The 136,881-nt window shown below is 52.2% G+C and overlaps 9 protein-coding genes, 1 long non-coding RNA gene and 1 other non-coding gene across 12 annotated transcripts in view; 9 read left to right on the top strand and 2 right to left on the bottom strand.

Annotated features, from left to right (window-relative positions):
• Window positions 1-65,586: 65,586 nt before the first annotated feature.
• On the top strand, window positions 65,587-74,713 carry TGFA (transforming growth factor alpha). Its single transcript, XM_066337031.1, has 6 exons — window positions 65,587-65,639; window positions 69,190-69,243; window positions 71,824-71,941; window positions 73,033-73,182; window positions 73,722-73,834; window positions 74,474-74,713. The coding sequence occupies exons 1-6, from the start codon at window positions 65,609-65,611 to the stop codon at window positions 74,479-74,481; spliced, it is 474 nt and encodes a 157-aa protein (XP_066193128.1). The 5' UTR covers window positions 65,587-65,608; the 3' UTR covers window positions 74,482-74,713.
• A 2,096-nt stretch (window positions 74,714-76,809) lies between these two features.
• FAM136A (family with sequence similarity 136 member A) lies at window positions 76,810-80,051 on the top strand. The gene is made up of 3 exons (XM_066337381.1): window positions 76,810-76,903; window positions 79,162-79,302; window positions 79,787-80,051. Exons 1-3 carry the CDS (start codon window positions 76,817-76,819, stop codon window positions 79,973-79,975), a joined length of 417 nt encoding a protein of 138 aa, XP_066193478.1. The 5' UTR covers window positions 76,810-76,816; the 3' UTR covers window positions 79,976-80,051.
• A 2,698-nt stretch (window positions 80,052-82,749) lies between these two features.
• Window positions 82,750-88,163, top strand: LOC136372497 (prenylcysteine oxidase 1-like). The gene is made up of 6 exons (XM_066337094.1): window positions 82,750-83,023; window positions 83,771-83,998; window positions 84,689-84,863; window positions 85,184-85,402; window positions 85,552-85,703; window positions 86,092-88,163. The coding sequence occupies exons 1-6, from the start codon at window positions 82,750-82,752 to the stop codon at window positions 86,748-86,750; spliced, it is 1,707 nt and encodes a 568-aa protein (XP_066193191.1). The 3' UTR covers window positions 86,751-88,163.
• Window positions 88,164-88,887: 724 nt separating this feature from the next.
• Window positions 88,888-91,225, top strand: SNRPG (small nuclear ribonucleoprotein polypeptide G). The gene is made up of 4 exons (XM_066337305.1): window positions 88,888-88,992; window positions 89,246-89,268; window positions 90,153-90,277; window positions 91,056-91,225. Exons 1-4 carry the CDS (start codon window positions 88,961-88,963, stop codon window positions 91,104-91,106), a joined length of 231 nt encoding a protein of 76 aa, XP_066193402.1. The 5' UTR covers window positions 88,888-88,960; the 3' UTR covers window positions 91,107-91,225.
• Window positions 91,226-91,428: 203 nt separating this feature from the next.
• On the bottom strand, window positions 91,429-97,222 carry PCYOX1 (prenylcysteine oxidase 1). Its single transcript, XM_066337092.1, has 6 exons — window positions 96,949-97,222; window positions 95,529-95,756; window positions 94,665-94,839; window positions 94,134-94,345; window positions 93,847-93,999; window positions 91,429-93,455 (listed from the first exon to the last, which is right to left on the bottom strand). Exons 1-6 carry the CDS (start codon window positions 97,220-97,222, stop codon window positions 92,797-92,799), a joined length of 1,701 nt encoding a protein of 566 aa, XP_066193189.1. The 3' UTR covers window positions 91,429-92,796.
• Window positions 97,223-97,367: 145 nt separating this feature from the next.
• On the top strand, window positions 97,368-97,438 carry TRNAG-CCC (transfer RNA glycine (anticodon CCC)). Its single transcript has one exon. It is a non-coding gene; the product is annotated as a tRNA-Gly (tRNA).
• Window positions 97,439-98,896: 1,458 nt separating this feature from the next.
• Window positions 98,897-117,162, top strand: TIA1 (TIA1 cytotoxic granule associated RNA binding protein). 2 transcript variants are annotated; one of them, XM_066337389.1, is made up of 12 exons: window positions 98,897-99,055; window positions 102,070-102,166; window positions 104,194-104,292; window positions 106,002-106,056; window positions 107,391-107,478; window positions 109,925-110,000; window positions 111,854-111,962; window positions 112,765-112,860; window positions 112,946-113,030; window positions 114,563-114,686; window positions 115,389-115,528; window positions 117,042-117,162. In XM_066337389.1, the coding sequence occupies exons 1-12, from the start codon at window positions 99,030-99,032 to the stop codon at window positions 117,160-117,162; spliced, it is 1,116 nt and encodes a 371-aa protein (XP_066193486.1). In that variant the 5' UTR covers window positions 98,897-99,029. The 2 variants fall into 2 exon arrangements, with proteins under 2 accessions (XP_066193486.1, XP_066193487.1); XM_066337390.1 differs by lacking the exon at window positions 98,897-99,055 and having other exon boundaries at window positions 102,101-102,166; window positions 104,198-104,292.
• LOC136372611 (uncharacterized) lies at window positions 104,672-105,129 on the top strand. The gene is made up of 3 exons (XR_010745517.1): window positions 104,672-104,768; window positions 104,807-104,925; window positions 105,068-105,129. It is a non-coding gene; the product is annotated as an uncharacterized lncRNA (long non-coding RNA).
• A 1,832-nt stretch (window positions 117,163-118,994) lies between the features above and the next one.
• On the top strand, window positions 118,995-126,847 carry C28H2orf42 (chromosome 28 C2orf42 homolog). Its single transcript, XM_066337192.1, has 9 exons — window positions 118,995-119,071; window positions 120,577-121,385; window positions 122,414-122,524; window positions 123,297-123,431; window positions 123,880-123,984; window positions 124,467-124,574; window positions 125,152-125,252; window positions 125,328-125,490; window positions 126,630-126,847. Exons 2-9 carry the CDS (start codon window positions 120,581-120,583, stop codon window positions 126,824-126,826), a joined length of 1,725 nt encoding a protein of 574 aa, XP_066193289.1. The 5' UTR covers window positions 118,995-119,071; window positions 120,577-120,580; the 3' UTR covers window positions 126,827-126,847.
• A 943-nt stretch (window positions 126,848-127,790) lies between these two features.
• On the top strand, window positions 127,791-131,773 carry MRPS24 (mitochondrial ribosomal protein S24). Its single transcript, XM_066337299.1, has 4 exons — window positions 127,791-127,854; window positions 128,455-128,523; window positions 128,803-128,914; window positions 131,363-131,773. The coding sequence occupies exons 1-4, from the start codon at window positions 127,828-127,830 to the stop codon at window positions 131,644-131,646; spliced, it is 492 nt and encodes a 163-aa protein (XP_066193396.1). The 5' UTR covers window positions 127,791-127,827; the 3' UTR covers window positions 131,647-131,773.
• A 1,705-nt stretch (window positions 131,774-133,478) lies between these two features.
• NPC1L1 (NPC1 like intracellular cholesterol transporter 1) overlaps window positions 133,479-136,881 on the bottom strand; it is a 17,079-nt gene continuing 13,676 nt past the window's right edge. The window contains 4 exon segments of the mRNA XM_066337091.1: window positions 133,479-133,654; window positions 134,638-134,800; window positions 135,324-135,437; window positions 136,140-136,371. Of these exon segments, the coding sequence (XP_066193188.1) occupies window positions 133,479-133,654; window positions 134,638-134,800; window positions 135,324-135,437; window positions 136,140-136,371 (685 nt within the window).

Here is a 136,881-nt window from a genome sequence, read left to right as displayed (position 1 = left end):
TTGTATTACATTTGTAGGATTTTTTTTTACTGGATATTTCTAGGATATCTGTTATCTTTGTAGGATATTTGTCAGATATTTTTTAACCCTGTTGCACATTTTTAGGGTATTTTTTACTGGATATTTCTAGGATATTTGTAGGTTATTTTTCTACTGGATTTTTTGTAGGTTATTTGTTATCTTTGAAGATATTTTTAATAATTTTTTAGTCTTTGTGCATTTCCTTATGCCCCTCCCAAAGTTCTCCTTTAGGAAGAGATTATTCCCAGTCTGTTGCCATTTTTTTGCTCCTTGGCATCTTTTTCCACTTCACTTCCAGTGACTCCCACACCAGGAACCTCCAGAGCTTTAACCCCGGGTGTTTTCCACATCTTCCACCAAATTTTCAGCAGTTTTGAAACCTCCTTTCACCCCAAAGTGACACTCTTGTGGACGGGACAAGGAAATGGGGAGAAATTCTCTGTTCAGGCACTAAAAAAGCGGAATTTTTTAGGGAATCATCGTCTGAAAACACCAACGTGAATATTCAGGACAGACTCTGCTGGAAGTGAGATGAAAATCCCACAACCCTCCAGTATTTATTGAGGATTAAAGGAAAACGATAGAAAAACAGGGGGAAAAAATCAAAATAAATATATCCAGGGGGCCACAAGCTGCACTCTTAAACACTGTGGTGTTAAAGCAGCACTTACATAAATAAGGATTTTTATACTTATATATAAGAATATCTCTTTATAAATAAGGTTATTGATATTTATGTTTATATATAAGGAAATATGTATTTATATGTGATATATATTTATATATAAGGAGACACCTATTTAAATATAAATACATCTATATAAAAGGAGAGATATATTAATATGTGATATATATTTATATATAAGGAGATACCTATTTAAATATAAAAAAGATAGATATATATGAGATATACATTTATATATATGAGAGAAATATTTATATAGAAGGAGGTATATACTTACATAGAAGATAAAGATGAATTTATAAAGAAGGAGAGTTAAATTTATACATCAGGACATTTATATTTATATGTCAAATAAATGCAGGTGGCAAAGAGGTTCCCCAGTGCTGTGCTGGTGTCCTGACCCAGCCCAGTAAACCCAAACTGGGAGCACTGGGAGCGAGCTGAGGAGAGAATTTTTCCCCTCAGCAGAAAACAAACTCTGGAATAATCCCATTGTCGGTGCCAGGCAGAGTTCAGGAGTTAATGAGGAAGGGAGAGGGAATCATGGAATAATTTGTGAAGGGATATTAAAGTTTATCCCATTCCAGGTGATCCAACCTGGCCTCCGACACTCCCAAGGATCCAGGAGCATCCACAGCTCCTCTGGGAATTCCATCCCAGCCCCTCTCAGGGAGGGATTTCATCCCAATACCCCTCGAAATCCACTCTCTATCAACCAAAAAAAAAATCCCACAGGTGGGAGAAACTTCCAGAAAATAAAAAATTAAAATTAAAATTTTTTTTAAAAAGCCATTAGAGGGAAGTGGCAGAGAGGGAAGACTCCCTGTCCTCCTGCTCGGCCAGAGATGGGAACAGCAGGTGGAAAATCACAGCTGTACTGTCAAAAAGAAAAAAAAAAGGCGGAAAAAAAAAATCTACTTTTTTCTTTCTTTTTGGTTTTTTTTTTTTTTTCTTTTTTTTTTCCCCCCTGTGATGCGAGACGAGATTGGAGCTGAAGCATCTCCAGCGTGGCTGTCAGTGATGTCAGGGGGGCTGAGGAATGAGAAAATTGCTGGTAGCCAAAACATCACAGCTCTGGAGAAAGGGGGATGTCGGAACAGCTCAGGACCAGCCGAGCTGCTAAACAGAAGCAATGGCACAGAAGATCTTTAAAACATCTTCCCTGGCCGTGGCACGATGGAATTCCCCCGGGGGAGAAACAAATCCTGATGTTTTCACCACTGGATCCTTCAGGGCAGCGGGTTTTTTTTATTTTTTGGGGGTTTTTTTTCCAAGAGGGATAAAAGGATAAAAGTTTAATGCAGCAAGTCAGGCAGCAAAGGACAGGCTGGGGCGATTTACAATATTTATGATAAAATCATCCCAGGGAGCATCAATCTCCCGTCGCCTGTCCCGAAAAAACGAGGGATAAACAATGGCAAGACACCGACATTAATCTCAGGTATTTACTGTGGGCCTCAGCAAAGGCCAAGGAGAACCTGCTAGCCGACCTAATTTACTTTAATTAACTTCTGCTAATGGGCCTGATTAACCTTAAGGAGGGAAGGTTAAAAACCTCCTCAAAGCAAAAGTACAAAAGGTGTTTTCCTCGTGCTCTGCGGTGATGAGGGAAATGATGAGAGGGTTAAATTCCAGGATTTGGGGAAGAAGGATGGATCCAGGGAGGAATTTTTGTGCTTTAGATGGTCCCTAAAGAGGCCAAAAGAAAAGAATTGACATTTATTACATTTATTACATTTATTACATTTATTACATTTATTACATTTACTACATTTATTGTGGATGTTCTGGGTGAATTAATATCGAAGCCACATCACCTGGATCCTACATTCCGTATTTCTCCTAATTATTCTCCTAATAAATAGGCAGAAATCGGGAGAAATACGGGATGTAGGAGCTTTCAGGTGACGTGGCTTCGATATTAATTCACCCAGAACATCCACAATTTAAAAGAAGAACCAGTTAAACAAAAAAAAAAAAAGTTATTTTTGCCCCCAGCTAACAAATCATGAAACACTAACCAACTATTAAATAACATCTCTTGTAAAACGTGAGATATTGACCAGCATAAATCATATTATCACCACTTCCTTCAGAAACTGAGGGGATTCTGGTGGATATTTCTGTGGGACACCAGGACTGTGACACTATTTGACTTTTGAGGCTTCTCCAGTGCTGCGCCCTTGTCATTTTAATTGCGTTGATTATTTATTAAAACCCCCCAATTCCTAAAGCCAGGCCCCTAAACCCCTCAGTTTAAAATGAAAAGCGTAAAGAAATATCTCTTTAGGGCACCACGTTTATTTTTCACAAAGATGGGGGGACAAGGAAAGGGAGGATGATTTATGATTCTTCAATGCTTAAGTTGTCACAGCTGCTTCCCTTTCCCTCTGTTATTTGGGGAGAAAATGGAGTGATCCATCCTTAACGCCTGAGTGTCCCCGTTCCTGGGTGTGATGCGAGCAGACAGGCTCAGGAAAAAGACAAAAAAAAATCTTCTCCAAAAACATTTGAGGTGCTCTGACCTCGTTGTCAATACTCCCATTGGTCAGAGCAGAGGGACATCAAGGAGAAGTCCCTCCTGGGGAAAGGAATGAATAACAAAGTTACAGCTACAAAAACATTTCTCCTGTTTCCAGAAAATTCCCTGGGAAAGGAATTTCAGAAAACCAAAACACCTCAAGCACAAACCAGGGCTACACCTTTCTTCAAATTTTATGGCTTTTTTCATCAGACAAAATCCCTCCTGCCTGTGCTGGGGGCTCGTCTGTCCCTGAGGAATTGGTGACCAGAGGGGCACTGAGAGCTGCTCCTCCAGCCCTGGCTCCCCCTTCCCAGTGCTCCTGGGATGGGACAGGCTCCGTGTGCCCTGGGAGGGGACCAGGTGACGCTGTTTTACACCACAATGACACAGACTCTGAGATTCGGGAGGCTGAAAATGACTCCTTTATTTCTGGGATGTGTCTCCCTTTTATACCATTTCACACAGACCAATGGGATTTGTGACACAAAGGCAAAACCTCTTCACTGCCATTGGTCAGAGCAGAGGGACAGCAAGGAGAAGTCCCTCCTGGGGAAAGGAATGAATAACAAAGTTACAGCTACAAAAACATTTCTCCTGTTTCCGGAAAATTCCCTGGGAAAAGAATTTCAGAAAACTAAAACCTCTCAGGCACAGAACCAGGGCTGCAGGTCTCACTGCCACAGGAGCCCAGGCACAGCACAGCTCCAGAGAAAGCCTGGAAGAAGGGTTTCCAATGGATTTCACAGTCCTGGCAATCCACACGAGCATCTTCTGGGTCTGAGAGCAGAGCAAATTCGACCGGGGAGTCTTGGGAGGCAGCAGGCAAAATTTATGGAGCTCTCCAGGTCATTTATTTTTCATCGCATCATTTTTCTGGCCATAACTCCCTTTTAAATGGCAACAGCGGAGAGCCAGTGAGGTTTGTAAATTAAAATGAAAAAGCCCCACGGTTCCTTTCTTCTTGACTGAATAAACATTTTAAAAAAAAGCAAAAGAACCGAGTTGGAAAACACCGGTAACGGATAATTTTCATCCCAGTTTATCCAAACAATGAGACACCCTCTGCACTCCTTATTGCAGGAGGCAGCGATGAGAAATCCGGGCTGATGGTCCAGGGGATGGGGAGGAGGTGGGAACGCTGCTCCACCACCAAAAATGATGGTTTGGGAAAAATCAGGGAGCCTCATCCTGATCCTGCTGCACCAGCATCAACCAGCTCCCAGTCTGGGCTGTACTGGGAACTGGGCTGCTGTGGGTGTGAGGGATGGGGAGGAGAAGGAGCCTGATCAGGCAGGAGTTATCCCACTTTTCCCTGGGAACAGATTCTTCTCCCTGCCCTGGGTCAGGAGATCCTGATCTGCTCTTGGGGAGCTCTAAAATTCATTATTGCACACATCACTAAAATAAGTTTGCTGGTATATTTTTTTTTTAATTCAGCTAAAATATGGAAGCAAAATATTTTTTGTCTCTCTTCCATTTCCTTCCGCCAGCTTGACCTTGAAAGTCCTCAGGCCTCATGTTCTGCATTCCCTGACTCCCCTTCCATTCACACCAGCTTTGTTTAAGAACCTTCTCCCCAGTGATGATGATGATAGTAATAATAATAGTAGTAATAATAATAGTAATAATAATAGTAATAATAATAATAATAATAATAATAATAATAATAATAATAATATTAAAAGAATCTGTAGGAAAACAGATCCACTTCACCCAAATCACTTGAAGTTCTTTGGGAAACTTGACAGCCCAGCCCAGGAGCTGATCAGTTTTAGCTTCAGGTAGCTCTGGGAGGAGGATATAAACCACAGGGTTGGATCTTGAGGGACAATTTCTATTCCAAAGAGGCTAAAAGCAGAGAAACCACATGAAAAACTCTTTATCAGGTACCTTTATCTCTCTCCCCTTCTGTCACAGCCACTTGTACTTCTAGGCCATGTGCTTTTCTGTCCCCAAACCCAAACCCTACACTAAAAAAAAAAACCAAAAGGAGCATCAAAGAGCAAAAAAAGAGCATCTGTTCCAAGGTTGACTGGCTCCTGGTCCAGGCTGTGGCAGGAGCCATAGATTTTGCTTAATTAAGATAAGGCTGTTTCTCCTTTGCAGATTTCCCTTAATTCAGGATTTATTGATGCAGCATTACCCAGCATTTTAAAGTGATAAAAAATACGGCTGCTGCAGGAGCCAAAGGCACCCTGAGCTGAGCTCTAATAGAGACAGATCTCCAGCCTTGGCCAAGCTCAGCTGCTTCCCCCAAAATCCAACAGTGACATTCCAGGGAGAGGAGTCCATCCCTTGGGTGCTGGTTTAAAGCCATTTAAAGCTTTATAGTTCAGTAATTTTGCCTTTTGCTAAGTTAGTTAAAGTCTTGATTAAATTCTAAAATTATTTCATAGGAGAAATAATGCAGCCTGGCTAAAAATTCGGAAGTGGAAGAGACAGGGTCATATGTGTAGAATTTGTGTGAAAATTTATAAGAATTGGCACAGAATGGGCACAAAATGGACACAAAATGGGCACAAAATGGGCACAAAATGGGCATAAAATGGGCACAAAATGGGCATAAAATGGGCACAAAAGGGGCACAAAAATGTGCACAAAATGGACACAACATGGTCACAAAACAGTCACAAAATGGCTGCCTGGTCACAAGGTCTCACACTTTTATAAGTTTTGGTCCATTTGCACATTGGGGTTGAATTGTCCCATTCCAGCTCCAGGCTGTGAGGTCCCATCCTTCTTGTCCCTCCCTCCAGCCCACCCTTGTTTGTGCTTTGGGGCTGAAAGTTGTCCTTGGTGTGCAGCAGGAGAAGGATTTGTTTTGTGTCCCTGCTGTGTGCAGAGCTGAGTGACACTGACTGTGAGCTCAGAGCTGCACCCCAATTTTAGCTTAAGTCCAACACTGTTGTAAGAAATTCATGTTTAAACCTAGTTCCCTAAAAATAAAATAAAAATGCACTTGTTTAAGAACACACAGAGACAAAAGTCATGATTCAGATGGCTGAAAATTACTCTGCTCCCTTTCAAGGAGCACTGGCAGCATTTAGATGTTGTTTTTGCAGCTCTCAAGCCGCTGTAGATTGGGATGTTGTTGGGATTTAGCAACAAAATTCCAATAAAATGTGCTGCAACCTGGACACGGAGGGAGGAACTCAACCCTCTGCCTCACCAAAGTCTTCAGAGCACTTCCAGCACCTCCAGGGATGCTCCCAGACTCAGAAAACAAACATTTAAAAACGTTTAAATTGCTTGAGTTTCTCTGTTTGGTTTGGTTTGGGTTTTTTTTTAATCAAAAATCCCAGATAAATTCAGCGACCTGTGGGCTTCATCCCTTTTTAAAATAATTTAGGATCCAGGATGAGGCTGAAAGTCAGAGATGCACTTCTGATGAAAGAAGAAAAAAAAAAATAAAAAGGACACAAAGGCAAAAAATACCTGTGAAAAATTTTACTTTTTAGCTCTGTGAGGAAAAACCTTTGGTGTCAGCACTTGGAGTTGGGCTCAGGGATCCTGTGGGTCCCTTCCAGCTCTGGATATTCCCTGATTTTGTGTTCTGTGACAGCTCCAGGAGGGTGTTTGACTCTCTCACCTCCCTGCCAAGGCACACACACGTTGATTTTTGGGTTTAATTCTTTGCCTTCTGAAGGAATGAAGTGTCTCTCGTAGCTCAGGTGCTTTGGCAGGGGCTGCAGACACGGAGCTGTTTGCTGAGATGCTCCTGGCGCCCTGGGGGCCATTTGGGAATTGTCTGATAAGGCAGAGAAACTGGATTTATGACGTTTTCATCATGCAGAGAGGAGACAGGTTTTTAGAAGGAAATTCCTCTGTTAAAAGAGGTTTGTTTGGTTGCTTTCCAATAAAATAAAAAAAAAAATAAAAATTGTCTTTTTTCCTACTTCAGCTGCGGGTTTTGTATTTGGGTCTTACCCTAGATAAAAGGTGTGACACCAACAGTAAATCTTTGCCTTTGTCAAAGGGTTTCCAGGATTGGAAGCAAAATGGGCTTTTATTCCTCAGGGGTTCACTATTCCTGCAGATCAGGTGGGGAGAAAAAAGGGGTGACAATGCCCCCTGCAACAAAAGAATTAAGGAGTTCAATTTATTAAGTTAATCAAATGGAGCCGAAGGGAACCTGATCACAGCCTGTGCCCACAGGAGGAGTGACGTGATTATAAAGGGCTTTTTATCCTCAGTGATAATGAAAGAGCAGTTCCTGATAGCTGGGAGTTATCTAGGGAAAAAAAAAATCAAAATTGGGTGTGAACTCTTAAAAGTGACTCTAAAATCATCTTCCATGGGAGTTAAAAAAAGAAGTGTGGATGTGGCATTTGGGGACATGGGTTAACGAGACTCTGGGGTGTTGCTGAGTTATGGTTGGACTTGGTCTGGGAAGATTTTTCCAACCTTAACCACCCCATGAGCCTGTGAAGTGAGAATTTGGAGAAATTCCTACAGCTATGGTTCCTCCATCATTGGGAAGACGCAACAAAAAAACCCCACTCTGAGGCTGGAGTAAATTTACTCCGTTATTTGGCAAATAATTTGACCTGGAGCAGGAGGAACCAGAAGATCCTGGTGTTGTTCTGAGTGACCTCCTGCCTGCCCTGACTCAGTTTCCCCATTTTCCTGGGAAGGAGAGGCCCTTCCCTCTGGTTTAGGGCCATCCAGAAGATCCATGGATATTTGGTCTGTGTGAAATGGTATAAAAGGGAGACGCATCCCAGAAATAAAGGAGTCATTTTCAGCCTTCTGAAGTCGGAGTCTGTGTCACTGTGGTGTAAAAAACAGCGTCACCTGGTCCCCTCCCAGGGCACACGGAGCCTGTCCCATCCCAGGAGCACTGGGAAGGGGGAGCCAGGGCTGGAGGAGCAGCTCTCAGTGCCCCTCTGGTCACCAGTTCCTCAGGGAAAGATGAGCCTCCAGCACAGGCAGGAGGGATTTTGTCTGATGAAAAAAAACAGCATAAATTTTGAAGAAAGGTGTAGCCCTGGTTTGTGCTTGAGGTGTTTTGGTTTTCTGAAATTCCTTTCCCAGGGAATTTTCTGTAAACAGGAGAAATGTTTTTGTAGCTGTAACTTTGTTATTCATTTCTTTCCCCAGGAGGGACTTCTCCTTGATGTCCCTCTGCTCTGACCAATGGCAGTGAAGAGGTTTTGCCTTTGTGTCACCAATCCCATTGGTCTGTGTGAAATGGTATAAAAGGGAGACACATCCCAGAAATAAAGGAGCCATTTTCAGCCTTCTGAATCTCAGACTTTGTGTCGTTGTGGTGTAAAACAGCATTACCCAGGAGTTAATTCCCCTCCAGGAGTTGTTTAATTCCCTCACACAACCCCTGGATTTCTCCCAGCTCCCTCCTGCTCCAGCCAGCCTGGCCCTTCCTCCCAGCCCGTTTTGGGCTCTCTGATTCCCCTTTTCCCCCTCCAGTAACCAAATCGTGTTGGACATTTCCCGCTGAACACGCGGAGAGTCTCTGAAATATCCAACGCTTTATCCCCAGGAGCCCCTCAGGAGTTGCTTTTTTTAATGGATTAACTATGACAGGGACTGCACTCCCACAGTTTTTAAAATATACAATAAGTATATTACATACTTTTAAAGCTATAAATAAGATTTATACACAACCCATGGGGATTTTCCATTAAAACTTCATAAATCACATTGTACATTATCCTCTTTAATCCTCAGCCTTGCCGTGGTAGTCACCAGAAAATATATTTAACCCTGTATAAAATTGATGATAAGCACGGAGAAAGAATGTTAACGAGAGCTTTTATGGGCCCCGTATTTTCTTAGCCTGATCCATTCTTTTTCCTGGCAATTATTTGTAATAGGAGCAGTTATCTCCTGCCCTTTATTAACTGAAAACTCAGGTGCTCTGACTAGAATGGAGCCGGCACAGCCCGGGATGAGTTTTTCCTGCCTCATCCTCTCTTTAGCTGGGGGAATTTCCCGTTGTTTGGTGCTTGGAGAAGGAAATTTTCCCATCCACATTCTCGCTGCTCATTCAGCTCCTCCTTTGAGCAAACGGCAAATCAGCAGAGGAACGTTGATTTAATTCTGTTATTTATGGAATAAATTGTTATGGAATCCACTCTCACAAATCCAGCATAAACCCCCAGAACCCACCAATTTGGGGAGCATTAATTAGTGTTTATTCAGCCCCAAGCCTGGCTGAGGAAGACCTTCTATAAAAATAACCATGCTGAGAGGAGACAAAGAGCAATAATAAAAAATTATAAAATTCAGGAATCATTCTCTGCTTTAAATTAAAAGCTGCACATTTCAGCTACCAAAAATGGGGAGTCCGGTCTTACCCCAACTTTAGGGACATATTTCTATTAAAGTTCACTGGGAAGTGCTTACTGAATTCACTTTTTCCTTAATAATCGGAATTCCTTGATTCTCCTGGTAAAAATCCAGGGATGAGGCTGCCTGGAATTCTGGATATGAAAAGCAAGATCCAGAATTTCAGGATTCAGGATTCTGGATTTAGAATTTCTTCTAAAAAAGGTCTTAAATTTGTGGCAGCAACAGGATTAGGAGCAACGGTTTCAAAGGTGCAATTACAACGATGAACTAAGGAGGCAAAAGATGATGATTTTTATTATTCCAAAGCAATTTTTTTAGATTTTTATCGCCGATAATTAGGCAGGTTCTCATCCTGGTTTCGCTGCCCTGACATCTCCCGGGTTAATTACGTTGTGGAGATGGTGTCAAAAAGGCACTGCTGGAATTATGGATCTCATTAGAGGATGGTGGGATCAATAAGTTTGGGCAGACCCATTCCACCAGCACATCCTGCACGTGGAAAATTAATCCCTCCACCCCTTCCATGGGAACTTTTTTATATTGACACTACAGGGGGGAAAAAAGGGCAATATTTTCGGGACAAAAAATTGACATTTGATGGGCAGATTTGTTACAGGCCCCGAATTATCTGAATTTTGGTTCCGTTTGGACTGCGAGCCTCAAGCCCTCTTATCCAGAGAGCTGTTGAAATTCGGGAGTGAGGTGAGAGACAGAATCCCCAAACTTGAACTGAGGCTTGAAAGAGAAATAAAAATGAGCTGCTTTTTCTCCCTGGAGATCAGAGCACTCCGTGTGAGGAGTCTGGGGTTTGGGTTTAGCAGCATCACAGGGCTGAGAACGTGACGTCCACAAAAACCACAATTATTTGGAGAATCTGCATCCTAACAAATGCCACAAAAATCCCCCAAAACATCCCAAAGGAGCAGCTCCAACGAAGTTCTGCATAAAGCCCTCGGGTTTATTGTGGATAAAGTGTAGGAGCTGTTTAAATCCAAGTGTATGGGGGGTAAATAAATTGGAATTATTTGGGAGAGTCCAGCCTGAAGAAAAGAAGGTTCTAGTGAGATCTTAAAGCCCTTCCAGGGCCTGAAGGGGCTCCAGGAGAGCTGGAGAGGGACTGGGGACAAGGGATGGAGGGACAGGACACAGGGAATAGCTTCTCACTGGGAAAGAGGAGATTTAAATGGGATTTTGGGAAGGAATTCCTGGCTGGGAGAGTGGGGAGGTGCTGGCATGGAATTCCCAGAGGAGCTGTGGCCAAAAGATAGGATTGTGGAGTTTATCCCTCATCCCAAAGAATGTCACCATCCATTGCATTTTCCATGGCAAAAGCTCCTTAATTGCTCATCCTGGAGAAAAGGAGACTCGGGGGTGACCTCATCACTCTCGAAGGTGACCCTGTCACTCTCAGAGGTGACCCTGTCACTCCCCACAGCCCCTGAAGGAGGAGATTCAGGGTCCAGGGGTCTCAGGGGTTTGTGGCTGTGCTCAGGTCGGGCTGGTCCCTTTCTCCAGGCAGCACTGACAGAACAGAGGACACGGCCTCGAGCTGTGCCAAGAGGAATTCGGGCTGGATTTCAGGAAAATTTTTTTTACAGAAAAGGTAATAAAGTATTGGAATAGTCTGCCCAGGGAGGTGATGGAGTCACCATCCCTGGATGTGTTTAAGGAAAAACTGGATGTGGCACTGGGGCCAGGGTTTAGTTGAAGGGGTTGGGGTTGGGTTGGACTTGATCCTGGAGGTCTCTTCCAACATAATGATTCCGATTCTGATTCTGATTGTGATTCTGATTCCGATTCCAATTCTGATTCTGATTCTGATTCTGATTCCGATTCCGATTCCAATTCCACTGCAGTGAGTTGAAATCAGGGCGGGCTGGGCTCCAAACACCCTCCAGCTACTGCAACAAGTATGAAAAATTAACATTATCACTTCAAAGAACTCACAGAACCAGAGATTATCCTGAGGGACCCGCCAGGATCATCGAGTCCAGCCCAGTGCTGGACTTCAAAACACACAAACTAAAGCCAAATCAGCCTCCCATTATTTAACTGAGCAGATCACAATCAGCACTGGAGAAATCGGGCCCAAATTCCCCTTGTGTAACCAATATTTAGTCACAGAATGTGGAAACTGGAGCTCAGATTGACTCATGGGAGGCTCTGTTGGAAAATAGTTCCTCTCTATTTTTCCAGAGCTGCCTCATCAGACGTACACTGAGATTGGCAGCTGCTTCCCTGCATATGCTGGGGAAATTCGGGAGGGCTGGAGGTTCATTCCAGATATTCCAGCTTCTCCCTGGCTTGCTGGGAGTGTGAGAATGTTTAAGGTGCATAAAACTGAGCTGTAAATCGAACAGATTTTTTTGGTCAGGAGATGCTGCAGTTTTTGCCTCTCCCCTCATTCAGAACCAAACCTGCCCCAAGAGTGTTTGGACAACTCTCTCAGGGGAAAAAAAAAATTGGGAATTTGGGGGTTCCAGGAGTTGGATCCCTGATCCCTGTGGTTCCCTTCCCACCCAGGATATTCCATGGGTTGTGATTTTAATTGGAACAAAGAAATGACCAAGGGTGGGAAGGAGACACTTGGCATCAACACAAAGCCACCATGAAAAGTCCAGTGAGGTTTGGGTTGGATTTCTAAGAATTCTGAGATTGGATTTATTCAGCTTGGCTTCGGCACTGAGCAGCTCCACAGAGTCACACACCAGGGGAGCGAGTTAATCCATTTTATCCCAAATTCCATTAATTTGGCACCAGCCAGAGCCCAGCTGACGTTGGGCAGGGGCTTTTCTCATGAAATATGCTCAGCTCTGCCCTCCTCGCCTGAGGATGACAGGAGTGGGACATTGCCAGCCTCTTACCCCACACTGGCTCAAAGTTTTGCCGGGAGACTTCATTTTAGCAGGTCTGTCTCCATGGAGAAGCGGCTGGTGGACTTCTCTGGGATTGTGCCTCCTGGAAATAGGCAGATTTCCCAAAAATTAAATTGAAATAGTGAAAGTAAATGGGATTTCAGGCGTGGGGGTCTTTGCGAGAGCTTCAAAGTGATCACTTCTTCTGTGGGATATTTGAGAGCACTGGCTGGGGGTGACAAGGGATGGAGGGACAGGACACAGGGAATAGCTTCCCACTGCCAGAGGGCAGGGATGGATGGGATTTTGGGAAGGAATTCCTGGCTGTGAGGGTGGGGAGGGGCTGGGATGGAATTCCCAGAGGAGCTGGGATCCCTGGAATTGCCCAAGGCCAGGCTGGAGCCCCCTGGTCTATGGAAAGTGTGGGACCCCTGGTGGGACTGGATGGGCTTTGAGGTCCCTCAAACCCATCCAGAATTCCATATGCAGGTTTAGATGGAATTTTGGGATGAAATACTGAGTGAGGGGCTGGGCTGGAATTCCCAGAGGAGCTGTGGCTGCCCCTGGATCCCTGGCAGTGCCCAAGGCGAGGCTGGAGCACCCTGGGGACAGTAGGAGCTGTCCCTGCCTGTCTCAAAACCCAACTTTAAGGTCCTTTTCCCACCCAAACCATTCCAGGATTCCCTGCCGCCTTTCCACCAGCTCCCTGCAGGAATTTCAGCGCTCCAACAGTGCCTCCCCTCATCCCCAGAGGCTCCAGGAGGGATGTGGGATATCCAGATGGTGCCTTCCACAGCTCCTCCTCGCCAGCCTGGGCTCAGCTTTGCACATTCCCCATCCTCTGACAAGGCTCCGTTTGGAATGTGCTCAGGTCCTGCCGGGAGATGAGCCTGGAGAGGCCAAATGACGACGGGCAATTAGCGCTGTTTAAAATTAATGATGGTGGTGATTAAGAGGAGGCAGGGGAAAATACCTGCTCCGGAAATAATCAGGTTGGGTTTAACCGGTTGTGTTTTTGTAATGTGAAGAGGGAGATCGAGGTGGGAAACGAGGGAGGGGGGTTTGTTTACCATGTTTCTGGTAATTAATAACCCGTATTAATTAGTGGCTGCTGCTGGGGAGTTGGGAAATGGAATTCCTGGCTGTGAGGAGCAGAGAGCTCGGGGTGATGCCGCCCTAAAGATTCTGTCCCCACTCACCCTGGGCTGTGTCCTGTTCCCAAAGGCATCCAGACCCCGGGTGGGAGGGGACAGGGAGGGAATGGGGATGGATAATCCATGGACGCAAGTTGGACTGGGCTTGGAGAAACCTGAGCCAGGAGAAGATGTCCCATGAGAATTCCCCATCAATCAGCCTCAACACATTCTCCCAAACAAATTATTATTCCCAGTTTTGCTGATTGGGTCAGTCTGTGCCTGGGTGCTGGTCAGGAAACACAGAATTATTCCAATCCATCCCAAAAAGAGCCCCGAGATCCAAGGAAAGCAGCAATTTCTCCCTCCAGGGTGTCAGTATTCCCAATCCCACTGGCAGCCACCTGCAATATCCACAGGAATCCCATTCCATCCCTCTCCCATGAGAGTGGAAGTGCTAATGAGGGAAAAGCATCCTCAGACATGGGGTGGTGACAAGGCTGAGATGGAATTTGGCTGAAAATTAGAGTTTGTGAGTGTTCAGCACAGCCAACATTTATCCTCTGCTTTTAAAAGAAATAACAGGGAGAGGGAGATGTTAATTGGAATAACCCTGACTCAGGAAAAAAAATCTGTTTAATCCACGGGTTGGGTTGGTTTGGGCTTCACCAGGGCTCAAAGAATAACAAAATGGGGGGAGCTGTAGGATTTTTTCCAGCAGGAATTATTTACTGCCCCCCAGTGACACCCATTAAATGTTAAAAGACAGTAGAGCTGAGAATTATTGCCAGGTGTGATGAACAGCAGCAGAGCCCCGTGATAAGTTGGGGCCATAATTCCACATTTCCAGCGGGTCCTCACGGTGGTGGCAGAGCCCAGGGAATCCATCTCTGGCCAGGGATAAATGGATTATTCAGGAATGAAAAGCCTGGATAAAGGTGGTCATTAATAAATGGGTTTAAAAAGAGGTTTTCTGGTCAATAAACGCTGTCCATATCATTTTGGGCTCAGAGATGGGAGGACGTGCAGAATTTGGGCAGGAATTAAGATCCCAATAATCCAATCCCCCCCAAAAAAATCATGTGATCACAGAGAGGATGGAGAAGGCTCCAAAATCATGGAATTATTTGGGTTGGGTTTGGCTCAGCAGTTTCATTTCTTGGTCACTGAGTGAATTCAGGGCTGGGGGTAAATCTTTGCTTATTTTACACTCTGTGGAGATGATTTTTAAGCATCATCCTGAAGCAGATTTTTTTTTGTTTTTTTGAAGGCAGAGGACACATTTAATACATTAGAGAATCACCGCCACACTCTGATAAATATCAAAAATAGAAATAGTTAATCAAGACCAAAAAAAAAACCCTCAGTTATCTAAGGAATACCAAGTTTCTCCCACTCCCAATATTCTCTCTGAGACCTATCTTATTTAAAGGCTTTGATAAATTTAGCAGGGAAGAGCTGCCGAAAATGATGAGGGTTTTTTTTGTTGTTGTTTTTTTTTTTTTCTTTTCCTTTACATCAAGAAGCACAAATAGATCTGTGGCTGCTTTTCGGTGCTCAAATATAGCCCTAATTAGTGCTTAAGTGCTAATTGATAGTCATTGGGTAGGTCTGTGAGGAGGGGAAGAAGAGTCTGAGGAGGAAGAGCTGATGAAGGTGATGTCACCTGTCTCAGGAGTGGCACAAGTTTGTCCCGACTGAGACGATCCCCAGGGATTTGTCAAGAATTCCTGAGAAGTGGAAAACAGGTCAGGAGAGCTGGGAATGTTCACCTGGAGCAGGGAAAGGCTCCAGGGAGAGCTCAGAGCTCCTTCCCGGGGTTAAAGGGGCTCCAGGAGAGCTGCAGAGGGACTGGGGATGGAGGGACAGGACACAGGGAATGGCTTCCCACTGGGAAAGGGGAAATTTAAATGGGATTTTGGGAAGGAATTCCTGGCTGAGAGGGTGGGGAGGTGCTGGGATGGAATTCCCAGAGGAGCTGTGGCTGTGGCAGTTTGTACACCTGGGCTCACAACAGAGGAAAGGTGAATTACATCCCCTTTTTTCCCCCCTCTCCATTCCCGTTTTCCCACCTCACAAAACTTCCCTGCTTTTGCTGCCTCGTCCTTGGATGAAAATTTCAGCAGCCCTGAGCCAGGCAGACGAGCAGGGGATGAATATTCCAACAGTCACACCTCGGTACCACGTTTGAAAGGGAAATTCTGAGCCTCAGGTTGGAATGTTTTACCGGCTCCTGTGCCCTGTTTGTCAGTGCTCTGCTCCTGGATGCAAAGAGGGACCCGGGAAACTGAGGCACAGGAGCTGGAGTCGCTCCTGGGGAGTTTCAGCAAGGAATTTCTCCTGAATTGGCAGCTTTATCTTCTTGGCAGGATCCTGTGTTGGGATCAAGTCAGTCACATTTCCTTTACTGATCAATTCCCTTTACTGATCAACTTCCTTTAGTGATCAATTCCCTTTACTGATCAATTCCCTTTACTGATCAACTTCCTTTACTGATCAATTCCCTTCACTGATCAATTCCCTTTACTGATCAACTTCCTTTAGTGATCAATTCCCCTTACTGATCAATTCCCTTTACTGATCAATTCCCTTCACTGATCAATTCCCTTCACTGATCAACTTCCTTTACTGATCAATTTCTTTGCTAAGATTCTGAGCTGAAAATATCAGAATATGCAATTTAGAAATTAAAAATACAGGTGCTGATGCAATTAAAATGCGGTTAAAAGTGGTTCCCAGTGATTCCCAGTGATTCCCAGCGATTCCCAATGATTCCCAATGATTCCCAGTGATTCCCAGTGCCTGTACTGGGCATTAATGGAAATTCCATTCCTCTTCTCGTGGGAGGTGTCCCTGCCCATGGTAAAGGGTGATCCTCAAGGTCCCTTCCCACTCCACCATTCTGGAATTCTGCGATCCCACTTAAATTCCACGGAATTCCACGGAAAGCAGCTGAGGCTCTTGGGAAAAGGGCACCTCAGATATATATTTTTTTTTTGTTTATTTTATTGTCCAAAGGGAAAATATTGAAGCGATTTTTCTTGCAGATCGTTTTTTGTTTGTTTGTTTGTTTGTTTTTTTTAATTAAATCATGTTTTCTTTTCACAAAGATCAACCCAAATACTACCAGAGGTGCTGCTTCTCCTCTGGACCAGCAATAAATTTTTTTTAAAGTTTTCACCCTGATTTTCCCCATTTGGCCCCCATTCAAACAATGTCACTTTACAAATTCTTCCCCGAGCTGGTTAAAGAAAGAACAGTTTAAGTTTATTTCCAGAAAAAAAAAAAAAAACCGTTCAGAATTTTCTTCCCCCAAATTCACCGTGAACCAAAACACTGGTGATTCTGTGAACTCTGCGAAATTCCGTGAAAAAAAACTGAACGACAAGAACCAAACCCCAGCAAGGCCCTGGGTAGCCCCAGGAATGCCATTTATTACCAAGGTGGGACAATCCGTGTGCAGCACAGAGCGTGGGTAATTAAAACTCTGTGATTAATGCTTCAGGTGGGTGCTCCAGCTCCTAAAACTAATGGGAAGTGACTCCAAGTGCACCACGAGCAGCGCCAGGGTCCCCGGGAGGAATTTGGGTTGCTCCAGGCACGTTGCAGATTCCTTGGCTCATTAATTACAGCTGCTCCGAGTGGAAAGTTTATAATTAAACATAGAGTTTTCTCCCCAGCTTCGGGGCGGAGTAGATGAAGGGAATTCAATTCCTTTTTGGGATAAGCACATGGGGTGTGCAGGTGACCAGGGAGGTCATGATGGAGCTCCTGCATCAGTTTGGGGCTGGAGCTTTCCTTTGTGCCACTTCCAGGGCTGCAGCTCAGCTCTGGGTGTGTTAATTCAAGTCAGAGTCATTAATTAATCCTGGCCTGGGGCGAGTCCCCCTGGCTGGGGACAGCTCAGGACCTCTCCTAATGACTCCAGCATGGAATTCAGGGAGTGCAGGGACTGCTCAAGTGTCGGTGGGAGTTGGGTGTTTGCTGCAGGCAGATACCAGGTGGGTATTGATCCTCCAGAGAGCACAGGGAGGGTCGGTTTCCCTGCAGAATTAAACCAGAAATCTCCATAATAATGACTGTGGCGTGTTCTGCCTTTAATGAGCTTTCCAAGGCCCTGTTTGCTACCCTGAGAGGGGCTTTTCTGTTCCTAAAATGATGTGAAAATCAGAGATAAAGGGTGGCACAGATGAGGGTGTTCAGAAGGCTCTGGAGACAACTGAGAGCCCCTTCCAGAGGGATTGGGTGATGTTTTAAGTTTTAATTTTATGTATTTCAGGTTCTGTGGTGCCCAGGGCTCAACTCTGAGCTCACAGTCAGTGTCACTCAGCTCTGCACACAGCAGGGACACAAAACAAACCCTTCTCCTGCTGCACACCAAGGACAACTTTCAGCCCCAAAGCACAAACAAGGGTGGGCTGGAGGGAGGGACAAGAAGGATGGGACCTCACAGCCTGGGGCTGGAATGGGACAATTCAACCCCAGTGTGCAAATGGACCAAAATTTATAAAAATGTAAGACTTTGTGACCGATTGTCCATTTTATGAAGAAATGGGAATTCTACATGAGATTTCTTTCCATGGCATTTCTTCCCCACAATAATGCTTCTCCACGAGTTCCTATTCTCCTTCCTGCTGCAGTTCAGGATGCTGGATTTGATCTGTGAAGTCCTGGGTTTATTCTGTGAAATCCTGGCCTTTAATCTGAGAAACCCTGGATTTATTCTGTGAAGTCCTTGATTTATTCTATGAAATCCTTGATTTGATCTGTGAATTTCTGGATTCATTCTGTGAAATTCTAGCCTTTAATCTGAGAAACCCTGGATATATTCTATGAAGTCCTTGATTTGATCTGTGAATTTCTGGATTCATTCTGTGAAATCCTGGCCTTTAATCTGAGAAGCCTTAGATTTATTCTGTGAAGTCCTTCATTTGATCTGTGAAGTCCTGAGTTTATTCTGTGAAATCCTGAGTTTATTCTGTGAAATCCTGGCCTTTAATCTATGAACTGCTGGATTTCACGTGTGAATTCCTTGACCTGATCTGCGAAATCCTGCTCTTTAATCTGTGAAACCCCCTGTGCCACCACTCCTGTGAATTTATTTCCCTTCCCCTGCTCAGCCCCAACTCCTGTAAATCCCAGAGCGCTGCCTGTCGGAATCACTGTCGATCTGAGGCACAATTAGCTCCTTCAGTTCCGTGCCAGGTGGGAATTGTGCAGCTTTCCAGGGTGGTTTATCAGTGCAGGAATCCCAGCAAATGTGACAAACACCTCCTGGACCTGCTAAAACACCAAAATGTGTCACGCACAGGGGAAACCCTGAGGAGCAGCTCCAGCACTGTGCCCTCAGGAAAGGAGCAAACATGTTTGGGGATGGTTTACAGGAAGGTAGAGGAGGGATCCCCTGGGCCTTCCCAAATTGCTGTGAAACCCCGGAAAACCTTCGGGAAAAGATGTGAATGCCCAAGGAGCTGTGATGGTCCTCTGATGCTGTTTTACACCACAAAGACACAGAGTTTCAGAAGGCTGAAAATGACTCCTTTATTTCTGGGATGTGTCTCCCTTTTATACCATTTCACACAGACCAATGGGATTGGTGACACAAAGGAAATCCCCTCTTTGTCTAAATAATTCCTGCCAAAAACTGAAACACTGAGTTCCTCCTTGCCTCAAAGGACATCTGGAAGGGAAGCAGAAGGAGAGCAGGATGAAAAATTTCCCAGATACAAAACGGGAGGTCAGCAGACGAAAGGCGAAATGTCACATTTGTTGCTCAACTGAGCAGGATTGCAACTGGAAAAATGCAGCTGAAAATAAACCCAACTCAAAGAGGAGTCCTTGAGTGCAGACACGAGGATCGGAATTAAATCTCCTCATAACTCCTGGGTAATGGAGTTCTGCCAGAGCCAGGAGTCAATTAAGGGGATAAATACTCCCATAACTCACCAACACTTTGCATTTCAGGGGTATTTTGCTGAAGTAAGCACTTAATGTGATTATTGTGTTTCAGCCTGATTTAAGATGACAACTTCTGCATTTGCTAAATATTAATTAGCCTGGGATTTCTATTTATTTAAACTCGGGAGGCAGCGAGTGGGTAGTTGTGTGATTTACCTCTGGCTCCTGGCACTTCTCTCAGCTGGGATGTTGGGAATGCAATTGTGACCAATTAACCTTCGTGCCTGTCAGCAGAATGGATGAACAATTGAGCTGGGTGGGTTTGTTTGGGGGAAAAAAATCATCCCACAAACCAGGGCAGGCCTCTGCTCTGGAGGAGGCTTTTGGATTCCTGCTCAGGGGAAAAAAAATAAAAAAGGAGGGTTTTAATGGATTTTTCAGCTGTTTTGGGTGGGATTAGCCACCTTAGGGGTGGCTTTTGGGGACATGGTGCTGCATGGCTTGTGTGGAGCTCCTGGGGTGTCTGCCCACCTGAGGATTTGGAATAATATCACAGGAATGGGAATGAGAGAGATTTTGATGGGTTTTTTTTAATGATGGATTTTTTAAAAAACTGGAAGAGGTGTGAGATGGGATACTGGGAAGGAATTCCTCCCTGTGAGAGTGGGGAGAGAATGGAATTCCCAGAGGAGCTGTGGCTGCCCCTGGATCCCTGGAAGTGTCCAAGGCCAGGCTGGATCACCCTGGGATAGTGGAAAATGTCTCTGCCCCGTGGCACTGGATAATCTTTAAGTTCCCTCTCAACTCAAAGCACTTCACGATTCCATGAAAAGGAGAGTCCTCACTGTGGACACGGAGCATTTTCTCCATCAGACCCTTCAGAACATCCTGGATCCCTTTGAGGCCACTGAAATCCTCACCCCGAGGTGTCCAAGAGCTCCCAGGCCAGCTGTGGATCCAAATCCCGTGTGGCAGGGAAGGAAGGTGGGTATGGAAAACCTCAAATCAAGGCTGGGATTTAAAAGACTCTGGGCACCCACATCTTCTTTGGGATCTAACCGGAATTGGTGTCCTCGGCAGGGAAGAAAAAAAGGAGATTTTTGTATCGAGCAGCACCAAGTGGAGCGTGGCAAATCTCCCAAATCTTCCCCCAGGAATTCTGCTCTGCTTCTCCGCCCCAATTCCCGCTCTCACTGCTCCCCTGGCTCTGCTCTCCATGTAATGAGGGGATGGTTGGAGGATTCCAGCTGTAATGGAGCTGGAAATTCCCCCGAAACATCTTTCCCTTAAATACCTCCCCTCTTCCTGCCACCGAGAGGCTGAAATTCCTGCATTTTCCCAGAAGGAGCTGCTCGCCGTCCTCTCAAAAGGATCTCACCCTTTCTGTTGATGTTTGTTGAAAGTTTGGATCATCTCCTGCTTGGAGAGGTATTTTTAGCTCCGTACTTTTCGGAATTTGAAAGTGTTGTTGGCCCCCAGTCAGGGAAGAGCAGGGTTAATGTGGAGCCTGGAGGAGCTCTCCCATCTGTTCCAGCTTCCATCCAACCATGGAGTTTTACCAGAGCTCTCTAGGAGGGCTCAGAGCTCTCCGTTTCGTAGTATTCCCTGGAAAAATAAAAACAGCTTGGAAAGCTGCCTGTGCCCAACAGGAGGAGGCAAAGTCGTCGAGAAGACAAAGGAGCTTGGAAACATCAGATTTCTCTCACATTTTCAGGAATTCTGTTTATTTTGATTGATGTTGAAATTAGAGATGGAACAGATGGAGCGAGGGTACAGCAGGACGAGCTGAGCCGAGGCTTTGACATCCTAATGAGGAATTAAGAGGCTGAAGCTGCTGGTCGGGTTCTTCTTTGGGGCCTATTTATGTTTTATTGGCCCTGATACTTGTGCCAACAGCAGCAGATCCCAAACCAGGGTGACCTCAACACAGCCCTAACCAGACTGATCCCAACACATCCCTAACCAGACTGACCCCAACTCATCCCAAACCTTGCTGGTCCAGCCATACCCGGCCAAGATGGATCATCAAGACTTGGCAAATTGTGTTTATGCCGGCTCCTGAAATTCCCAGACAAGACACCTGGATTATTTTGTGGATTTGTGCTGGTAGAAGATGGATATTTTGTGATTTTTGAAGATGAGATGAAGGGTTAAAGCTGAGAAAGAATGAGGGGATGCCACAAATTCCCAGCTGATCTTCCCTTTGAGTTGTGTGAACGCAACCAGAGCTGTGTCCATCACCAGGACACTCCTCTCCTCAGGGTTGTGTTTTTGTCATGGTGGCCTCAATTAGGCGGCTTCATCACCAATACAGATGTTTGCGCTAATTAGTTGTGGGTTAATGGTTGGACTTGATGATGTTCAGGGGGTTTTCCAACCCGATTCCCTCATTCTGGTGCGGGCTTGGGTTTTGCACATGGATGCGGCTGCAGGGAGATGAAGCGTGAAACGCTCCACGCATCCACAGATACAATAATTTAACATATTCAATACATTCTGTGGACAAAGAGTTCCCTCTCTGGTTTTTGATCTCAGCCTTTCTCCACCTCCACCGGCATTAAAGTCACAGAATTAAAGGAAGCAGAGTAATTGAAATCCTTCTCTGCTAATACACATGGGCAGCCATTTGGAAATGGAGATGTTATTACAGAAACCTAATGAAATCATTTTCTCCACTTGCCCCCCAGCCATGAAACAACAGTGACGTGTAGTGACTTTTCTCCAAGCAGCCACCATGAAATCAGCACAAATTTTCCATCAAAACCGGACAGCTGTGGCCTTTCCTCCAAAACTGGACAGCTGTGACCCTCAAACCAATGAGTGCTGGGGCCGTTAGACCTGGGCAGCCTCATTAAATGCAATTTTTGTGTGGACTGGGAGGGATTTGCTCTGCTGAGCCTGGACCTCAGACTTCCCATGTAGAAAAACAGCTACAAACAATTTCTTTTCTCGACGAAGAAAGAATTCCCTTTCTCAATGGAGATGAAATTCCTTTTCCCAATTAAATGGTTGATGTTTAAGGTCCTGGCCTTTTCCTTGGGGCAAACCAAAGCTGGTTTTGAGAATTCCCTCTTAACTTACTGGAGGTCAATTAACGAGAACCAGAGAGGTATAAAAATGGGCTGGAAAGGGGGAAGACCATGGGCACAGATGAGGGAGGGAATTATGGAATGGTTTGGGTTGGAAGGAACTTAAATCCCATCCAGAGCCACCCCTGCCATGCGCAGGGACGCCTTTCACTATCCCAGGCTGCTCCAAGCCCCATCCAGCCTGGCCTTAGACATTTCCAGGGATCCAGGGGCAGCCACAGCTCATCTGGGAATTCCATCCTAGCCCCTTCCCACCCTTCTCCCAGGGAAGAATTCCTTCTCAATATCCCGTCTAACCCCATCCCCCGGCAGTGGGAATCCATTCCCCCTTGTCCTATCCCAGGTCTGAACTCCACAACCCAAAATCCCCTCTTCAAGTTCAAACTTAAACATTTACAACATGAAAATACCAAAACTGTTTTACTTAAGGATACGTTGAGCTGGAATTCTCTGCAGTTAATGAACATCCTGGTGGGAGGAAACAGGAGGAGTGAGGCAGGCCCAGGAGGAGTTAAACTGCACCTGAGCAGGTCGGGCAGCTCAGGTTTGTGTGTGTGTGTGTGTCCCAGACTCCAAAATCAGGATTGATTTCAAAACAGGAGACAGAGGTTGTGTTCTCTCCTTCCCAGGCTTTCCCTGGCATCCTGTATTCCATGCGGGATGACGTTTGTCACCCGTGACAGCGCCCCGTGTCCTGTCACACTCTGAATTGCTGGGGTGTCCTCTTTTGACCCCCTTTTCCCCCAGCTCTCCGCTCCTCACCTAGCACTTTTCCACCTGGATGTGGGGAAAGGCTCTCCAAATCTCTCATCAGAGGAAGAGACACCCTGCATAATTGGAGGGACTGGAAAAGGATCATTTTGTGTTTCTTTTCTCCCTAATTTACTGACAGCTGTGGCAGCCGGGGCTGGGAGTTGAATCACCTCCCTGAGACTCCACGTTTAAACGATATTTTTATTATTTCCCATTAATCTGTCCGAGACAGGGGAGGAGGCTTTCAAAGTTTCACAGATGGAACCAGAACACCCAGGGGCCCCTGATTTTCAGCGGGAAACGAGCATTTAACTGCTCCTTTGTGCCTTTGAAAGCCTTCTCCGCTCAGGTTCTCCCCGTGGTGGAACCAGCCCTGGTGTGGTTTAGTCCTCGTTACCTTAATTTGAGGAGAAAAATCCTTCCAAAGGCAACTCGATGTGGTTCATCCCCATCCACGTGGGGAGGATGGTTCTGATCATCGAGGCTGTTTAATGTGTCTGACAAAAGCATCACAAGACCCAAGAGTGGGAACCTGAAAGCAGCCAAGTTCAGGCCAGACACGGAATTTATATTTTTAAACAGTCCAGAGTTGTTAACCCTGGAAAATAACTTGACAGATTCTCTCTCACCGAGTTAAATTGGTGGTGGCTGATGCTGGCCGCACGAGGGGGAGCAGACCAGACCCAGCCTCGTCACGTTAATTATCCCAAACTGATGCTGGATGTTTGGAGCGACGGGGCTTCTGGGACGGGAGCTGGATCTTCCCCGCGCTGTTCTTTTGGATGAATCTGATTTTTCAGGGCTAATTAGGCAGTGCCTGAGACAGCACTTTATTGCTCTGTGCACTTTATTGCTCTGTGAAAGTTGAGGTCAAGTCGATGGAAAAGAAGTTGGGCCATGACGTGAGCGTTTCCTGCTGCCGCTGTTATAAACACCAGGAAAAGTGGGATTATTACCAGATCTTGGGGGTTTTTTTAAATTTTTATGCACCTCTTGAAGATCTCTGTTCTCTTCTGATGCTCTAAAAAGCAGCTGAACCCTATTGAAACCCGTCCCACGCTGTAGAAGCAGAGTAAATCCAACTGTGCTTGTTGCTCTCTGCGTCAAGCGCGATGTCAACCTCATTTCCTCCCTCTGCCTCAGCCCTTCTCCAGGGGCACCTTTCAGAAAAATCACTTTGTGCTGCTCTGTGTGACGCTCCAAACTTGCAGCCACCATGGCCGAATCATTATTTCGAAGAAATGGGGGGGCTGAACTGGCCAGTGACTTTAGACTGCCAGAATTTCACTGCCAACCCTGGTCTTCAATAGCAGCTTATCTCTGTGAGACTCTGGATTTTAATGGAATTCGTGTCACAGCAATAATGGGGTCAGGCTCAGCCTGTCCCAGAATTGCCAGTGAGGTTTAGTTTATTTATTTTTATTTTCACGTCCACTAAAGCCTTAAATAGAGCTTATCTGGCGGGACCTCTGTGGCGAAGGGGATGGGGCCTTGGGAAGGGAAATTAAAGTCAGGTTCCTACAATGAAACTCCTGTCACAGTTCCCTGCTTGTCCCAGCCTCTGCAGAAAGGTGGGAATTTGGTGAGTGGTGAAACACAGAGACTGGCTTTGCTGCTGGCAGCAGGTCAGAGTTTTCCAGGTGGATTCACCCACGGGTGAGAGCTGACTGAACTTAAAGAATCATGAGAATCATTAAGGTTGGAAAAGACTTTTAAGATCCTTGGAAGTGTTCAAGGTTGGATGCATTTGAAGCAACCTGGCCTAGTGGAAGGTGTCCCTGCCCCTGGCAGAGGGTGGAACTGGGTGAACTTTAAGGTCCCTTCCAACCCAAATCATTCCGTAATTCCATCCTTTGAAACAATGTCTGACCCTCTGTCCAGTTTAGTTCAAATATCATTTGTTTCAGCTGGTTTTTATTGTTCTTTTTCTCGGCGCTGTGTATAAAACTGTCAGCGCCTGTTTGTACACTTTGCATGCTTGGCCTCGGGCCAGGATGAAGCTTCTGGTCCCTCCTGAGTCCATATCTTTAAATTTGCAAGGAGAAGCAAACCCTCCAAGGAATCCCCCCGAGGTCTGGGAGTGCAGGCGCTTGCCCGGGGCTGTTTACTGCAACAAATGGATTTGTACAGCACATCCTGGCGCTCGGCTCCCCGCGGACACCGCGGCACAAAAAGGAGAAGAAACCATTTCCAAGGCCTCAGATATTCCCTCCCGCAGCACCTGTCTGTGTTTGGAAAGACAAAAGGTGCACGAGAGGTCACGGAGCTGCTGCGGCTCAATTGAAGATGTTTTGTCAGTTGATCGAGGCGAGGTTTCAAACCTCCACCTTCAAAGAGGCACCAGTTTAGACAGGGTGGAGCAGTCAGGAGCTAGATGTGAAGAGCAGTAATGCTTTGGGAATATTTGCAGGATCAGGGGCGCCGTTTTGCTGTTGGTTGTGTTGGGTTAAAAGATTGGTTGGGCTGGAAAGAATGGATGGGTTGGAAAAGTGATGGGGTTGGAAAGGATGGTTGGGTTGGAAAGGGTGCCTGGGTTGAAGAGTGGTGGTTATGGTGGAAAGGATGGATGGTTTGGAAAAGGTGAATGGGGTTGGAAAAGGTGTTTGGGTTGGAAAAGGTGAATGGGGTTGGAAAAGGTGTTTGGGTTGGAAATGGTTGAAGAGGGTGGTTATGTTGGAAAGAATGGATGGGTTGGTAATGGTGTTTGGGTTGAGAAGAGCAGCTGATTTGGAAAGGGTGGCTGGGTTGGAGATGGTTGAGCTGGAAAGGACTTGGATTGCAAAGGGTGGGTGGGTTGGAAAAGGCGAATGGGTTGGAAAGGATGGTTGGGTTGGAAGGAGCAGTGGAGTTGGAAAAGGCGAATGGGTGGAAAGGGTAGATGAGTTAAAAATGTGGATGTTTAGAAGTTAGAAGGTGGATGGGTTGAAGATGATGGTTGGATTGGAAAGGATGGGTGGGTTGGAAAGGGCAGTTAAGTTGGAAAAGGTGAATGTGTTGGAAAGGGCGGGTGGGTTAGAAATGGTGGATGGGTTGAAGGGGACAGATGGGTTGGAAAGGATGGTTAGGTTAGAAAGGGTGGTTGGTTTGGAAAAAATGATTGAGTTGGAAAGGACATCTGGATTCAAAAGGATGCAGGAGTTTCCATGAGCGATGAGTTTCAAAGAGCAATGAGCCCCATGATCCTGATCCAGGAAATATTCAAACTGATTTTATCTTCGGGTAGCTGAGCAACTGGATTTGGAAAAGTCACCTCCAAGATTGCGCAAAGGGAGTGAAGATCCCAAAGGGCCAACTCTGCTGCCACCTCGAGAGGCACTGTCAGGATGTGACACCTTTCGGTGACGTGGGAGGGCCTCTCCTCCTGTCTGGAGTTTGCCTCCCACCTGGATCATCCGAACCCCTCCAAACTCTGCCAGGCTCCGTGTGCTGAGCGGGAAGCTGGGGTTTGATAAAGCTGGGGTTTGATAAAGCTGGGGTTTGATAAAGCCAGGGTTTGATAAAGCTGGGATTTGATAAAGCCCCACTTGTGGGACACCAAGACAGAGCCAGGACACATCACGAGCGGTGTTTGGAGACTCTCAGTGGGCTTTGATTAATAACGACTCCTGGTACCACTGATATCTCTTATCCGAGGATATGCAAATATTCACTGATTGAGAAATTCCCCACACTCGCCGCCGCGGCTCCGTGTTTGTTTTTGTGCCGTGCAAGAACTTCTGAAGGTCACATCCCAACTGCTCAAGACTTGAGGGAACGTTCTGCTCATCAAAGGGCAGAATTTGGGCAGTTGGAAGAGAAAAACACAGGAAGGGAAGGGAAGGGAAGGGAAGGGAAGGGAAGGGAAGGGAAGGGAAGGGAAGGGAAGGGAAGGGAAGGGAAGGGAAGGGAAGGGAAGGGAAGGGAAGGGAAGGGAAGGGAAGGGAAGGGAAGGGAAGGGAAGGGAAGGGAAGGGAAGGGAAGGGAAGGGAAGGGAAGGGAAGGGAAGGGAAGGGAAGGGAAGGGAAGGGAAGGGAAGGGAAGGGAAGGGAAGGGAAGGGAAGGGAAGGGAAGGGAAGGGAAGGGAAGGGAAGGGAAGGGAAGGGAAGGGAAGGGAAGGGAAGGGAGCCCCTGGAATTGTTAATCCAGGAGGTATGGAGGAATAGGAACAAAGATAAAAGGTTCTTACAGCGATGAAGATTAAGGAATAGACAGACCCTTTGCACATGTTGAGACTGACAAAAGTAACACAAATAGTCATTTTTAAAAAATTAGTGAGGATTTCATGGAAAATCAGTTTAGTGGCACACTGGGAACAGAACTGAGGTGTTCCCATCTGGGATTCCCATATTTTAAAGCCAAACGCAACCTTTTAGGACCAGTCTCTGACTGGTCACAACGACACAGACTCCAACTTCAGAAGACTGAAAATGACTTATTTATTTTTGGGATGTGTCTCCCTTTTATACTATTTCACACAGACCAATGGGATTGGTGACACAAAGGCAAAACCTCTTCACTGCCATTGGTCACAGCAGAGGGACATCAAGAAGATGTCCCTCCTGGGGAAAGGAATGAATAACAAAATTACAAAAAAATTTCTCCTGTTTCCAGAAAATTCTTCCAAAAAAGCAATTTCAGAAAACCAAAACACCTCAGGCACGGGACCAGAGCTACAGTCTCCCAGCTGGTGTGAGCTGCTGTACACGCAGCAGCTTCAATTTACGCTTCCTGCAGATCTCTTGATCGGGATCTACGCTGGTAATTATTCATGCTCACCACTCATATTTAGGGATTAATTAACTATTCGTGGTTCCTATAAAAGAATATTGTCAACCATTTAATGGCTCATTGAGTTCAGCAGGATTTCAAGCTTCTCTCATACGATTTCCACGGGATGGTTATTGTGATTTGTGGCTTGGAGGAGCAGCGGGTGAGCTCTGAGCAGACCAGGAGCTGTTTCACTGTTTAGTTCTGCCCTGTGACAAATGGGCTTTAATTGGCTTTACACGAGTTTTCCTTGGTGAGACGAGGCAGATGAAGAGAGGAGATACGGTAGATTTTTTTAAAAAAAAATATATAAAAGAGGTTCTTTTGTCCTGCCAGATGTTCCACAGGTGCTTTTCAACCTCACCAATGAGGTGAGTATTTAAAATAATAAATTTTATTTATTTATTTAACAATTTTAAATAATTCCTGCACCTGTTAGACCACTGGTCTTGCATCTCTCTCCATGAAGATGTCTGAGTCAAGGTTTTCAGCCTGGTTTGAACACTCTGGAAGTGTTTTAAAAAACGTGTGGGTGTGGCTCTTGGGGATGTGGGTTAGGATTGGGCTTGGCTGGGAGAACAGTTGGACTCCATGATCTTGGAGGGCTTTTCCAGTGATTTTATGATAATGTGATTTTTGTACCCAAATAACATCAGGTTCTGCCTAACTCAGCGTGTTGGCCCTTGAGTATTTCTGAAAATGTTTAATATTCCAGTGAGAAGTGCAGACTGCCTGGAATACATAATCCCAGCTGTGGCTACAATGGCCTGGGGTGCTCCTGGAATGATTAATCCTTCAAGTAACTCTTTGTAACTCACTACTCTGCATTTATTTCCAGGGGGGGAAAAAAATGCAGTTTTGAGAGAGTAAAAATGGCCTTTCTTAACAGGTTCCTGTGCTGCAAAATCCTCTCGGAATCTGCTCGGTGTCAGAGTCTGAGAGTGGCCAAGAGGGGCGAGGGGCATTTTTTGCTCTGCTGATGTCCTTATTCCCCACTTTTTCACAAGATTTGGTCTGTGGTGGTCGGAGCTGAGGCTGACCAGGATGAGAGAGAGCAAGTGACTCTTTAGGATTCATCCGGTTTGCAGGCTGGGAGGGAAAACACCTCATCCAGGTGGACAGAACTGAGCCTCAGGGTCTTTTCTTGTCTCCTTTTCATCCACTGCTCTGTGCTCTCATAGGATCACGGAATCCTGGGATGGTTTGGGTGAGAAAGGACCATAAAATCTTCTCATTCCTCCCCCTGCCATGGGGACACCTCCCAATGTCCCAGGGTGCTCCAGCCTGGCCTTGGGCACTTCCACGGATCCAGGGGCAGCCACAGCTCCTCTGGGAATTCCATCCCAGCCCCTCCCCACCTTCTCATCCAGGAATTCCTTCCCAAAATCCCATCTAACCCCTCCCTTTGGCAGTGGGAATTCATTCCCCCACATCCACATCGATTTTTCCCCTTGTCCACTTTTGGTTTCCTCCTTGTTCTCCCTCCCACTCCCAAACTGACTCCTCACAAAAAACAACCCACAATTTGGTTTGGGTGACAGTTAATACATAAATTAAACTCTTCAGTTTGGGGTTCACAGCCTTGTCTCAGCAGTTTAAAGCAGATTTGCTTTAAATTTCCCCCAAATATTCCCCAGCAGTGTCAGAAAATCACCTCCCTCCCAGACAGTGACTGTGCTGCTCCCCTGCCCCAGGGGTGCAGTTGGGTTCTGATAATGCAGAATCCAGGATTTTTTAAACACAGAAGTTTTTGGGGGGTTTTTTGTTGGGTTTTTTTCCTGGTTGCATTCCATGGACACGGCAGAGCTGCTCAGAGAAAATCCAATCCATCTCCTGCGAAATGAACTCAGTCATCCTTCAGTTTATTGAGTGAGAGGGAATACAAAACAAATCCACAAATGTCAAAAGCGGTCTACGGGGGAACGTTCCCTTCCTTTCTCCATTTGTTTTCCTGATTAAAATGATTTCTAACTGATTGCCCTCTTAATTTTTATACAGCAAAATATAATTCACTTGAATAATCCTCCACAGCCTCTCCCCTGCCAAAGTTGATGCTTGGTCAAATTTCCTGGAGAGAGGGGAAGGAATGACAGGGAGAGACTTTGCTGAGTCACGCCTGGAGCACAAAAAAATCTCTTTGCTGCATCTGCAGGAACGTGACCAGGAAAATCCTTCTTGCTCCATTAAATTCATTCCTACTGGTTTTAATGGGCTGGTTTTAAAGTACCCCGATGGTGATCCACTGGTTTCTTCCGAGGTGGGAATTGTTTGTCTTTTCTCAGTGATTTTCTGCCCCTGAGATTTTTTTTTTTTTTTTTGGAAGTGTTGGGCTGAGGATTTCTGTGGCAAGAGATACTAAAAACATAAAACCTGTGAGTGAAACAGAAATTAAAGCCAGTTTTGAGATGTAGGAGAAAGCGATTCACTGGTGATGGGCTGGGTGGTAGCAAACAAAGGGGCCCAAGGGAGTAACCCCAAAAAAATACCAGGGAAAAAGTGGATTAGAAAAGTAGTCTTTAGAGTTTAGAACACAGAATGATATGGTAATAGAGCAGTTCTTATTGGCTGTGTGTAAATCTGTAGGTTTTGTATCTCGCGCTGGTTGGTCTGTGCAAATCAGAATATTCAACACAAAAGGAGATATTTATATATATATATATAAAAGGATATTGTAACAAAGACCTCATGCTCTTACCTCTGTTATAAATAACAGCTCCAATGTCATAAAATGCCAATTTATTGATAAATTTTGTGAAATAGAACTTATGGAAAAAGCCAAAATCAATGGGACAGCATCAATCCCGGGATCAACTTTGGGTGAACCTCAGATCCCGCAGCGTGCCGTGTCCTCCCCATTCACTAATTCTGCCCTTGCAAGGTCCACTTTTATACAGTTTTTCAAAACTTGCCTCACCCCACTGCCCACTCTGCTGGTGTTACAAATTCATATTTCCTTTCCTTCCCTTTGCTGCTCTGGTGAATGGTTTTCTGGGCAGTTCTGGGGCTCCTGATTGGATTTTCGGGAATTTGGCATTGACACGCCCACCGGTCCGATGTAGGTAAGATCCAATCAGGTGTTATCACCAGGTCATTGACAATCCCACCTCTGGAGAGGACCCACCTCCTGGTGGGGACACCCGTTTTTTGTTTTGTTCTCCTATTCCTGGAAATTACTTGGAGTCGTACAACATTTTTATTTCACGGAGGCATTTTTTACAGTATATATTTTTATACAGGATATCTATCCAAAAATAATGAATTAATTCCCCAATATTTATAACACCTCTCTTACCTCAGCTCTTACCTCTTCCCCTTTTAGTTTTTCTCTCTTATCTCTTTGCCCTTAGTTTTTCTCTCTTACCCTCACTTTACTCTCTTGCCTCTTGCTCTCACCTTTCTCCCCCTTACCTTAATCTCTCTTGCTCTTACTCACTCTCTTACCCTGCTCTCACTTCTTCATACTTGTTATAAATATCGGGGAATTAATTCATTCAACTGAGTCAAATCCTTGTTGAGGCTGTTTGTGTCAGGGAGAAGGAATGCTGAATTCCCAGAGCCACCACACCCACTCCTTTAATCCCTCCGGGTTCACATCAGATGTGTCCTGACAGGGTGAGGTTGGGCAGGAGAGCTCATGAGGTCATGGGAGGGAGGAGAAAATAAAGAAAAAAAAGAAAAAGTGCTTATCAAATCAAACCAAATTTTACGGTTCTTCCTTGTGTGTTTTGCCTTTTGGGTGGGGCCCTCACAGGTTTATTCTGAGTTCTTGGAGGTTTTTTTTTTACCTCCACGGGCATCAAAAGCTGGGATGCTCCTTAATCTCACAGCTCCTGCTTTGAGGGGGAAAAAAAAAAAAAAGAAAAAAAAACACCTTAAAACGTTTTCACAATTATCAAGAAAAACGCTACGAGGCTGAGAAATCACCTCAGAAGGTGGCACTGGCTCCCCTGGAATCAGGTTCTGACGGAAATCGATGGGATCTGTGGGAGAGGAGCTCCTCAGGAGTTATTGATCCGGCGCTGAGGGATGGCTTTCCCTGCAGTTTCCTCTCTCCACTCGGTTTTTCATCCTTTTCAGCTTTAATAAAAATTGGGGCTGGAAGTTTAAGAGTCTGGATCTGTTTTGTGAAGCTCGGGGTGGTGAGAGGCTTGAGGGTGGGGAGGGGCTGGGATGGAATTCCCAGAGGAGCTGTGGCTGCCCCTGGATCCCTGGAAGTGCCCAAGGCCAGGCTGGAGCACCCTGGGGACAGTGGGAGGTGTCCCAGCCCACGGTAGTGGTGGCACTGGATGAGCTCTAAGATCCTTTCAACCCAAACCCTTCCAGGATTCGGTGATTCCTTCCCTCAGTCCAATTCAGATCCCAGCTGGAACACTTGGAGGGAATAAAAACGAAGTCCTTAAGTGGGCAGCAGAAAACTTCCCTCTCTAGAAACCCTCTCTGTCCTCTCCACTGTTTACACACAGAAAGGAATTTCCCACTGGAACTTTCCCAAGGGTGGTGAATCCTCTGGAGCCATGCCAGTCCCGAGGGCTGTGCACCCAGGGAATCACGGATGGTTGGGTTGGGTTGGGAGAGACAATTCCAGGGAACTGTGCCCACCCTCCCAGGGAACAATTCCTGCCCAAAATCCCACCTATCCCAGCCCTCTGGCAGTGGGAAGCCATTCCCTGTTATCTCAGAAAATCCATCTGATTTAGCTTAGGATTTTAGGGTTTATGTTTTTCCATCCCTTTGTAACCCTGCAGCTCTTCAGTGCAGGACTCCAAACCCCACACACAGTGTCAGCTGCTGCTCCCCCACTTTGGGCAGACACAACAATTCCTCTCCAGCCCTGGCAGCCAAGGAGCCCTCACTGCCTCAGGGCCCCAGGGATGGGAACAAAAGTGACTTGGGGGCAGCAAACTTGGGCTCAATGACTTCATCACCTGGAGCTGGGATTGGGAGATGAACCCCCAATCTGCAAATGGCCCAAACTGATCCGAGTGTGACCCGGGGTCCATTTTTGGAGGTTTTGTCTGCCCTGAATGCACCTGGAGGCCCTTCAATAAACAGAAATAAACTGCTTTTTATTCCCTTAATTCTGCCTGGCCTCTGATTTTAGGATCAGGAATACAGGGATCCCTGGCTGTAGGATCAGGAATTTTAGGTAAGCCTCAAAAAGGCATCACATCCCCCCCAAAAAATGATCCCAGGCAGGGGGAAAATTCCCGTTGTGCATCCAGCTCACGATCCCTGGGTGTCTGTGCTGGAGCAGCATTTCTCATCCCCGTCCTCTGGCTCCAAATGTTAAATGTTGTTTTTTTTCTCAGCAGCTCCTCTGCAGGATGAGTCAGTGCCCTTCGGAGCAGAGCTGGGAATCAATAGGGAATTAGATACTGCACTCAGACATGGATAGCTCCAAAGGCATGGGAATGCTGCTGCTGCCTAATGGATTGGTGGGAAATACACAGCAAAAAAAAAAACAACAGCCGAGGCCTCAGGTTGTGCCAGGGGAGGCTGAAGTTGGATTTTGGGATAATTTCTTCCCAGAAAGGGCAGTGGAGTGGTGGAGTCCCCAACGCTGCTGGGATTTAACAGTGGATGTGGCTCTTGGGGACGTGGTCAGTGGTGGCCTTGGTGATACCAGGGGATGGTTGGACTCCATAACCTTAGAGGGCTTTTCCAACCCAAACAATTCCATGATTCCCTGATTCCCGTTGTGATTTTTTTCCACGGAGTTTCATTTAAGCAAAAAGCCAAAATAACTCCATCCCCTGTCTGAGTGACTGGGGAGCTCCAGGAGGGTGTGGAAATGCTCCATGAGGATCCCAGGTCTCCTTCAGAATCCCTGTCCTCTGTGCAGGGCTCTTCTTCTGGAAACCACTTTCAGTTTAATTCTTTCACCTTTTTGGGAATTCTTTCCTTTGGAAACAGCTGGAGCCGCCCTCTCCTTTGCCACTATTTCACCAGAGTAAAAAAAAAAAAAAGCGCTTTGCACGAACTCTCCCTTTTGTTTTTGTTTTTGTTTTTGTTTTCCCCTTTAAGGTTTCATAGTTTTCACGCCAGTGAACCCACGCGTTTCCAATCCCCGTCCCAAGCTCCGGAGCTGATTTCCGTGGCAGATCCGTGATGCCTGCCCTGATCTCAGCCCGTGGTTTATTTTTATTCCTGCGCATCAGGGGCTGTTTGTCACGCTGCCTGGCCGTGCTCTGGGGAGCTGTAACTCATCTCCTGTTTAATCCACTGTCTGTCACAGGCTCGGGGTTGAGATGGAGCTCTCGGCCCTTCCTGACATCCTTCACAATCCTTTTTATTTTTTTTTTTATTTCTCTCTCCGGGTGGGTTTTTTATTTATTTTTTCTCGCCCCGTCCTTTTGTAACGAAAGAAAAGGAGGTTGGGTTTGCAGTCGGTGTCATCTGAGGAAAAGCTCTTCCCTGTGGAGAGGTTCTGCCAGGATTCTGGGATGTGAAAATGTCCAAGTGAGCAGGTTGTGCTGCTGCTCCTGCTCGGCTTGGAGGGGAGTTGTGGAAGTCCAGGGTGGTTTGGGATGGAATCGCAGGTTTGGGATGGAATCGCAAATTTGGGAGGGAAGGGAGAATACAGATCATCTCCTTCTACCCCCTGCCAGGTGCACCCAGCAAAAGAAATCAGGGAATCATGGAATTCTTTGGGTTGGAAAAGCCCTCTAAGGTCATGGAGTCCAACCATTCCCAAAAGCCACCACCGACCACGTCCCCAGGGCTGGTAAATCCCACCAGGAATGAGGACCCCACCACTGCTCTTTCTGGGAAGAAATTATCCCAAAATCCAACTTCAGCCTCCCCTGGCACAACCTGAGACCGTTTCCAACTACCAGGAAATTCCCAGATTAATCCAAGGGCTCACAGATTGTCACCATTAACAAGGGACTCTGTCTTCTGCGTGGTCACCAGAGCTTAAAATCTGGGACCAACCAAGCCCAGACCCAGCTCCAACCCCAGCTCCAATCCCAACTCCAACCCAGCTCCAATCCCATCTCCAATCCCATCTCCAATCCCAGCCCCAATCCCAGCATCAATCCCATCTCCCCAGGCCATTCCTGCTCCTCCAGAGGAGCAGGTGGCACTGCCAGGTGTCCACGTGGATCTCCTGAGCTCTCAGGAACCCAGGAGTGGGCAGGTCACTGTCACTCTCCTGTCACACGTGTCACCTTCACTCTGTCACCCAGAAATCGGGATTTGGGAACCAGGAATTGCTCTCATCCCGGAGCTAAACACAGACACCAGGCAGCAGGAGGAAGCCAGTGGGAGCACCAGGGCTCCAAAGGGAGCTGAGAACAGCCCTGGCTGTCACCCCCTCCCTCTGAGCTGTCACCACGGGCACCCCAGACGCTGTGACACCGCTCCCACCCACGGGGACAGAAAACTCGGGACGGGCTCTGCCTAAAAATAAAAGCCAGGAATACTCCAGACCTCCCTGAAAAAAAACACAAGGAGACGCCGCGGCGTGGGCGACGCCGGAATTAAAAGCCTCGGGAAGGTGTCGGCAGGATGGATCCCTGCAGCCCAAACCACGGCTGAGCCCCTCCTGTGGGAGCTGGGGTTATTTTAGGGAACTTCCTTCTGGCTGGCGTGTCCCAAAATAGGACTTTTGTCTTCCTGGAGTAAAAATCGTCGTGTTTGCTCACAGGTTTGCAGTTCCATGGAACAGTCTGGCTTGGGAACAGCTTCTTAGGAACTGTTTGGGATGGTGAGGGAGGAAAATAATAATCCTAAAGGATGTTTGATAGCATTAAGAAGGAAAATTCTCCTTCCTATGGTGTCCTGAAATCGGACTTTCGTCTTCCTGGAGTAAAAATTGTCGTGTTTGCTCACAGGTTTGCAGTTCCTTGGAACAGTCTGGCTTGGGAACACCTTCCTAAAGACTGCTGGGGATGGAGAGGAAGGAAAATAATAATCCTAAGGGAGGTTTGATAGGATTAGGAAAGAAAATTGTCCTTCCCATGGGCTGCTTGATAGGGTAAGGAAGGAAAACAGTCTTTCCAAAGTGGTGATTAAGGAAAAGAATCCTCCCAATGGCTGATTAATAGGATAAGGAAGGAAAAGAATCCTTCCTATGGATGGATTAATAGGATAAGGAAGGAAAAGAATCCTTCCCATGGGCTAATTAATAGGATAAGGAAGGAAATTGTTCTTCCCATGGGTGGCTCGATGGGATGAGGAAGGAAAACCCACTCTTGGGTGCCATCCATGGGCTGGAGCAGGAGCACAGCTCTCCCTGGATGGACAGTGATGCCACGGGTGTAAAACACGGGGGAAATTAAAGTTGTGGTCCCCAAGGGTTAAATCCAGATGGAATTCAATCCGACACAAAGCTCAGCATCGCTCAGGGCTGAGGGCAGCAGTTGGATCTGGGAATCCCCCCTGGTCAGGATGGATCCCTGGGTGATAAATCCATGGTGAAGCTGAACCCTCAAAGCTGCCCTGGATCCTGTGTGGTCACCGTGGGGAAATAAATAAATACCCTGGGACAAAGGTGATGTTGTTGCTTTCCCTGGACATTCCTGTTCCAAATCACCCCATAAATTTGGGGGCTCCAAACACACCACAAAACACAGCTCTGAGGTGAGACAGCACACGAGGCACCGAGGAGAGAGTTCTCAGGGAGATCTCAAAGGAGCGAGAGCTGGAAAAGCCTCCCGTGGGAAGTAAAGGATGCTCTGGAGAACATTCCCTGCTTGTGACAGAGCAGAGAAAAACCAGCCCTGAGACCCTTCCCCATCACTCCCGGCTCCCAGGGAGGTTCGGAGCTGTCAGAGGAGTGTTCCTCCAGGACGAGACGCTGATCCATCTGCAGCAGGGCTGAGGGATGGTGAAATCTCTCCGTGTGCTGGACGAGGCACAGGAAGGCTGAGGGACATTTGTCAGCCTCTCCCTCATGCTTTAAGGGGGTTTATTGCTTCTCAGTGCAAAGCCAGAGGAGAAAAAGAACCGATGAGAGGAGATTTGTGAGGCATCGCAGACCCAGCTGCAAAAAAAAATAAAAAAAACAGGGTGGGAGGATGGAGAAAACGTGCTCCAAAATTGGGGTTTAGAGACATTTGTGCTGTTTCTGGGATCAGGAAATCTCTCCGTGCCCTCCCCAGGTTTCTCAGCTCCTGACTGAGCTGACACTTCATCATAATTAGTCAATATTATTTATTTACCCCGGGTGCTGTCTGGGGACAGAGTCACACGTCAGGCCCTGGCTGCTCAGAGGCAGCCCCGAGCCAGGTGACAGACGGGCACAGGTGGCAGGGACAGGTTTGGGGACACTCGGGGACTCGGTGGGGACGTCTGTTCTCTGCAGCACAAACCCGTGGTGGCATCCAGGAAAGCTCAGGGGTGTCTCCAGATCCAAAAATCTGCCTCTGAACTCGACCTCTGACTTCTGCAGTTGGACTTGAGTAAAGGCAAAAATCTGGGCTTAAACCTGGAATCGAGATTTTTTTAATTGGTTTGTTTTCATGACACGGAACTTGCAGGAGCTGTTTACCCCAAAAGCACCTGTCCTTATCATATCCACCTCTGGCTGGGACTGGAAAATCCTAAAACCACCTGTCCTTGTCACATCCATCTGTTGTTGGGATTGATTGACCCCAAAACTCCTGTCCTGTCCATCCATCTCTGATTGGGACTGGAAAACCCCAAAACTCCTGTCCTTGTCACATCCACCTCTGGCTGGGACTGGAAAACCCCAAAACTCTTGTCCAGAGTGTCCCTCTCTGGTTGGGACTGGAAAACCCCAAAACACCTGTCTTTGTCACATCCATCTGTGATTGGGATTGGGAAATCCCAAAACACCTGTCAATCCCTGGTTTTGTGTCCCGGGGACAACCTGTCCTTGTCACATCCCTCCAGCCTGGCTCCGGGCTGTGCTGTCACCTCCCCACAACCTGTGACACCACGGGGACACTTCCACCGGACAGAATCACAGCAATTGCTCCAAAAACTCGGAATAATCCACATTGGCTCCACGAGGAGGAGCACTCATGTGGGAACGAGGGCATTCCACACCACCCCAAATCCCTGCTCAGGGAATTCCCCTGAGCCCTGCGCTCCTGCCCTGCCCTCGTGGAGCTGAGGCATCTGAGCAGAGATAAAACATCGATGTGCTCTCGCTCCTCTGGCTGCCTCGTGGACGGGTCCTTTGGAGTGAGAATTATCCTCAGATATCCTCATGGACGGGTCCTTTGGAGCGAGAATTATCCTGAGGAGCTCAGAGTCAGGCAGGAGAGGTCACGGGGTCGTTCAGGAGAAACGTCTGCAGAATTCCCAGATGCTCCAGTCACACCTGCTTGGGGGGATTTGTACCTTTTGGAAGCAGCAGGTTTTAAAGAATCTTTCCTTAAAAAAAAAAAAAAAAAAAAAAAAAAAGGTGTCCTTTGGGGTGGCATTGCAGGAAAAACACCCAAACCCATGAAGAAGAAGGTGAAAAAAAATAAAATAAAAAATTTAACCTTCACCCTAAAGTCTCCATCTTGGCCCACATGCATTACCATATGCCAAAATGTTAAAATTTCACTTTCCAGAATTCCAACATCTCCACGGAAAGGAAAAAAAGGGAAAAAAAAAAAAAAAAGGTGTCCTTTGGGGTGGCATTTGCAGTCTCCAGAGCAGCCGTGACATTTCCTGTTGGAGCAGCACCTCCCTCCTCTCCCAGCTCATTAAATTTTCAGGGATGTCTCAGAGTCAGCCCCGAGCGAAGGAGCTGCCTCGGATTCCTGGCTGTGGATATTCCCAGGGCCCTGCAAGAACACCTCCAGCCCCAGACAGGAGGGAGATGAAGCGTTTATTCCGGGCTTTTCCAGCTGGAAGGGGAGGAGAGGCAGATGGAGAGGGAGAGGGGATGAAAATCAGCCTCTCCTGGATCAGCCCTTGGCTGGAAAGGCTGAAATTGGTGATGGTGGAATAATGAAACCTCCACTTTTCCCTTAAAATCGGGGTTGTGAAACATGGATTGAGGGTGTGTGTGGCTCGGGTTTTTCTTCCCCCTGTATTTCTTTCCGGTTTTTGTTTGGGTTTCCAGGTTTTGGTGCGAAGTGAGGAAGAAAATCTGTTTTTTTTCTGGATGTGCTTTGGAGGTGGAGAGCTCAGCCAGGAACCCCCAGTGAGGACAGACAAAGGCGGGGAATTTCAGAGCAGAACACCCAACCCAAGTAACTCCACGTGGTGAAAATCCCGATTTAACCTCCCCATTCCATGTCCTGACCGTGTAACGTGCACAGGGGAGAGCAGGCAAAGATCATCTCAATTCCTGGGAATTTTGACGTTATCATGGAATCATGGAATGGGTTGTGGTGGGGAAGGACCTTAAAAACCACCCAGTTCCAGCCTGGACACTTTCCACTATCCCAATTTGCTTCAATCCCTATCCAGCCTGGCTTTGGACACTTCCAGGGATGGTTTATCCCCAAATTCCAACACTCCTTGCTTTTCAAATTTGAACTCCAAACCTGCATCCACCTTTGATTGGCGTCGTAGTTAACGGCTTTTATTAATTACGCTAATGAGACCACTAAAAACGCTTGTGGGACAGATTCATTTAGAGAGACAAAGCTGCTGGAGGACTTGGGGCTCTCCCGGGGTGTAATTATCATTATTCCAAACCCATATCCCAGGAGTTTGGATCTATGTCATCCTAATATTTAAGCAATGGCTTTCCTTTTCATCTCCTGGGTGTTTTCCCCAGGCGTTTTGGAGGTGGTGGGGGGAAAGATCCTGGGTAATAAAGCGTGAAAAACGCCGGAGCAGGTCCAGGGAGTGCCTGTGCCACGTCAACATCGCTCTGCCTCAGATGTTTAAACACCAACAAAACATCCAAAAGCTTTCCTTGGGATGTTTGTAACTGCAACTTTCAGATGGGTCTTTTCAAGCTGTTAATTGGACGTCGTTTAATTACAGCCCGGGTATTTCCAGGAATTAATGCTTGGAGAGATTTAATATCCTGCTCCATATTCCTGATGCCACAGTCAGTGTGAGTGGGGGACTGGGAAGGATTTTCTTTGAGGAAAAAGGTTGAGCATTGTATTATAAATGTAAAATTTCATACAAAATACAAATTATAGAAAATACAGAATATGTATATGCTATTTATATTATAGATAAATATGTATAGTTGTATTATTTATATTATATATTCAAATATAACATTTCATAATAAAGTATAGCTTCTATAATTATATAAATTATAAATTTATTATTATAATTATATTATATATCATTGTCTCGCGTGTATGGTTATTATATTGTATAATAATTAATTACTTGTATAATAATAATTTATATTATACTTTATGTAGTGGTATGTATTATATATAAACGATACTATATTACATTGTCATTTTGTAGATTTTTCTATTTATTTAAATAATTTTTTTTAATTTATTTTTAAATTTAAATTTATTTTTAATTTTTTTTATTTATTTAAAATATTGATTCTTTTTTTGCTTTGGGCACGGCCTGGATGATCAAAAGCAACCCCATTTTTGGATTTATGATTTTTCCCAAGCTGGGAATGAACCCCATTCCCGGACCTGGGTGTTGTTGATCAGGAGTGGCAGAGGAGTTAATTCCAGAGCCAAGGAATATCCAGAGGTTTATTCAGAGGGGTGTTTGTTGTTCCTGCCCTGACAAAACACAGCTCCAACTTCCCTCCCTGCTGCTCCAGCTTCTCCACTCGCTAAAATTAGAGGAAAACATTCCAGTGAACAATAGCGCCGAGGGATTCGCTTTCCTCCCCACCAGGAGCCAGCTTCTGTAAAGAAATATTGTTTCTTAATTAATCATTTATCCACTTCATTAGGCGTTGTCAGCAGCGGAATGAGGAATGGGGCTGCTGAGGAGGAGGATTTGTTTTGTTTTCCAAGGAGCTGGAGATCATCGCGAGGAGCTGAGTCAGGAGCAGAGAACAGGGAGTTTGGGATGAGCAGAGGGTCAGGGATTGATTCTGGGGGTTAATCTGGGATGTGGAGGTGACGCTGTTTTACACCACAGTGACACAGACTCCGAGATTCCGGAGGCTGAAAATGACTCCTTTATTTCTGGGATGTGTCTCCCTTTTATACCATTTCACACAGACCAATGGGATTGGTGACACAAAGGCAAAACCTCTTCACTGCCATTGGTCAGAGCAGAGGGACATCAAGGAGAAGTCCCTCCTGGGGAAAGGAATGAATAACAAAGTTACAGCTACAAAAACATTGCTCCTGTTTCCAGAAAATTCCCTGGGAAAAGGATTTTCAGCCCTCTGAATCTCAGAGTCTGTGTCCTTGTGGTGTAAAACACCATCATCATCATCAGCCTCAAACAGGGTTTGAGACAACTGAGAGATGCCAACAGCTCACATCTTGCCAGCAGCAGCCAAAGATTTCTTTTTAAAAGATTTCTTTTTAAAAGATTTCATTTTAAAAGTTTCCCAGCCGCCAGCACATTGCTAAAGCTCACAGACAATTGTTGTAACCACTAAAAACACACGCAGACCTGCCCCAAACAATGCTTTTTTGTTCATTTGTTTCATTTTTTTATTAACAACACACAATACTACATTATTAAGCTCAAAACCACCTAGGCTTCCTCTTCTTCAGTCTTAAGGTCTATCTTAGCCAAACCTAAAAACTCAAACTATTGTTTCATGCCCTTGCTCGCTGTACTATTGTAACTTTTTTCCAACTTTTGAGCTCTGCAGCTGGAGCAAATTCTAAATCCTTCTTCTCTTTCTGTTCCTGGGGCCTGATTTCACAGATTTCTGGAAGTCTTCTTACCTTTAGCATTTCCCACAGCACCAGATGGGGTTTTTTTGGGGTTTTTTTCCCATGATTTTGTGACTCTCCTGGCACCGGGCAGTGCTGGCACAGCACCTCCCTGCCCACCCCAGCAGCTTTTCCCACAAGGAATGAGGCAGCAGAGATGATGGATGGACATCTGCAGCTCCACCGAGAGCCCCGGGATGATGGATGGGCCTTGGAGAGAAAAGATGCCATCCCTTGATTAAAACAGAAATTAATTAATGGGCCGGGAGATGCGGCTGATGGCTGGGAGCTGGGATGGATGGAGGGGCTGGGAAACGCTGGCTCAGCAGGAGAGGGGGGAAAAAGGAGATGAAAAGTTGGATGTCACCTGGATCAGGCGTCAGCAGGAGGCTGGAGTCAAATCCCAGAATTTAGGGAATTTTGGGTGAGGAGCTGGGAAGAGCTCAGGGTGTTGCAGCGACTGGATGGGTTCACCAAGCCTGAAAAACTTCCTTTCCCTCATGCCTTTTGAGTAGAAACTAGATTTTTAAAAAAATCTGCCCATTTAGCTGCAATTAAGTAATTGTTCCTGCTCTCTGGCACACAGGATTGAGTTCCTGCCTTCCTTCCCCTATCCTGCCCTGACTTACCCCAAAATATCTGCTGGAAATCTTGGTTCTGGTCCCTTCTACATCAGATCAGAACAACCCAGGGCCATCCAGGTCACATTGGCGTGTGGGGGTAGGAGGTCACAGTTAGGGTTAGGTACCTGAATCCTAAAGTCTGTGGTACCTGGAATCCCAAATCTGAGGTTGGAAAAGTCTCCCAGAGCCATCGAGTCCGAGCTCTGCTGGATCCTCACCTTGTCCCCAGCCCAGAGCTCGGAGTGCCACCTCCAGGAGCTCCTTGGACACCTCCAGGAGTTCCCTGGACACCTCCAGGAGCTCCTTGGACACTTCCAGGAGTTCCTTGGACACCTCCAGGGATGGGCACTCCAAATCTCCCTGGGCAGCTCATTCCAAGGCATGAGCACCCTTTCCATGGGGAAATTCCTGCTGGTGTCCACCCTGAGCCTCCAATTCCTGTCAATCCCAGTAATCCTGCCCAGTCAGCTCCCAGCACTTGAGATGTTGGAGGCTCCAGGTTTTTTTAATCTGTGCCAGCAAAAAAAAATTTCCCTTTTTCCTCCGTGTTTGAATAAAATCTCACTGATTAAAGGAGTCTCCTTGAGCGGGAGCAGCAACGTCCTGATCCTTGCCACGCGCCATAACACAAAGATTAAACTCAATTACCATTCCCTTCATTAATGTGCTGCATCCAGAAAATTTCTGCCCATTTCCACTCAGGAGGGTCCGGCGTGTTTTTATGGCTCTCCTCATTTCTCCCCAGCGGCCGCAATTCTGAGGTCAGGAACGAACTCTGGGCAAAATAAAGCTTTGCTGAAGTTTCACTCCACTTCAGCCACGGATTTGGCTCTGAGAAACTTAAATTGAGGTCTGAGACACGAGTCTGTGGAAGTTTGGAAATCCCAGTGAGGGGGAAATCCATGCTGAACTCTGAATTAATCCCAACAATCTCACCTATTGATTTTTTTTTTTCCTTTTTATCAATTGAACTGCTTGTTCCCAATAACTCATTTCCAGGTAATGGACTGAAATACCCGAGACCTGCTCAGTTTTAATTGACACCTTTTCTTAGAACGCCTTAATCAGAAATTATTGGCCTAATAATGATTTTTTCAGATACCAGGACAGGCTAAACAAACTCCTAGCTGCCCTAGGGAAGCAGAAAGCTGAATTAAATTTTATTTCAGAGGCTCCAACACCTTCTCTTCCTTCTCCAAAAGCAGGATAGACCACTCCTAATCCTCGTGAGGAGAAATGACCGGCTGGAATTGATGTTATAAACCAAAAAATTGAGGGTTTTTTTAACCTAGAGTTGGTACAAATATGATTTGTCTTCTGTGGGGGTGGTGAGGGGCAGGGGGATGGCATTCCCAGAGAATTCCCTGAAATATGTATTGTGGAATTATGCGATGGATTGGGTTGGAAGGGCCATTAAAGCCCATCCAAAGTTCCAACCCGAACACCTCCCACTGTTCCAGGGTGCTCCAAACCCTGTCCAGCCTGGCCTTGGACATTTCCAGGGATCCAGGGACACCCTCCACAAGGAAATCACATGGAAAAGAGCAAACAAACACTGATGGACACCCACTGACAAATCCCTCAGTCATCCCATTTGCTTTAAATCCATCCCTCCGTATTTCCTGGGGTTTTTTTGGTTTTTTTTGATTCTTTAAAAACACATCCAGGATCCTCTCAGCTGAAAATTTCTTCGTTTTGAGTTGTAAATAAGGACTTCAGAGACAAGCAAAACGAATGAGAATTTTCTGTTTAGTTAAAAAAAAATATAAAAAGGGGGTTTCTAATTGGTTCTAATCAATGCAGCGTGCTCAGCTCCTGCCGTTGGACGTAGAGCTGGGACCCGTGGAGCAAGGAGGAATTGCTGCTAATGGATGCACACGGAGGCATCCCACGCTCCATTTGTACCACGGCCTTTTTATTTCCGTGAATAAAATCAAAACCAGACGATCGTTAAAAAGAAATATAAAAAACCTCTGAATGAGCTCTGGGCGTTAGAGGTTTATTTTCTTCCGTTTCTCCCTGGTATTTTGGGGTTTTTTTATTTCTTGTCCTTTGGGCCGTGGTGTCTTTGCGTTTCTGTTTGGTCGGGTGGATTTGGTGCCTGTGCCACAGGAGGGGTGACAGAGTGGAGGGAAAATCCAAAAGGGGGGAATTAAGCAGGAAAAGGGATTTTTTATTCCTTTTCAGTTTTCTGAAATTCCTTTCCTTTTCTGAATTCTAAAATTCCGAATTCCTTTCCTTTTATTCCTTTATCAGTGACTGTGTCAGAGCCAACCCCGTCATTCCTGACCAGGATCCCAGGAAAGGGCTGGAATTGCCACCATTCACCCCTGGGACACTTCCTGAGGTGTTTTCCACCCACAGCCCATCAAAACCTGGATCCTGATGAATGTGGGGTTGGGAATAAGGGCGTGGGCCTGATACATATGGATCTGAGAGATTTTATCCTGCTGGCAGCTGCTGACATTTTCCCAAGGAAAAATTCCCAAGGAAGCTCCTTCTCAAAACAATCCTGGCCAACAACTCTCCTTCCTCAGAACAATCTTTCTCCAGGTGGTGTTTTGCTGTTTCTCTGGTTTAACCAATGGCATTAGAGAGGTGTCGTTCCTATTCCCCAGCCATGGTCAGTCTGTGTGGGAACACCTGATAAAAGGCACTGAGAATTGGACAATAAAAGCCTTTTTTCTGTGCTCTTTGCCCTCTGAAATATTTGGAGTCTCTCATCTTTCTTTTGTGTCCTGGCCGAGGGAGGTGGAGAGAGGAAATCCTCACAAACCACCCAGTGCCACCCCTGCCATGGGCGGGGACACCTTCCACTGTCCCAGGTGGCTCCAGCCTGGCCTTGGGCACTTCCAGGGATCCAGGTGATGCCTTCCGTTTTAATTTAATGTATTTCAGGTTCTGTGGTGCCCAGGGACGCAGCTCTGAGCTCACAGTCAGTGTCACTCAGCTCTGCACACAGCAGGGACACAAAACAAATCCTTCTCCTGCTGCACACCAAGGACAACTTTCAGCCCCAAAGCACAAACAAGGGTGGGCTGGAGGGAGGGACAAGAAGGATGGGACCTCACAGCCTGGAGCTGGAATGGGACAATTCAACCCCAACGTGCAAATGGACCAAAACTTATAAAAGTGTGAGACCTCATGACCAGTTGTCCATTTTGTGACTGTTTTGTGTCCATTTTGTGTCCATTTTGTGACCATTTTGTGACCATTTTGGGTGTAGCCATGGCCAGGCTCTTGTCTTGCCCAAGGTTTACCCTTAAAGGCCTTTCAATAAATCTTTGCTTCATTCTCCAGTTCTGTCCAGTCTCTGTTTCAAGTCTAAAACATCTAAAAAAACCACCACAATTTTAATTTGAACGGCTCAAGTTCACTCTTTAGTCCCAGCTCAAATATCTGTTAAGCCACACAAACAATTTTGCTGCATAAACCACTTCGGCAATTCTTTTGGAAAGGGAACGTGGGCTCTGGATTAGGCATAAAAATAAAATAAAATAATTTGGTGGGTTTTATTTGGTCCCTGCAGCAAAAGCTGAAGTTATTGGGAGCAGCTCCAAAAAAATGGATTTCTCCCTTGACTGGGCTGTATTCAATGTCAAGGCTCAAGCGGAGCTTGGATAATTTTAAAATATTGTAAGAATAAAACGTGCAAGTGGCTTTCTCAAAGCTGTCACTTTGCCAGTCTCGGCTGGAGAGCGAGGCAATGATTTCCCCAGATTTTCTGCCTTTAGACTGGAACAAAAGACGTCACACGGAGGCTGAAGAAGGAATAATTTTTTGTCTTCTTTTCGTGCCCTTGAAGGTGAAAAATAAAGAATTGGGGCTGAGAGAGGAGGAGGAAGATGAATGTCTAAAAGAAATGAGGTGCTCTTTCCCAAATCCCTCATCCACTGTTTTCCCTGCAAAAAGTTGGGATTTTTAGTTCGTGCTGATGTGTTCAGGATGATTTCCAGCCCTTCTCCTCGGGCGGTTTCCTTGGAGAAATGAGCCCATTTTCTTTTCCAGCCTGCTGTGAGACTCAAAACCTTCTCCCAACCCTCCTCCCCTGGCTGCAGGAAGCCCAGGAAACATTTTTTGTTCTGGGAATGGGTTTTTAAGTGGAAACTGAACCCTGTTTCCAAAGGGAAAAGTGCCCTGGGGTGGGAGGAAGTGCAGCAGGAAAAGTGAATTTTTCCCTTGAGGAAACAGGGAGGGCACATGATTTTTTTTTTTTTTTTTTTTTTTTTTTTTTTTTTTTTTTTCCCCCCAGACTCCTGGCTGTCTTCTTCCACTTGAATCCAGGTCTGCTTCCAGTTGAATCCAGTTCTTCTTCCAGTTTAATCCAGATCTTCTTCCAGTTTAATTCACATCTTCTTCCCATTGAATCTGGTCTTCTTCCAGTTGAATCCAGGTCATCATCCCATTAAATTTGATCTTCTTTCCATCAAATCCAGGTCTTCTTCCCATCAAATCTGATCTTCTTCCCATTGAATTCAAGTCTTCTTCCAGTTTAATCCAGGTCATTTCCCACTGAATCCAGGTCATCTTCCTGTTGAATCCAAGTTTTCTGTCAGATGAATCCAGGTCTTCTTCCAACAGAATCCAGGTCTCCTTCCCATTGAATCCAGATCATTTCCCATTGAATTTGGTCTTCTTTCCATCAAACGCAGGTCTTCTTCCCACTGAATCCTGGTTGTCTTCCCATTGAATCCAGGTCTTCTTCCATGCCAATTCCCATCCCTGGAAGTGCCCAAGGCCGGGTTTGGATGGGGCTGGGAGCCCTGGTCTAGTGGAAGGTGTCCCCACCTTTGCTGGACTGACCTCAAGGTCCCTCCCAACCCATTCCAGGACATTCCAGCTGGGATCCACAAGCACCTTCCAGAGGGAAACATCGTCAGTGAATTCCTTATTAATTTCCGTTCTCCCCGTCTAATTAACCCTCTGCAAACACCAGCCCTTGGAAAAACCTCCTCCGACGGCACGAGCCAGGTTGGCAGGAGCAGGGAAGGGGAATTAAGGAGCTTTCCTTTCTCCTATGCAAATCTCCCTGCTAATTATATTTTATTAATATCGGGACGCCGACGCTCCCGCTCTTGTTTTCCCTCGTCGTGCCCGTGGTTAAAATCAAATTGCAAATGAACCAGCTCAATATTTGCCTGAATCACTTTAAGCCTCTGACTTTCAAGCAACTCCTCCAGTGATACCAGAATTCGGAGTGTTCCTTTTCTCCCTTTTTATTTTTTTTATTTTTTCCCCCCTGTTTTTGAGGTATTTCGCCATGATTATTCCTCGAGTGACACTGACATTTTTTTAACGATAAATCATTATCATCAGGAGGTCGTCTTGTTTTTATAATAAGGTGCTTTTCATGGCGGAATGGGAGGGAAATGGGAAAAAAAAACACCACAAAAACCCACCTTTTTTTTGTTTTAAACAGCCTGATCTGGCGGCTTTTCTGCCGGAATTGAAGAGAACAATGTTCTATTTCTCCCTTTTCATTCTGGAGAGAGGCTCTGAAAGGGCCTAATCAAACACTAATTGGAGCCTTCAGCACGGAGTTCTCTGCAGATGAGGGAGGCTTTGGAGTTGAAGGGTTGATGATCACCCAAACCAGCTCTTCCAGGCATCAGCCCCCCACCATACCTGGTCTGGCTGTTATTTTTATGGAAAATTGTGTCAGGACCACATCCACCAGGCCGTGCAATTCCCAAAATCTTGGGGTTTTTTTTCTTTTGTTTTTTTTGGGGTTTTGGGGGGGATTGTTTTGTTTTGATTCGATTTGTTTTGTTTCAGTTTTAGGATTTTTTGGGTGGGTTTTGTTTTGGGGTTTTTTTTTTGGTTTTTTGTTTTTTGTTTTTTGTGGGTTTTTTTGCTTTGGGTTTTTTGGATTTTTCTTTTTGTGTATGTACACTGTTGGCTTTGTCTCAGCTGGGCCAAGCCTTGATCATGCCTCTGACATTGTTTATTTTGGGGGGTTGTTTCGGTTTGTTTCGGTTTGTTTTGGGATTTTTTGGGTGGGTTTTGTTTTGGGTTTGTTTGGGGGTTTTTTGCTTTGGGTTTTTTAGGTTTTTCTTTCTGTGTGTGTGTACACCTTTGGCTTTGTCTCAGCTGGGCCGAGCCTTGATCGTGCCTCTGACACTGTTTTTTTGGGGAGGTTGTTTTGTTTTGATTCATTTTGTTTTGTTTCAGTTTGTTTTGTTTTGTTTCAGTTTGTTTTGGGATTTTTTTGGGTGGGTTTTGTTTTGGGTTTGTTTGGGGGTTTTTTGCTTTGGGTTTTTTAGGTTCTTCTTTTTGTGTATGTACACCATTGGCTTTGCCTCAGCTGGGCTGAGCCTTGATCATGCCTCTGACACTGTTTATTTTTGGGAGTTGTTTTGTTCTTCAGGTGCAGCAGCAGAGAAAAAAAAAATATAAAAAATAAAAATTCCCCGGGAAAAGCGACCTAAATGTGTGTCAGGCTGAATTTGGGAGCTTTTGCACCAGATCCGTTGTGATAGAAATGCCAAATTCCATCAGCTTCGTTTACTTCAGGTGGCTCCTGGAAATCCTCCCGCTGCCTTGTCCATCTGTTCATGCTGATGTTTTTCATTCCCTGGTTGGATTTTGGGGTTTTTTTTTTTTCCTTCTTTTTCCCTAAATGGAGAAATGAGGATACTCTTCACCACCACGGACAAGTTGGAAGATATCCCTGGTGTTGTGGAGCTTATCAAATAAATTGATGGGTTGGATGAGTTGGGGTTTGGTTTTGTTGGGGTTTTTTCCCCAGAAGAAACAAAAATTTTAGAAAAGAAAATTTCTTGGTTGACAGAAAATGTTTAAATCCATAATTATCCGTGGGAAGGAGTCGGGTTTTTTTGGCAGCCTGATGAAGGTGTGGAGTTGATGGGGTCACGACTCAGCAGGTCACTCATAAGGAGCTGGATTCCTGATGCCTCGGGCACAGGATCCATCCTTCCCTCTTGGATGGAACACCCATTCCTGGCCTTTTCCAGGCATTGGCTGGATTCTCCATCCTCAAAAACGCCAAATTTCGGCCATTTTTGGGAGTGCTGCCGGGGCTCTGAGCGCTCCCCGGAGCCTTTCCCTTCCCCAAGCTGGACAATCCCAGCTCACAGTAAATTATTCTGGATTTTCCAGGCTCAGGCAGTTGCCAGTGGAGAGAGAAATTGGGTTTGCAAGAGCCAGGAGGGGACAGGACACAGGGAATGGCTTCCCACTGCCAGAGGATTGGGTTGGGTGGGAGTTTTGGAAGGAATGAGGGTGGTGAGGGGCTGGGATGGAATTCCCAGAGGAGCTGTGGCTGCCCCTGGATCCCTGGAAGTGTCCAAAGCCAGGCTGGGACAATCTGGGACAGCGGGAGGTGTCCCACCACCCATCCAGGAGTGGCACTGGATGAGCTTTAATGTCCCTTCAACCCAAAAAATTCCCTGGATAGATTCAAAATTCCCAGGATCTCAGAAGAGGAGCTCCAGGAGAGCTGGAGAGGGACTGGGGATGGAGGGGACAGGACACAGGGAATGGCTTCAAACTGGGAAAGGGGAGGTTTAAATGGGATTTTGGGAAGGAATTCCTGTCTGAGAAGGTGGCGAGGGGCTGGGCTGGAATTCCCAGAGGAGCTGTGGCTGCCCCTGGATCCATGGAAGGATGGATCCAGGCTGAAGCACCCTGAGACAGTAGAAAATGTCCCTCCCTGCCCATGGGGACACAGATGAGCTTTAAGGTCTCTTCCAACCCAACCCATTCCACAATTCCATGACCTCAACCAGCCCAGACCTGGATCTCCAGGAGATCCGAGCGCTGCCAGGCTCCGCTTTGTTTTTCTGTTTACTCTCCTCTCCTCCACTCATGAATATTTATCTGGAGCTCCAAAATAGCCAAGAGCACTTTAATCAGGGCCGATCTGCAGCCTAATCAGGGCTCAGACTAATCAGGAAGTTCGGGGCTTCAGCTCCTGCTGCAGGAGACAAAAGTTCACTCCCAGCTCCAGGACGGAGTTTGGCGAAGCCTCTCCTGCACCTGCCTCGGCTCCCAGAAGAGAAATCCAGGATTTGCTGCTCACATCTGGAAGTTTAGAACTTCCCCAGCTGGAGATCTGGGAGTGCTGGAGGTGCCACCAGAGCCAGGGGTGTCACCAGGAAAATTATGGAAAAAGCGCGGCGCTAATTCAGCCCTGACATCTCCTGCAAAATCCCATTTTTTTTCCTGAATTTTCTCACTTGGCCGGGGTCAAATCCTGCTTGCAGGAGGAGGATTTCCATGCAGAGAAGCTGCTGAGCTCCTCCTCTCTGGAGGGTTTATAAACCATCACCTTTGCCACCTCCCCCATCGGGATTTTCCGACGGCGATTGCATCCAGAGGGAGGGGAAAATAAAATTCCCCAAGACAAATAAAAGGTAAAACTTTTTAAAGGTTCAACCAACTCGAAATGAGAGCTCCTGAGGGCTGCAGGCCTGGTTTTGGGTTGGTTTTTTTTTTTTTCTTTCTCCCTCAGACAGAGAATTTTGCAGAAAATCCTTTAGCACGACTCACATGAAAGTCTTGGCTTCCCAAAAGTCTCCTCAGATATCCATGACAAAAGCTCCCATTATCTTCCCCCGTTTTTCTATCACCACTTCGTGGGATAAGGAGCTGCAGTGCGCCTGGATTAGGCCTTTAAATGCAGATTTTGCCGGCGAGGTTTTCTTTTTGAAAGCCTTCATTTATAGAAAAGTGGGGATTTCGAAATAAATAATTCCTCTCCTGGGTCACGATCCTGCTCAGGGAGGAAAGGTTTAAATAATGTGGCTTGTCATTGTTTTGCTGCTTCCTGGGTGGATTTTTTTTCCCTTTCCCTTGGATAATGAGGAGCTGTGGGGCCTGTTCCCTGCGGTGCCATCACAGGGACGGAGCTCCAAAGGAACTGGAATGGCAGAAATGTTGGGAATGGATCTGAAATCCCATCCAGTGTCACCCCTGCCATGGGCAGGGACACCTCCCACTGTCCCAGGGTGCTCCAGCCTGGCCTTGGGCACTTCCAGGGATCCAGGGGCAGCCACAGCTCCTCTGGGAATTCCATCCCAGCCCCTCCCCACCCTCCCAGCCAGGAATTCCTTCCCAAAATTCCATTTAAACCTCCTCTTTCCCAGTGGGAAGCCATTCCCTGTGTCCTGTCCCTCCATCCCCAGTCCCTCTCCAGCTCTCCTGGAGCTCCTTTAGGCTCTAGAAGGAGCTCTGAGCTCTCCCTGGAGCCTTTCCCTTCCCCAAGCTGGACAATCCCAGCTCTCAGTAAATTATTCTGGATTTTCCAGGCTCTGGCAGTCGCCAATGGAGAGAGAAATTGGGTTTGCAAGAGCCAGGAGGGGACAGGACACAGGGAATGGCTTCCCACTGCCAGAGGGTTGGGTTGGGTGGGATTTTGGGAAGGAATTCCTGGCTGGGAGGGTGGGGAGAGGCTGGGATGGAATTCCCAGAGGAGCTGTGGCTGCCCCTGGATCCCTGGAACTGTCCAAGGCCAGGCTGGAGCACCCTGGGACAGAGGGAGGTGTCCCTGGCCATGGCAGGGGTGGAATAGGATGGGATTTCAGGTCTCTTCCCACCCAAACCATTCCCTGGACAGATTCAAAATTCCCAAGATCTCAGGAGAGGAGCTCCAGGAGAACTGGAGAGAGACTGGGGACAAGGGACAGAGGGACAGGACACAGGGAATGGCTTCCCACTGGGAAAGGGGAGATTTAAATGGGATTTTGGGAAGGAATTCCTGCCTGGGAGGGTGGGGAGGGGCTGGGATGGAATTCCCAGAGGAGCTGTGGCTGCTCCTGGATCCCTGGAAGTGCCCTAGGGATATTTTTAAGGAGCCTGGTCTTGTTTTGAGAAACCTGGAGCATCCTCAGCGCTGGGAAAGGAGAGCAGGGAATGTGCCCTGGGTGTGAGGCCCTTTCTGCTCTCTTATCCGAGGACGAAAAAAAAAAAAAAAAAAAAAAAAAAGAAAGCATTACTTTACATAAATTATAGTTTAAAATTTAATTAACCCCCTCAGGAATGCTGGAGGTGGCACTGAGGGCACGGCAGGGACACGAGGAGGGAACGATCCCACGGGAGAGGAGGTTCAGGGCTGACAATTCTGACTTTTCCTGTTGTTCCAGAGCCTGGAATGTGCCACCTCCTCCTTGTCCCCAAATTTCCTCACCCCCTGCTCAACCTCAGCACGGAGAATTCCAGCAGAATTCCATCGGGGAAAAAGAAGATTTCACATGGCTCCGGCTCAGATCTCCACGAAAAAATTTTATTTTTTCTTCGAATTCTGACCCTCTCATCCCCTCTGGAGGCCAAATCATCCACCTGAAATAAAACATCTCCCCGCGATTTATCCTTCTTAATTTATTCCAGAGGGTTGTGACACAGAGAAATGTCCCTCAAATGGGCTCTTTTCCTCCTCCGGAGGTAGAAAATTCCAGATAAAAAATTCCTGCAGGATTTATTTTCCTCACTCCGCCGAGGTGTTCCCGGGGGTTGTCCCAAATCCCTCCTCGATTCTCTGGTCTCTCCCTGCCACCTGCTGGAAAAATATAAAAATTTTGGGAAAAAAGGGGAATTTAGCAAAGAAGGGAAGGGGCTGGAGGTCGCTCGGGTGGAATTTGGGAGGGTTTAGGGGGAGGTTTTAAGTTTTAGGAGGTTTTAGGATGAAGTTTTAGGTTCTAGGAGGAAGATTTAGGGTTTAGGAGGAGATTTTGGGGTTTAGGAGAAGGTTTTAGGTTTTAGGAGAGAGTTTTAAAACGTTTTAGGTTCTAGGAAGAGATTTTAGGTTTTGGAAGGAGATTTTAGGTTTTAGGAGATTTTAGTGTTTAGGAGAAGGTTTTTAGGTTTTTAGAGGAGTTTTTAGGCTTTAGGAGGAGGTTTTAGGTTTTTGGAGGAGGTTTTAGGTTCTAGGAGAAGGTTTTAGGGTTTGGGAGGAGGTTTTAGGAGAAGGTTTTCGTTTTAGGAGGTTTTAAGAGGAAGTTTTAGGTTTTAGGAGGAGGTTTTAGATTTTAGAAGGAGGTTTTATGTTTTAGGAGAAGGTTTGAGGTTTTAGGAGGAGATTTTAGGTTTTAGGAGGAGATTTTAGGAGAAAGTTTTAGGTTTTAGGTTCTAGGAGGAAGTTTTAGGTTCTAGGAGAAAGTTTTAGGGTTTTAGGTTTTAGGGGTTTAGGAGAAAGTTTTAGATTTTAGGAGCAGGTTTTAGGAAAATGTTTTAGGAGGAGGTTTTAGGAGGTTTTAGGAGAAGGTTTTTGGTTCTAGGGTTTTAGGTTTTAGGTTTCAGGAGAAGGTTTTAGGGGGTTTTTGGTTTTAGAACCTCCCAGGAGTGTCCAAAACCCTCACTGCCTCCACTGCTGCATCCTGAGGGTCACATTCCCTCAAAATTCGGATTAAAATTGGGATTTTTTTTTTTTGCTGAGGACCTGGAAGAGGTTGACCAGGGAAGGTTTGGATGCTCCTGGAGGCGCCCAAAGCCAGGTTTGGAGCACCCCAAGACAACAGGAGGTTATCCCATGGCAGGGGTGACATTGGGTGACATTTAAGGTCCTTTCCGACCCCAAACCACTCCGGGATTCCACCATCCCAAATCCATCGGGATTGGATCCCCGAGGAACCTGTGGGATGGAGGGAAGAGGTTTTTAGGGAAGAAAAGACCTCTGCAGACCCTCAGGCGCTAAAACAACCACTAGGATCCAGGGGGAAGGTTCTGGAAACCTCAGGAAGGACAAAAATTCCAGAGGAGTGACCTCCCAGAACCTTCTGAGGGGACCCCGACTCTTCCCAGGGGTGAAGGACAGCAATCCATGCCAAAAATGGGATTTATTTCCCAAAGCCTTTTTTTCCCCTTTTTTCCCCCTTTTCCCCCTTTTTCCCCCTTTTCCCCCCTTTTTTCCCCTATTTCCCCATTTTTTTTCTCCCCTTTTTCACCCCTTTTTCCCTCTTTTTTTCTCCCTTCAAACGTCCAAAGATCAATCCCGGGATGAGTTTTCCAGAGGGATTGGGGGTGTCCTTGTCCTTGGTGACGCTCAGATCCCCCCAGGACACTGCTCGGGGCAGGGATTGGGGACAAACCGAGCTGCTTTGGGATTTCCGAACCTCCCTCCCCAATTCCTGCAGCCCCAAAATTCCCAAATCCTCATTCCGAGCGAGGAGATCCAACCCAAATTCCCGAGATATATATATATATATATATATATATTTTTTTTTCCTTCAGGAGCTGCAAGCGCCGGTCTCTGCAGCCCTCTAGTGCCCGGGAAATAAAACCTAAAAAAAAAAAAAAAAAATCCAAAAAAAAAATGGAAAAAAACCCGAGTTTTGGGGAGTTTGGACGAGGAAAAAGGGCAAGGACAGCTCGGGATTGCTCCAAATTCATTCCCCCTCCTGGGCTTCGGATGGATGGGATTTGGGGAAGGAATTCCTGCCTGGGAGAGGCTGGGATGGGATTCCCAGAGGAGCTGTGGCTGCCCCTGGATCCCTGGGAATGCCCAAGGCCAGGCTGGAGCACCCTGGGGACAGAGGGAGGTGTCCCTGCCATGGAATTAGATGAGATTTCAGGTCCTTTTCCAACCCAAACCATTCCCTGGAAAGATTTAAAATTCCCAAGATCTCAGGAGAGGAGCTCCAGGAGAGCTGGAGAGGGACTGGGGATGGAGGGACAGGACACAGGGAATGGCTTCAGACTGGGAAAGGGGAGATTTAAATGGGATTTTGGGGAAGGAATTCCTGGCTGGGAGGGTGGGGAGAGGCTGGGATGGAATTCCCAGAGGAGCTGGGGCTGCCCCTGGATCCCTGAAGTGTCCCTGGAGCACCCTGGGGACAGTAGGAGATGTCCCTGCCCATGGCAGCGGTGGCTCTGGGTGGGATTTAAAAGGTCTTTCCCACCTCCAGGCGCTGATCCAGAGGGAGAAATTCCTTCACAGGCAGGGAATTTTTTCCTCTGTGTGAAAATTCTCATCTTCATCCTCTCGACATCAAAGGATCCAAGCACAGGGAGAATCCAGGTTTGGGATTCTCCCAATTTGGGGAATTTTCGGGATTGCTGGAGCTGGGAATGGGATGAGCATCACCCCACACCTCCCCCGGGGATATCGGGACCCAGCAGAAATTGGATTTTTATAAGAAATTGTCCTTCCCGGGTGTCCCCTGGCGCCTGTGGGGACAGGACAAAACTCCCCAAACCCCCCGGCTGAAGGAGCACGTGGGAAAACAAGGAATTTTATCTCCTTTTTAAACATTTAAACATTTCTCTCGGGCACTTTTCTCCCGGTTCCAGCCCCACCCCAGCCGGGAGCAGGGCACGATTCCAACCCGGCAGGATCCCCCCGGTGCCGGGATGTGTCCAGAGCCAGGAGAAATCCGTGTCCATGGAATCAATTTTTATTTGATTTTATTTTTTTTTTTTTCGGCGGGTTGGCCGCCGGCCGAACCTTTCAAAGGCTTTTTTTGTTCCGCGGCGGCTCCTGCAGAAGGGCTCCTTTCACTGCCTCTTTTCCTAGACAGAAATTGTCATTTTTTTTTTTTGCCCAACACAGCTTCCCTTCTCCTGGCCCGGAGCCCTCCGTCTCCCTGACGTCAGCCCGCCTTTGTGATGCTCCGGTTGGAATTTTGCTCTCCTGGTTCTTTTCAGGGATTTTTTAAAGGAGAGAAAAGGGTGGGGTGGCCACGGGGGGATTCTGGAGGAGACAGGAGCTTGGCAGAGGGATCGGAGCAGGGCTGGGATCCCTGGGAACCGGCACAGAGCTCCCGAGGGCGAGGAGAACTTTGGGATCGAGTTTCTTGGTGCGATAGGAGAAGGAATTATTATTATTATTATTACTATTATTATTATTATCATCAATAATCGCATCCTTTTGGTTCTTATCCCCCGTTATTCTCACGGTGTAATTTATCATCATTATCCCGGTTTTTACTGATTCTCGGGTTTTTTAGTGACTTTCTGCAGAGGATTTTCCAGCACGGCGCATCCCGAGGGCTCCAGCTCTGCTCCATCCCACCGGGATCCCGGCTCCCGCTGCCTTTTCCATGGGAATGAGGACGAGGAGCCATCGGTGTCCCCGACACGGGGACAATCTCTGACACGGAGATTGTCCCCTCTGGTGACACCCAGCACAGACCCCAAAACCCCAATCCAGCAGCAAATGGGAACCCCATCCTTATCCCATGCCCGAATTCCCTTTCTCGCTCCGGTTCTCCCGGATCCTCCGGTGGCGCAGGCGGTGACATCGCCCCGCTGGTGGCCGGCTTGTCCCCTCCGGTGACCCGCTCCTGGCACTCGGAAATTTTTTTCCACCTCTGGCACAATCCCAGCGCCGGGATTTGTTTGGCAGCGGAGCAGAAGCGGCTCGGGGCCGGGGCAAAGTCCCTCCTGTCCCCTCGGGCTGTCCCTGGGGAATGTTTGAGTGCCACCCGCTCCTCTCCGGCTCGGCAGGGACGTGTCGTGTCCCTTGTCCCCCAGGCTCCTGTCACACACCGCACTCCTTGAAGGGGCTCTCGGAGGGGATGGAGGGGGAGATTCCTCGTCTCTCAGGATCCTTGTCCATGAAAAGGGTCCTGGTGATGCCACCAGCCCCTCCCTGCCTCAGTGTCCCCTTGGGGTCAGCTCTGCCCGGAGCAGCGACACCAAATTCCCCCATTTCCCAGAGAGGGGCTGGTGGCTCTTCAATGACCCATAACGACCGGAGCTTTGGGGTTCTGGTGGCTCTTCCCTGACCCATAACGAGCCCAGACCGGAGCTTTGGGGTGCTTTGGGGTCTGGTGGCTCTTTCCTGCCCCATAAGGAGCCCAAACCAGAACTTTGGGGTCTGGTGGCTCTTTCCTGTCCCGTTACTACCTCAAATCAGACCTTTAGAGTGGTTTGAGGTCTGGTGGCTCTTCCCTGCCCCATAACAAGCCCAAACAGAAGCTTTGGGGTTCTTCCCTGACCCATAACCAGCCCAAAACAGAACTTTGGGGTGGTTTGGGGTCTGGTGGCTCTTTCCTGCCCCATAACGATCCCAGACCAGAATTTTGGGGTGGTTTGGGGTCTGGTGGCTTTTCCCTGCCCCATAATGAGCCCAAATAGAAGCTTTGGGGTTCTGGTGGTTCTTCCCTGCCCCATAACGATCCCAGACCAGAATTTTGGGGTGGTTTGGGGTCTGGTGGCTCTTTCCTGCCCCATAACAAGCCCAAACCAGAGCTTTGGGGTCTGGTGGTTCGTCCCTGCCCCATAACCAGCCCAGACCAGAATTTTGGGATGGTTTGGGGTCTGGTGGCTTTTCCCTGTCCCATAACGAGCCCAGACCAGAACTTTGGGGTGCTTTGGGGTCTGGCAGCAGCGGCCGCGCTGCCGTGACCTCGGCGGGACGAGGAGCAGATCCCAACCTCCCCCTGCAGGGGTGTGTGTGTGTGTCCCTGGGGGAAAGGCAGCTGCGAGGCGTGTGGGAGATGTGCGGGATCAGCAGATCCCTGGGAACACCGGCCCCGGGCCCTGCCGCTGCCCGGGGGAGCTGCGGGAGCGCCGGGACCTGTTCTACCTGGCCGCTCTCCGCGGGCAGGGGCACATTCCTGCCGCGCCTCGGGCCTGAGTCACGCGTGGCTGCGGGGGCCGTGATTCATCCCCGTGGGAGGCGGCGCACGGCCGCGGCTCCTCCGTGTTCGCGGCGGAGAAAGGACGGGCAGGTCCGCAAAGAGAGCCCGAGCCGGGGCTGGAGACACCCCGAGGGGTTGGGGACACCCCGAGGGGCTGGTGGCACCCCGAGGGACAGTCCCCGGGTGGGGAGGACATCCCGAATCTCCCGGCTCTGGTTCTGGCAGCACCATGCCCAGGTGCGGATGCCAGCGCCAAGTTACCGAGGTCACCCCAAGGTCCTGATGTCACCCCCAGGTGCCGATGTCCTCACCGGTGCCCGTGCTCCCCCAGGTGTCAATACCTCCTCAGGTGCTCATGTCCCCCCAGGTGTCAGTGCCTCCCCAGGTGTCAATGCCCCTCCAGGTGCCCAAAGCCCTCCCAGGTGTCAATACCTCCTCAGGTGCCAATGTCCCTCCAGGTGCCAATGTCCCCCCAGGTGTCAATACTCCCAGGTGCCAATGTCCCCCCAGGTGTTAATGCCCTCCCAGGTGCCCGTGTCCCCCCAGGTGCCCAAAGCCCTCCCAGGTGTCAATACCTCCTCAGGTACCGATGCCCCCCCGGGTGCCAATGTCCCCCCAGGTGTCAATGCCATCCCAGGTGCCCAAAGCCCCCCCCACGTGTCAATACTCCCAGGGGCCCATGTCCCCCCAGGTGTCAATACCTCCTCAGGTGCCAATGTCCCCCCAGGTGTCAATGCTGTCCCAGGTGCCCGTGTCCCCCCAGGTGCCCGTGCCCCCCGTGCCCCCCGAGCCCCCCGAGCCCCGCGGGTTCCCGGGCGGTCACGCGTGGGGAGCGGTCCCGCGGCGCTGACTCAGCTCCGAGGCCGCTCCTGCCGGGCCGCACAATGGGAGCGCTGGACAAACAGGCGGGACGGGGACAAACAGATCCCGCCTGGGGACAGTGCCAGCATTTCGGGGACAGTGCCAGCATTGTGACCGCCCGGGGCAGTGGCCCGGACACTGAGCTCCTCTGTTCCGCCGCCGCCGGCCTTCCGGGGGCTTTGTCCTGGCCGGACACCGCTGGCCCTTCGCCCCGCTCCCGGGAGAGGACGGGCACGGGGAGGACTGCCGAGCCCGGGCACCTCGGGTGGGCGCTGGGGACACCCCACCTGAGCCGATGTCCCCAAAACTGGGTGTGGATTTGGGGTCCCAGCACAAAGTCCTGGACACCTCGGGTGGATTCTGGGGACACCCCACCTGAGCCGGTGTCCCCAAAACTGGGTGTGGATTTGGGGTCCCAGCATAAAGCCCTGGACACCTTGGATGGATTCTGGGGACATCCCACCTGAGCCGGTGTCCCCAGAACTGGGTGTAGATTTGGGGAACTGAGTGTGGATTTGAGGTCCCAGCACAAATGGATTGGTGCTGGGGACATCCCACCTGAGCCACGAGGGTGTCCCCAAAACCGGGGGGTGGATTTGGGGTCCCAGCAAAAAGCCCTGGGATATATTCTGGGGACATCCCACCTGAACTGGTGTCCCCAAACCTGGGGTGTGGATTTGGGGTCCCAGCACAAAGTCCTGGACACCTTGGATGGATTCTGGGGACATCCCACCTGAGCCAGTGTCCCCAGAACTGGGGTGTGGATTTGGGGTCCCATCGCAAAACTGGAAGGATCCTGAGGAAGAGCAGAGGGACCAGAGTGTGAGTTTGGGGTCCCATTGCAAAGCCACAGAAGGATCCCAAGGACAAGAACTGGGGCGTGGGTTTGGGGTCCCACCACAAACTCCTGGGATGACCCCAAGGAAGAGCAGGAGGAGAACTGGGAGTGTGGATTTGGGGAATGGGAATGTGGACTTGGGGTCCCACCACAAAGCCCCGGAGGGTCCCCGAGGAGAAGCAGGAGGAGCAGAGTGGCCACTCGGGGTTTCTGAGGGCACTGCCCGACGTGCAGCCAGCCGGGCGCTGTCCTGGCTCCGGCCACCGCGGCTGAATGACCCCAGTGTCCTCAGCACGGCTGGACACGGCCGGCCGTGACCACAGAGAGCTGGGAAACCCCAAAACACCTGGCAGAGCCACCACGGGGTCACGTCTGGGCCTGCCACAGCCACCACGGGGTCACGTCCACAGAGCCACCACGGGGTCACGTCCAGAGCGGGATCAACCCCACTCCCACATTCCCACTGGGAATTCCTGCTCGCTGCAGGACACGTTTATCCCCTTCTGGAGAGGGATAAAAACGTAAATAAAATAATGTGGTGTTAAGTGAGCCAATATTGACTTTTTTTTTTTTTTTTTTTTTCCCAGCCCGGAGCCGCCGGCGTTCCCGTGGCCAACAAAGCTCCAAAGTCAGTGGCCAAGTTTGGAGAGCTCCAAAAAAATTTTTTTTTGATTTATGGAGGTTTTTTGGTTAAAAAAAAAGGGATGTAAACAGAAAAAGGGGAGAGGGGAATAAAAAAAGAGGTGGGAAAGGGAGAAAGCCCCGAAGAGTTGTTTAGGAAAGGAAGAAAGAAAGGGGAAAAAAATACATATAAATGGAATAAAATGGACATTCACGGGGAAAATCCTGGCTATGAAAGAGCCTTTTAAGGCGGCGGAAAAACAGGAGCCGTGAGATAAAGCCAGGAAAAAATTCCCAATAAAGCCGCGCTTTTAGCGGGGTGGGGGAGATGTCGGAGGTGCTGCTTGTCCCAAAACTGCCCCAGGATGGGCCAGAGCCCCAAAATTTGGGATGAGGGAGGTGCTGCTCATCCCAGGATGGGCCAGAGCCCCAAAATTTGGGATGAGGGAAGTGTCAAAGGTGCTGCTTGTCCCAAAAACAGCCCCAGGATGGGTCAGAACCCCCAAAATTTGGGATAGGGGAGATATCAGGTGAGCTGCCCATCCCAGGACGGGTCAGACCCCGAAAATTTGGGACAAGGGAGATGTCAGAGGTGCTGCCTGTCCCAAAACAGCCCCAGAATGAGCCAGAACCCCAAAATTTGGGATGAAGGAAGTGTCAAAGGTGCTGCCCTTCCAAAAACAGCCCCAGGATGGGTCAGACCCCAAAATTTGGGACAAGGGAGATGTCAGAGATGTTGCCTGTCCCAAAACAACCCCAGGATGGGTCAGAACCCCAAAATTTGGGATGAGGGAAATGTCAGAGGTGCTGCCCATCCCAAAACAACCCCAGGATGGGTCAGACCCCAAAATTTGGGATCAGGGAGGTGCTGCCCATCCCAGGACGGGTCAGACCCCCAAAACTGAGGCCGAGGCAGCATTCCTGGGAATAAGGCGGGATTTTTTTCCTCAGCCCCTACATCAAACCAAACTTCCCGGGGTTGGGGGGCCCCGCTCCCCTCCCGCCGCCGCCTGAGCAGCCAAAACCATCCCGACGGCCACAATTTTGGGATTGTGCGAGCCCTGGGCCGGGGGAGGGGAAGAGCCCAGGGCAGTGTTTTCTGTTTTCCTTCGGCCTCATTTTCACCTTGCCCCGATCCAAGATCAACAGGAGGATTCCTGCCGGACACCAGCACACAGCGCCCTTGTTCCCGGGATGTGGCCTTTTGGGGGATTTTTCTTCCCCCTCTTCGTCGCCACGTTGAAAAAAAAAAAATCAAGGGAGGCAGAGGGAGAGGGATGAGGATTCAGATCAAGGAGAAAATTCCAGGCTTGTCCCAGGGAGTTGTTTCCAAGGGGGCACAGAGGGGGTTTGGCAGTTCCTAAATCCCAAAATCCCATTTTTTGGGTGCATTTTTCCATTGACTGCAGTGTTGCTCTCCAGCCTGTGTAAATCCAAAAATCCCATATTTTCGGTGGGTTTTCCCATGGACTGGGATCTGCTCTCCAGCCTGTATAAATCCCAAAATCCCATTTCTTTGAGGTGGATTTTCCCATTTACTGCAGTGTCATCCTCAAGCCTGGATAAATCCCAAAATCCCATTTTTTGGGTGGGTTTTCTCATTAACTGCAATGTTGCTCTCCAGCCTGGATAAATCCCAAAATCCCATTTTTCTGGGCAGCTTTTCCCACAGTTTCCTGCACGGAAGGGCCCAAAGTGTCACATTCCAGCCCAGAAATCCCTCCGGATTTCCCACCCCGGGAGAAGGGATGGAATGGGGCACGCAGGAGAAGGGGTTTATTCCCCTTTTTTCAAGGATTTTTCCCTAAATCCATGGATTTATCCCAAATCTTCACCCGGGAATGACCCTTTAATCCCAAACCCGGCGTAAACCACGGACAAAGAGCAATTCCAAGAGGAAAACCCAACACCTCGAGGTTCCAGGGGCAGGAACAATTAACTAACCCCAAATTAATTAGTATTTATTATTATAATCCCGAAATAAGCCCGAGGTTTGGGGTTGTGGTTTTGTAACTCGGGAAAAGGGATCGGGAGCCCTGAAACTCCTGGAGCAGAATCCAGAGAGGGAAACAGGAATGTTTTGGGGTCGGGAACGGTTTTGGGGTCGGGAATGGTTTTGGGGTCAGGAATTATTTTGGGGGTCAGGAATGTTTTTGAGGCTGGGAATGTTTTTGAGGTCAGGAATGTTTTTTGTGGTTGGGAATGTTGTTTGGGGTCAGGAATGTTTTTTGGAGTTGGAACTGGATTTTGTTGTCAGGAATGCTGGTGGAGTTTGGGAATGCCGGTGGGGGTCAGGAATGTTTTTTGGGCTCAGGAATGTTTTTTGGGTTCAGGAATGATTTTGGGGCTCAGGAATATTTTTGGGGACAGCGGGTTCCTGTGGGATTTTGGGATGGTCACAGCACTGGGGTGTTCAGGTTTTGGAATGTTTGGTTCAATGCACTTTGGGATATTTGGGGTGAGCCCCGTGGGGTGGGAATGCCGTGGGATCTCCGCAGGAACACGCAGCCCCCAGGGTGACCCAACCAGGTGGCATTTTGGGTGGCCTTTGTGCCGGGATTCCGGGGCTCCGGGGCGACATTCCAGGGGGTTGTGGGGTGCCGGGATTCGGGATCGGCGGCGTCGGGAAGCGCCGGCTCCCAGCCCCTTCAAAGAGGCTCTTTCAAGTGCCGAGGGGAGATGGTATCACCTGGGAATGGGGAACGGGCAGGGCTGGGCCCGCTCCCCCCCGGGGCTGGGAGCAGCTCCCACGGGAGGGGACACGCCAGGGGACACGGGAGGGGACACGGCCCGGCCCCACACAGCCAGGGCCTTCCATGGGTCACACACACCGGGGGTCCTCGGGGGTGATCCTCATGGATAATGGGGGGTGTGCTGGAAAACTGGCCGGGTTTAGGTTATCACTGGCCGGGTTTGGGTCACCACTGGTCAGATTTGGGTCACCACTGGTTGGGTTTGGGTCACCACTGCCTGGGTTTGGGTCACCACTGGCCAGGGTTGGTCACCACTGATCGGGTTTGGGTCACCACTGGTCAGGTTTGGTCACCACTGGTCGGGTTTGGTCACCACTGGCCGGGTTTGGTCACCACTGGTCAGGTTTGGGTCACCACTGGCCGGGTTTGGTCACCACTGGTCAGGTTTGGGTCACCACTGGCCGGGTTTGGTCACCACTGGTCAGGTTTGGGTCACTGCTGGCCGGGTTGGGATGACTGAGGGTGGGATCAGATTTTGAGATGATTGAGGGTGGGATCAGCATGTTTTGGGATGATTGAGGGTGGGATCAGCATGTTTTGTGGTGACCAAGGCTGGGATCAGCGGGGTGATGACCCTTCAGGTTTTGTGGTGACCAAGGGTGGGATCAGCGGGGTGGTGGCCCTGCAGATTTCGGGTGACGAGGCCGGGCTCAGCAGCAGCTGAGGATGACACAGGATGTGCTGGCAGGGGTTTGGCAATCCGGGAGTCCCGGGGGGGCCCTGATCCCTCCTGTCCCCTCTCCATGGGGGGGACACTGAGCACGGGGTGTCCCCAACCCAAAATTCAGCCTTGGAGGGGTTGGGGGGATCCCCTGGGGACACCCGGGGCTGGGTCCCCCCCATGGGTGGGACAGTGACTGCACACAGGGGGGGACCATGGGGGTCCCGGGGGTGACAGGGGCGGTTCTATGGGAGATTTGGGGGTCCAGGGGGATTGATGGGGCTCGGGGGTCAGGGGTCTTGGGGGGGGTCCAGTGCTCTCCGTGGTCTGGATGGGTCTCTGGGGGGGTCCAGGGGAGGTTCAGAGAACCCCGGGGGTGTCCCATGAGGGGGGGCAGGGACAGGGGGGTCCCGTGGGGGAAGCTCGAGAGGGTCCCAGGGGGGTCCCGGGGGGGTCTGGATGGTCCCAGAGGGGTCCCGGGGTGTCCCACGGGCAGTGCCCGGGTCACTCCGGACGATCCCGGCGGGGGCGGTCCAGGGAGCTCCGGGGAGGGTCCCGGGGGAAGGGTCGTGGGTGGTCCCGGGGGGTTCCCGAGGGAGTTCCACGCGGGAATTGCCCGGGTGGTCCCGTGGGGCTGTCCCGGGGGTCCCGGGGCTGTGTCCTGCAGGGGGTCCGGGGAGGGGGCCCGCAGGGTCCTGGGGTGTGTCCGGTGGTCCCGGGGGTGGTTCCCGGGTGGTCCCGGGGGTGTGTCTCACAGCGTGCCCGGTGGTCCCGGGGGCTGTGTCCTTCAATGTGCCCGAGGGTCCCGGGGGTTGGTCCCGGTGGTCCCGGGGGTGTGTCCTGGCGGTCCTGGGGGTGTGTCTCGGGGGTCTGTCCCGGTGGTGTGTCCCTCAGTGTGCCCGGGGGTCTGTCCCGGTGGTCCCGGGGCTCCCGGAGGTTGATCCCGGTGGTCGCGGGGGTCTGTCCCGGGGGTCCCAGGGGTCTGTCCCGGGGATTGGTCCCAGTGGTCCCAGGGGTCTGTCCTGGGGGTGTATCCCGGGGGTCCCAGGGATGTGTCCCGGGGGTCCCGGAGGTGTGTCTCTCAATGTGCCTGGGGGTGTGTCCGGTGGTCCCGGGGGTTGGTCCCGGTGGTCCCGGGGATCTGTCCTGGGGGTGTATCCCGGGGATGTGTCCCGGGGGTCCCGGGGGTGTGTCCTGGCGGTCCTGAGGGTGCGTCTCGGGGGTCTGTCCCGGTGGTCCCGGGGCTCCCGGAGGTTGGTCCCGGGGGTCTCGGGGCTTTGTCCCGGTGGTCCCGGGGGTGTGTCTCTCAATGTGCCCGAGGGTCTGTCCCGGGGATCCCAGGGGTGTGTCCCGCTGGTCCCGGGGGTCTGTCCCGGGGGTGTATCCCGGTGGTCCCGGGGGTCTGTGCCGGGGGTCCCGGGGGTGTATCCCGGGGGTGTATCCCGGGGGTCCCAGGGGCGTGTCCCGGCCATCCCAGGAATGTGTCCCGGTGGTCCCGGGGGTCTGTCCCGGGGGTGTATCCCGGGGATGTGTCCCGGTGGTCCCAGGGGCGTGTCCCGGCCATCCCAGGGGTGTGTCCCGGTGGTCCCGGGGATGTGTCCCGGTGGTCCCGGGGGCGTGTCTTTCAATAGTCCCGGGTGTCCGTCCCGGGGGTGTATCCCGGTGGTCCCGGGGGTCTGTCCCGGTGGTCCCGGGGGTGTATCCCGGGGGTGTATCCCGGGGGCCCCAGGGGCGTGTCCCGGCCATCCCAGGGGTGTGTCCCGTCGCTCCCAACAATCCCCCCCCTCATCCTCCCCGCCGTCCGCCGCCACCACCTCCGCTGTCCCCGCCCCGGCCGGGCCGGTGCCGCCCATTTCCGCCGGGCGGAGCCGCCCCTGGGCCCCGCCGCGGCCCCGCCGCCGCCAGCGCCCGCCCGGCCCGGCCCGGTTCGCTCCGGTGCAGCCCCGCCATGGCGGGCGGCCCGGCCGCGCTCGCCCTCGGTACGTGCGGGGCTCGGGGGGATCGGCCCGGGGGCTCCGTGCCCCCAACCCCGGTCAGACCCCAGCGGGATGGGGCGGGGGGAAAAAACAGCGCTCCGGGGAGGGGGGGGGTCTATCAGAAATACTATAAAAAATTTCTATAAAATTCCTATAAAATTTCCTAAAAAATTCCTAAAAAATCCTATAAAATTCCTATAAAAATTCCTATAAATTTCCCAAAAAATTCCTATAAAATTCCTATAAAATCCTATAAAAATTCTTATAAAAATCCTATAAAATTCCTATAAAATCCTAAAAAATCCTAAAAAATCCTAAAAAATCCTATAAAATTCCTATAAAATCTCTATAAAATCCCTATAAAATTCCTATAAAATTCCTATAAAAATTCCTATAAAAATCCCATCATAATGATAACCCCCATACAAAAATTCCCGTAAGGATCCCCCGCGCTCGGGCGCTCTCCCCCGAACTTCGTTCCCTGTGGGAAAAGGCGCCGCGACGCGTGAGTACGGCCGCGGTCAGACGCTTAATTAGGGCGGCTAATTAGGGCTGGGGGGCTAATTAGAGCCGTAGAGGGGAAGAGGAGGAGGAGGAGGGAAGGGAGGTGTGTGTGTGTGTACCGGGGAAGGGCGGCGATGCCGGGACGGGACGGGGGATGCTCCCGGTGCCCAGGGGCCGCAGCCGGGGCTGGCTTTGTCCCCGCTGTCCCCGCCGCTGTCACCCGGCCCCGCGGGGGGTCCTGTCCCGCTGGGACAAGCGGGAATTGGGGGAAAAGTGACCGGCTTGGCCCCGCTCCAGCTGCCGCTCGGGCTCCGGCCGCGTCCCGCTGAGGGTCCTCCGTGCGCCTCCGGGCTCCTGTGGCGCTTTGCTCCCTTCTTCTTCTCCTTTTTGCTTCTCCCTTTCTTCTTCTAACTTTTGCTTTTCCCTTTTTGCTTCTCTCTTTTTGCTTCTCCCTTTCTTTTTTTCTCCTTTTTTTTTTTTTTTTTCTTTTCTTTCTTCGTGGTTTTTTTTTCTCTTTTTTTTTTCTTTTTTTTCTTCTGCGTTTTTTCTTCTCTCTTTTTCTTCTCTCTTTTTCTTCTCTCTTTTTCTTCTCTCTTTTTCTTCTCTCTTTTTCTTCTCTCTTTTTCTTCTCTCTTTTTCTTCTCTCTTTTTCTTCTTTTTTCTTCTCCTTTTTTCTTCTCCTTTCTTTTTTCTCTTTTTTTTTCTCCTTTTTCTTCTCCCATTTTTCTATTTTTCTTCTCCCTTTTTTCTCCTTTTTTTCTTCTCCCTTTTTCTTCTCCCTTTCTTTTTCCTCCTTTTTTCCTCCTTTTTTTTTCTTCTTTTTTTCCTCCTTTTTTTCCTCCTTTTTTTCTCTTTTTTTCCCTCCTTTTTCTTCTCCTTTTTCTCCTTTTTCTTCTCCCCTTTTTACCCTCCCCTTTTTCTTCTCCCTTTTTCTTCTCCTTTTTTTCTCCTTTTCCTTCTCTCCTTTTTCTTCTCCCTTTTTTTCCCTCCTTTTTCTTCTCCCTTTTTTTCCCTCCTTTTTCTTCTCCCTTTTTTTCCCCTCCTTTTTCTTCTCCCTTTCCCCCCTCCTTTTTCTTCTCTTTTTTTCTCCCTCTTTTTTCTCCTTTTCCTTCTCCCTTTTCCTTTTCCCTTTTTTTTTTCTCCCTTTTCCTTCTCCCCTTTTTTTTCCTCCCTCTCCCGTAGCTCCGGATCTCTCTCTCTCTCTTCCCCTCTTTTCTGGACACCCCAATCCCAGGAATTCCCCGCCGGGACAGGGGGATCCGGGTGGGATCCGGGTGGGATCAGAGGGGATCCCTGCCTGAACCCCTCGGGATCCGGGGGAAGGAAAAAGGGAACCCGGGGCTGGATCCGGAGTGAAATCCTGGAGCAGGGAACAAACCCCGGCGATAACGGAGGAGGAGCAGAAATTGGGAATTCGGGGGGTCGGAGCTGCTGGAAGCGCCTTGGGAAGGTTTTGGGGGGTCCTTTGGGGCGGGGTGAGCTCAGGGGGGGCTCAGCCTGAGGGGAGAGATTCCCGGAGATCTCCCGGATCCCAGCGATGGGTGGGATGGGGCTGGAAAACCCGTGGGATCAACGGGATGGGGCTGGAAAAACCAGGCGGGGCTGGGTGCAGCCCCACTGCGGGGTTGAGGGTGTGGAGTGGCCGAGTGTCCAGGGGATGTCCAGGAGGTGTCCAGAGTGTGTCCAGGAGGTGTCCAGAGGGTCCAGGAGGTGTCCAGGAGGTGTCTGAGTGTCCAGAGTGTGTCCAGGAGGTGTCCAGGGGGTGTCGAGGCAGTGTCCAGGGGATGTCCAGGGGGTGTCCAGGAGGTGTCTGAGTGTCCAGGCAGTGTCCGAGTGTCCAGGCAGTGTCCAGGGGATGTCCAGGGGGTCCAGGAGGTGTCCAGGAGATGTCAAAGTGTCCAGGAGGTGTCCAGGAAGTGTCCACGAGGTGTCCAGGGGGTGTCCAGGAGGTGTCTGAGTGTCCAGGAGGTGAGCAGGAGATGTCCAGGTGATGTCCAGGAAGTGTCCAGGAGATGTCCAGGAGGTGTCTGAGTGTCCAGAGTGTGTCCAGGAGGTGTCCAGGGGGTGTCGAGGCAGTGTCCAAGTGTCCAGGAGGTGTCCAGGAGATGTCAAAGTGTCCAGGAGGTGTCCAGGGGGTTTCCAGGAGGTGTCTGAGTGTCCAGGGTGTGTCCAGGAGGTGTCCAGGGGGTTTCCAGGAGGTGTCTGAGTGTCCAGGGGGTGTCCAGTGTCCCCACCCCGGCCCTGGCCATGGAAAGCTCCCCGTGGCCAGGATCAGGGATCAGGGATCTGGGATCAGGGCCGGGCTGTCCCTTGCCCAGGAGAGGGGCCGGAATTCCCGGCGGGACAGACACACACCCCCCTGTCCCACCACCGGGATTTGGGGTCCCAAAAACCCCAAAGTGGAGACGCTTTTCCCCCCAAAAAAACCCCAGAATGGACAAAACCCCAAAAGTTGGGATGAGAGAGGATCCCTGAAGCTCCAGTGGATCCCTGGCTCTCGGGTGGATCCCCACAGATCCGGTGGCACCGGGATTTGCAGCCCCAGGCTCTGTCTGCCCCCCGCCGCCTTTCCCACGGGGAAATTGGGGTCAAATCCCAGGAAATTTGGGTCAAATCCCAGGAAATTTGGGTCAAATCCCAGGAAATTAGGTCAAATCCTGCAAATGGGGTCACATCCCAGGAAATTGGGATCACATCCCGGGAAATTTGGGTCACATCCCAGGGAAGCAGCACTGGCTCTGTGCCCTGGGGACACTCCTGGCCGGGACCCCCATAATTTTCCTTAAAATCCTTAAAAGGAATTCCCAATTTTAATTAAACCTTGGGGCGGTTTTGGTGATCCCAAACCCCCTCCCCGAATTTCTTAGTGACCCTAAACCCGCTTCTGCGTTTTCCTTAAAGTCCTTAAAAAGGGAATTCCCGATTTTTATTTTCCGTAAAAACCTCGGGGTGGTTTTGGTGACCCCAAACCCCCTCCCTGAATTTTTTGGTGACCCCAAACCCCCTCCCCGGGGTTTTTGGGGTGACCAAGGTGTGTCCCTCCCCACAGGTGTCCTGCTGGCCGCGTGCCACGCCCTGGACAACACCACGGCTGCCAGGAATGGTGAGTGCCCCGTGGGAATTCCGGGGGAATTCCCTCTTTTTTATGGGATAACGGAGCCCTGGGTGGGATCCTGGGCCCGGATCCCCGAGGGGAAGATGGGAATGGTTCCCTGCCTTCCTCAAAAAAGGGGGGTGGGTCACAAAAAAAAGGGGGTTGGCCCCCAAAAGAAAGAGTTTCCTTTAAAGGAAAGGGTTTGACCCCAAAAGGAAAGGGTTTGGCCCCAAAAGGAAAGGGTTTGACCCCAAAAGGAAAGGGTTTGGCCCCAAAAGGAAAGGGTTTGACCCCAAAAGGAAAGGGTTTGGCCCCAAAAGGAAAGGGTTTGGCCCCAAAAGGAAAGGGTTTGACCCCAAAAGGATGAGTTTCCTCAGCAGGAAAGGGTTTCCTCACAAGGAAAAGGGTTTTTCAGTCCCAAAAGAAGAGGGTTTCCAGCTCCACGAGGAGAGGGTCTCCAGCCCCACAGGAGGTTTCCAGCCCCACAAAAAAAGGGTTTTTCAGTCCCAAAAGAAGAGGGTCTCCAGCCCCACAGGAGGTCTCCAGCCCATTGTGCCCCCGATGAATGAGCCCATTGATGCTCCCGGAGTCAGGCACGGCAGCTCCCGCTGGGGTCACCTCTTCCAGCCCTGGTGACATGGGGACATCCCAACCCCTGTGACCCCAAGGGTGCCTCTTCCAGCTCTGGTGACACAGGGACATCCCAGTGTGAGCCACCAGCTCTGACCCCTTAGCTCTGAGGACATGGGGACATCCCAATCCTTGTGACCCCGAGGGTGTCTCTTGCAGCCCTGGGGACACGGGGACATCCCAGTGGGAGCCACCAGCTCTGACCCCTCAGCTCTGGGGACACGGGGACATCCCAGTGGGAGCCACCTCGAGGACTCCTCCAAACCACTGGGGACATGGGGAAATCCCAATCCCAGTGACCCCAAGGACCCCTCAGCTCTGGGGACACGGGGACATCCCAATCCCAGTGACCCCAAGGACCCCTTGGCGCTGGGACAGGGGGACATCCCAACCCCAGCCACCTCAAGGACCCCTCAGCCCTGGGGACACGGGGACATCCCAATCCCAGTGACCCCAAGGGTGCCTCTGAGCTGGGGACCTGGGGACATCCAAACCCCTGTGACCCTGAGGACCCCTCGGTGCTGGGGACACAGGGACATCCCAAACCCTGTGACCCCAAGGGTGCCTCTTCCAGTGCTGGGGACACGGGGACATCCCAGTGTGAGCCACCAGCTCTGACCCCTCAGCTCTGGGGAAACAGGGACATCCCAATCCCAGTGACCCCAAGGACCCCTCAGCGCTGGGGACCTGGGGACATCCCAACCCCTGTGACCCCGAGGGTGCCTCTCCCGGCCCTGGGGACACGGGGACATCCCAGTGTGAGCCACCTCGAGGACTCCTCCAAACCACTGAGGACATGGGGACATCCCAATCCCAGTGACCCCAAGGACCCCTTGGTGCTGGGACAGGGGGACATCCCAACCCCAGCCACCTCAAGGACCCCTCAGCACTGGGGACACGGGGACATCCCAGTGTGAGCCACCAGCTCTGACCCCTCAGCCCTGGGGACACGGGGACATCCCAATCCCAGTGACCCCAAGGGTGCCTCTCCCGGCCCTGGGGACACGGGGACACCCCAGCCCGAGCCCCCGGCCCTGTCCCCACACCCCGCCATAAACCGCAGCCCCGGGGCCGGGGGCGCCTTTGATCGTCGCGGCGGTCGGAAGTGCCTCGGTGCCGGGCTAATCCCGGAGCAGGATATTCCCTTCCCTGGGGATAATTCAAACCGGCCTGGGGGATTTAATGGGAAACAGGAGCCCGCCTTGAGCTCCCCCCTCCTCCTCCTCCTCCTCCTCCCTTTTTTAAGCTCTTTAGGAAATTCCTGAGGGATTATTAAAAGCGGGACCCGTCTGGGATCTTTTGGGGTGGCGTGGCGTCTTTCACAGAGCGAGCCCCAAAAAATAAACCCTTAAAGGAGAGGTTTGGGATGGCCCCCCCAAAAACCGACAGGGTTTGGGATGGCCCCAAAAGCGGCAGGGTTTGGGGTGGCCCCAAAAACCAGCGGGGTTTAGGATGGCCCCAAAAACTGGCGAGGTTTGGGATGGCCCCAAAAGCGGCGGGGTTTGGGATGGCCCCAAAAGCGGCAGGGTTTGGGGTGGCCCCAAAAGCGATGGGGTTTGGGGTGGCCCCAGAAGCGGCGGGGTTTAGGATGGCCCCAAAAACCGGTGGAGTTTGGGATGGCCCCAAAACTGGTGAGGTTTGGGATGGCCCCAAAAGCGGCAGGGTTTGGGATGGCCCCAAAAGCGGCGGGGTTTGGGGTGGCCCCAAAAACCAGCGGGGTTTAGGATGGCCCCAAAAACCAGCGGGGTTTAGGATGGCCCCAAAAACCGGTGGGGTTTGGGGTGGCCCCAAAAGCGGCAGGGTTTGAGATGGCCCCAAAAGCGGCGGGGTTTGGGATGGCCCCAAAAGCAGCAGGGTTTGGGATGGCCCCAAAAGCTGCGGGGTTTGGGATGGCCCCAAAAATGGCGAGGTTTGGGATGGCCCCAAAATCAGCGGGTTTTGCCCCGTTCCTGTCCACAGCTCCTCCGGTGGCGGCGGCCGTGAGGTCGCACTTCAACGAGTGTCCCGACTCGCACAGCCAGTTCTGCTTCCACGGCACCTGCCGCTTCCTGGTGCAGGAGGACAAACCCGCCTGCGTGTGAGCACCCCGGGCACCCCGACACCGCGGGGCTGGGCGGATCGGCGCCCCAAAACTGCGGGGTTGGGGGGCTGGGGGTCCCAAAATTCTGGATTTGGTGTCCTGGGGGGTCCCCAAACTGCATGTCTGGGGTCCTGGGGGTCCCCAAACTATGGGTTTGGTGTCCTGGGGGTCCCAAAACCACGGGGCTGGACGGATGGGGGTCCCCAAAGTGTGGGTCTGGGCTCCTGGGGATCCCCAAAATTCTGGGTTTGGTGTCCTAGGGGTCCCCAAACTGCATGTCTGGGGTCCTGGGGGTCCCCAAACTATAGGTTTGGTGTCCTGGGGGTCCCAAAACTGTGGGGCTGGGGTGCTGGGGATCCCCAAAATTCTGGGTTTGGTGTCCTTGGCGTCCTAAAATTCTGGGTTTGGTGTCCTTGGGGTCCCAAAATTCTGGGTTTGGTGTCCTTGGGGTCCTAAAATTCTGGGTTTGGTGTCCTTGGGGTCCCCAAACTGCATGTCTGGGGTCCTGGGGATCCCAAAGTTCTGGGTTTGGTGTCCTGGGGGTCCCAAAATTCTGGGTTTGGTGTCCTTGGGGTCCCCAAACTGCATGTCTGGGGTCCTGGGGATCCCAAAATTCTGGGTTTGGTGTCCTGGAGATCCCAAGTCTGGTGTCCCAGGGTGATTCCACTGTCCGTCCTGTGTGTCCCAATCCTGGGGTGACTCCCTGTCCCTGCCACGTGTCCCTATCCCAGGGTGACTCCTCTGTCCCTGTGGTGTGTCCCAATCCTGGGGTGACGCCCTGTCCCCATGTGGCCCTGTCCCTGGGGTGACTCCCTGTTCCTGTGTGTGCCTGTCCCAAGGTGACCCCATGTCCGGGCCGTGTGTCCCTGTCCTGGTGACTCCTCTGTCCCTCCTGTCCCTGTTCCCGTGTGTCCCTGTCCCCTGATGACCCCACGTCCCTCAGGTGTCACTCAGGGTGCACAGGGACACACTGTGAGCGGTGCCCTGTGTCCCCAAGTGTCACTGTGAACACACTGACCTGCCCTGTGTCCCCAGGTGTCACTCGGGGTACGTGGGGACACGCTGTGAGCTGTGCCCTGTGTCCCCAGGTGTCACTCGGGGTACGTGGGGACACGCTGTGAGCACGCTGACCTGCTGGCCGTGGTGGCAGCCAACCAGAAGAAGCAGACCATCACGGCCCTGCTCGTGGTGGCCGTGGTGGCCTCGGTGCTGCTTGTCACCGTCTGTGTCCTGGTCCAGTGAGTGCCACCCGGGGACACCCCGGGGACATCCCGGGACAAGGGACCCCTGACCCTGTCCTGTCCCCATCCCTGTCACCGTCCCTATCCCTGTCCCAGCCCTGTCCCTTTCCCATCGCTGTCCCCTCAGCTGCTGTCCCTGTCCCATCCCTGTCCCATCCTTGTCCCCTGTCCCTGTCCCATCCCCGTCCCTGTCCCCACTGTCCCCCGTCCCCACTGTCCCCCGTCCCCACTGTCCCCCGTCCCCACTGTCCCCTGTCCCCACTGTCCCGTCTCCACTGTCCCCTGTCCCCACTGTCCCCTGTCCCCACTGTCCCCTGTCCCTGTCCCATCCCTGTCCCTGTCCCCATTGTCCCCTGTCCCATCCCCGTCCCTGTCCCTGTCCCGTGTCCCTGTCCCATCCCCGTCCCTGTCCCCTGTCCCTGTCCCCACTGTCGCTGTCCCCTCAGCTGCTGTCGCCTGCGGAGGCGCTGTCCCTGTCCCCACTGTCCCTGTCCCTGTCCCCACTGTCCCTGTCCCCACTGTGGCTGTCCCCTCAGCTGCTGTCGCCTGCGGAGGCGCTGTCCCGGGTGGTGCCGTGAGCACGGAGCCGGCCAGGAGAAACCGGGGGGGCTGCTCAAGGGGGGCACGTCCTGCTGCCACAGCGAGACAGGTGAGGGACACCTGGGGACACCTGGGACACCTGGGGCAGGTGAGGGACACCTGGGACACCTGGGACACATGGGACAGGTGAGGGACACCTGGGGACACCTGGGGCAGGTGAGGGACACGGGGGACACCTGGGACACATGGGACAGGTGAGGGACACCTGGGGACACCTGGGACACCTGGGGCAGGTGAGGGACACCTGGGGACACCTGGGACACATGGGACAGGTGAGGGACACCTGGGGACACCTGGGGCAGGTGGGGGACACAGGGGACACCTGGGACACATGAGGGGACACAGGGGACACCCGGGACAGGTGACGGACACCTGGAGCAGCTGAGGGACACACGGGACAAGTGAGGGGACACCTGGGGGGTGACACATCCTGCTGCCATGCTGAGACAAGTCAGGGGACACAGGGGACACCTGGGACAGCTGAGGGGACACCTGGGGATCTGAGGGGTGGGGGCATGTCCTGCTGCCACACCAAGACAGGTAAGGGACACCTGGGGACAGCTGGGGGGACACCTGGGGACAGCTGAGGGGACACTGCGGGTTGTCCTTGCTGCTGTCACCTGCCAGCTGAGCCGCAGGGGCCAGGTGACAGCCCGGGGTGTAACTGCTGCCATTGCCATCCCCACAGGTGTGTGACAGACCTGGGACCACCTGGGGACACCTGGGGACACCTGGGGACCCGCCCAGGACCCGCCCAGGACCGGCCCTGCTCCCCCCTCTCCTCTCCTCCCCTTTTTTGGGGCTTTTTCCCGTCGTTTTCCTGGGCAGGAGCCCAGCCCCGGGATTATTTTTCCCCTTTTTTCCCTTTTTTTTCCTTTTTTTCTTTTTTTTTTTTTTCTTTTTTTCCCCTTTTTTTCCCTTTTTTTTCCCTTTTCTTTTCCCCCTTTTTTTCCCCCTTTTTTCCCCTCCTTTTTTTCCCCTTTATTTCCCCCTTCCCCCCCCCTTTTTTTCCCCTTTTTTCCCCCCTTTTTTGGGTTGTTTTCCCAGGATTTTCACCAGCCCAAAAATTATTTGGGTTTTAAACCAAACCTTCCTCTCCTCCTGCCAGGATGAGGCTTTATTTTTCTACAGAGGAAAAAGCAAAAAAAAAAAAAAAAAAAAAGGCAAAAAAAAAAAAAAAAAACTCACCCCCAGCTGATTTTTTGGGGACAAATCCCAGCTTTTTATTAATAATAAATGAACTTAAATCCCAGAAAACCTCCTCGGGCTGGAGCTCCAACCTCTGGCACAGCCTTAATTTCCCCTTTAGTCCTTCCTCATAACCAAACCCGGAGCTTTTCCCTTTGTTTTGGGGGATTTTTGGGGGTTTTTTTTGTTGTTTTTTTTTTTAAAGTCATGGTTACTCTCATGTCTTCTGTATATGTTGCACTGAAAGTTAATATTTAATGTTTTAATTTATTTCGCGTGGTTTAAATTAATTTTGATTCCTATAAAGATGTTCTTGTCACCGCCTGGTCTTGAGGTTTTTTTGGTGGTTTGGGGGTTTTTTTCTTTTTTTTTTTTTTTTTTTTCTATTTTAATAACCTGGGTTGGGAGTTATTGAAATGATGTAAAAGACAAATTTCCCATTTTCCCATGATTTTATCCCAAATTTCCAATCTCTGATGCCCAGATAATGAACTCAGCCCCATTTTTCCATTATTTTGTCCCAAATTTTGAAGCCAAGTGTCCCAATAATGAACTCAGCCGCATTTCCCCATAATTTCATCCCAAATTTCCAATCCCTGATTCCCCAGATTTTGGACTTCGGGGTGAGTTTTGGGGCGGTTCCTGTCAGATTTGGGGCAGATTTTAGGGCAGGTTTTGGGGCTGTTGCCGTCAGATTTTGGGGCAGTTTTTTTGGGGCGGTTCCTGTCAGATTTTGGGGCAGGTTTTTTGGGGCGGTTCCTCTCAGATTTTGGGGCAGTTTTTGGGGCGGTTCCTGTGAGGTTTTGGGGCAGATTTTAGGGCAGGTTTTTGGGCAGTTCCTGTCAGATTTTGGGGCAGTTTTTTGGGGCAGTTCCTGTGAGGTTTTAGGGCAGGTTTTTTGGGGAGTTCCTCTCAGGTTTTAGGGCAGGTTTTTTGGGGCGGTTCCTCTCAGGTTTTGGGGGCAGTTTTTTGGGGCAGTTACTGTCAGGTTTACGGCAGGTTTTTTTGGGCAGTTCCTGTCACGTTTAGGGCAGTTTTTTGGGGCAGTTCCTGTGAGGTTTTAGGGCAGGTTTTTTTGGGGAAGTTCCTGTCAGGTTTTGGGCAGTTTTTTGGGGCAGTTCCTGTCACGTTTAGGGCAGGTTTTTGGGCAGTTCCTGTCAGGTTTTGGGCAGGTTTTTTGGGGCGGTTCCTGTCAGGTTTTAGGGCGGTTCCCGTCAGGTCTTTAGGGCGGGTTTGAGGCGGGTTTTAGTGCCGCTTTGAGGCGGGTTTGGGGCGGGTTTGGGGCGGGTTTTAGGGCAGGTTTTGGGGCGGGTCTCAGGCCGGTTTTAGGCCGGTCCAGGGCGGGTTTAGGGCGGTTCTGGGGCGGTTTTAGGGAGGGTTTTAGGGCTGTTCGAGGCCGGTCCAGGGCGGGTTTTAGGGCGGTTTTGGGGCGGGTTTTAGGGCGTTTTAAGGCGGGTTTGGGGCCGGTTCCAGGCCGGCCCGGGGCGGGTTTAGGGCGGGTTTCAAGGCGACTTTAGGGAGGGTTTAGGGGCAGTTTTAGGGCGGTTTGAGGCCGGGTTTCAGGCCGGATTTAGGGCGGTCTCTGGCCAGTTTGGGGCGGGTTTTAGGGCGGGTTTAGGGGCAGTTTTAAGGCGGTTTCAGGCGGCTGGAGGCCGGGCCGGGGCCGGGCCCGCGCGGTTTGAGGCCGGTTTCAGGGCGGGTTTTAGGGCGGTCCGGGGCGGGTTTTGGGGCGGGTTTAAGGCGGATCTGGGGCGGGTTTCAGGCGGTTTCAGGGCGGGTTTCAGGGCGGTTTTAAGGCGGGTTCAGGGCGGGTTTTAAGGCGGGTTTAAGGCGGTTTGAGGCCATGGCGGAGGCGGCGCAGGGCCGGGTGCAGGCCGCGGTGGAGAGCGCCGTGCAGGGGCTGGAGCGGGAACACATCCGCGCCATGCAGGTACCGGGACACCGGGGGAGACACCGGGACACACCGGGGGACACCGGGACACGGGGACACACCGGGGGACACCGGGACACGGGGACACACCGGGAACACCGGGACACCGGGGACACACCGGGACACACCGGGACACGGGGACACACCGGGGACACACCGGGACACACCGGGACACACCGGGGAGGGCTCTGCGGGCGTCCCCGGGCTGCTGCTGGAGACACTCACACACATTCACACACACTCATGCATTCACACTCACACGTGGGTGCCCCGGGCAGCGCCGGGACCGGCCCTGAGACCCCCCCTTAAATCACTGAGACCTCCCCTTAAATCACTGAGATTCTGCCCAGTTCACTGAGATTCTCCCCTAAATCACTGAGATTTCCCCCCGATTCACTGAGATCCCCCCTAAGCACTGAGACTCCCCTTAAATCACTGAGATTCTCCCCTAAATCACTGAGATTCCCCCTAAATCATTGAGACTCCCCTTAAATCACTGAGATCCCCCCTAAATCACTGAGATCCCCCCTAAATCACTGAGATCCCCCTCCAGTTCACTGAGATCCCCCCTAAATCACTGAGACTCCCCTTGTATCACTGAGATTCTCCCCTAAATCACTGAGATCCGCCCAGTTCACTGAGATTCCCCTAAATCACGGAGATTATCCCCTAAATCACTGAGATCCCCCCCAGTTCACTGAGACCCCCCCTGATTCACTGAGATCCCCCCCTAAACACTGAGACTCCCCTTATATCACTGAGATTCTCCCCTAAATCACTGAGACCCCCCTATTCACTGAGACCCCCTCTACTTATCCTGAGGTCCCCCCATAGACGTTCTGAGACCCCCCCTCCGATTCACTGAGACTCCCCTTAAATCACTGAGATTCTCCCCTGAATCACTGAGACTCCCCTTAAATCACTGAGACCCCCCCTGATTCACTGAGGTCCCCCCCTAGTTCACTGAGATTCCCCCCTAAATCACTGAGATCCCTCCATACACACCCTAAGATCTCCCCAATTCACTGTGACCCCCCCCCAATTCACTGACATCCTCCCATACATACCCTGAGACCCCCCCCAGTTCACTGAGACCCTCCCCCAATTCACTGTGACCCCCCCCCATACACACCCTGAGACCCCCCAATTCACTGACATTCTCCCATACATATCCTGAGACCCCCCCCAGTTCACTGAGACCGTCCCCCAATTCACTGTGACCCCCACACACACACCCTGAGACCCCAAGGACAACCCTGAAGCCCCCCGTGCATCCCTGCACACCCTCAGGGCATGTCCTGGCTCCCCTAAAAACACCCTGTGCCCTCCCCACGGTCATCTCCTGTGTCCCCCAACATTTTCTGTGTCCCCTAAATACACCGTGTGCCCCGCAATACATCTTCTGTGCCCCTTAATTACACCCAACGTGTACCCCAGTACATTCCCTGTGCCCCCCAATGCATCCTGTGTCCCCTAAATACACCCTGTGTCCCCCCAGTTCATCTCCTGTGCCCCCCAATAAACCCTGAGCCCCTTAAATACACCGTGTCCCCCAAATACACCGTGTGTCCCCCAGTTCATCTGTGTCCCCCAATACGCCCCATGTCCCCAGGGTGCCTGTTCACCCCTGTCCTGTGTTCCCAGCCCACCCTCCATCCCCAGGTGTCCCCAGTGTCCCTGTGTGACCCTGTGCTGTGTCCCCAGGGTGCTCTGTGTCCCCCATCCCATGGTGTCCCCGGGGTACCCTGTCTCCCATGTCCCCAGGATGCCCTGTGACACTCCTGTCACCCGTGTCCCCGGAGCACCCTGTGACCCCTCTGTCCCCTGGTGTCCCCAGGGTACCCCTGTCCTTCATGTCCCTAGTGTCCCCGGTGACCCTGTCCCCAGGGCATGGTGTCCCCATGACCCAGTGACCCTGTCCCCGTGTCACCAGGGCACCCTGTGACCCCTCTGTTCCTCTGTCCCTGGTGTCACCAGTGACCCTGTCCCCTGTGTCCCTGGTGTCCCCAGTGACCCTGTCCCGGTGTCCCTAGTGACCCTGTCCCCAGTGGCCCCAGTGGCCCTGTCCCTGTGTCCCCAGTGTCCCCAGTGACTCTGTCCCGGTGTCCCCAGTGACCCTGTCCCTGTGTCCCCGGTGTCCCCAGTGTCCCTAGTGACCCTGTCCCTGGTGTCCCCAGGGTACCCCTGTCCCCAGTGTCCCCAGTGGCCCTGTCCCAGTGTCCCCAGTGTCCCCAGTGACCCCGTTCTGGTGTCCCCAGGGCACCATGTTCCGTTGCAGCGCGCGGTGCTGTGAGGACGCAGCAGCCTCGATGCAGGAGGTGCAGCGCTGCATCGAGCGCTGCCACGCGCCCCTGGCCCGCGCCCAGGCCATCGTCACCGCCGAGCTGGAGCACTTCCAGGTGAGCACGGCCACCAGGACCCCTGGGGACAGCACGGGGACCTGGGCAGGACCTGAGCCCCCAGTCCCTGCAGCCCCCACTGCATCCCGTGTGCCCCTAAACACACCCTGAGCCCCCCAATCCATCCCCTGAGCACCCCCACACACACACACCCCTGGTGCCCCCCAGTCCGTCCCTGACCCCCCCAATGTGCCCCTCACCCCCAGTCCCCCCCTGAGCCCCATGTCCCTCCCGTGACCCCCCAGTACCCCCCTGTCCCGCCATCCCTGCTGCCCCCATCCATCCCCTGTCCCCCCATCCCACTGCCCCCCATTCCCACTGACCCCCTAATCCATCCCCTGTCCCCCAGTCCCCATCCCCTCCCTGCTGACTGCACTGTCCCCTCCCCGCTGACCACTCTGTCCCCACTGTCCCCTGTCCCTCCCCGCTGACGGCTCTGTCCCCACTGTCCCCTGTCCCCTCCCCGCTGACCGCTCTGTCCCAGGACCGCCTGAGCCGCTGCTCGCTGCAGTGCTCGGACCAGGCCAAGGACGCCCTGGACTCGGGGGGCTCGGAGCCGCGCGTGCGGGGCCAGCTGGACGCCTGCCTGGCCACCTGCGGGGACCAGCACCTGCGCCTCGTGCCCGCCATGGCCAAGAAGATGCGCGAGGGGCTGGCCAACATCCAGCAGTGACAGCGGGGACAGCCCCAGGGACAGCCCTGGGGACACCTTCCACCCCTGAGCTCATTAAAGGCGCCTCCCACCAAGAGCCGGTGCTGCGGGGGGACTGGGGGTGATGGGGGACAGTAGGAGGGCACAGAGGGTGATGGGGACACTGGGAGTGATGGATGGCACTGATGTGGTAATGGGGAGCACTAGAGGGGCTCTGGGGGGCTAATGAGGGGCACAGGGGGTGATGGGGGGCACTGAGGGAACCCAAGGGAGAGAACTGGGGGGTGATGGGGGAGAATAGGGGGGCACTGGTGTGGCAATGGGGACACTGGGAGGTGATGGGGACACTGGGGGATGATGGTGCTGAGAGGACACTGCAGGTCGGGGGGACACTGGGGGTGATGCTTGGGCACAGTGGGGGGACCCAGGTCTGCGCTGTGCAAGGCTTGGGGTGTGCCCAGCGTGGAGTGTGCCTTGCACACGTGTGCCCCTGTTGACACACTCACGCACAACACGTGCACACACGCACCGCACCGGAGGCGGCCATGCCGCCGTACCTCCCCCTGTAGCCGCGCACTCCCCACACCGCCCCGTGCTTTCTCCCCTCACTGCCCCCCTAACTTCCCGCAGCTGCGCCGCTACTCAGGTGAGTGCGGTAGCGCGCCGCGGGCCGCCATTGGCTGCTGGGGAGGTGCGCGCGGCTGCCATTGGCTGGCGCGGGGAGACGCACGGCGCGGTGACGTCAGAGCGCGGCGGGGTCAGAAGATGGACTGAGGGGCAGAGGGGCATTTAAGGGGCACAGGATGGGTTTAGGGGCACAGGGGGCATTTAGGGGGCACAGGGAATGGGTATGGGGCACAGGGTCTGTTTAGAAGCACGGAATGGATTTTGGGGCTACGGATGCATTTAGAAGGCACAGGACGTGGGGGGCGCTCAGGAGATGGACTGGGGGGCACAGGTAATGGATTTTGGGGCAGAGGGTGTATTTAGAGGGCACACGGTATATTTAAGGGGCACAGGGTGTGTTTAGGGGCACAGGGAATGGATTTTGGGGCACAGGGTGTATTTAGAGGGCACACGGTATATTTAGGGGGCACAGGGTGTGTTTAGGGGCACAGGTAATGGATTTTGGGGCACAGGGTATATTTAGGGGGCACAGGGTGTGTTTAGGGGCACAGGGAATGGATTTTGGGGCACAGGGTGTGTTTAGGGGCACAGGGTATATTTAGGGGGCACAGGGTGTGTTTAGGGGCACAGGGAATGGATTTTGGGGCACAGGGTGTGTTTAGGGGGCAGAGGATATGCAGCAGGAGGGGCAGGGATTGGAGGCTCAGGTCCTGCCCAGGGTCCCGGGAAACAACTTCATTGCTTTATACTGTTTTCTTGGTTATATAGAAATATTTTCACATGTTTTGTTAAAGTCTACGGTACAACACGTTCATTCCGCTTTTATTTTTGTACACTAGAAGGTGTCTACATCAACATATTCATCACATTATTCATATATATTATTGTTATTATATAGTATTAGATAGTCATACGTACACTATATTCACTATAATATATTCATCCTACTATTTCCATGAGCTATACAGCACATAGTTAAATTGAGAAATTAGGTTCTATTAACAGGCAGCTAAAAGGGGTTATAAATTGTGCTATCCTTCAGTAACAATATGTAAAGACTAATACAGAAATGCGAAAGCAAATATTATAGGGTCGATTTAAGCAAATAGTTAATAATGAGGGATTAAAAGCCAAGGGGTTAAAAGCAAAAATTAAAAAAAATTATGTATTAAAATTATTTCATATTAAATTTGTAATTAAATTTAAATTTAAATAATTTTATATTATATATTTAATTTATCTATAAAATTAAAGTATTGATTTTTATTAATATTTAAGATATAATTTTATATAAATTTTATATAGTTTTTTCTATTAAAATAATTAAAAATAAAGGAGGAAAAGGTACATGAGGACACCGAGAAAGGCGGCGCCTTCTACAGGGGCGGGAAAATAAAATCAAAGGAGTTAAACTAAAGTAATTAAAAGGAAAGGAAGTAAAAGACAAGACTTTGGAATACAAGATAAATAAACCCAAAGGGACGCTAAAATTTCCAAACGCAGCGCGGGGATCGAACCGGGAACATCGCTCCTGACCCGGGACAGAACCGGGGATCGAACCGGGAACATCGCTCCTGACCCGGGACAGAACCGGGGATAGAACCGGGGATAGAACCGGGAACACCGCTCCCAGCCGGGGACAGAACCGGGGATAGAACCGCGGATAGAACCGGGAACACCGCTCCGGGCTTCGGGACAGAACTGGGGATAGAACCGGGGATAGAACCGGGGACACCGCTCCCAGCCGGGGACAGAACCGGGGATAGAACCGCGGATTGAACCGGGCTCAGCGCTCCGGGCTCCGGGACAGAACTGGGGATCGAACCGGGGATAGAACCGGGGACACCGCTCCCGAACCGGGGATCGAACCGGGAACACCGCTTCGGGTTCCGGGACAGAACCGGGGATAGAAGCCGGGATAGAACCGGCCTCAGCGCTCCGGGCTTCGGGATAGAACTGAAGATCGAACCGGTGGGGAACACCGCTCCTAACCGGGGATAGACCCGGGCTCAGCGCTCCCGGCCCAGGATAGAACCGGTGATCGAACTGGGAACACAGCTCCTAGCCCGGGATAGAACCGGGGTCAGCGCTCCCGAACCGGGAATCGAACCGGGGTCACCGCTGCCGGCTCCCGGCCCGCCCATCGCCCTCTGCCCTTCTCCGCCGCCATGCCGGGCCTCCGCCGCCTCCTCACGCCGCTGCCGCTGCTGCTGGCCGCGCTCTGCCCGCCCGCCCTCAGCCTCCGCCATGGGCCCGCCAGCATCGGTGCGGACAGCGGGGACACGGCTCCGGCCACGGGACGGAGGGACGGCGGCTGCGGGAGGGGAAAGGGACCGGCCGCCTCTGCTCAAGGGGAGCGGCCCGGGGGCTCCGGGCTGTGCCTGGGGGGGATCGCAGCGGGGAAAGTGTCCGCGGGGGACGGGGGGAGCCTTTGGGGGATCCGTGAGGGGAGGATCCTCTGAGGGCCCTGGAGGGGAGCGGCCATGGAGGGCCTCAGGGATCTGGGAGGGTCAGGGGCTATGGGGAGTGACCCGTGAGGGGTCTGAACTGGGGAGACCCGGGAGGGATCTGGGAGGGTCAGGGGAGCATGAGGGGGATCCTTTGAGGGGATCTGTGGGCGAGGTGCCATGGGGGAACCCCTCAAGGTCCCTGAAGGACAGGGGGGACATGAGGGGAGGTCTATAGAGGGGATCAGGACAGGAGGCCCGTGAGGGATCTGTGAGGGAGTTCCCTTGAGGGGATCAGTGAGGGGATCCATTGAGAGATCTGTCATAAGGGGCCCATAGCAGATCCGTGAGGGGGATCACTGAGGGATCTGTCCAGGGCCCACAGCGGATCCATGAGGGGGATCACTGAGGGATCTGTCCTGGGCCCACAGCGGATCCATGAGGGGATCACTGAGGGATCTGTCCCAGGCCCACAGCGGATCCATGAGGGGATCCATGAGGGATCTGTCCCGGGCCCACAGCGGATCCATGAGGGGATCCATAAGGGATCTGTCCCGGGCCCACAGCGGATCCATGAGGGGATCACTGAGGGATCTGTCCCAGGCCCACAGCGGATCCGTGTGGGGATCACTGAGGGATCTGTCCCAGGCCCCACAGCGGATCCATGAGGGGATCCATGAGGGATCTGCCCCGGGCCCACAGCGGATCCGTGCGGGGCCGGGCTGTGCCGTGGCACCCTGAGCTGACCGTGCCCCTCTCACAGCCGTGGTTGGCGGCGGCATCGGCGGCTCGGCCGCGGCCTATTTCCTGCGGCAGAAGTTCGGGCGCGGCGTGCGGCTGCACGTGCTGGAGAAGGCGGCGCTGGGCGGGCGGCTGCACACGCTGGACATGGAGGGCGCCGCCTTCGAGGCCGGGGGCTCCGTCATCCACCCGCTCAACCTGCACATGAAGCATTTTGTCAAGGAGCTGGGTGAGCGCCGACACCCCGCCCTGGCGTCTCCCGGGCCCAGAATTGTCCCTCGGTCCCAAACTCATCCTCTGGGGGTGCTCTGGGTGCCGCTCTGCTGGGGGACAGCCCTCAAAAGAGCAAGGTTTGGTAGCCCCTGATCCATCCTCAGTGGCCCTTATGTCCTTCTCCAGCAGTCTCCCTTCTATTCCCAATAACCCCATGTCCTTCCCCAGCAGCCCCTCATATCCATCCCCAGTAGCCCACCCTTCTATTCCCAATATCCCCCATATTCTTCCCCGATAGTTCCCCTTCTTTTCCCAGTATCCCCCCACAGACTTCCCTAGTAATCACCTTTCTCCAGTATCCTTCCCCCACAGGCCACTTTCCTCCCCAAACAGCCCCCCATGACCTCCCCCAAGGCCCCTGGGGTACCCCAGCCCCACTCCAGGGAAAGGAAACCCACATCCCAATGGGAATGGTCCTGCCCCTCCCCACAGGTGACCCACTGATGGCATCATAAAGGTCCAGAATTCACCTCCAATCGCTCCCTGGCCCATGATCAAGGGCTAATTCCCCTTGTCATGCCTTGGGCCTCCAATCTGCAATCACTCACCCTTATCAGCACAAAGCCAGCTTATCTCAGGAAGTTAAAATTGAGGGGGAATAATTCTGCCTTTCCCTAAATTCCTTTTTTCTGTCCTCTTCCCAAAGGCCTTTCAAGTGCCTCACCCGAGGTCAGCCCCGCTGGCTTTTACAACGGGGAGGAATTTGTGTTTGAGGAGAGCAGCTGGTCCTTCCTCAACCACCCCAAACTGCTCTGGCACTACGGCCTCAACCCCCTGCGCATGTCCATGTGGGTGGAGGACATCCTGGACAAGTTCATGAGGTGGGTTGGGGCCCTGTGGTGGAAAATCTGGGAGAGGACCTTAAAAGCACCTCATTCCATGGGCAGGGACACATTCCACTGTCCCAGGTTGCTCCAAACTCCATCCAACTCAGCCTTGGACACTTCCAGGGATGGGGCAGCCACAACTTCTGTGGGAAAACTCTGCCAGGGCCTCTCCAGCCTCATAAAACCTCCCAATATCTAACCACAACCTGCTCTCTTTGTCCTGCTGCTCCCACAAAGCCACCCCACGAGATCCCCCCCAGCCCCCAGGGCCACAGAGCTCGTTAACAGAGACCATTTCTTGTCTGCAATTCAAGGATCTACCGGTACCAGATGCACGACTACGCCTTCAGCAGCAACGAGCGCCTGCTGCACGCCCTGGGAGGGGATGACTTCCTCCAGCTGCTCAACCAGACCATCGACGAGGCCATGCAGAAAGCAGGATTCTCCCAGAAATTCATCAACCAGGTGGTTTGCTCCAACCATGAGGTTTGGCTTACGGCCAAGGAGGTCAAGGTCAATGGCTTTGTAGGTCAGTGTTTGGAGGCAGCCTCTTGTCCTGGCTCTTGGGGTTCCTGCTCCCTGGGTTCCAAAACTCTGGATCCCAAAGGGAGTTGATCCCCTTGATTTTGCAGTTTGTTTTTTCAGTGTTTTTCTGCTTTGAAAGCAGTGGTTTTCCTTGCAGGGCATTATCCATGGCCTGGATACAGTCAGGCCTTTGGTCTGTGAAAGGGGGGAACAAACTTGTCTGCTCCGGCCTCATCTACTCCTCCAAGGCCGAGGTTATCCCGGGAACAGTCGTGTCCATAGAGCCCAAAACCAGAGCCAGCCGTGGCGGTGAGTGGGGCTGCAGTTCCCTTCCGTGGGGACGGCCTGGTGACACTGGAGACCGACCTCGGCCCCTTGGGGGTTCCAAAATGACAATTCCTCCCTGGGAGAAGGGTGGGGAGGGCTGGGATGGAATTCCCAGAGGAGCTGTGGCTGCCCCTGGATCCCTGGAAGTGCCCAAGGCCAGGTTGGATGAGGTTTGGGATAGGGGAAGGTGTCCCTGCCATGGAGCTGGATGGGCTTTAATGGTTCCACTCCAAACATTCCACAATTCATGAAAACGGGGCTCAAACCCCAACTGTCCAAATAGAGCCCCAAACGTGGTGGCATTGTGACATGCCAGGGCAGTGGGATCCCCTCCCAGCAGGGGTCAGGGTGACCGAGCTGTTCCCCACAGGGGACCCGGTGAAGCTCTACGAGGTCACCTACAACACGTCCTCGGGGCTGACAGCGGACACCTACGACATCGTGCTCATCGCGGCCCCGCTGGGCCGCAAGTTGGCCAACATCACCTTCCGGAACTTCGACCCTCCCATCCCCGAATTCCCAAATCCCTACCAACAGATCTTCACCACCTTGGTGCACGGGCGTTTGAACGCCTCCTTCTTCGGCTACCACGACCCTCAGGCTTTTAACTTCAGGTCGATTTTCACCACGGACAACCCAAAACTGTTCATCAACAGCCTGAACATAGAGCCCGCCGTGGGCGACACGAGCACGGGTGGGAAGCTGCCGTTGAACCCTGATGTCTGGAAGGTGTTTTCCAATGAAGAGCTCAGCAAGGAGCAGCTCAACCTGCTCTTCTCCTCCTACGACTCGGTGAAGGTGAAGCCGTGGCTGGCGTACCCCGAGTACGGCGCTCCCGAGCGGTTCCCTCCCCTGGTGCTGCACGAGCAGCTGTACTACCTGAACGGGCTGGAGCGCGCGGCCAGCGCCATGGAGATGAGCGCCATCGCCGCCCGCAACGCCGCCCTGCTCGCCTTCCACCGCTGGCACGGCCACGGCGCCCGCCTCGACCAGGAGGACCTGCACCAGAAGCTCAAGACGGAGCTCTGAGAGCCGCCCCCGGCCTTAATTAGCGCTAATGAACTCCGGGCTTCGCCCCTCCCAGGAGGTGTTTTGTGGGACTGTGCGATCCTCGAAGGTGGAACACTTTCAAGATGATCAAGACCTTTAAGATCAAGATCTTCAAGACCATCAAGACCTTCAGAGTCATCAAGACCTTCAGGATCGCAAAGACCTTCAAGACAGCCAATTAACAGCTAAATAATTAATACCTAAGAACATGATTTGCCCCTCCAATGAGGTGTTTCATAAGATGACAGGATTCTTAAAAGTTTAGACTTTCAAGATGATCAAGATCTTCAAGGTCTTCAAGACCATCAAGATAGACAAGACCTTCAGGATCTTCAAGATCTTCAAGACCATCAAGACCTTCAAGACGTCTTAGTTATCATTTATGAACTCTCTACTTTGCCCGTCCGAGGATGTGTTTCAAAGGATCGTGGGATCCTTATCTTTGGAAGATCTTCAAGATTTTCAAGATTTCAAGACCCTCAAGGTCTTTGAGACCATCAGGATCTTCAGGACCTTCAAGATCAGGATCATCAAGACCTTCAGGATCACAAACACCTTCAAGATCAAGACTTTCTAGACAGCCAATTAACATCTAAATAGTTAGTAGCAATGAACATGCTTTGCCCCTCCAAGGAGGTGTTTCACAGGATCATGGGATCCTGAAGGTTGGAAGGTCTTCAAGACCAGCAATATCATCAACACCTTCAAGACCTTCAGGATCTTCAAGACCCTCTAGATCATCAAGATGCCATAATTAACATTAATGAACTCAGCGCTTCACCCCTCCAAGGAGGTGTTTCATGGGATCGTGGGATCCTTAGGGCTGGAAGAGCTTCAAGAAATTCAAGACCCTCAAGGTCATCCAGACCTCCAAGCCCAACCACCAGCCCACCCATGTTCCCCGTTAACGATGTCCCCAAGTGCCATGTCCGTGCGTCATTTGGACACTTCAGGGATGGATGGTGACCCTTCCTGCCAGGACAAACTTCTGCCCAGTGTCTCACCTGGCCCTGCCCCGGTGGCACCTGGGAGCTCTTTGGCCAGCCCAGGAGGGAGCAGGAGCAGGGAAACGTTCCCAAGTCAGCCGGGACATTTTCCTCAAGCACATTCCTCAGTTTCCCCCCAACTCCTCGAGTTGTCCCTGTCTGACATCAGGGAATTGGTTCCAAGTGCCACCTTGACCCCAAATGTCCCCTCCAGGCGGGAATATCCACTCCCTGGCTCTCAGCCCCCTGCCCCAGCTCGTCCAAAGGGGCTGCCCAGGGATTATTGCTCAGGGTGGAGAACCTGGGGAACGGGGAGCTGCCAGGATGGGTGGGCAAGAGGAGGAACCACCCACACCCATCGCTGTGCTGAGGTACGAAGGAGTTAATAAAGAGTTTAACAACCTGAGCATTTTTGAGGAGAAAATCACCCAAAATAGCACAAATTTAACACCCACTTGTTAAGGGAATTGGTGGGGACACTGGTGTGGCAATGGGGACACTGGGGGATGATGGGGACACTGGGGGGTGATGGGGACACTGAGGGGTGATGGGGACACTGGGGGGTGATGGGGACACTGAGGGATGATGGGGTGGGTGCTGAGGGGACACTGCAGGTCAGGGGTGACACCGGGGGTGATGCTTGGGCACAGTGGGGTGAGCCAGGTCTGCGCTGTGCAAGGCCTGGGGTGTGCCCAGAGTGAAGTGTGCATTGCACACGTGTGTGCAAGGGACAGGGTGACACCTGCACGTGTACAGGGGCTGCCTGAGGTGACCCCTGGCCATGCACACTTACACACACACACGGACACACTCAAGCGTACACGCGTGTGCACACAGGGACACACGCTAACACACCAACACGTGTGCACAGGTGGACACACGCAGAACACGTGCACACACTCACACGTGCACACACGCTCCGCACCCGGTGGCGGCCATGCCGCCGTACATCCCCCTGTAGCCGCGCACTCCCCACACCGCCCCGTGCTCTCTGCCCCCGCCATTCCGCTGTCTTTCCCTGTCTGCGCCGCTACTCGGGTGAATACGGTAGCGCTCCGCGGGCTGCCATTGGCTGCCGGGCCGGCGCGCGGGGATGCGGCGGGAAGGCTCGCGAGGCTGCCATTGGCTGGCGCCAGGAGACGCACGGCGCGCTGACGTCAGAGATCGGCGAGCGGCAGAGACGGGCCGGGGGCTGCCATCGCCATGAGCAAAGCGCACCCGCCAGAGCTGAAAAAGTGGGTCTGGGGGCTCCGGAGCTGGGCTGGGGCTGGGCCGGGGGGCTCGGGGAGCCGCGAGGGGTGTGGGGGGAAGCGGGCACGGGAACACCGCGGTGCCGTGCTTGCCGGTGTCCCGGCGTGCACCGCGCGACCCCGGTGTCATGGCGGCGCGGGAGGCGCGGTTCTCCTCGCTGTCATGAGGGGATAATGGAGGGGGATCTCTTGCCCCGTCCGCCCCCGCCGGTGCTGAGCCGGGCCCATCTCGTTACAGGTTCATGGACAAGAAGCTGTCGTGTGAGTTTGGAACCGGTCCCACCGCGATCCCCCTCGCGGTGCCCGGGGACCCCCGCCCGCCCCGATCCCCGTCACGGCCCCGCTGTTGGGGACCCGCCCCCCGACAATGCCGCGTTTGGGGTTTGGGGACCCTCCAGAGCTCCCCTTCCCCGTCACGGCCCCGCTGTGGGGGACCCCTGAGCCCCAGCCCGGTTTGGGACCCCCGCCCACCCCTCACCGTGCCCAGGGAGGAGGTCCCGGTGCTGGGGCTGGTGCTCAGAGCAGCCCACCCCTGACTGATATCAGACCTCACAACTCATTAATTAAAATTCTAATTCGTTCATTTAAACCATAATTCATTAACTTAACTATAATACGAATTGAAGAGTCGCTCTTTTCCTTGCCCCATTAATGGGTTGTGCTTTATCCTCCCATTCACCGCCCCCACTGCTGGTCCTGCTCTTTCCAAGGGGCGGGTTTGGGGTAGAACCCGGCAGATTTGGGGTAAAACCCGGCGGATTTGGGCTAAAACGCAGCAGTTTTGGGAACTCTCCGTGGCTAACACCCCGGGCTCCCCACAGTTTTCCCCTTTTCCTTGCCCCATTATTGGGTTGTGGTTAATCCTTCCCCCATTCATTGCCCCCACTGCGGGTCCTGCTCCTTCCAAGGGGCGGGTTTGGGGTAAAACCCGGCAGATTTGGGGTAAAACCTGGCGGATTTGGGGTAAAACCCGGCGGGTTTGGGGTAGAACCCGGCGGATTTGGGGTAAAACCCGGCAGATTTGGGGTAAAACCCGGCGGGTTTGGGGTAGAACCCATCAGATTTGGGGTAGAACCCGTTGGGTTTGGGGTAGAACCCGTTGTGTTTGGGAGCTCTCCGTGGCTAACGCCCCGGGCTCCCCGCAGTGAAGCTGAACGGCGGCAGGCACGTGCAGGGGATCCTGAGGGGCTTCGACCCCTTCATGAACCTGGTGATCGATGAGTGCGTGGAGATGGCGCCGGGCGGGCAGCAGAACAACATCGGCATGGTGGTGAGTGTCACTGGGAGCACTGGGAGCGTGGTGGTGAGTGTTACTGGGAGCACTGGGAGCGTGGTGGTGAGTGTCACTGGGAGCACTGGGAGCGTGGTGGTGAGTGTCACTGGGAGCACTGGGAGCACTGGATGGATAATGGATGGACCCAAGGGTTGGTGGGAATGGGGCCAAACCCACCTGGGCCCAGGCATCACTGATGTCCCCCAGGTTCAGGATTGGATCCAGCTCGGTTCAATACCTTTATCCATGATCTGGCAAGGGGATCAAGGGGACCCCCAGTGGATTTATGGATGGCACCAAGATGGGGGGACACGGATCTGCTGGAAAAGGGTCTGGAGCTCCAGGAGAGGCTGAGGGAGCGGGGAAAGGGGCTCAGCCTGGAGAAAGGGAGGCTCAGGGGGGACCTTTGGGCTCTGCTCCCAGGGAACAGGGACAGCAGGAGAGGGAACAGCCTCAGGCTGCGCCAGGGGAGGCTCAGGAGGGACAGCAGCAGGAATTTCCCCATGGAAAGGGGGCTCAGGAATGGGAACTGCCCAAGGAAGTTTGGATCCCCATCCCTGGAGGTGGCCAAGGAGCTCTGGGCTGGGGACAAGGTTGGACTCCATGATCCCAGAGGTCCTTTCCACCCTCAGAGATTTTGGGATTCTGTAGAATTTAGGGTTAAAATCAATCTATTTTCATCCTTATGGGGGAATTCCTGCCAATTTGTCAAGGATTTTTGAGGAAATAAACTGCAGGGAAGGAACCCTAACAGCTCTCACCTTCCCCCTTCCAGGTGATCCGAGGGAACAGCATCATCATGCTGGAAGCTTTGGAACGAGTATAAATCTCTGGAAAACCCCAAATCCCAACCCCCTGGTCCCAGTCCCACGTCCACGACACCGCCCACAAGTGTACAATTATTTTGTTTTTGTTATTAAATCAATTTTGTAATGATTGACCTAACTCAAGCTTTTCTCACATCACTTTTTGGCAGCCGGGCGTTAATTCTGTTCCCAGTTCTGGGAAAACTCGTAGAAAATGTTAATTTCTTGAAGTGGGAGTTAAACTTGTGCTATTTTTGGCAGTTTTCTCCTTAAAAATGCTCCGTTTTTTTTAAATTCTTTATTAACATCCTTCGTACCTCAGCACAGCGATGGGTTGTGGGTGGTTCCTCCTCTTGCCCACCCATCCTGGCAGCTCCCCGTTCCCCAGGTTCTCCACCCTGAGCAATAATCCCTGGGCAGCCCCTTTGGACGAGCTGGGGCAGGGGGCTGAGAGCCAGGGAGTGGATATTCCCGCCTGGAGGGGACATTTGGGGTCAAGGTGGCACTTGGAACCAATTCCCTGATGTCAGGACAGGGACAACTCGAGGAGTTGGGGGGGAAACTGAGGAATGTGCTTGAGGAAAATGTCCCGGCTGACTTGGGAACGTTTCCCTGCTCCTGCTCCCTCCTGGGCTGGCCAAAGAGCTCCCAGGTGCCACCGGGGCAGGGCAAGGTGAGACACTGGGCAGAAGTTTGTCCTGGCAGGAAGGGTCACCATCCATCCCTGAAGTGTCCAAATGACACATGGACGTGGCACTTGGGGACATCGTTAACGGGGAACACGGGTGGGTTGGTGGTTGGGCTTGGAGGTCTTGATGATCTAGAAGATCCTGAAGGTCTTGAAGGTTTTCATGATATTGCTGGTCTTGAAGTTCTTGAAGACCTTCCAACCTTCAGGATCTGATGGTCCTGTGAAACACCTCCTTGGAGGGGTGAAGCACTGAGTTCATTAATGTTAATGAATGGTCTTGAAGGTCTTGAAGACCTTAAAGGTCCTGATGATCTTGAAGACCTTCCAACCTTAAGGATCCCATAAAACACCTCCTTGGAGGGGTGAAGTAGAGAGTTCATTAGTGTTAATTATGGCACCTCAAAGGTTGTGATGGTCTTTATGATCTTGATGAATTCATGATCTGGAAAATTTGAAGATCTTCCAGAGTTAAGGATCTCATGATCCTATGAGACACCTCCTTAGAGGGGCAAAGAACAGAGTTCATTAATGTTAATTACAGCATCTTGAAGATCGTGAAGGTCTTGATGATCTTCCAGCCATAGGATCCCATGATCCTATGAGACACCTCCTCAGAGGGGCAAATCAGAGAGTTCATAAATTATAATTAAGACGTCTTGATGGTCATGAAGATCTTGAAGGTCTCGATGATCTTGATCATCTTGAAAGTCTTCCAACTTTTAAGAATCCTGTGATCTTATGAAACACCTCCTTGGAGGGGCAAAGCATGTTCATAGGTATTAATTATTTAGCTGTTAATCGGCTCTCTTGAAGGTCTTGTTCTTGAAGGTCTTTGTCATCCTGAAAGTATTGAAGACCGTAAAGGTCTTGATGGTCTTGAAGACCTTGAAGATCTTGACCTTAAAGGTCTTGATCATCTTGAAAGTGTTCCACCTTCGAGGATCGCACAGTCCCACAAAACACCTCCTGGGAGGGGCGAAGCCCGGAGTTCATTAGCGCTAATTAAGGCCGGGGGGCTCTCAGAGCTCCGTCTTGAGCTTCTGGTGCAGGTCCTCCTGGTCGAGGCGGGCGCCGTGGCCGTGCCAGCGGTGGAAGGCGAGCAGGGCGGCGTTGCGGGCGGCGATGGCGCTCATCTCCATGGCGCTGGCCGCGCGCTCCAGCCCGTTCAGGTAGTACAGCTGCTCGTGCAGCACCAGGGGAGGGAACCGCTCGGGAGCGCCGTACTCGGGGTACGCCAGCCACGGCTTCACCTTCACCGAGTCGTAGGAGGAGAAGAGCAGGTGGAGCTGCTCCTTGGTGAGCTCTTCATTGGAAAACACCTTCCAGACAGCTGACTGCAATGGGAGCTTCCCACCTGTGTCCTTGTCCCCTACAGGGGACACTATACCCAGGCTGTTCACGAACAGTTTTGGGTTGTCCGTGGTGAAAATGGCCCCCAAGTTAAAAGCCTGAGGGTCGTGGTAGCCGAAGAAGGAGGCGTTCAAGCGCCCGTGCACCAAGGTGGTGACAGTTTGGTGGTAGGGATTTGGGAATTCGGGGATGGGAGGGTCGAAGTTCCGGAAGGTGATGTTGGCCAACTTGCGGCCCAGCGGGGCCGCGATGAGCACGATGTCGTAGGTGTCCGCTGTCAGCCCCGAGGACGTGTTGTAGGTGACCTCGTAGAGCTTCACCGGGTCCCCTGTGGGGAACAGCTCGGTCACCCTGACCCCTGCTGGGAGGGGATCCCACTCTCCTGGCATGTCACAATGCCACCACGTTTGGGGCTCTATTTGGACAGTTGGGGTTTGAACCCTGTTTTCATGGAATTGTGGAATGGTTTGGATTGGAACCATTAAAGCCCATCCAGCTCCATGGCAGGGACACCTTCCCCTATCCCAAACCTCATCCAGCCTGGCCTTGGGCACTTCCAGGGATCCAGTGTCAGCCACAGCTTCTCTGGGAATTCCATCCCAGCCCCTCCCCACCCTTCTCCCAGGGAGGAATTGTCATTTTGGAACCCCCAAGGGGCCGAGGTTGGTCTCCAGTGTCACCAGGCCGTCCCCACGGAAGGGAACTGCAGCCCCACTCACCGCCACGGCTGGCTCTGGTTTTGGGCTCTATGGACACGACTGTTCCCGGGATAACCTCGGCCTTGGAGGAGTAGATGAGGCCGGAGCAGACAAGTTTGTTCCCCCCTTTCACAGACCAAAGGCCTGACTGCACCCCAGCTAAAGACACAGCACCTGCAAGGAAACCAAGGGAAAAACAAACTGCAAAACCAGGGGGATCAACATCCTTTTGTGACACAGAGCCTGGAACCCAGGGAGCAGGAACCCCACCACCTCAACAGCTTGAGAGGCTGCCTCCAAACACTCACCTACAAAGCCATTTATGGTGACCCCTTGGCCATAATTCACCCTCATGGCAGGACAAACTACCTCGTTGATGAATTTCTGGGAGAATCCTGCTTTCTGCATGGCCTCGTCGATGGTCTGGTTGAGCAGCTGGAGGAAGTCATCCCCTCCCAGGGCGTGCAGCAGGCGCTCGTTGCTGCTGAAGGCGTAGTCGTGCATCTGGTACCGGTAGATCCTTGAATTGCAGACAAGAAATGGTCTCTGTTAACGAGCTCTGTGGCCCCGGGGGCTGAGGGGATCTCGTGGGGTGGCTTTGTGGGAGCAGCAGGACAAAGAGAGCAGGTTGTGGTTGGATATTGGGGGGTTTTATGAGGCTGGAGAGGCCCTGGCAGAGTTTTCCCACAGAAGTTGTGGCTGCTCCATCCCTGGAAGTGTCCAAGGCCGGGCTGGACGGAGTTTGGAGCAACCTGGGACAGTGGAATGTGTCCCTGCCCATGGAATGAGGGGTTTTTAAGGTCCTCTCCCAGATTTTCCACCACAGGGCCCCAACCCACCTCATGAACTTGTCCAGGATGTCCTCCACCCACATGGACATGCGCAGGGGGTTGAGGCCGTAGTGCCAGAGCAGTTTGAGGAGGTTGATGAAGGACCAGCTGCTCTCCTCAAACACAAATTCCTCCCCGTTGTAAACGCCTGCCAGGCTGCCCTCGGGCGAGGCGACTGAGAGGCCTTTGGGAAAAAGAGTGAAAGAGGTAATTTAGGGAAAGGTGAAATATTTCATCTTAATTTTAGCTTCCTGAGATAAGCTGGCTTTGTGCTGATAAGGGTGAGTGATTGCAGATTGGAGGCCCAAGGCATGACAAGGGGAATTAGCCCTTGATCACGGTCCAGGGAGCGATTGGAGGTGAATTCTGGACCTTTATGATGCCATCAGTGGGTCACCTGTGGGGAGGGGCAGGACCATTCCCATTGGGATGTGGGTTTCCTTTCCCTGGAGTGGGGCTGGGGTACCCCAGGGGCCTTGGGGGAGGTCATGGGGGGCTGTTTGGGGAGGAAAGTGGCCTGTGGGGAAAGGATACTGGAGAAAGGTGATTACTAGGGAAGTCTGTGGGGGGATATTGGGAAAAGAAGGTGAACTATCGGGGAAGAATATGGGGGATATTGGGAGTAGAAGGGTGGGCTACTGGGGATGGATATGAGGGGCTGCTGGGGAATGACATGGGGATATTTGGAATAGAAGGGAGACTGCTGGAGAAGGACGTAAGGGCCACTGAGGATGGATCAGGGGCTACCAAACCTTGCTCTTTTGAGGGCTGTCCCCCAGCAGAGCGGCACCCAGAGCACCCCCAGAGGATGAGTTTGGGACCGAGGGACAATTCTGGGCCCGGGAGACGCCAGGGCGGGGTGTCGGCGCTCACCCAGCTCCTTGACAAAATGCTTCATGTGCAGGTTGAGCGGGTGGATGACGGAGCCCCCGGCCTCGAAGGCGGCGCCCTCCATGTCCAGCGTGTGCAGCCGCCCGCCCAGCGCCGCCTTCTCCAGCACGTGCAGCCGCACGCCGCGCCCGAACTTCTGCCGCAGGAAATAGGCCGCGGCCGAGCCGCCGATGCCGCCGCCAACCACGGCTGTGAGAGGGGCACGGTCAGCTCAGGGTGCCACGGCACAGCCCGGCCCCGCACGGATCCGCTGTGGGCCCGGGACAGATCCCTCATGGATCCCCTCATGGATCTGCTGTGGGCCCGGGACAGATCCCTCATGGATCCCCTCATGGATCTGCTGTGGGCCCGGGACAGATCCCTCATGGATCCCCTCATGGATCCGCTGTGGGCCTGGGACAGATCCCTCATGGATCCCCTCATGGATCCGCTGTGGGCCCGGGACAGATCCCTCTGTGATCCCCCTCATGGATCCGCTGTGGGGCCTGGACAGATCCCTCAGTGATCCCCCTCATGGATCCGCTGTGGGCCCGGGACAGATCCCTCTGTGATCCCCGCATGGATCCGCTGTGGGCCCGGGACAGATCCCTTATGGATCCCCTCATGGATCCGCTGTGGGCCCGGGACAGATCCCTCAGTGATCCCCCTCATTGATCCGCTGTGGGCCCGGGACAGATCCCTCATGGATCCCCTCATGGATCCGCTGTGGGCCCGGGACAGATCCCTCATGGATCCCCTCATGGATCCGCTGTGGGCCCCGGACAGATCCCTCTGTGATCCCCTCATGGATCCGCTGTGGGCCCCTTATGACAGATTCCTCAGTGATCCCCCTCATGGCCCCCTTATGACAAATCCCTCAATGGTTCCCCCTAATGGATCCACTGTGGGCCCGGGACAGATCCCTCATGGATCCCCTCATGGATCCGCTATGGGCCCTGGACAGATCCCTCAGTGATCCCCCTCATGGGCTCCTTATGACAGATCCCTCAATGGATCCCCCTCATGGATCCTTGATGGGCCCCCAGGCCCATCCCTCAAGGGATCCTCTTCACTGATCCCTCATGGGCCCCGACTGATCCCCTCAAGGGAACTCCCTCACAGATCCCTCACGGGCCTCCTGTCCCGATCCCCTCTAGAGACCTCCCCTCATGTTCCCTGCCCCTAAAGTTCCCCTCATGTCCCCCCTGACCTTCAGGGACCTTGAGGGGTTCCCCCATCGCACCTCGCCCACAGATCCCCTCAAAGGATCCCCCTCATGCTCCCCTGACCCTCCCAGATCCCTCCCGGGTCTCCCCAGTTCAGACCCCTCACGGGTCACTCCCCATAGCCCCTGACCCTCCCAGATCCCTGAGGCCCTCCATGGCAGCTCCCCTCCAGGGCCCTCAGAGGATCCTCCCCTCACGGATCCCCCAAAGGCTGCCCCCGTCCCCCGCGGACACTTTCCCCGCTGCGATCCCCCCCAGGCACAGCCCGGAGCCCCCGGGCCGCTCCCCTTGAGCAGAGGCGGCCGGTCCCTTTCCCCTCCCGCAGCCGCCGTCCCTCCGTCCCGTGGCCGGAGCCGTGTCCCCGCTGTCCGCACCGATGCTGGCGGGCCCATGGCGGAGGCTGAGGGCGGGCGGGCAGAGCGCGGCCAGCAGCAGCGGCAGCGGCGTGAGGAGGCGGCGGAGGCCCGGCATGGCGGCGGAGAAGGGCAGAGGGCGATGGGCGGGCCGGGAGCCGGCAGCGGCGTGCCCGGGTCTGGCCCGGTTCGGGAGCTGTGTTCCCGGTGCGATCCCTGGGCTGCGGGATTATGAAGGACACGGTGGGGGCCGTGTACCATCTGCGCCGCTGGTGTAGTGGTATCATGCAAGATTCCCATTCTTGCGACCCGGGTTCGATTCCCGGGCGGCGCACTTAAGTTTTAACGTCCGTTTGAATTATTTAGTCCCGAATTCTGAAGTTTTTTAGTCCCGAATTCTGAAGTTTTTTATTTTACTTCCTTTTTTTTTTTTTTTTTTAACTTCCTTCACTTTTTATTATTTTTGTTGAACTCCTTTCTTTTAATTTTCCCGCCCCTGTAGAAGGCGCCGCCTTTCTCGGTGCTCACGTGTACTTTTTCGCCCTGCTACTAATCTTTTTACTTTAAATCCTTTTAATTAATCCCTTACTTTTCATTATTTTACTTAACACTTTCGGTTTAAATTCCTTTCGTTTAAACCCTTTTTTAAACGCCTTTATTTTTAGCTACCTAATTTTAATTTCTTTATATTTATTCCTTCCTCCTAGAAGTCTCTGTTCCCTGCGCCCACACAAACCTTTTCAACCTGCTTTTAAACCCTTCACTTTTGATTCCTTCATTTTTAAATCCTTCATTTTAAATCCCTTTCATTAATACATTTTAATTACTTTATTTTGGTAATCTTTATCTCAGTCCTTGTATTTTATCAACTTTATTTCCCGACCCTGGTGCCCTGTTCCCAATGCCCACGTGCCCCTTTTCACTGGGATTTTACTTTTAATTTTTCATTTTATATCTTGTAGTGTTAAACTCCTTCGTTTTAAACGCCTCTATTTTAACTCCTTTAGCTCATTTACTTTTAATTCCTTTACCTCTTTTAATTCCTTTAACTCCCTTTATTTTTATTTCTCAGCTCTGCTGCCCCCATTCCTGGTGCCCACAAGCCCTTGACCTGTATATCCCTTTCCCCGCCGGTTTTAACCCCTTTTAATTATTTTGCTTTCAATTCCTTCATTTTATATTTTGGTCTTTTAACACCTTTATTTTCACACCTTTATTGCCACTTCGCCGCGCTGATGCCCACGTTCCCTGTGCCCACCAACACCTTTTCACCCCGCTCTTAAAACGCTTTCCTTTGAACCCTTTTATTTTTAAACCCTTTATTTTAAACCCCTTCCTTTCTCACCCTTTTACTTTTAGAAACGCCTGTATTTAATAATCAATTTTCGGCGTTTTTTATCGCTGTCCCCTCACGGCCGCGCATGCGCAGAGCGAACATGGCGGCCGAGCTGCGCGTTCCCGCCTCCTCCCTTCTCAGGGTTGCGCATGCGCAGAGCAGACATGGCGGCCGAGCTGCGCGTTCCCGCGCTCTCCCTCCCTCAGGGCTGCGCATGCGCAGAGCAGACATGGCGGCCGAGCTCCGCGTTCCCGCGCTCTCCTTCCCTCAGGGCTGCGCATGCGCAGAGCAAACATGGCGGCCGAGCTGCGCGTTCCCGCGTTCTCCCTCCCTCAGGGCTGCGCATGCGCAGAGCGAACCCGCCGCGCGTCCCCGCGCCGTTCCCGCGCTCTCCCCGCGCACGCGCGTTCCCGCCCCCGGCCGCCCCCCCCCGGCCCCTCAGCCCGCCCGCCCGCCGCCATCTTGCGAGGAGCCGCCGCGGGACCGTCCGCCGGCGGGGCCGGCGCCGCTCGGGCTGCCCGGGCTGCCCAGGGGCTCACGGGGGCCGCCCCGGCGGGCGGGAAGAGCCGGGGCGGGCGGCGGCGGCGCCATGGAGGATGAAATGCCCAAGACCCTGTGAGTGGGGAGGGGGCGAGACCGCCTATTGTTCCCGGCTCCGCGGGGAGGGGTCGCCTCACGGGCGGGCCCCTCAGAGCTCCGCCGCGGAGCTTCAGCCGCCCGCAGTGCTGCGGGAGCGAGCCCCGGCCCGGGGCTGAGGGGTCCCCTCCGGCAGCGAGGGGAGCCCGGCTCCCGCCCTATTCCTGTCCTTTCCCCGTTCCCAGTGCTGGGCACTACGCTCCGGGTGTTCCCCTGGGCCTCCAGCTCACATCTGGAGGGACAGGGGTGTGTAGAAGCTGTGTGTCCCTTCCTCAGTACATCCTAACTCACATGTGCAGAGAAAAGGGCTCTGGATGGTGTGTCCCCCATTTCCCAGGTCACATCCGAAGGGAAGAGTGATCTGGAAGGTGTGTGTCCCCACTTCTGGATAGAAAAGGGTGTGAAAAGTGTGTTCCTCTCTCCCCAGCCCGTCCCAGGTGCCATCTGGAGGGAAGGGGCAGTGTGGAAGGTGTTTCCCCCCACGGCTGCTCCGTCCACGCTCACATCTGGAGGGAAAGGGCTGTGTCCCCCCTCCCCAGCCCAGCCCATGGCAGGGGATGGAACTGGACCATCAGAGTCTTTCCCGTCCCAAACCATCCCGTGGGGAGGCTCCTGTCCTTCTGCCTGGGCTGTGGAGGTTTTTGGGAGCAGCTGGCTGGATTTTACCCTTTGGGGTGTGAGGGGCAAAGAGCTGCAGCACACTGCCCTGCTCAGCAGCAGCTGCCACGAGATGCCCACGAATCCAGTTTATCCCAGTGTTCAAAGCACTCTCTGAACCTGCTGCTTCCCAAGGAGTGAATTAGAAAGCCACATCAGGGCGAGGTGCAGGTTGGATTTTAGCAAAAGGTGCAGGTGCCACACCTGGGCTGTGCTTCCCTCCTTTCCCCAGGCAGGTGTTACCTGGAGTAACTTTCCCTTGTTTGGAGCAGGGAAATCAGCCTCCAATCCTCCCATCCCAGCTCTAGAAGCCAGTGCCAGCAGGAAAGGCACGGGGAGAGAGGGAATCATCCCAAGGTGAGGGAATGTTGTGCCCTTGCAGTGCTCTCCAGGGGTTGAGAAACAACTTGGCCCGGTGACCACAGGACAACAAAACCCCTGATGTGCCCTGCCCCAGCTCTCTGCTTGCCCAGCCCTGGTGTTTTCCCACGTTTTTGGGAGCTATTCCTGGCCTCTGCAAACACAAGGCCACGAGGTGTTGGTGTGGTGATTTGGGGTGATGTTTTCCCCTCATCCCAAGGGTCGTGTGGGGCCTCAGTGAGTGCCAGGGGATGTCTTGGGAAGGCTGAGCTGGAACAGAGCCTGGGCAGAGCTGGGGAATAAGGAGAGATTTATTGAAAGGCCTTTAAATAAACCTTGGGCAGGACAAGAGCCTGGCCAGGGCTGCACCCAAATGGTCACAAAATGGGCACAAAATGGCTGCCTGGTCACAAGGTCTCACACTTTTATAAGTTTTGGTCCATTTGGGGTTGAATTGTCCCATTCCAGCCCCAGGCTGTGAGGTCCCATCCTTCTTGTCCCTCCTCCAGCCCACCCTTGTTTGTGCTTTGGGGCTGAAAGTTGTCCTTGGTGTGCAGCAGGAGAAGGATTTGTTTTGTGTCCCTGCTGTGTGCAGAGCTGAGTGACACTGACTGTGAGCTCAGAGCTGCGCCCCTGGGCACCACAGAGTCTGAAATACATCAAATTAAAACTTGAGGCATCACAAGGAACCCAAATCCCTGTCCTGGTGCTGCTGGTGGCACAGACAGGGAATCATTAAGGCTGGAAAAGATCTCCAGGATCACCAAGTCCTGCCTTAAAACACAGCTCAGCGCTGAGCAACACCCAGGGTGGGGTTTCTCTGCCTCCCTTTGTGTGACTTTCTGGGGTGACACTGGGAGTTGTCACCAGCTGGGGGTCACAGGTCGGGTTTAGGAGGAGCAAAGGCAGAAAGTGCAGCTCAGGTGATCTTTAGGGGATGTTAAATCCGTGCTCACACAGCGATTTCTGTGGGATTTCTGCTCCAGAAACACCCCTGGGTGTGGATTTTGGGGCTCCCAAGGCCCTCTGCACCCTGTCCTCTCCTCCCATATCCCATTCCAGTTGTTTTTCTGGGAATAACTCCTTGTTTTTGCCTTTTCCACCTCACCCATGTCAGTGAGGAGCAGTTGAAGGCAGACAGTGCAGCTACAGGTGACCTTTAAATATCAAATGGCTGTTAAATGTTAAAATGTTCCCTTCCTTGAAAGCCACTTTCCAGCAGCAGCAGCTGCTGGATGTGCAGAGCAGTCAGGGTGCTGCTGTTTGTGTTTTCCCTGGGTGCACGTGGGGTACGTGTCCTCAATTAAATTAATTTGTGGTCTGGAGCACCCACAAAGAGCTGGCAGCTGTTGGGTTGAGCTTCTCCAGATAAACTCAGAACTGGGATTTCTGGATTGGGGAATTGTGTTAGGGATATGGGAATTGGGATTTCTGGTCTGGGAGATCATCATAGGGATGTGGGAATTGGAATTTTTGGACTGGGGAATTGTGTTAGGGATATTGGAATTGGGATTTCTGGACTGGGGAATCATAATAAGGATATGGGAATTGGAATTTCTGGACTGGAAAATTGTATTGGAGATATGGGAATTGGGATTTCTTTACTGGGAATTGTGTTAGGGATATGGGAGCTGGAGTCTGGACTGGGAAACCAGTTTGAAAGGTCGTGTTCACAGTCATGGGCTCCTGGAATGGTTTGGGTGGGAAGGGACATTAAACCCCCCCAGTGCCACCCCTGCCATGGGCAGGGACACCTCCCACTGTCCCCAGGGTGCTCCAGCCTGGCCTTGGGGACACTCCCAGGGATCCAGGGGAGCCACAAATCCTCTGGGAATTCCACCCCAATAGCCCATCTCCCCCAGGCCTGAGGCAGTGAGACATTTCCCCCTCTCCTGTCACACCATCCCTGCTCCCAGAGCCCTGCCCACGTCCCAGTGTGCCCAATGTCCCTGTCCCTGCCTGTGTTTGTCCCTCAGGTACGTGGGGAACCTCTCCAGGGACGTCACCGAGGCTCTGATCCTCCAGCTCTTCAGCCAGATCGGACCCTGCAAGAACTGCAAGATGATCATGGATGTAAGAGCCTGAACCCTCCTCCTCAGAGCTCCAGGCTCGGGGAATTCCTCTGGAAGCAGGGCACAGCCACCTCAAATAAACCTAGAGATGCTCTCAAGTGGTTTTGGCATCGTTTCTGCACGTGCCTGGTGGTGAATTTAGGGATAGGTGGGCATGGAAATGGACAGTGAACTCATGGATTCGTGGGAGGATTGCAAATTTAAAACTCTTTAACATAACTTTGCCTTTCTAAAAAGTTCTGGGGGTGTTGTTTAGTCCTTTTAGAGTGAGAAAACCTGTCCATGTGAGGCTGCTGAGAGGGACAATGAAATTAATTCATGGAAGGATAGCAAATGAAGTTTTAAAAATCCTTTAGCATAATTTTGCCTTTCTAAAGCAGAATAAAAGCTCTGGGAGCTAGTCCCTGTAGAAAAGTGTCCCTGCAGAAAACCTGTCCACATGGGGCTGCTGAGAGGGACAATGACATTAATTCATGGAAGGATGGCAAATGAAGTTTTAAAAATCCTTTACCATAATTTTGCCTTTCTAAAGCAGAATTAAAAGCTCTGGGGGTGTTGTTAGTCCCTGTAGAGTCAGAAAACCTGTCTGGTGAGGGGTCAGCAGTCAGAGGCTGAGCAGAGCAGGCAGAGTTTGTGTCCCTAGTCCTGGGTTTATGTCCCTAATCCCAGGTTTGTGCCCTGGCACTGTAGGACACGAAAGAAAGATGAGACACTCCAAATATTTCAGAAGGCAAAGAGCACAGAAAAAAGGCTTTTATTGTCCAATTCTCAGTGCCTTTTATCAGGTGTTCCCACACAGACTGACCATGGCTGGGGAATAGGAACGACACCTCTCTAATGCCATGGGTTAAACCAGAGAAACAGCAAAACACCACCTGGAGAAAGATTGTTCTGAGCAAGGAGAGTTGTTGGCCAGGATTGATTTGAGAAGGAACTTCCTTGGGGAAATTTTTCCTTGGGAAAAAAGTTAGCAGCTGCCAGCAGGATAAAATCTGTCAGACTCAGAAATATCAGGCCCACAGTGTCCCTAATCCTGGGGGTGTGTCCCTAATGCTGGGTGTGTGTCCCCAATCCTGGGTTTCCATCCACAGTCTCGGGTTTGTGTCCCCAATCCTGGGGCTGTGTCCCCAGTCCCAAGTTCCCTCCCCAGTTCCAGTTCCCATCCCCAGTTCCAGTTCCCATCCCCAATCCTGGTTCCTCTCCCCAATCCCGGGTTTTTAACCCAAATCCCGGGATTCCATCCCCAATCCCTGGGTTCCATCCCCAATCTTGGGTCTGTGTCCCCAATCCTGGGTCCTTGTCCTCTCCCTGATCCTGGGTTTCCATCCCCAATCCCAGTTCCCTCCCCAGTCCTGGATTTTTATCCCCAATCCTGGGTTTTTATCCCCAATCCCAGGTCTGTGTCCCCAATCCCGGGTTTTTATCCCCAATCCTGGGGTTTTATCCCCAATCCCAGGTTTCCATCCCCAATCCCAGTTCCCTCCCCAGTACTGGTCCCCTCCCCTATCCCGGGTTTTTATCCCCTATCCCGGGTTTTTATCCCCAATCCCAGTTCCCCTCCCCTATCCCAGGTTTTTATCCCCAATCCCAGTTCCCTCCCCAATCCTGGGTTTCCATCCCCAATCCCAGTGCCCTCCCCTATCCCGGGTTTTTATCCCCAATCCCAGTGCCCTCCCCTATCCCGGGTTTTTATCCCCAATCCCAGGTCTGTGTCCCCAATCCCGGGTTTCCATCCCCAATCCCAGTGCCCTCCCCTATCCTGGGTTTTTATCCCCAATCCCAGTGCCCTCCCCTATCCCGGGTTTTTATCCCCAATCCCAGTGCCCTCCCCTATCCCGGGTTTTTATCCCCAATCCCAGGTCTGTGTCCCCAATCCCGGGTTTCCATCCCCAATCCCAGTGCCCTCCCCTGTCCCGGGTTTTTATCCCCAATCCCAGGTCTGTGTCCCCAATCCCGGGTTTCCCTCCCCACTCCCCGTCCCCTCCCCTGTCCCGGAGCCCGCCCTGACGGTGCGGTTCCCTGTCTCAGACAGCTGGCAATGACCCCTACTGCTTCGTGGAGTTCTACGAGCACCGGCACGCGGCGGCGGCGCTGGCGGCCATGAACGGCAGGAAGATAATGGGTAAGGTAAGAGCCGTGCCCGGGGTGAGTGTGGGGCCAGCCTGGGCCGGGGCAGTCCTGCTGGGACAGAGACTGCTCCCTGGGGCGGGATCGGACAGGGACAGCGCTCCGGGGAGGAGTTCAGGGGGTGGGAGGAAAAATACAGAGTTTTGGGAAGTTCAGGGTGTTGGGAGAAAGAGTTCAGGGTGTTGGGAGGAAAAATACAGAGTTTTTGGAAGTTCAGGGTGTTGAGGGAGTTCAGAGTGTTGGGAGGAAAAATTCCAAGTTTTGGGAAGTTCAGGGTGTTGGGGGGAGTTCAGTGTTGGGAGGAAAAATGCAGAGTTTTGGGAAGTTCAGAGTGTTGGGAGAAGGAGTTCAGAGTGTTGGGAGGAAAAATGCAGAGTTTTGGGAAGTTCAGGGTGTTGGGAGAAAGAGTTCAGGGTGTTGGGAGAAGGAGTTCAGGGTGTTGGGAGAAGTTCAGGGTGTTGGGAGAAGAGTTCAGGGTGTTGGGAGGAAAAATTCAGAGTTTTGGGAAGTTCAGGGTGTTGGGAGAAGGAGTTCAGGGTGTTGGGAGAAGAGTTCAGGGTGTTGGGAGGAAAAATACAGAGTTTTGGGAAGTTCAGGGTGTTGGGAGAAGGAGTTCAGGGTGTTGGGAGAAGAGTTCAGGGTGTTGGGAGGAAAAATACAGAGTTTTGGGAAGTTCAGGGTGTTGGGAGAAAGAGTTCAGGGTGTTGAGAGAAGGAGTTCAGGGTGTTGGGAGGAAAATTTCAGAGTTTTGGGAAGTTCAGGGTGTTGGGAGGAGTTCAGATTTTGGGAGAAGGAGTTCAGGGTGTTGGGAGAAGGAATTCAGGGTGTTGAGAGGAGGAGTTTCAGAGCACTGGGAGTTCAGGGTGTTGGGAGGAGAAGTTCAGAGTTTTGGGAAGTTCAGGGTGTTGGGAGGAGTTCAGATTTTGGGAGAAGGAGTTTAAGGTGTTGGGAGGAGTTCAGGATGTTGGGAGGAGTTCAGAGAAGAAAGGTTTTGAGAGAATGAGTTCAGTTTTGGGAGTAGAAGTTCAGGGTGTTGGGAGGAGGAGTTTCAGAGCACTGGGAGGAGCTTGGGCCTGAGGATGTGGAACTGGGAGAAAAGTCACAGAATTCCAGGGTGATTTGGGTTGGAAAACCCTCTGGAGCTGATCCCATGCCAAAGTTCATTCTGAGCAGGGTGCCCAGGAGATGATCACAGCCTCTTCCAGGCCTCAAAGGAAAGTTTTCCTTCATATTTCCCTCATGTTTTCCATCTTTTCCTCATATTCAGGTGGAATTGCCCATATATTCCATTCCAGCCCCTCCCCATCCTCCCAGGCAGGAATTCCTTCCCAAAATCCCATTTAAACCTCCCCTTTCCCAGTTTGAAGCCATTCCCTGTGTCCTGTCCCTCTGTCCCTTGTCCCCAGCCCCTCTCCAGCTCTCCTGGAGCCCCTTTAACCCCTGCAAGGAGCTCTGAGCTCTCCCTGGATCCTTCTCTTTTCCAGGTGAACCTCCCAGAACAGGGAACCTCCAGCCCTGTTAATTTAACAACAAACCTTCTCTTTAAGAAAAACAAAACAAAACAAAAAAATTAAATTTGAGTTTTAAACCCCAGCCTTGCACACGAGGTGCCCTGTAGGGTCAGCTCTGAGCACTGGAGCTCTCTGTGAGTTTTGGGAATTGGGATTTTTTGGGATTGGCCAGATCTGACACGTGGTTCCCGTTTGCAGGAGGTCAAAGTGAACTGGGCCACCACCCCCAGCAGCCAGAAGAAAGACACCAGCAGTAAGTGTCACTTGTCCCCTGAGCTGGGCAAGTTCTGGAACAGAAATACTCCACACAGAGCTCCGTGGGAGTGGTTTTGATTGGGGATCCTAATTATTTATTGTGTTTGTGTTAATTAAACTTCAGGGCAAATCTGGTTTTTGCCATCACACGCCGTTCACGAGGTAATTGTGTCTCTTAAACATCAAATTGTGGCTCTCCAGGGTGTTCCCTGAAGCTAAATTGGGGTTTTTTGGTTTGTTTTCCATTAATTTTTTAGGGAACTACTTCCCTTCCGTTTCCTTGTAGCATCAAGAAGGGATTTGGTGGCTGCTGTGAATTAAATCCCAAATCTGGGCAGTTGTGCATTAAATAAAACCCCAAATCTGGGCAGTTGTGCATTAAATAAAACCCCAAATCTGGGTAGTTGTGAATTAAATTAAACCCCAAATCTGGGCAGTTGTGAATTAAATTAAACCCCAAAATCTGGGCAGTTGTGAATTAAATTAAACCCCAAACCTGAGCAGTTGTGAATTAAATAAAACCCCAAATCTGGGCAGTTGTGAATTAAATTAAACCCCAAAATCTGGGCAGTTGTGAATTAAATAAAACCCCAAATCTGGGCAGTTGTGAATTAAATTAAACCCCAAACCTGGGCAGTTGTGAATTAAACCTCAAATCTGTGGCAGTTGTGAGTTAAACCCCAAATGCCTCATTCTGTAGAATTTAACATGCCATTTTTTGTGATATTTAATACTTTTTTTTGTGCTTTTTGATAATGTGTCTTGAACAACAGCTGGAGTTTTACTAAAGGGTTTTTTAAGATGAGGGTTTTTTTCCCTCTCCTCTGCTCAAAAGGATATCTTTAATCATTAAATCCTTTTTCTTTTTCCCCAAAGACACACAAGGTGTAAATAGTCTCAGATTTGGGCAGTAAATGCTGCCAGGCCTTAAAAGCAGAACTGTAAAATTCAAGATACAAATGTGTGTCCTTCAGATCAGTGCAGGAATTCTGTTCCACAGCAAACTCTGCTCTTCCTGTAGCATCCAAAATGGGGGTTTGTGATATTTAATAAGGTTTTTTTGGGTGTTTTGGTTTTGGTTTTTTGGTGGTTTTTTTGGGTTGTGTTTTTTTTTTTGTTTTGTTTTGTTTTTTGTTTTGGGTTTTTTTGTTGTTGTTTTTGGTTTTGTTTTTTGGTTTTTTTTTTTTTTTTTTTTTACTTTTTAATAATGTGGTTTGAACAACACCTGGAATTTTACTAAAGAAGTTTTTAAGATGAGGTTTTTTTTTCCCCTCTCCTCTGCTCAAAAGGATGTCTTTAATCACTAAATCCTTTCTCTTTTTCCCCCCTAAGATCATTTCCACGTCTTTGTTGGCGACCTCAGCCCCGAGATCAGCACTGAGGACATCAAGGCAGCCTTTGCTCCCTTTGGGAGGATCTCGTGAGTTCCTGTTCTGGGGTTGGTGCTGCCTGGAGGCAGCTCAGTGTGCCTCAGCCCCCAAACTCCTGCTCTCACTGCCACATCCCCTTCTGCTCTCACAGTTTTTCAGCTGAGATGAGGTTTTTTTCCCCCTTTTTCCCTCTCAAACAAGCCCAAAGTGGCTTTTCCCAAACTCTGGGAAATAATAATAATAATAATAATAATGAGAACAGATATGCTCTGCCAGTGGAAAAATTTCTTCATTGATTTCCTTTTATTTGAATCTTTACTGGTGCTAAACTCATTTTTATTGAAGCCCTCGAGGTCAGCAGAGAGAAATGGGGTTAATTTTTAGCCTCTGGCTGGTTTGAATCCATGTCAAACATCCTCCCTCTGTGCTCACTCTGCTCATGTTTTCATGAAGATTTTTTTTTTCATGTTTTTGAGTCTTTATTCCCAATTTTTCAGCTGAGAGAAGCAGGGATGAGGGTTTTTTTCCTCCTTTTTTCCCTCTCAAACAAGCCCAAAGTGGCTTTTCCCAAACACTGGGAAATTAAAAATAATAATAATAATTAAAAAAAAATGAAAACAGATATGCTGTGCCAATGGAATATTTCCTGATTGATTTCCTTTTATTTGAATCTTTACTGGTGCTAAACTCATTTTTATTGAAGCCCTCGAGGTCAGCAGAGAGAAATGGGGTTAATTTTTAGCCTCTGGCTGGTTTGAATCCATGTCAAACATCCTCCCTCTGTGCTCACTCTGCTCATATTTTGTGAAGATTTTTTTTTTCATGTTTTTGAGTCTTTATTCCCAATTTTTCAGCTGAGAGAAGCAGGGATGAGGGTTTTTTTCCTCCTTTTTTCCCTCTCAAACAAGCCCAAAGTGGCTTTTCCCAAACACTGGGAAATTAAAAATAATAATAATAATTAAAAAAAAATGAAAACAGATATGCTCTGCCAATGGAATATTTCCTGATTGATTTCCTTTTATTTGAATCTTTACTGGTGCTAAACTCGTTTTTATTGAAGCCCTCGAGGTCAGCAGAGAGAAATGGGGTTAATTCTTGGCCTCTGGCTGGTTTGAATCCCTGTCAAACATCCTCCCTCTGCTCATGTTTTCATGAAGAGTTTTTTTTTCATGTTTTTGGGTTTTTATTCCAGATTTTTCAGCTGAGAGAAGCAGGGATGAGGGTTTTTTTCCTCCCTTTTTCACTCTCAAACAAGCCCAAAGTGGCTTTTCCCAAACACTGGGAAATTAATTATAATAATAATAATTTAAAAAAAAAGATGAAAACAGATATGCTCTGCCAATGGAATATTTCCTGATTGATTTCCTTTTATTTGAATCTTTACTGGTGCTAAACTCATTTTTATTGATGGCCTCGAGGTCAGCAGAGAGAAAAATGGGGTTAATTCTTGGCCTCTGGCTGGTTTGACTCCCTATCAAACATCCTTCCTCTCTTCATGTTTTCATGTTCTTGAGTCTTTATTCCCAATTTTTCAGCTGAGAGAAGCAGGGATGAGTTTTTTTCCCCCTTTTTCCCTCTCAAACAAGCCCAAAGTGGCTTTTCCCAAACTCTGGGGAAATTAAAAAAAAAAAAAAAAAATAATAATAATAATAATATTAATTAAAAAAAAGATGAAAACAGATATTCCTGCTGCTTTGGAGAAGGATTTTTCTCAAGGCCTCTGAGTGCCAGAATTACTGTTAATTAGGCTCAAAACCTTAACGAGTTTCTGCCCACTGTGGTTTCTCAGTGCTGTTCCTATGCTCTGTGCTGATTTCTTTGCCCCCTCTGATTTAATTTCCATGATTTTCTGACTGATTTTTTGGGTATTTTGGCCATTCTGAAGAATGGACAGAACCCCATGGCAAACCAGTTTGCAGTGGAGAAATATTTTATTCATCTTGATCAATTTTATTCACCTTTCTCCATTTTATTCCTTTCTCCCCTCTGGGGTTTTTTTTTGTAGTTCCAGTCATGACCTCAGTTCAATAATCATGTCTGCTCTGTTGGTTTTTAGATTTAAAACATCTTTTCTTTCAGTAATTCCTGAAATAACCAACCTCTCCAAATTTACAAATTGAGCATTAAAGAATTCAGCCAACACATGCCTTTCAACTCCTATTTTTTTTACTCCTTGTTTTTATTTCCTAGTATTAATTTCTATTCAACCTTTGCAACCTGCAGGTAGAACGTGGTGGCAGATAAATCAGATTTTAAAACCTTTGGCCATGGCTCCAGAGATGCAGCCAACACGGAGCAGCTGCTTTGTGCCTCTCCTGGCAGCAGGAACCGGCTGTAAAACCAGTTTTTTCAGAGAAACTCTTTTAATTTGCACGTTTTAAGTCGAATTTTGCTCCTCTGGCTGAGCTGTGGGAGGGTAAAGAGTTGTTTTGAGTGTGGAGGGGAGGGGGGAGAGGTGACACTGTGGGGCTGAGCTGGTTCCCTCTGTGCTTTTAGGGACGCTCGGGTGGTCAAGGACATGGCCACGGGCAAGTCCAAGGGCTACGGCTTCGTCTCCTTCTTCAATAAATGGGTAAGAGCCCTGGGCTGCCTTCTCTGAAAGTGGGTAAAATCTCTTTATAAATGGGTAAAATCCCTTCATTTCTATTGTAATATATGGGTAAAATCCCTTTATTTCCATTGTAATAAATGGGTAAGAGCCCTGGGCTGCCTTCTCTAAAAGTGGGTAAAATCTCTTTATAAATGGGTAAAATCCCTTCATTTCTATTGTAAAAAATGGGTAAAATCCCTTTATTTCCATTGTAATAAATGGGTAAGAGCCCTGGGTTGCCTTCTCTAAAAGTGGGTAAAATCCATTTATTTCCCTATGAATAAATGGGTAAAATCCCTTCATTTCTATTGTAATAAATGGGTAAATGCCCTGGGTTGCCTTCTCTAAAAGTGGGTAAAATCTCTTTATTTCCCTATGAATAAATGGGTAAAACTCCTTCGTTTCCTCCTTCAAAATAATGGGTAAAATCCCTTCATTTCTATTGTAATATATGGGTAAAATCCCTTTATTTCCATTGTACAAAATGGATAAAATCCACTCATTTCCATTGTAATAAATGGGTAAGAGCCCTTGGCTGCCTTCTCTAAAAGTGGGTAAAATCTCTTTATAAATGGGTAAAATCCCTTCATTTCTATTCTAATATATGGGTAAAATCCCTTTATTTCCATTGTAATGAATGGGTAAGAGCCCTTGGCTGCCTTCTCTAAAAGTGGGTAAAATCCATTTATTTCCCTATGAATAAATGGGTAAAATCCCTTCATTTCTATTGTAATAAATGGGTAAATGCCCTGGGTTGCCTTCTCTAAAAGTGGGTAAAATCTCTTTATTTCCCTATGAATAAATGGGTAAAACTCCATCGTTTCCTCCTTCAAAATAATGGGTAAAATCCCTTCATTTCTATTGTAATATATAGGTAAAATCCCTTTATTTCCATTGTACAAAATGGATAAAATCCACTCATTTCCATTGTAATAAATGGGTAAGAGCCCTTGGCTGCCTTCTCTAAAAGTGGGTAAAATCTCTTTATAAATGGGTAAAATCCCTTCATTTCTATTCTAATATATGGGTAAAATCCCTTTATTTCCATTGTAATAAATGGGTAAATGCCCTGGGTTGCCTTCTCTAAAAGTGGGTAAAATCTCTTTATTTCCCTTTGAATAAATGGGTAAAATCCCTTCATTTCTATTGTAATAAATGGGTAAATGCCCTGGGTTGCCTTCTCAAAAAATGGGTAAAATCCCTTCATTTCCATTGTAAAAAATGGGTAAAATCCACTCATTTCCATTGTAATAAATGGGTAAGAGCCCTTGGTTGCCTTCTCAAAAAGTGGGTAAAATACATTTATTTCCCTCTGAATAAATGGGTAAAACTCCTTCATTTCCTCCTTCAAAAATGGGTAAAAATCCCTTTATTTCCATTGTAAAAAATGGATAAGAGCCCTTGGTTTCCCTCCTCAAAAAATGGGTAAAATCCCTTTATTTTCATTGTAATAGCAGTGGGGTCACTCCTGTGTCCCAAATGAAGAGGTGCCAGCCTTGGGTCACTCAGGAGGGAAGTGGGGTCACCCCAGGGCCATGTCCCAGAGGAAGGGTCACTCAGAAGGACAGCAGGGTCACCCCAGGGCCATGTCCCCCAGGAAGGGTCTCAGGGTCACTCAGGGGACAGCAGGGTCACCCCGTGGCCCTGCCCCACAGGAACAGTCTCAGGGTCACTCAGGGGACAGCAGGGTCACCCCGTGGCCCTGTCCCACAGGAAGGGGTGGCAGCAGTGGGGACATTCCCAGGGTCACTCAGGGGACAGCAGGGTCACCCCGTGGCCCTGTCCCCCAGGAAGGGGTGGCAGCAGTGGGGTCAGTGGGGTTTGTCCCCCTGCAGGACGCCGAGAACGCCATCCAGCAGATGGGGGGCCAGTGGCTCGGGGGGCGGCAGATCCGGACCAACTGGGCCACCAGGAAACCTCCGGCTCCCAAGAGCACCTATGAGAGTAGGTGCCCACCCTGGGCCCTGCCAGCTCCTGGGGTGGGGCATCCCAGAGGGTTTGGGCTGGGAGGGACCTCAGAGCCCACCCCAAACCAGCCCTGCCTTGGGCTGGGGCACCTTCCCCTGTCCCGGGTGCTCCAGGCCCCATCCTGGGCACTGCCAGGGGTGGAGCAACCACAGCAAATCTGGGAATTCCAGCCCAGCCCCTCCCCACCCTCATTCCTGCCCAGTATCCCATCAGATCTCCCCTTTTCCCAGTGGGAAGCCATTCCCTGTGTCCTGTCCCTCCATCCCTTGTCCCCAGTCTCTCTCCAGCTCTCCTGGAGCTCCTCTCCCGAGATCTTGGGCATTTTGAATCTGTCCAGGGAATGGTTTGGGTTGAAAGGATCTTAGAGCTCATCCAGGGCCACCCCTGCCATGGGACACCTCCCACTGTCCCCAGGGTGCTCCAGCCTGGCCTTGGGCACTTCCAGAGATCCAAGGACAGCCACAGCTCCTCTGGGAATCCCATCCCAGCCTCTCCCCACCCTCCCAGGCAGGAATTCCTTCCCAAAATCCCATTTAAACCTCCCCTTTCCCAGTGGGAAGCCATTCCCTGTGTCCTGTCCCTCCATCCCCAGTCCCACTCCAGCTCTCCTGGAGCCCCTTTAACCCCTCGAAGGAGCTCTGAGCTGTGTCCCTGTAAAGATTTCCAGGTTGTTCCCAACATCTTATTCCAGTCAGGACTCAAATTCCCTCACAATTCCCATCCCCACCCTTTGAAAAACAAAATAAAAAAAAACCCTCCCCTTCCAAATCTCTTCCAGCAAACACCAAACAATTGTCCTACGACGAGGTGGTCACTCAGTCCAGCCCCAGCAACTGCACGGTGTACTGTGGAGGGGTCACCTCGGGCCTCACAGGTAACGTGTCACCCCAGCCACAGCTGTCCCCGTGTCACCCATGGGTGCCTCACGCTGCTCTCTGTCTCTGTCCTTCCTGCTCCAGAGCAGCTGATGCGCCAGACCTTCTCCCCCTTCGGGCAGATCATGGAGATCCGAGTGTTCCCGGATAAAGGTTACTCCTTTGTCAGGTGGGAATGGCCTCAGCGGGAGGTTTTCAAAGGGGGTTTTTGTTTGGTTTTCTTCGGGGAGGTCCCGGCTCTGACAGCTCTCTGGAAATGGGAGAGATCTTTTAATTTCTTCCTTCAAGGAATGGGTAAAATCCCTTCATTTTTTTCTTTACTGAATGGGAGAGATCTCTTAATTTACTCCTTCAAGGAATGGGTAAAATCCCTTCATTTTTTTCTTTACTAAATAGGAGCGATCTCTTAATTTCCTCCTTCAATAAATGAGTAAAAGCCCTTCATTTTTTTCTTTACTAAATAGGAGAGATCTCTTAATTTCTTCCTTAAATAAATGGGTAAAATCCCTTCATTTTTTTCTTTACTAAATAGGAGAGATCTCTTAATTTCCTCCTTAAATAAATGGGTAAAGTCACTTCATTTCCATCTTCAGAAAATGGGTAAGATGTTAGATGCCTTCAATAACCACTTGGAACAGGGCCCTTTGTCATCCAGGAAAATCCCTTTATTTCCTTCTCCTATAAATAGGGAGATCCCTTCATTTCCTTGCAATGAATGGGGACTTTTATGTTACCCATTTAGTAAAAAAAAAATCAGTTAAAAAATAAACAAAAATCAAAAAAATGTAGTAAATATCAGTAAAATTGACGAATCATTCCCATTTAATAAAAAAATCAGTTAAAAAATCAAGTAAAAATAGAAAAAAAGTTACTTATCTTTCCCTTTAGTAAGAAAATTAGTAAAAAGTCATTTAAATAATCAAAAAACTAATAAAAAATCAATTAAAAAAATCAGAAATAGGGAAAAAATCAATACATTGACAAATCTTAAACATTTTATAAAAATTAGTGAAACATCAATTAAAAACGAAAAAATAGGAAAAATCAATACATTGACTAATATTAAACATTTTATAAAAATTAGTAAAACACCAATTAAAAATGAAAAAAATAGGAAAGAACCAATACATTGACTAATCCTAAACATTTTGTAAAAATTAGTAAAAAATCAATTAAAAAATTAAGAAATAGAAAAAAAAATCAATACATTGACTAATCCTAAACATTTTGTAAAAATTAGTAAAAAAATCAATTAAAAAATTAAGAAATAGGAAAGAATCAATACATTGACTAATCTTAAACATTTTATAAAATTTAGTAAAACATCAATTAAAAAATTAAGAAATAGAAAAAAAAAAATCAATACATTGACTAATCCTAAACATTTTATAAAAATCAATAAAAAATCAATTTAAAAATTAAGAAATAGGAAAGAATCAATACATTGACTAATCTTAAACATTTAGTAAAAAAATCAGTTAAAACCCAATTTTAAATATTCAAATAGTAAAAAAAAAATTAACGACTTGACAAACCTTCCGCATTTAGTAAGAAAATGAGTAAAAAAAAACCCAATTAAAAAATTTTAAAAATTAGTAAAAAATTCAATAAATTACCTATTCTCCTTGCCAAATCCCCGAATTTATTTCAGGAGAGTCGTTCCCAGGAAATATCCCAATAAATATTCCCGGTTATCTCCAGGTTCAGCTCCCACGAGAGCGCGGCGCACGCCATCGTCTCCGTCAACGGCACCACCATCGAGGGCCACGTGGTCAAGTGTTACTGGGGCAAGGAGACGCCTGACATGGTCAGCCCTGTGCAGCAGGTCAGCAGCCTCCTGCAGATGGTCATTAGTCACCTGTTAATTGGCTGAGGGGTGGGAATGGGAGGGAGGGATGGAGGGATGGATGGATGGAAGGGTTTGATGGGATGTTGGAAAGGGTTTGATGGGGTATTGGAAGGGTTTGATGGGATATTGGAAGGGTTTGATGGGATATTTGGAAGGGTTTGATGGGATATTGGAAGGGTTTGATGGGATATTGGAAGGGTTTGATGGGATATTGGGAAGGGATTGATGGGATATTGGAAGGGTTTGATGGGATATTGGAAAAGTTTGATGGGATATTGGAAGGGTTTGATGGGATATTGGGAAGGAATTGATGTGATACTGGGAAGGGTTTGATGGGATATTGGAAGGGTTTAATGGGATATTTGGAAGAGTTTGATGGGATATTGGGAAAGGATTTGATGGGATAATGGAAGGGTTTGATGGGATACTGGGATGGGTTTGATGGGATACTGGGAAGGGTTTGATGGGATACTGGGATGGGTTTGATGGGATATTGGGGTGGGATTGATGGAACACTGTGAAGCACCACGAGGGACATCAGGAAGAGCCAGCCTGTCACTCCCAGCACACCTGGCAGCCCCACGGCCACCTCAGACCCTGCACACCCTCAGGAGGGGTGACAATTCCCAATGTCCCCAATGTCCCCCGTCCCTGAGGCTGTCCCGTGTGTGTCCCCAGGGCCAGCTGAGTTACCCCCCGGCCTATGGGCAGTGGGGACAGTGGTACAGCGGGGCCCAGCTGGGCCAGTACGTCCCCAACGGGTGGCAGGTGCCCACCTACGGCGTCTACAGCCAGGCCTGGAACCAGCAGGGCTTCGGGTGAGTCCCCAGGGCCTCCAGCACCAGTTCTGTCCCTTCTGGGAAGGGAGGTTTGCACCTCGGAGCTGCAGCAGTTTGGGGACAGCCCAGCAAGGGTTTGGGTCAGTCATGAGCGTTTTTATCCCTTTTGGGAAGGGAGATTTGCACCTTGGAGGGGCAGCAGTTTGGGGACAGCCCAGCAGGGCTTTGGGGGAATCCAGAGTGGTTTTATCCCAATTTCTCTCCCTTTTGGGAAGGGGGTTTTGTACCTTGGAGCTGCAGCCAGGAAGAGGACATCCCAATGGGGGTCTGGATGATTCCAGAGCATTTTTATCCCAATTTTTCTCCCTTTTGGGAAACAATTTTTGCACCTCAGAGCTGCAGTATGGTGAGGACATCCCAATGGGGGTTTAAATGATTCCAGAGCATTTTTATCCCAATTTTTCTCCCTTTTGGGAAGGGGATTTTGTACCTTGGAGCTGCAGCCAGGAAGAGGACATCCCAATGGGGGTTTGGATGATTCCAGAGCATTTTTATCCCAATTTTTCTCCCTTTTGGGAATCGATTTTTGCGCCTCAGAGCCACAGCAGGGTGGGGCCACCCCGACAGGGCTTTGGGTGAATCCAGGATGGTTTTATCCCTGATTTTCTCCCTTTTGGGAAGGGATTTTTGCCCCTGGGAGCTGCAACCAGGAAGAGGACATCCCAGTGGGGGTTTGGATGAATCCAGAGTGTTTTTATCCCAATTTTTCTCCCTATTGGGAAACAATTTTTGCTCCTTGGAGCTGCAGCGAGGTGGGGACACCCCAGTAGGGATTGGAATGAATCCAGAGCATTTTTATCCCAAATTTTCTCCCTTTTGGGAATCAATCTTTGTACCTCAGAGCCACAGCAGGATGAGGACATCCCAATGTGGGTTTGGTTGAATTCAGAGTGGTTTTATCCTAAATTTTCTCCCTTTTGGGAAACAATTTTTGCACCTCAGAGCTGCTACAGGCTGAGGACATCCCAATGTGGGTTTGGATGAATCCAGAGCATTTTTATGTCAAATTTTCTCTGTTCTGGGAATCAATCTTTGCACTTCAGAGCTACAGCGGGGTGAGGACATCCCAGTGGGGATTTGAATGATTTTTGAGCATTTTTATCCCAGATTTTCTCATTTTGGGAAACAATTTTGGTACCTTGGAGCTGCAACAGGGTGAGAACATCCCAATGAGGGTTTGAACGATTTTAGACCATTTTTATCCCAGATTTTCTCCTTTTGGGAAACAATTTTTGCACCTCAGAGCTGCAACAGGGAGAGAACATCCCAATGGGGGTTTGAATGACTTTAGAGCATTTTTACCTCAATTTTTCTCCCTTTTGGGCAAAAACCTAACCCCTAACCCTTTTGGGGGGAGAAAAAATTGATAAAATTTTTGCACCTCGAAGCCGCACCAAGGCGAGCCCACTTCAACAAGACCCCAACCCCCTTTCCCTAAACCTTCCCCAGACAATCCCCCAGACCCCTGAAGGCTTTTTCTCCTCCCCTGCAGGCAGAGCCAGTCCTCAGCGCCGTGGATGGGCGCAGGTTACGTGCCGCCGGCGCAGAGTCACAGCGGCCCCGCCGTGGTGCCACCCCAGCCCGGCTTCAGAGTGGGCTTCGAGACCCCCTGAGCCCCCCACTCACCGAGTGAGCCCTCTTCTGTGTCCCCAAAAAGCCTTCAGATGTCACAGAAATCCTCCATTTTTTTTTTTTTTTTTTTTTTTTTTTTTTTTTTTTTTTGTCATCCCAAATAACCCCCCCCCAAAAAAATGCTGGATCGTCTCCACCGTCATCGCCGTTTCTGGGTTCTTGGTTTGGGGTTTTTTTTCTCGTTATTTTTGGGGTTTAGTTGTTGTTTTTTGATGTGGTTTGGGGTTTTTTTGCCTTTTTTTTTTTTTTTTTTTTTTTTTTTTTTTTTTTTTGGGGGTTTTTTGTCTTTTGGAAACGCAAAAAAAAAAATCTCGCAGGGATTCATCTGCCTTAGCTGAGCAATGGAGGCAGGAGTTGCACAAAGTCATCCTGGAGGTGGGGTGCTTTTTGGATTTTTTTTTAATTCTTTTTATCCTTTATTTCCTTTTTTTTTTTTTTTTGTCTTTTTTTTGTCATTTTTTCCTTTTTTTTGTCTTTTTTTCGCCTTTTTTTTCATCTTTTTTCCATCTTTTTTTCATTTTTTTTTTTTTTTTTTCATCTTTTTTTGTCTTTTTTTTTGTCCTTTTTTTTTTTTTTTGCTCTTTTTTTCAGGGTTTTTTTTTCCTATCCCTTCAGAAAAAGCAAAAAAACATTAAAAAAAAAACCAGCTGGGAAAAAAAACAAAAACCCACCCCCAAAAAGAAGCCAAAAGTGTGGGGAATCCTGGAGCTGCCTTCAGCCTCTGTTTTTTTAAAGGAGCCTCCTGGATCATCCCTCTCATTGGGGGGAGGTTTTATATTTTTATTATTTTTTAAGAAAAATCCTTCGTTTACATTTTTTTTTTGTGGATCTCAGTGTGTGTTTTTCAGGGTCAGGAATTTTTTGGCCTTATGCTGGGGAAAATATGAAAAAAGCCACAAAAATAATAATAATAATTAAAAAAAGGGGACTGAAAGTGCCCAACTCTCCCCACCATGAGCCAAGATTCCCACCCTGGGACAGCAAAATTCCTGTTGCTACAACGTGACACATCCCTCCAGGGGGTTGTTTGGTGGTTTTTTTAAAATTTTTTTACTGATTTCTACATTTTCCTGTACTGATTCTGTAAAATATTAAGAGCAAATGGAAGAATTTTTTGCACAACCCTCGGCCACTTTTGTACAATTTTTTTTTCCTTATTTAAAGGGTAGGACACGGAGTTTTTGATGTGATTTATGCCTCAGATCTTCCCTTTTTTTTTTTTCTTTTTGTCCTGATGATTTTTTTTATTTTTTTGTGGATATGAGAGATCTCTTGGAATATAAAATTTTTAATCCACTGTGTAAAAATTCCCTCAGTAGCCCAGGTGTGTTTTACAAGGGAGCAAAAATGAGAAGAGCTCCCAAACCTGATCTGTCAGAGGCCAAAAAAAACAAAAAGCCCTTTTTTATCCTACCTCTCGCCCAGCCTTTAAAAAAAAAAAAAAAAAAAAAAAAAAAAAAAACCTCACAAAAATGGAAAAAAAAAAGAAAAGCTTTTTTAAAAAAAAAAAAAAAAAGAAAAAAAATGAAAGAAACTGAGCTGCTCGTGTGCTGTGTTTTGTCATGTGGTGGCACAGGTGGTGGGTGTGAGAAGGGCGGGTGGAGCTAGTGGGATTTGTGGGGGAAAAGGCGAAATTTGGGGGTAAAAAGGCGAAATTTGGGGGCGAAAAGGCGAAATTTGGGGGTGAAAAGGGGCAATTGGGGCATTCTCGCCGCGGGGGCTGATGGGAGTTGTAGTCCGAGCGCCGCGTGGTGTCGGGCACTTCCGGGTACTACAGCTCCCAGCAGCCCTCGCGGCGCGTCACGTGGTGCCGACGGACCAATAGGAGCGCGCCGCTGGCGGAAGTGGCGCCCCCCTCACGGCGCTGCCGGCGGCGGTAACGGAGCGCGGGTACCGGGGAGGGCCCGGCGGCGGAGGTGACGTCACGGGCCGCGGGGGATGCTGGGAAACCCCGGGAGCCGGCGGTGAGGGGCGGGGGTGAGACCCCCGGGTTTGGTCCGTGAGGGGAGAGACCCCCGGGCTTGGCCGTGAGGGGGACATGGGGACCTCGAGAGGGACGAGGATGGGGCTTGGTGAGGCTCAGGCTGGCGACAAAGGGCTCGTGGGGACCGCAGGGGGACAGGAGAGTGACACCAGGTGAGGGTCGCGCTGTGAACAAGTGGCAGGACACGAGGGGAAGGGCTCAGGCTGTGCCGAGGGGTTTGGGGTGGGTTTGGGGAAATCCCTTTATGGAAGGAGTTGTCCTGCTCAGGGCAGTGGCAGAGTCCCCATCCCCGGGGGGGTTTATCAGTGGATGTGACACTTGGGGACGTGGTCAGTGGTGGCCGTGCTGGACCTGGTGATCCTGGAGCTCCTGTCCCCGCAAAATGTCCCCAAGTGTTGGGATAGGCACTGGCAGGGTGGCACAGAGACAGACAGTGGCCGCTGGGGTGGCACAGGGATTATCAGGGTGACATCAGGACGGACAAGGTGGCACAGGGACAGGCAGGGACTATCAGGGTGGCACAGTCAGGGTGGTATAAGGACTCTCAGGGTGACTACTGGGGTGGCACTGGGACTGTCAGGGTGAGCATTGGGGTGGCACAACCTCTGTGGGTGACCACTGGGATGATACTGGGACTCTCAGGGTGAGCACTGGGGTGGCACAGGGACTCTCAGGGCGACCACTGGGGTGGCACAGCCTCTCAGGATGACACAGGGCCTGCCAGGGCGAGCACTGGGGTGGCAAAGTGACCAGAAAGGTGGCACAGGGTCTCTCAGGGTGAGCACTGGGGTGGCACAGGGACTGTCAGGATGACACAGGGACTGTCAGGGTGATGGCTGGAGTGGCACAGCCTCTATGGGTGACCCCTGGGGTGACACAGGGACTCTCAGGGTGACCATGGGGGTGGCAGAGGAACCAGCTGAGGTGGCACTGGGACTCTCAGGGCGAGCACTGGGGTGACACAGGGACTGTCAGGATGACACAGGGACTGTCAGGATGACAGCTGGAGTGGCACAGCCTCTATGGGTGACCACTGGGGTGGCACAGGGACTCTCAGGGTGACCACTGGGGTGGCACAGAGATCATATGGAGTGGCAGAGGGACTGCTGGAGTGGCACAGGGACTCTCAGGGTGACTATTGGGGTGGGACTGGAACTCTCAGTGACCCCTGGGGTGACACAGGGACTGTCAGGATGACGGCTGGAGTGCCACAGCCTATATGGGTGACACAGGGACTCTCAGGGTGACCATGGGGGTGGCAGATGAGGTGACACTGGGACTCTCAGGGTGATCACTGGGGTGGCACTGGGACTCTCGGTGACCCCTGGGGTGACCCAGGGACTCTCAGGGTGACCCCTGGCGTGCCACAACCCATCAGCCTCCCCCGCATAACCACCCTGTCCCTCCCCAGCGCCATGGATCCGGGCAGACCCAAAGCCCCGTCGTTCCTGTCAGACCTGGGCAAGGCCACTCTGCGCGGCATCCGCAAGTGCCCGGGCTGCGGCACCTACAACGGCACCCGCGGCCTCAGCTGCAAGAACAAGACGTGCGGCGCCGTGTTCCGCTCCGCCTCCCGCCGCCCGCCGGGCGCCGACGCCGTGCGCGTCCTCACCGGCTCCCGCAGCCACCTCTACTCCGTCCGCCAGCGCCACTCCCGCTGCTTCGTGGAGCTGGGACTGCCGCCCGGCGCCCTGCAGAGCCCCGAGGGCGCCTTGGTGGCCCAGCTGAGCTCCGGGCGGTGCCACGCTCCCGCCTGCTCCAAAGCGGCGGCCGACCGGCAGTGTCAGCACGTCAAACTGGCTCTGGGCTGCCAGGCCGAGGCCACGCCGCTGCCGCTCAAAAGCTCGGTGCTCGGGGCCGTGCAGGCGCCCGCCGAGGCCAAGCAGAGCCTGTGGGAGCTGGCCACGGAGCCCACGGGGCCGCTGGTGCAGAGGGTCACCAAGAGCGTGTTGGTGGTCAAGTGTAAAGCCAGCCAGAGGCACAGCTTGGGTTATCTGCACGCCAGCTTCGGGCAGAGACGGTTCTGGTGCGCCTGCCGAGCGGCCCGGCACGGCCAGGCCAAGGGGGAGGAGGAGGAGGAGGATGGGGAGGAGGATGAGGATGGGGAGGAAGAGTCGCCTCCTGCGCGCTGCATCCACTTCCTGGCCTGTATCTGCGCCTTCGCCAGCGACGAGAGCCTGGCCCAGGAGTTCTCCGAGTTCCTCGCCTCGGACGCCGGTGGTGGGAATGGGCAGGGGGTTTGGGGGCTGCTTCGGGGTTTGGGGGCTGCTTCAGGCCTTGGGGGCACCCCAGACTCCTGGCTGGGCTCTCCCAGCAGCCGTCCCGTGGGTGCCCAGCACCTGGGGGTGGTGTCCTGCCGGGAGAGCAGAGCTCTGTGGGGAGCTGTTCCCTCTGGGTGCTGCCCCCACGGCTCCTGCCGGTGTGTGGGGGCAGAGAGGGGGCTCCAGGGGGCTGATCCTATTGGGGTGGGGTCCTTTCCCAGGGCTGGAAACTCTGAGCCCCTTCCAGAGCAGCCTCTGGGGCTCATTGGCCCTAAACACCTCCCACAGCAGGAATATCTGGGGTTCATTCCCCTAAACCCACAGCAGGAATATCTGGGGTTCATTCCCCTAAACCCACAGCAGGAATATCTGGGGTTCATTCCACTGTAAACCCACAGCAGGAATATTTGGGGTTCATTCCCCTAAACCTCTCCCACAGCAGGAATATCTGGGGTTCATTTCCCCTAAACCCACAACAGGAATATTTGGGGTTCATGCCCCTAAACCTACAGCAGGAATATCTGGGGTTCATCTTCCTGTGACCCCACAGCAGGAATATTTGGGGTTTATCCCCCTAAACCCCTCCCACAGCAGGAATATCTGGGGTTCATTTCTCCTAAACCCACAGCAGGAATATTTGGGGTTCATTCCTGTGACCCCACAGCAGGAATATCGGGTTCATTCCCCTGTAAACCCACAACAGGAATATTTGGGGTTCGTTTCTCCTAAACTCACAGCAGGAATATTTGGGGTTCATCCCCCTAAACCCCTCTCACAGCAGCCTTCCCACCATTCAGGGCATTCTGCACCCCAAAAACTGCACCCCACTAACCCCTTCAGAGGGCACAGTGAGGATGGGATAAACCCTCCCTGTCCCCTTTAAAGGATCCTCCTGGCAGGGTGGGGATCCTTGGGGACATTTGGGGTGCTCAGTGTGTCCCTGTGTGTCCCTGGGGATGGTTTCAGGGTGTCCCTGGCTGTCCCCAGGTCTGAAGGGGACGGTGACCCCACAGCTGCTGCGTGGCCCCGGGGGCACACCACGGGCTCGGGGGGTGGCCACAGCCAGGGCCAAGAGGAGGAGGAAGGACGTGGGGCCAGGTGAGTGTCCTGGGGAGGGCTCTGGGGGGGTCACAGCCAGCTGTTGGAACATCTGGAGCAGCTCCAGGTGTTGGGCCATGGGGTGGGTGAGAGCTGAAATCCCCCCCTGAGGTTAGGTCCAGCTGTTGGAGCCTCTGGAGCAGCTCCATGGGGTCAGATCCGGCTGTGGGGTCACTAGTGATGGTGTGGGGGGTCACTGGGGGTTCTGTGGGGTCACTGGTGGTGTGGGGTCACTGAAGGTATTTTGGGGTCACTGGTCGTGCTGTGGGGTCACTGGTGATGGTCTGGGGTCACTGATGGTATTTTGGGGTCACTGGGGGTGCTGTGTGGGGTCACTGATGGTATTTTGGGGTCACTGATGGTACTCTGGGGTCACTGGCAGTGCTCTGGGGTCACTGGTGGTGGCATAGGGGGTCACTGGTGGTGCTGTGTGGGGTCACTGATGGTATTCTGGGGTCACTGATGGTACTCTGGGGTCACTGGTGCCGTGGGGTCACTGATGGTATTTTGGGGTCACTGGGGGTGCTCTGGGGTCACTGGAGGTGCTGTGGGGTCACTGGTGCCGTGGGGTCACTGATGGTATTTTGGGGTCACTGGGGGTGCTCTGGGGGGTCACTGGGGGTGCTCTGGGGTCACTGGGGGTGCTCTGGGGTCACTGATGATGCTCTGGGGTCACTGGGGGTGCTGTGGGGTCACCGGGGGTGCTGTGGGGGCCCGGGCCCCGAGCAGGGAGGTGACAGGACCTGCCTGGGGGTGACAGTCCCTCCCTCAGGGCCGCAGCTGCCCGGGCCCCTCCTGGCCCCAGAGCCAGCCCTGCCCGGCCCCAGGAGGAGCAGCCTGAGGAAACCTCCCGGTGCCTCCTCCTCATCCTCATCCTCCTCCTCCTCCTCCTCGCTGAAGAGACACGGTGAGTGAGCCTGGGGCACTGCCAGCGCTGGGTTTGCAGGATGGATGTGGGATGTGGGAGGGAATTCCTGCCTGGGAGTGGGGGGAGAGGCTGGGCTGGGATTCCCAGAGGAGCTGGGGCTGCCCCTGGATCCCTGGGAATGCCCAAGGGAGAAGGGAAAGGCTCCAGGGACAGCTCAGAGCTCCTTCCAGGGCCTAAAGGGGCTCTAGGACACAGAGAGAGGGACTGGGGACAAGGGACAGAGGGACAGGCCACAGGGAACGGCTTCAAACTGGGAAAGGGGAGATTTAAACGGGATTTTGGGAGGGAATTCCTGCCTGGGAGGGGGGGGAGAGGCTGGGCTGGAATTCCCAGAGGAGCTGGGGCTGTCCCCAGGTGTCAGATGAGTCCCAGGTGTCCCTGTTTTGGGACAGGGTGACATCCCAGTGTCCCTCCCTGTCCCCTGCAGGCTGTCCCCCGGCGCTGGATGAGTCCCAGGTGTCCCTGTCCTTCCAGGAGTGGCTGGGCAGTGTCACAGAGCGCATCCACCAGACCATGCACTACCAGTTTGAGGGTGAGTGACCTTCCAGGACGTGGACTTTCCCCTGGGAAGTTTTACTGGGATTGCTCCAGGTCACATCGAGGGCACAGGGAGGGATTTTGTCCCTCTGTCCCACTCAGGTGAGACCCCACCTGCAGCTCGGGGGTCCCAGACTCCAGAGGAGGCCACGGAGCTGCTGCAGGGGCTGGAGAACCTCTGGGGCCAGGCTGGTTCCCAGTGGGGCTGGGGGAAAAAATGGGGCTGTGAGGCTCTAAATGGGGTTGAGGAGGGGAAACGGGGCTGGGGACACATTTTGGGGATTCAGGAATGGAGCATCTCCTCACCATCCCACCACCAATTGTCACCACCTCCTCCCAGTGACCAGAAAACGTCCCCCCAAAACAGCCCCAGGGAGGGGACAGCCACCAAATCCCAGACATTCCCCTGGGAATTCAGCCCTAGGGACGCTTCAGGGTGGGAATTTGGGACCTCCTGACCCCTCTGTGCCCTCCCAGGCCACCCAGAGCCCCTGGTTTTCCACATCCCCCAGTCCTTTTTCGAGGCTCTGCAGCAGAGGATCTCCAGCGGCAGCGGCAAGAAGAGGCTCCCCAACTCCACCACGGGTGAGGGAAAAGGGGCAAAAACATGGAAAAACCACGAGAAAACCCCACTGAGAGATGAGGTTTGGGAGTTTTGGTGGTATGGAGAGGATTCTGAGCTGCCCAGAGGGTATTTCTTGGGTTTTTCTTGAGGTTTTCTTGGTTTTTTATTTTCTTGGGTTTTTCCTTGGGTTTTTTTTCATGGGTTTTTCTTGAGGTTTTTCTTGAGGTTTTCTTGAGGTTTTCTTGAGGTTTTCTTGGGTTTTTTTCTTGGATTTTCCTTGGGTTGTTTCTTGGGGTTTTTTGGGGGGGTTTTCTTGGCTTTTTCCTTGGATTTTTCCTTGGGTTTTTCCTTGCAAGGAAAGGGGTGAAGGTGAGGGAAAAGAGGGAGGGAAAAAAAGGGTGAAGGAAGGGAAAAAGAGACAGAAAGGAATGAAAGCAACGAAGGGGAAAAGAGACAAAAAAAAAAAAAAAAGAGGGAAAAATTACAGAAAGGAGAGGAAAAATAAAAGAGGGGAACAGAGGGATGATAAAACCAAGAGGGGTGATAACAAAGAGGGGAAATCAGCAGGACTGAAGCCTCTCCCCACCTCTCCCACAGCTTTTGTGCGCAGGGACGCGCTGCCCCTGGGCACCTTCTCCAAGTACACTTGGCACATCACCAACGTCCTGCAGGTGAAGCAGATCTTCGACACGCCCCAGGTAAAGCCTGGAAAAACCCAACCGAAGGTTTTGCAGCCCCGAGGGGCCGGGTGTGAGCTGTGCCCGGCCCTGCAGGTGCCGCTGGAGATCACCAGGAGCTTCGTGCAGAACAGGGACGGCTCCTACGAGCCTTTCCGCAGCCCCCGGGTGGAGGTGGAGAGCCTGGCCGAGGGGCTGGGCCCGCACGACAGACAGCCCCCGCTGCGGCCCCTGGAGCTGCAGACCTTCCTCAAAGTCGGTGAGGCTCTGGGGGGCTCAGGGGGACCCCAAAACCCACCGCGAGGGGCAGGGTGGGACCCCAAAACCCAGCTGGGAAGGGATCCCAAAACAGCCCCTGCTGCGGCCCCTGGAGCTGCAGATCTTCCTCAAAGTCGGGGGAGAGGCACGGGGAGACCCCAAAACCCACCGGGAGGGGTACAGGGGAACCCCAAAACTCAGCTGGGAAGAGAGGGGTGGGACCCCAAAACAGCCCCCAGGAAGGGCAAGGTGCGACCCTAAAACTGCCTCCAGAAGGGGCAGGGTGGGACCCTAAAACCCACTTCTGAGGAGCAGGGTGGGACCCCAAAACAGCCCCCAGGAGGGGCAGGGTGGGACCCCAAAACAGCCCCCAGGAGGGGCAGGGTGGGACCCCAAAACAGCCCCCAGGAGGGGCAGGGTGGGACCCCAAAACTCACCTGGGAGGTCCCAACTCTCCATAGGACTGGGGGGACACAAACACCCCTGGGGGCTCCAGGGGATGGGAAAAGGGGGTTCAGGGGTTGGGGGGCTTCAAGGGAAGGGGGTCCCAGAGGTGGGGGGTCTGAACACCCCTGGGGGGCTCATCAGGGTGGGAAAAGGGGGGTTCAGGGCCTAGAGGGGCTTCAGGGAAGGGAAGAAAAGGGGGGTCCCAAAGGATGGGGGGACACAAACACCTCTGGGGGCTCCAGGGGATGGGAAAAGGGGGTTCAGGGGTTTGGGGGGGCTTCAAGGGAAGGGGATCTCAGAGGTGGGGAGAGGCTCCAAAGGATAGGAAAAGAGCGATTCCAACCCTGGGGGCTCTGAGAGAGGAGGAAAGGACAAGTCCCAAAGGGTCGGGGGGCTTCAAGGGATGGGGACAGGGGAGTTTCTACAGGACTGGGGGGACACAAACACCTCTGGGGGCTCCAGGGGATGGAAAAGGGGGTTCAGGGGTTTGGGGGGGCTTCAAGGGAAGGGGATCTCAGAGGTGGGGAGAGGCTCCAAAGGATGGGAAAAGAGCGATTCCAACCCTGAGGGCTCTGAGAGAGGAGGAAAGGACAAGTCCCAAGGGGTCGGGGGGCTTCCAGGATGGGAAGAGGGGGTCCCCTCGGGGCAGGACCCCGCAGCAGCCACGCCACCGTGTCCCCCCCGTGTCCCCAGGACACACGTCCCCCACGCAGAAGGAGCCGACGCCGTTCACCATCGAGTGGATCCCCGACATCCTGCCCCGCTCCCGCCTGGGAGAGCTGCGCCTCAAATTCCAGTACGGCCACCACGGGGGACCCCCCCGGCAGCCCCCCCCGGGCCGCGGGACCCCCTCCTCAGAGCCCCCCCTGGGCGCCATCGCCTTCCCATGAGCCCCCCACCCAAAAAGGGAGAGCGGCTTCGGGGTGGGGGGCACGGCTGGGAGCACCCCCCAATAAACGGCAGCTGCCCCACGGTGTGCTGAGAGTCTGAGGGGGAAAGGGAGAGACACCCCCAAAAATGGGGAGGGGGCAGCTGGGGGACCCCCAAAATGGGGGTGGAAAGGAGGGAGACCTGAGAGACCCCCAAAATGGTGAGGGGGGAAGGTTGGAGACCCCCAAAATGGGGGGAGAAGGGAGCTGGGAGACCCCCAAAATGGGGGGAGAAGGGAACTGGGGGACCCCCAAAATGGGGAAGAAAAGGAGGGACACCTGGGAGATCCCCGGAATGGGAGGGGGGAAGGTTGGAGACCCCCAAAATGGGGGAAGAAGGGAGGTGGGAGATCCCCAAAGGGGAGAGGGGAAACCTGGGAGACCCCCCAGAATGGGGGCGAAAGGAGGGACCCATGGGAGACCCCCAAAATGGGGGGGGGAGGGAAGGTGGGAACACTTGGGAGACCCCCAAAATGGGGGATGTTGAGGGGGACACCTGGGAGACCCCCAAAATGAAGGGGGGGAGAAACAGGGGGCATCCAGGAGACCCCCAAAATGAGGGGGGGAGAAAAGAGAGGGCGCCCGGCAGCCCCCCGAGAATGGGGGTACACGGGGGGAAGAAAGGGGGGGACACCCCCAGACCCTCCCAGACCCCCCTGGAGGTACTGGGGGATGCCCAGTAAAGACCCCCAGTAGGCACCAGCAGCTCCCAGTTGCTCCCAGTAAGCATTCAGCCCACACCCAGTTGCCTTCAAGTGCCCCCAGTGTTCCCAGTGGCCCCATTTCCTCCCAGTACCCCCCAGTATCCCCCAGTATCCCCCAGTATCCCCCCAGTATCCCCCAGTATCCCCAGTATCCCCCCAGTATCCCCCCAGTACCCCCCAGTATCCCCCAGTTTCCCCCAGTATCCGCCCCGGGACCTCCAGCCGCCAGGGGGCGCTGTAGCCCCGCCTCGAGCCAAGATGGCGGCGGCCGCGCGCGCGCTGCGGGTGAGGGGAGCCCGGGAATGGGGACAAACACCGGGAATGGGGACAAACACCGGGAGTGGGGGACACTGGGGACACCGGGGGCTCCAGAGAGGGTGGCGGCACGGGCCGCTGAGGGGGACACTGGGACATTGGGGACACTGGGGATGGGGACACTGGGGACATAGTGGCACTGGGGATGGGGACACTGGGGATGGGACTTCGGGGATGGGGACACTGGGGACACGGGATACTGGAGGTGCTGGGGCTGGGGACACTGGGGATGGAGACACTGGGAATACTGGAGGTATTGGGGACACTGGGGATGGGGACTTTGGGGATGGGGACACTGGGGACACGGGATACTGGAGGTGCTGGGGATGGGGACACTGGGGACACCGGGGATGGGCACACTGAGCGTGGGGGGCTCTGGATAAGAGGGACAAGGGCTGTGCTGACGCTGGGGACAGGGACACTGGCTGTGGGGACACACCAGCGCTGTCCCCACTCCGGGGACACGGGCACTGCCCCGCGGGGCTCCTGGGGACACACTGGCTGTTGTCGGGGACACGGGGCCGGGGATGTCCCCCTGCCAGGCTGTCCCCAGCCCTGTCCCCTCTCCAGGTCCTTCCCTGTGCCCTCCATGTCCCCAGCGCCACCCGGCAGCTCCACACCACCCCTGCCTGCCTCAAGGTGAGTCTCTGGGGACACCGCGGCTGTGTCCCCGTGTCCCCGCCCCGCGGTGTCCCCTGCCCCGCGGTGTCCCCGTGTCCCCTGCCCCGTGGTGTTCCCTGTCCCGTGGCTGTGTCCCCGCGGTGTCCCCGTGTCCCCGTGGTGTCCCCCTGCCCCGTGGTGTCCCCGTGTCCCCATCCTCGTGGTGTCCCCGCGGTGTCCCCTGCCCCGCGGTGTCCCCGTGTCCCCCGCCCCGTGGCTGTGTCCCCGCGCTGTCCCCTGACCCCGCTGTCCCCACAGACGCGGGCGGCGCGGGTGCGTGCGGGCAAGGGTGACAAGATGGTGACCTACGAGCAGGCACATCCCCCGCACTACATCGGCCACCGCAAGGGCTGGCTGTCCCTGCACACCGGTGGGTGACACGGGGACACGGGGGACCCCTGCGGGCGGGGATGGGGACAGGGGGGACATGAGGGCGCCGTGGTCACTGGGTGTTGTGGGGACAGGGATGGGGACACAAGGGGACGGGTATGGGGACACAGAGGACAGGGGACACAGAGGACAGGGGGTGGGGACACAAGGGGGCAGGGATGGGGACACAGAGGACAGGGGGTGGGGACACAGAGGACAGGGGGTGGGGACACAAGGGGACAGGGATGGGGACACAGAGGACAGGGGGTGGGGACACAGAGGACAAGGATGGGGACAAGGGGGACATGAGGGCGCCGTGGTCACTGGGTGTTGTGGGGACAGGGATGGGGACACAGAGGACAGGGGATGGGGACACAAGGGGACGGGGATGGGGCATAAGGGGACTGGCATGGGGACAAGGGGACATGTGGGCACGATGGGCACAGTGACCGTGGTTCCCATGGGCATCCTGGGGACAGAGCACACAACTTCTGTGGTGCCACCTGGGCACCCAGTGCCATGGCCAGTGTCACCAGTGTCACCTCCTGTCCCTTTAGGGAACCTGCAGGGCGAGGCGGGTGCGGCACAGCGGGCACTCACTGGTGTCACCAATGCCACTATCACTGGTGCCACCACTGTCACTCCCTGTCCCCCCAGGGAACCTGTGTGGTGAGGCACAGCAAGCACTCACTGGTGTCACCAGTGTCACCTCATGTCCCCTTAGGGAACCTGTGCAGCAAGGCACAGCAGGCAGTGAATGATGTCACCAGTGTCACCAGTGCCACCCCATGTCCCCCCAGGGAACGTGTGTGGCGCAGCGCAGCAGGCAGTGACTGGTGTCACCAGTGTCCCCTGTCCCCACAGGGAACCTGCAGGGCGAGGCGGGCCCAGCGCAGTGGGCACTCACTGGTGTCACCAGTGTCACCAGTGTCACCAGTGTCCCCTGTCCCCACAGGGAACCTACAGGGCGAGGCGTAGCGGGCAGTGACTGATGTCACCAGTGTCACCAGTGTCCCCTATCCCTTTAGGGAACCTGCAGGGCGAGGTGGGCCCAGCACTCAGTGGTGTCACCAGTGTCACCAGTGTCCCCTATCCCTTTAGGGAACCTGCAGGACGAGGCGCAGCGGGCAGTGACTGATGTCACCAGTGTCACCAGTGTCACCAGTGTCCCTTATCCCTTTAGGGAACCTGCAGGGCGCGGTGTAGCGGGCAGTGACTGATGTCACCAGTGTCACCAGTGTCACCAGTGTCCCCTATCCCTTTAGGGAACCTGCAGGGCGAGGTGGGCCCAGCACAGTGGGCACTCAGTGGTGTCACCAGTGTCACCAGTGTCCCCTATCCCTTTAGGGAACCTGCAGGGCGCAGCACAGCGGGCAGTGACTGATGTCACCGGTGTCACCAGTGTCACCAGTGTCCCCTATCCCTTTAGGGAACCTGCAGGGCGAGGCGGGCCCAGCACAGTGGGCACTCAGTGGTGTCACCAGTGTCACCAGTGTCACCAGTGTCCCCTATCCCTTTAGGGAACCTGCAGGGCGAGGCGGGCGCGGCAAAGCGGGCAGTGACTGATGTCACCAGTGTCACCAATGTCACCAGTGTCCCCTGTATCTTTAGGGAACCTGCAGGGCGAGGTGGGCCCAGCACAGTGGGCACTCAGTGGTGTCACCAGTGTCACCAGTGTCCCCTATCCCTTTAGGGAACCTGCAGGGCGCGGTGTAGCAGGCAGTGACTGATGTCACCAGTGTCACCAGTGTCCCCTGTCCCCACAGGGAACCTGCAGGGCGCGGTGCAGCGGGCAGTGACTGATGTCACCAGTGTCACCAGTGTCACCAGTGTCACCAGTGTCCCCTGTCCCCACAGGGAACCTGCAGGGCGAGGCAGGCCCAGTGCAGCGGGCAGTGACTGATGTCACCAGTGTCACCAATGTCACCAGTGTCACCAGTGTCCCCTATATCTTTAGGGAACCTGCAGGACGCAGCGCAGCGGGCAGTGACTGATGTCACCAGTGTCACCAGTGTCACCAGTGTCCCCTATCCCTTTAGGGAACCTGCAGGGCGAGGTGTAGCGGGCAGTGACTGATGTCACCAGTGTCACCAGTGTCACCAGTGTCCCCTGTCCTCACAGGGAACCTGCAGGGCGCGGTGTAGCGGGCAGTGACTGATGTCACCAGTGTCACCAGTGTCACCGGTGTCCCCTATATCTTTAGGGAACCTGCAGGGCGCGGTGCAGCGGGCAGTGACTGATGTCACCAGTGTCACCAGTGTCCCCTGTATCTTTAGGGAACCTGCAGGGCGAGGCGGGCGCGGCGCAGCAGGCAGTGACTGGTGTCACCAGTGTCACCGGTGTCCCCTGTCCCCACAGGGAACCTGCAGGGCGAGGCGGGCGCGGCGCAGCGGGCAGTGACTGATGTCACCAGTGTCACCAGTGTCACCGGTGTCCCCTGTCCCCACAGGGAACCTGCAGGGCGAGGCGGGCGCGGCGCAGCGCGCTCTGGAGGACGCCTTCGTGCGGCGGTTCCTGTACGGCACCTTCCCGGGGCTCTTGGCCGATGAGGTGGTGCTGAAGCGGCGCGGGAACGTGCTGGTGCTGTGCGCGCTGCTGGGCCGCGCCCTGCCGCCGCACAAACTCTACTTCCTGCTGGGCTACGCCGAGACCCTGCTGCGACACCTCTACAAGTGTCCCGTGCGCCTGGAGCTGCAGACCGTGCCCGCCCGCCGGCCGTACAAGTGCCTCTAGGGCTGGGAATGGACCTGGGAGTGTCACAGGGAGTGTCCTGGAAATGTCCCTAAAGGAGCGCTCTGGGATGTGCCCTGTGTGCCCTACAAGTGCCTGTGGGGCCGGGAATAAACCTATAAACTTCTCACAGGGAGTGTCCTGGAAATGTCCCTAAAGGAGCGCTCTGGGATGTCCCTAAAGGAATGCTCTGGGATGTCCCTAAAGGAGAGCTCTGGGATGTCCCCTACTGTGCCCTACAAATACCTGTAGGGCCGGGAATAAACCTGGAAATGTCCTACAGGGAGTGTCCTGGGAATGTCCCTAAAGGAGCGCTCTGGGATGTCCCCTGTGTGCCCTACAAGTGCCTGTGGGGCCGGGAATAGACCTGGGAATGTCACTAAAGGAATGCTCTGGGATGTCCCCTACTGTGTCCTACAGGTGCCTTTAGGGCCAAGAATAAACCTATAAACTTCTCATAGGGAGTGTCCTGTAAATGTCCCTAAAGGAGAGCTGTGGGATGTCCCCTGTGTGCCCTACAAGTACCTGTAGGGCCGGGAATAAACCTGGAAATGTCCTACAGGGAGTGTCCTGGGAATGTCCCTAAAGGAGAGCTCTGGGATGTCCCCTGTGTGCCCTACAAGTACCTGTAGGGCCGGGAATAAACCTGGAAATGTCCCACAGGGAGTGTCCTGGGAATGTCCCTAAAGGAGAGCTCTGGGATGTCCCCTGTGTGCCCTACAAGTACCTGTAGGGCCGGGAATAAACCTGGGAATGTCACTAAAGGAATGCTCTGGGATGTCCCCTACTGTGTCCTACAAGTGCCTGTAGGGCTGGGAATAAACATATAAACTTCTCATAGGGAGTGTCCTGGAAATGTCCCTAAAGGAATGCTCTGGGATGTCCCCTGTGTGCCCTACAGGTGCCTGTAGGGACGGGAATAGACCTGGGAATGTCCGACAGGGAGTGTCCTGTAAATGTCCCTAAAGGAATGCTCTGGGATGTCCCCTGTGTGTCCTACAAGTACCTGTAGAGCCGGGAATAAACCTGGAAATGTCCCACAGGGAATGTCCCATAAATGTCCCTAAGGGAATACTCTGGGATGTCCCCTGTAGGTGCCTGTAGGGCCGGGAATAAACCCATAAACCTTTAACAGGGAACGCCCTATAAACGGCCCTAACAAATGCTCTGGGGTGTCCCCCCTGTGCCCGGCAAGCGCCTGTAGGGCCGGGAATGTCCCCCCACATGTCCCCACGCCGTCCTTGTGCCCCACATCCCGTCCCCGTGTCCCCAGCCCCTGTGACATTTGGGAGCCAAGCCCTGTCCCAGTGTGCCCAGTGTAGGATGTGACCCCAGACTGGGCGGGTTTGGGGACACCCAAGCCCAGCCCTGTGGTGGCCTCGTGTCCTGCACGTCCCTGTCACCAGCGTGTCACCAGCGTGTCACCTCCCGTGAGGCTTCACCCCAGTGACGTCCCTGTGACCCCCAGGTCTGTGTGGCCATGTCCTGTGTGGGACTCTGTGTCCCTGTCCCCCACATGGCCCTGTCCCCGCAGTGTCCTTGTGTCCCCGCAGTGTCCCTGTCCCCAGTGTCCCTGTCCCCACAGTGTCCCTGTGTCCCCACAGTGTCCCTGTCCCCACAGTGTCCTTGTGTCCCCAATGTCCCTGTCCCCAGTGTCCCTGTGCCCACAGTGTCCCTGTGTCCTCCACATCCTCATGCCCCGTGTGCTGTCCCCACAGTGTCCCCAACCGCTGTGAGTGACACTGGCCCATCCCAGTCCAACCAGTCCAGGCTGTGACAAAACCAGTTTAAATAAAAACGGGGGAGGGGCACAGGGGGGTGGGGGGCAGGGGGGCTCAGCCCTTCCTGGACGCCTTGGCCTTGTCCTTGTCCTTGTCCTTGTCCTTGGCCTTGGCCTTGGCCTTGTCCTTGGCCGTGTCCGTGTCCTGGAAGTAGGGGTTGACCACGCCCAGCCCTGTCCCCTGCGTGTCCCTCGGCGTGTCCTCCCCTGGTGGCACCCGCGGCCTGGGACCTGTGGGGACAATGAGGGTGGTGCCAGCCTGTCCCTGTCCCCAGGGGTGACACAGGGGGACAATGGGCATGGTGCCAGCCTGTCCCTGTCACCGGGGCTGGGGACACGGCGGGGGGACAATAGGGGAGGTGACGGTCTGTCCTTGTCCCTGGGGGTGACCAGTGATGCTGGTGTCACACTGTCCTTGTCCCTGCAGTGACCCCCATGTCACACTGTCCCCAGGGGGTGACTCCAGCCCATGTCCCACTGTCCCCAGGAGGAGACCCGGACCATGTCACACTGTCCCCAGGAGGTGACCCGCCCCTGTCACCCTGTCCCCAGGAGGTGACCCCAGCCCATGTCACACTGTCCCCAGGAGGTGACCCAGCCCCATGTCACCCTGTCCCCAGGAGGTGACCTGTCCCTGCAGTGACCCCAGCCCATGTCACCCTGTCCCCAGGAGGTGACCCGGCCCCTGTCACCCTGTCCCCAGGAGGTGACCCAGCCCCTGTCACACTGTCCCCAGGAGGTGACCCGGCCCCTGTCACCCTGTCCCCAGGAGGTGACCTGTACCTGCAGTGACCCCAGCTCCTGTCACGCTGTCCCCAGGGGGTGACCCCAGCCCATGTGACACTGTCCCCAGGAGGTGACCCGGCCCTGTCACGCTGTCCCCAGGAGGTGACCCCCAACCCCTGTCACACTGTCCCCAGGAGGTGACCCCAGCCCCTGTCACACTGTCCCTAGGAGATGACCCAGCCCCTGTCACACTGTCCCCAGGAGGTGACCAGCCCCTGTCACACTGTCCCCAGGAGGTGACCTGTCCCTGTCACCCTGTCCCCAGGAGGTGACCTGTCCCTGCAGTGACCCCAGCCCCTGTCACGCTGTCCCCAGGGGGTGACCCCAGCCCCTGTCACCCTGTCCCCAGGAGGTGCCAGCCCCTGTCACCCTGTCCCCAGGAGGTGACCCGGCCCTGTCGCGCTGTCCCCAGGGGTGGCAGCCCGTACCGATGTAGCTGAGCAGCACGGGCAGGAAGACCAGCCCGTGTGCCAGCCCCACCAGGGTGACGATGAGGTTGAGGCGGAAGAAGAAGATCTGGATGAGCCGCGCCTTGGCGAACGCCAGCACCACCACTCCCGGCAGGTTGGTCATGGCCACCCCCGCCACCACCTGCGGGGACAGCGGCCACCCGCGGTGACACCCCCGGCAACGGAGGGCGGCCCGCGCTGTCACCTCCCGGCCCCCGGAGGGTTTGGGGTCCTTTAGTGTCACCCCCCCAGTCCCAGGAGGGTTTGGGGTCCGTGATGTCACCCCCAGTCCCAGCAGGGTTCAGGGTCCCGCGGTGTCACCCTGCAGCCCCAGGAAGGTTTGGGGTCCCTGTGGTGTCACCCCCTGACCCCAGGAGGGAATGCCGTGGTGTCACCCCCCTCCCGGCAGGGTTTGGGTCCCTTGGTGTCACCCTGCAGCCCCAGGAGGGTTTGGGGTCCGTGATGTCACCCCCCAGTCCCAGGAGGGTTTGGGGTCCCTGATGTCACACCCTGCAGCCCCAGGAGGGTTTGGGGTCCCACAGTGTCACCTCCCCAGTCCCAGTAGGGTTTGGGGTCCCTGGTGTCACACCCTGACCCCAGGAGGGTTTGGGGTCCCTGGTGTCACCCCCAGTCCCGGCAGGCTCCCGCGGTGTCCCCGTGCCCACCTTGCTGCCCATGGTGACAGTGGCCTCGGCGGCCCGGGCCACCCGCGTGGGCTGGCGGCTGCGGGCGAAGGCGCACGTGATGTGGGACACGAACTCCACCGAGATGCCCACGGCCTGTGGGGACACCGGGCTGTCACCTCAGAGCCACCCCTGTGTGCCAGGGCCACCCTTTGTGTCCCCAGGGCCACCCCCTGTGCCCTCAAAGCCACCCTTTGTGTCCCCAGAGTCAGCCCTGTGCCCCAGAGTCACCCCTTGTGTCCCCTATGCCCCTGTGCCACCTCCCATGCCCCATGTCCCTGTGCCACCCCATGTACCCATGCCACCCCATGTCCCTGTGCCACCACCCCATGTCCCTGTGCCATTCCTCACATCCCCATCCCACCCTGTGTCTCCTGTGTCCCCGCACCGCCCCACATCCCAGTGCCATCTCAGGTCCCCACTGTCCCCGCTGTCCCCAATGTCCCCACTATCCCCGTGTCCCCACCGTCCTCTCTATCCCCGTGTCCCCACTGTCTCCGTTGTCCCTGCTGTCTCCATGTCCCCGCTGTCCCCATTATCTCCATGTCCCCATGTCCCTGCTATCCCCATGTCCCCACTGTCCCCACTGTCCCCGTGTCCCCACTGTCCCCACTGTCCCCGTGTCCCCATGTCCCCACTGTCCCCGTGTCCCCATGTCCCCGTGTCCCCTCTATCCCCACACCGCCACCAGGTTGATGAGTGCCCCAGAGCGCCATGCAGCCGGCAGCACCGTGGCCAGGGGAGCTGTCCCCACTGTCCCTGTGTCCCCGTGTCCCCATGTCCCCTCTATCCCCGCACCGCCACCAGGTTGATGAGCGCCACGGCGTTGTAGGGGACACCCCAGAGCGCCATGCAGCCGGCGGTGTCCAGCAGCCCCATGGCGATGGTCAGCACCGTGGCCAGGCTGGAGCGGCCGTCCATGCCCAGCAGCAGGAAGGACACGGCGAAGGTGGGCACCAGGCACAGCGCCAGTGTCACCAGCCCCTCGTACACCACCGACAGGTACTGCTCGTAGTACACGTACGTGGCCCTGCGGGGACGCTGAGGTGGGCACTGGGCACCCCGGAATGGGCACCGAGTACCCCAAAATGGGCACTGGGCACCCCGAAATGGGGCACCGAGTACCCCAAAATGGGCACCGAGTACCCCAAAATGGGCACCGGGCACCCCGAAATGGGAACCGAGTACCCCAAAATGGGCACCGAGTACCCCAAAATGGGCACCGGGCACCCCGAAATGGGAACCGAGTACCCCAAAATGGGCACCGAGTACCCCTAAATGGCCATTGAGCAGCCTAAAATAGGCATAGGGCACCCGAAACAGCAACTGAGCACCCCAAAATGGGCATTGGGCACGCCTAAATATGGGCACTGGGGACACCGATATGGGCATAGGGCACCCCAAAATGGGCAATGGGCACCCCAAAATGGGCACTGAGTAACCTAAAATGGGCACTGGGCATCTCGAAATAGGCATTGAGTAACCTAAAATGGGCATAGGGCACCCCGATATGGGCACTGAGGACACCGATATGGGCATA

Source organism: Sylvia atricapilla, chromosome 28 (genome assembly GCF_009819655.1).
Source record: "Sylvia atricapilla isolate bSylAtr1 chromosome 28, bSylAtr1.pri, whole genome shotgun sequence".
Lineage (NCBI taxonomy): Eukaryota > Metazoa > Chordata > Aves > Passeriformes > Sylviidae > Sylvia > Sylvia atricapilla.
The sequence above is the reverse complement of the archived record's forward strand: the minus strand, read 5'-3'. Positions and strand labels throughout refer to the sequence as shown.

Excerpts from the sequence above, each read along its gene's own strand:
- TGFA (XM_066337031.1), top strand. The coding sequence starts at position 65,609 with ATGGCGGGCGGCCCGGCCGCGCTCGCCCTCG. Across the intron at positions 69,244-71,823 it reads CACCACGGCTGCCAGGAATG|CTCCTCCGGTGGCGGCGGCC; the intron begins GTGAGTGCCCCG and ends TCCTGTCCACAG. Across the intron at positions 73,183-73,721 it reads ACCGTCTGTGTCCTGGTCCA|CTGCTGTCGCCTGCGGAGGC; the intron begins GTGAGTGCCACC and ends CTGTCCCCTCAG.
- FAM136A (XM_066337381.1), top strand. The coding sequence starts at position 76,817 with ATGGCGGAGGCGGCGCAGGGCCGGGTGCAGGCCGCGGTGGAGAGCGCC. Across the intron at positions 76,904-79,161 it reads AACACATCCGCGCCATGCAG|GGCACCATGTTCCGTTGCAG; the intron begins GTACCGGGACAC and ends TGGTGTCCCCAG. Across the intron at positions 79,303-79,786 it reads CCGAGCTGGAGCACTTCCAG|GACCGCCTGAGCCGCTGCTC; the intron begins GTGAGCACGGCC and ends GCTCTGTCCCAG.
- LOC136372497 (XM_066337094.1), top strand. The coding sequence starts at position 82,750 with ATGCCGGGCCTCCGCCGCCTCCTCACGCCGCTGCCGCTGCTGCTGGCC. Across the intron at positions 83,999-84,688 it reads GCATTTTGTCAAGGAGCTGG|GCCTTTCAAGTGCCTCACCC; the intron begins GTGAGCGCCGAC and ends CTCTTCCCAAAG. Across the intron at positions 85,403-85,551 it reads GTCAATGGCTTTGTAGGTCA|GGCATTATCCATGGCCTGGA; the intron begins GTGTTTGGAGGC and ends TTTTCCTTGCAG.
- SNRPG (XM_066337305.1), top strand. The coding sequence starts at position 88,961 with ATGAGCAAAGCGCACCCGCCAGAGCTGAAAAA. Across the intron at positions 89,269-90,152 it reads CATGGACAAGAAGCTGTCGT|TGAAGCTGAACGGCGGCAGG; the intron begins GTGAGTTTGGAA and ends GGCTCCCCGCAG. Across the intron at positions 90,278-91,055 it reads AGAACAACATCGGCATGGTG|GTGATCCGAGGGAACAGCAT; the intron begins GTGAGTGTCACT and ends TCCCCCTTCCAG.
- PCYOX1 (XM_066337092.1), bottom strand. The coding sequence starts at position 97,222 with ATGCCGGGCCTCCGCCGCCTCCTCACGCCGCTGCCGCTGCTGCTGGCC. Across the intron at positions 95,757-96,948 it reads GGGCAGCCTTTGGGGGATCC|CTGACCGTGCCCCTCTCACA; the intron begins GTGAGGGGAGGA and ends TGGCACCCTGAG. Across the intron at positions 93,456-93,846 it reads AACCAGAGCCAGCCGTGGCG|GGGACCCGGTGAAGCTCTAC; the intron begins GTGAGTGGGGCT and ends TGTTCCCCACAG.
- TIA1 (XM_066337389.1), top strand. The coding sequence starts at position 99,030 with ATGGAGGATGAAATGCCCAAGACCCT. Across the intron at positions 99,056-102,069 it reads GATGAAATGCCCAAGACCCT|GTACGTGGGGAACCTCTCCA; the intron begins GTGAGTGGGGAG and ends TTTGTCCCTCAG. Across the intron at positions 102,167-104,193 it reads ACTGCAAGATGATCATGGAT|ACAGCTGGCAATGACCCCTA; the intron begins GTAAGAGCCTGA and ends TCCCTGTCTCAG.
- C28H2orf42 (XM_066337192.1), top strand. The coding sequence starts at position 120,581 with ATGGATCCGGGCAGACCCAAAGCCCCGTCGTTCCTGTCAGACCTGGGC. Across the intron at positions 123,985-124,466 it reads CATGCACTACCAGTTTGAGG|GCCACCCAGAGCCCCTGGTT; the intron begins GTGAGTGACCTT and ends GTGCCCTCCCAG. Across the intron at positions 125,491-126,629 it reads GCAGACCTTCCTCAAAGTCG|GACACACGTCCCCCACGCAG; the intron begins GTGAGGCTCTGG and ends CCGTGTCCCCAG.
- MRPS24 (XM_066337299.1), top strand. The coding sequence starts at position 127,828 with ATGGCGGCGGCCGCGCGCGCGCTGCGG. Across the intron at positions 128,524-128,802 it reads CCACCCCTGCCTGCCTCAAG|ACGCGGGCGGCGCGGGTGCG; the intron begins GTGAGTCTCTGG and ends CTGTCCCCACAG. Across the intron at positions 128,915-131,362 it reads CTGGCTGTCCCTGCACACCG|GGAACCTGCAGGGCGAGGCG; the intron begins GTGGGTGACACG and ends CTGTCCCCACAG.